The following is a 144,179-nucleotide window of genomic DNA, read 5'->3' as shown; positions in this document are numbered from 1 at the left end:
GGTCCTGTTTGCCTGAAGCACGCATCTTCACCGCTGCTGCCCCGCTCCACAGGTATCTTTGGGCACAGTGTGTTTTACTCAGGACACACGCACTGGTTCATTGAGCAAGTGCAGTGCAGTTTTCCTGACAAAAGAGTAAAACAAACATTGAGTGTCCTAACCAAGAAGAACACTAACATCCTCTCTTCCTCACGATGCATAGCTTCTTCCTCTGCCTTCTCCTCTTTATGCTGGACAGGCATGAAGCTGCGATTGGGATTCCCCTCTGAAGCGCAAACCAAAAACTACTGTTCCTCCTCCTTCTCCTGTTCCTCATCATCACCCAATGTGGCTTGAGAATATTGTGTGAGGCTGGGATGCAGGGTATCAGCCACTGAAATTCTTGCTCCATAGTTACCTGCTCAGCTTTCAAAGCTACCTCTTTGAGAATCTGGAGTGAATGTTATAATGGACAGAGTAGCGGGATGGTTACACTGACAACAGTATTTATGTGTGGGGGCTGAGTGTTACTCTGACCGGCATTGAGAAGCTGGAATTCAGACACTGCTCTCTGCTGCTCACCAAGCCTTGCCAACATATGAACCGCCTCAAGAAATTTATCTAACTAACTGTGTATTGCCCATTTAAAATTTTCTTCATAACCAGGATCCATGCATCTTGTTCTCACATGCTTTATGTATTTAATAGCCCTATGTGGTATCTGTTGTTTATGTGATTATTGTTGTTCTGTAATGTCTTTTATTGTCTGTACAAGTCCCATAACTTTTAATATAATTGATAAAAGTTACCACAAGATGTAGTTAAGATAAAATACAACTCACTAGATCAAATTGTCACAGACTATAGCAAAAAGTATCTGCATAAATCTCAAAAGAGACTACAAAACGTATATACGTGTGACTATTCCAAGTCCAAGAATTTGAAAGGACTGGACAAAATATCATTGATCCAAGACAATAGAACTCATGACCAAAATCTATCAATGAACAGCTTCCTTGTTAAAGGTTATAAATTTAAACAATTTTCAATGCAGAAAAAGTATTAATAACCTCTGCCCTGTATTGGTTATCAAGGAAATTACCCGCTCATACATTTGGTGGGAACGTCATAAAAATCATTAACACAATTGATATAAATGGAATAATCTCACCACATGTGTATAGAAGACGTCCACTGTCAGATGTCCCATCTAGGTCATGTATGGTCAGGAACCAGGGAAAAACATTCACCCTATTTTGCTCTATAGGAGCTGCCATATCCTGACCCCCATGACTCTCGCCCTAACAAGGACAGTCCACATCTGACCCTTAAAATAGAAGCCCTATTATGTCTCTGTGCATCCTGACGCGTTTCGTCAGTAAGTGACTCTTCAGGGGACCTGTTAGCACTTGATGGGCATACTAATAAAATAGTAACTGCACGGGCTGCCTCCTCTGATGGCAATGGAGTGAGGCAACCTGATAGAAGGGCTCTTAAATAAACTGCCAATCACAATACCATCACCCATCTGTGACTAACTGGAACGCTCGCCATCCACACATGGCTGCCGTGGAACGCATCACATGACCCTTAGGGCGTTAATACCGGAAGATAACAATCCACATACCTCCTCCCCCCGCAACAAAACAGGAGTGTATGCAGCCGACACGCGAGATCCGGCCGAAGCCACGATACTTCCGGTCTCAGTGGAGCGCAAAACCAATATGGCCGCTGAACTTCCGGTTATGCGCACAATAATGAAGAGTGCGCCGCAATTAATATCCAACATCAGGACAGTGCAGCACAAATACGCGTCCCTACACAATGCCGATACGGCAAATAGTTCCGGGCAACAAAACTCATATTAAGAGTACACTGCACTTAAAGTTCAATTGCAAGGCAGTGCGGTGCCAATATGTATCCCTCCACAGCGCTGATACAACAAATAGTTCCTAATAACAAAACCCCTTAGTATCAGATAAATATAGGGCACATATTATACAAAAAGTAATGCAGTGCCTACACATGCATAAAAGGGTGATTGACACATAAAGCCTGATAATCAAGAAAGGCCAAAAGGTGAATGATAAACAAACCCAAAACTAGGAATAAAAATGGTAGCCGAGAAATGAAAAAAACTAGGTATTAACAGTACAGACAAGTAGTGTTGAGCATTCCGATACCGCAAGTATCGGGTATCGGCCGATATTAGCGGTATCGGAATTCCGATACTTAGTTCCGATACTTTTGTCATATCGGATTCCGGAATCGGAATCGGAATCGGAAGTTCCCATCATGCTATGAGCCTGCTTGCTTTGATTAAGCCAATGGGAATCCTCCGAAGTGTGGGCACATCCTGTTAGGCATGTAGGCATGTTAACTATTGGCATGGCTGTGATTGGCTGCCGAAATGATGTCATGATGCACTATAAAAGCCACCGCAGCCGCCATTTCTGGTCACTCTGCTGTGAATTCAGTTAGGGACAGGCTGCTGTAGAAGACTGTGAGGGACAGTTAGAAATAGCGATTCCACCAAACATCTAGTGCTTTACCCAGGCTACATAAACCACCACTGTAGCCTTCTTTGCCCTAGCAGCAGTGTTCACAGCTGTCTGCAAGGGCTGTGTGAGTGCAGCTCACGCTGTGGAGTGGGTCCTGCAGCCACGTCAGGCTGTAGGCCACCCAGTGTGATCACTGCTGCCTCATACATCTTTTATTTTTTGAGCTGCATTTTTTACATAATTTCAATCTAGTGTGCTTCCATCCGTATCCATATACGTTGGTTGCAAACACTAGTAGTAGACAGCGGAGCCTTTCTGCAGCCTTTCAGTGCTAGTGTCCACTTTGCTGCACTGTTCACGGCTGTCTGAGAGGTCTCTGACTGTGGGTGAGTGCAGCTCACGCTGAGTAGTGTGTCCTGCAGCTACGTCTGGCTGTAGGACGCTCAGCGTGCGTCAGTGCCTCACACATATTTTTATTTGAGTGCAGCTCATTTTTTCTTCTATTAGTGTGCATCCATCCGTCTCCATCTACGGTGGTTGCAAACACTATATAGGAGTACACAGCGGAGCCTTTCTGCAGCCTGTCAGTGCCAGTGCCCACTTAGCTGCACTGTTGACGGCTGTCTGAGAGGCCTCTGACTGTGTGTGAGTGCAGCTCACGCTGAGTAGAGTGTCCTGCAGCTACGTCTGGTTGTAGGACGCTCAACGTGCGTCACTGCCTCACACATATTTGTCTTTGAGTGCAGCTCATTTTTTCTTCTCCTATTAGTGTGCATCCATCCGTATCCATCAACATTGGTTGGTTGCAAACACTATATAGGAGTAGATAGAGGAGCCTTTTTTTCTGGCTTGTGCCCTGCCGGCGCAGCCAGATTAGTATTACCCAATTTTTTTGGAGCCTCATCTTTTGCATTGTAGGTTACCTGCCTGCATTGTAATAGCTCCAAAAAGTTGGTGATACTATCAGTTTCAATTCTTTGTTCACATACTTTGAGTTTGTTTCCAACAAAGAAACCACAAAAAAAGTTCACCAAACACTACATTTGGAACTTGTGTAGGCCACATCAGCTCCTATTAAAGTCTAGTCCACACACACACACTTCATAAAATTAGTGTTTCTTGTACCTGTAACCAGCTGTTCAGGAATAAGCACACTAAGGCCCCCCTTTGTACTTTTTTGCCTATCTTAAGCAGTCTTGCAAGATGAAGAAGGCAGGGAGTAAGGCGCGTGGGCGTGGGCGTGGGCGTGGAGTTTCAGCAGGGAGAGGACGTGGGGATTCTGCAGGGAGAGGACGTGGGGATTCTACAGGTAGAGGACGTGGGGATTCTGGGCCTGCTGCGGGCACCAGTGGATCAGCATCCCCCAGTTTTAGCAGGCAACAGTCCTTTATGCGCAGCTTTGTAGGACCTCAACGTACCCCACTGCTGCGGGAGGAACAAATTGAAGCCGTTGTCGGATGGATGGCAGCTAACGCATCGACTTCAATTACTTCCGCATCCTCTCAGGGTCAGAGCACCGAAGAGCAACCATCTGTCTCTTCACCACCTGCCAAAGTGCCCAGGCAGTCAGAGAGACATGGACAGGAGCCATCACAGTCTCTACTTCTGTTCTCGGAATCTGTTGGCTTGGAAAGAGGGGGCCAGCCAAGCAGCATTCCTGAATGTGAAGAAGAGGGAGTATGCAGTGATGCGCAACTTCTTTGTCCCTCTGAATCTGAAGAGGCGAGTGGGCCAGTGCCTATGGTCAGCACACCTCAGTACGCATCAGATGATGACGAGACTCAGTTGCAACTTTCTGGTGCGTACGGTGCTGGCGAGACAACCCCGGAGAAGCAGCTGTTTGAAGAGGGGAGGGAAGATGATGAGGTCCTTGACCCATCATGGCGTGAGCAACAGGAAGGTGGTGGGAGCAGCTCGGAGGAAGAGATTCCCCTACCGGCCAAAACAGGAGGCAGAGGGAGGGGGATGACTTGGTTGCCTGTACCCTCCACTTCGGAACCCGTTAGGAGCATTCCTCCTTCCAAAGGCAAACCGGGCGCTCACAAGAGTTGCAGTGCGTGGTCCTTTTTTGACACAGTTGCAGATGACATTTGCTTTGTCAAATGCAAGCTGTGTCATCAGAGAGTCAAAAGAGGGAGAAATGTCAGCAACCTCAATACCACAAATATGTGGAAACATGTGCGCACCAAGCACGAGTTGGAGTTGCAGAGACACCCTGAAGACGTAGGCCAACGTACAGCACCACCTACCACCTCTTCAGTTCGTGTTGGGCCCTCTTCCTCCAGCTCACACACTGCTGGTTCGGCTTCCTCACAGGATCGCCAAGGAAGAACCTCTGCCACTGTTGTCCGGAGACCCTGTCAGATTACACCCATAGCAGCACGTTCCCATCCATCACAGCCATCGGTAGCACAGGCATGGGATAAAAGGCACCCTTACTCGGCAAACCATCCCCGAGCACAGTCTCTGAATGCTGGCATTGCCAAACTTCTGGCAGTTGAAATGCTGTCATTCAGGCTGGTGGACACTGACACCTTCCGGGACTTAATGGCATTGGCAGTCCCCCAATACAACGTGCCCAGCCGCTTTTATTTCAGCAGGCGAGCCGTCCCTGCCCTGCAGAAACATGTTGAGGGCAAAATAAAACATGCGCTACTAAACGCCGTTAGTAGCAAGGTCCACCTGACCACCGATGCGTGGACCAGTAACCATGGTTTGGGACGATACCTTTCCCTCACTGCCCACTGGGTCAATGTTGTGGAGCCGGGTACGGATCTGGAGAGTGGCGCTGTACGTGTTCTTCCAACGCCACGGATTGCAGGACTCCAGTCTGTACACATAGACTCCTCCTCCTACTCAAGTTCCTCAGAAACAGCAGAGCAGGAGCCTGTTACGACCGATATGAGCACAGCCGTGGCCAAACGTCAACAGGCTGTACTCAAATTAATTTCTTTGGGGAATCGAAGCCACACAGCGCAGGAGCTCTGGAATGCTATCAAGCTGGAGAGCGATGTGTGGTTTGGGCCAGCGAATCTCCAGCCGGGCTTGGTAGTGTGTGACAATGGCCGAAATCTGGTGGCAGCTCTTGGCCTAGGCAACCTCACACACATCCCATGTCTGGCACATGTTCTTAACTTGGTCGTGCAGAGCTTTCTGAGGGACTATCCGGATCTTGCTGCACTGTTGCACAAGGTCCGCATAGAGTGCGCTCACTTGCGACGTTCCAGCACGGCAAGATCGCGCCTCGCTGCTCTGCAGCGACGATTTGGCCTTCCGGAACATCGCATCATATGTGACCTACCCACCCGGTGGAATTCAACGTTACATATGTTGGAGCGGTTGTGTGAGCAGCAGGCAGCAGTCATGGAGTACCAGCTGCATCAGGCGCAAACAAGTCGCACTGTGCGCCGTTCACACTTCAGCACCATTGAGTGGGCCTCTATGAAGGACATCTGCCTCGTTTTGCGTGCCTTCGATGAATCCACGCGGATGGCGAGTGCAGATGATGCACTAGTCAGCATGACTGTCCCCCTTATCTGCCTGCTTCAACAAACACTGCAAGCACTAAGGGATGAGGTTTCAGAAGAGGTGGAGGATGAGGAGTCCCAAATGCCATCTGCTTCTGGACAGTCTGCGCTACGTGTTTCCTCACAAAGGCCTAGGCAGGGGACACTTTGTGAGGAGGATGAGGAGGAGTCGATGGAGGAGGAAGACATCTCTCCAGAGGAGGGAGGTACACAAACCTCTACTCAGTATGTACAGCGAGGGTGGGGTGATGCAGAGCAGGCCGAGGTCACGCCTCAAACAGGGGACAGCGGTTCTTTGGCAGTTGGGAGTCTGCAGCACATGGTTGATTTCATGCTGCAGTGCCTGAGAAACGACCGCCGCATCGCCCACATTCTCGTCTCGGCTGATTATTGGGTGTACACCCTCCTAGATCCTCGCTACCGGGACAGCGTACAAAGGCTCATACCAACATTGAACCGGGAGCGTAAAATGCGGGAGTACGAAGAGTCACTGGTGCAGTCCATAATGTTTTCCATTCCACCCGACAGCATTGTTGCTAGTGCTTTACAAAGCAGCTCTGTGCGTCGAGGCAGTGGAGGAAACTCTGCACAAAGAGGGAGCAGAGGCAGCGCCGCAGCACAAGGCAAGACCACTATGGCCCAAATGTGGCAAAGTTTTGTGTGTCCACCACAATTGTCTACACCATCAGCGACGCCTCGAGTCAGCAGGAGGCAACGCTTCCGTCAGATGGTGTCAGACTACATGTCTTGCCCTGTCGCTGTACTCCCAGATGGCTCTTCCCCCTTCAAGTTTTGGGTCTCTAAGCTGGATACATGGCCAGAGCTTAGCCAGTATGCATTGGAGGTGCTGGCTTGCCCTGCTGCCAGTGTATTATCGGAACGTGTCTTTAGTGCCGCAGGTGGTGTACTAACAGACCGTCGCACGCGACTATCTTCCGATAATGTTGACCGGCTGACTTTTCTGAAAATGAACAAGGCCTGGATCTCAAAAGACTTTGCCATTCCTCTTACAGACTAAATTAGTGGTTGGCAACTGTATCCAGGTCTGCTGGTGTGTTCATTTTTCTACCACCTGAACTATAATCCCTTTGCTTCAACACAGCCAGTTGTCGCTCAGATGTGTCGTCTGCACAGAGAAACACACTAGCTCCTGTGTTAGTGGGGTTCAGTAATGCCAGCTGATCCCCTGCTGTGTGGACGGCAAAGTCACCAGCTCCATCAACATTCAAACCACTACTGATTTTTAACCGTGCCCAACTTAGGTCTCTGGCTCCACTGTCTCTACTATTTCCCCTGACCTCCAACCCCGCCATCTACATCTCTGAAGTGGCGTCAGCACAATCTACACTTGTTCCTGTGTTCCTGTGGCTCAGTCCCATCAGTTTATCCCCTGATGTGTGTCCGGCAAGGTCTCCTGCTCTGTCCACATTCCCATAACCAGTAGTGGGAATGAGGACAGAGCTGGCAAACTTGCCGGACAAACATCAGGGGATCAACTGACGGGACTGAGCACCAGTAACACAGGAACAAGTGTAGATTGTGCTGATGCCACTTCAGAGATGTAGCTGGCGGGGTTGGAGGCCAGGGTAAATAGTAGAGACAGTGGAGCCAGAGGCCTAAGTGGAGCATGGTTAGAATCAGTAGTAGTCCACAACATCCATAAAAACCGCTGCCCATTGGCCTCTGCATGCGGCATGCGTAATCCTGGGCTCCAACAGCGTCAGTTGGTGTTCAGAAGTGTCGTCTCCACAGAGCCAAACACATTCGTTAGAGTGTTAGTGGGGTTCAGCACTGCCAGCTGTTCCCCTGCTGTGGAGATGGCAAGTCTCCTGCTGCCTTCACCTGCCAAAATCCAGTAGGCCCCAGCCTGCTCCTCGCCAAATCCTGGGCTCCAACAGCGTCAGTTGGTGTTCAGAAGTGTCGTCTCCACAGAGCCAAACACATTCGTTAGAGTGTTAGTGGGGTTCAGCACTGCCAGCTGTTCCCCTGCTGTGGAAATGGCAAGTCTCCTGCTGCCTTCACCTGCCAAAATCCAGTAGGCCCCAGCCTGCTCCTCGCCTAATCCTGGGCTCCAACAGCGTCAGTTGGTGTTCAGAAGTGTCGTCTCCACAGAGCCAAACACATTCGTTAGAGTGTTAGTGGGGTTCAGCACTGCCTGCTGTTCCCCTGCTGTGGAGATGGCAAGTCTCCTGCTGCCTTCACCTGCCAAAATCCAGTAGGCCCCAGCCTGCTCCTCGCCTAATCCTGGGCTCCAACAGCGTCAGTTGGTGTTCAGAAGTGTCGTCTCCACAGAGCCAAACACATTCGTTAGAGTGTTAGTGGGGTTCAGCACTGCCAGCTGTTCCCCTGCTGTGGAGATGGCAAGTCTCCTGCTGCCTTCACCTGCCAAAATCCAGTAGGCCCCAGCCTGCTCCTCGCCAAATCCTGGGCTCCAACAGCGTCAGTTGGTGTTCAGAAGTGTCGTCTCCACAGAGCCAAACACATTCGTTAGAGTGTTAGTGGGGTTCAGCACTGCCAGCTGTTCCCCTGCTGTGGAGATGGCAAGTCTCCTGCTGCCTTCACCTGCCAAAATCCAGTAGGCCCCAGCCTGCTCCTCGCCTAATCCTGGGCTCCAACAGCGTCAGTTGGTGTTCAGAAGTGTCGTCTCCACAGAGCCAAACACATTCGTTAGAGTGTTAGTGGGGTTCAGCACTGCCAGCTGTTCCCCTGCTGTGGAGATGGCAAGTCTCCTGCTGCCTTCACCTGCCAAAATCCAGTAGGCCCCAGCCTGCTCCTCGCCTAATCCTGGGCTCCAACAGCGTCAGTTGGTGTTCAGAAGTGTCATCTCCACAGAGCCAAACACATTCGTTAGAGTGTTAGTGGGGTTCAGCACTGCCAGCTGTTCCCCTGCTGTGGAGATGGCAAGTCTCCTGCTGCCTTCACCTGCCAAAATCCAGTAGGCCCCAGCCTGCTCCTCGCCTAGTCCTGGGCTCCAACAGCGTCAGTTGGTGTTCAGAAGTGTCGTCTCCACAGAGCCAAACACATTCGTTCAAGTGTTAGTGGGGTTCATCATTGCCAGCTGATCCCCTGCTGTGGAGATGGCAGTCTCTCCTGCTGTCTCCGCATTCCAAAGACAGTAGGCCTCTGCCTACACCCTCCTATTTCCTGGGCTTCAACTCAGCCAGTTGTAGCTCGGAAGTTCCGTCCACACGGAAAGAGATACTTGCTCCCGTGTCTCAGTGGGGTTCAGTAATGTCAGCTGATCCCCTGCTGTGTGGATGGCAGTCTCTCCTGCTGTCACCTCATTCAAAATACAGTAGGCCTCTGCCTACACCCTCCTATTTCCTGGGCTTCAACACAGCCAGTTGTAGTTCGGAAGTGCCGTCCACACGGAAAGAGATACTTGCTCCCATGTCTCAGTGGGGTTCAGTAATGTCAGCTGATCCCCTGCTGTGTGGATGGCAGTCTCTCCTGCTGTCACCTCATTCAAAATACAGTAGGCCTCTGCCTACACCCTCCTATTTCCTGGGCTTCAACACAGCCAGTTGTAGTTTGGAAGTGCCGTCCACACGGAAAGAGATACTTGCTCCCGTGTCTCAGTGGGGTTCAGTAACGTCAGCTGATCCCCTGCTGTGTGGATGGCAGTCTCTCCTGCTGTAACCTCATTCAAAATACAGTAGGCCTCTGCCTACACCCTCCTATTTCCTGGGCTTCAACACAGCCAGTTGTAGTTCGGAAGTGCCGTCCACACGGAAAGAGATACTTGCTCCCGTGTCTCAGTGGGGTTCAGTAACGTCAGCTGATCCCCTGCTGTGTAGATGGCAAAGTCTCCTGCTGCCTACACAGTCGTACCACTACTGATTTTTAACCGTGCTCCAATTAGGCCTGTGGCTCCACTGTCCCTTGTATTTCCCCTGTCCTCCAACCCTGCCAGTTACAGCTCCGAAGTGGCATCTGCACAATCCACACTTGTTCCTGTGTTACAGGTGTTCAGTCCGGTCAGTTAATCCCCTGATGTGTGTCCGGCTAGTTATGGGAATGTGGACAGAGCAGGCGACATTGCCGGACACACATCAGGGGATTAACTGACCGGACTGAACACCTGTAACACAGGAACAAGTGTGGATTGTGCAGACACCACTTCGGAGCTGTAACTGGCGGGGTTGGAGGACAGGGGAAATACGAAAATCAGTGAAGCCACAGGCCTAAGTGGAGCTTGGTTCAAATTAGTAGTCTACAACCGATCTTAAAATTTCTTCAATGCAGCCTCAGCCTGCTCCGTGCTTGTCCCTGGGCTTCAACACAGCCAGTTGTAGTTCGGAAGTGCCGTCCACACGGAAAGAGATACTTGCTCCCGTGTCTCAGTGGGGTTCAGTAACGTCAGCTGATCCCCTGCTGTGTGGATGGCAGTCTCTCCTGCTGTCACCTCATTCAAAATACAGTAGGCCTCTGCCTACACCCTCCTATTTCCTGGGCTTCAACACAGCCAGTTGTAGTTCGGAAGTGCCGTCCACACGGAAAGAGATACTTGCTCCCGTGTCTCAGTGGGGTTCAGTAATGTCAGCTGATCCCCTGCTGTGTGGATGGCAGTCTCTCCTGCTGTCACCTCATTCAAAATACAGTAGGCATCTGCCTACACCCTCCTATTTCCTGGGCTTCAACACAGCCAGTTGTAGTTCGGAAGTGCCGTCCACACGGAAAGAGATACTTGCTCCCGTGTCTCAGTGGGGTTCAGTAATGTCAGCTGATCCCCTGCTGTGTGGATGGCAGTCTCTCCTGCTGTCACCTCATTCAAAATACAGTAGGCCTCTGCCTACACCCTCCTATTTCCTGGGCTTCAACACAGCCAGTTGTAGTTCGGAAGTGCCGTCCACACGGAAAGAGATACTTGCTCCCGTGTCTCAGTGGGGTTCAGTAACGTCAGCTGATCCCCTGCTGTGTGGATGGCAGTCTCTCCTGCTGTAACCTCATTCAAAATACAGTAGGCCTCTGCCTACACCCTCCTATTTCCTGGGCTTCAACACAGCCAGTTGTAGTTCGGAAGTGCCGTCCACACGGAAAGAGACACTTGCTCCCGTGTCTCAGTGGGGTTCAGTAACGTCAGCTGATCCCCTGCTGTGTGGATGGCAGTCTCTCCTGCTGTCACCTCATTCAAAATACAGTAGGCCTCTGCCTACACCCTCCTAGTTCCTGGGCTTCAACACAGCCAGTTGTAGTTCGGAAGTGCCATCCACACGGAAAGAGATACTTGCTCCCCTGTCTCAGTGGGGTTCAGTAATGTCAGCTGATCCCCTGCTGTGTGGATGGCAGTCTCCCCTGCTGTCACCTCATTCAAAATACAGTAGGCCTCTGCCTACACCCTCCTATTTCCTGGGCTTCAACACAGCCAGTTGTAGTTCGGAAGTGCCGTCCACACGGAAAGAGATACTTGCTCCCGTGTCTCAGTGGGGTTCAGTAATGTCAGCTGATCCCCTGCTGTGTGGATGGCAGTCTCTCCTGCTGTCACCTCATTCAAAATACAGTAGGCCTCTGCCTACACCCTCCTATTTCCTGGGCTTCAACACAGCCAGTTGTAGTTCGGAAGTGCCGTCCACACGGAAAGAGATACTTGCTCCCGTGTCTCAGTGGGGTTCAGTAACGTCAGCTGATCCCCTGCTGTGTGGATGGCAGTCTCTCCTGCTGTAACCTCATTCAAAATACAGTAGGCCTCTGCCTACACCCTCCTATTTCCTGGGCTTCAACACAGCCAGTTGTAGTTCGGAAGTGCCGTCCACACGGAAAGAGATACTTGCTCCCGTGTCTCAGTGGGGTTCAGTAACGTCAGCTGATCCCCTGCTGTGTGGATGGCAGTCTCTCCTGCTGTAACCTCATTCAAAATACAGTAGGCCTCTGCCTACACCCTCCTATTTCCTGGGCTTCAACACAGCCAGTTGTAGTTCGGAAGTGCCGTCCACACGGAAAGAGATACTTGCTCCCGTGTCTCAGTGGGGTTCAGTAACGTCAGCTGATCCCCTGCTGTGTAGATGGCAAAGTCTCCTGCTGCCTACACAGTCGTACCACTACTGATTTTTAACCGTGCTCCAATTAGGCCTGTGGCTCCACTGTCTCTCGTATTTCCCCTGTCCTCCAACCCTGCCAGTTACAACTACGAAGTGGCGTCTGCACAATCCACACTTGTTCCTGTGTTACAGGTGTTCAGTCCGGTCAGTTAATCCCCTGATGTGTGTCCGGCAATGTCGCCTGCTCTGTACACATTCCCAATTGACAGCACATCAGGCCTCAGCCTGCTAAGTGCTTGTCCTGGGATCCAACATCGCCAGTTGCTGCTCATAACTGACTTTGGCACGGGTACTCCCTCCTGCCCAGCTTGGTTCCAGCCCTGCCTGCTATTTCCGGGAAGTGTCAATGTCAGTTTGCCACCCCAAGTTGCCATGTCGTGTTGCGGTTGGGTTAGCCGAGGCTAGGGTGCCAGCAGTTTAGGTGCTTCCTATGTGGACTGCGGGTTCTGGTAAGAAAGACTTGTTCCATAGTGCCAGTAGGACAAGCACCCCCTGTAGGACTGTGTGATTCGGTAACTGCGGCCAGCTTGCGGCATGCCAACTTTGCTTTTCAGGGGTAACTTCTGATACCCCTCCGGGTTCCAGCACCGTCAGCTGGTTCTCGTCAGAGCCTTTGGCCTAGGTGCCTCCATCGCGGTATCCGAGTTCCGGCAACGTCTGCTGGTCCTTGGTAGTGCTTTGTAGCACAGGTACCTCCTGCTTAGTAACCGGGTTCCAGCACCGTCAGCTGGTCGTCGGTTGTGCCATTGGCTCTTATTCCTTCTGCTGCCCCTCCGGGTGCCAGCACTGTCAGCTGGTCCTCGCTATTTCCATTTGCTCTTGCAGCTTATGCTACCCCTCCGGGTTCCAGCACCGTCAGCTGGTTCTCGTCAGAGCCTTTGGCCTAGGTGCCTCCATCTCGGTATCCGAGTTCCGGCAACGTCTGCTGGTCCTTGGTAGTGCTTTGTAGCACAAGTACCTCCTGCATAGTAACCGGGTTCCAGCACCGTCAGCTGGTCCTCGGTTGTGCCATTGGCTCTTATTCCTTCTGCTGCCCCTCCGGGTGCCAGCACTGTCAGCTGGTCCTCGCTATTTCCATTTGCTCTTGCAGCTTATGCTACCCCTCCGGGTTCCAGCACCGTCAGCTGGTTCTCGTCAGAGCCTTTGGCCTAGGTGCCTCCATCTCGGTATCCGAGTTCCGGCAACGTCTGCTGGTCCTTGGTAGTGCTTTGTAGCACAGGTACCTCCTGCTTAGTAACCGGGTTCCAGCACCGTCAGCTGGTCCTCGGTAGTGCCATTGGCTCTTGTTCCTTCTGCTGCCCCTCCGGGTGCCAGTACCGTCAGCTGGTTCAAGAGGACAAAGAACAGGAAGACAACCACCAAGATGCAGAACAACAAGAGAGAGAAGACAAAGAAGCATAAAAAAACAAAGCAGAAGAACATTAAGCATAAGACTAATACTCTGAGCAAATGATATTATCTTATTTATAAGCAGAAGAAGACTAAGCAGTGTATGGGGGTGAGTCCGTTCCTCCTCGTGGTGCCCCTGGAAAAGGCCTGCTGCTGCAGGCCAAACTGAACGCGGACAAATCCTGTTGTAAATCTTTTGTGACAGGCAGAATGGAAGGTGTAAACTTCTAACTTTTCTAGATAACAACTACAGGAATGCCTGACACAAACAAGAATATGATGAAGAAGAATAGGAAGAAGATGAAGAAGTTGAATATGTAGAATAATAATTGTTGAATAAGAAGAATATGAAGAATGTAAGAAAAGGAAGAAGAAGAAGAAGAATGTAAAAAAAGGAAGTAGAAGAATTTAAAAAAGGAAGAAGAAGAAGAATGTAAAAAAAGGAATAAGAAGAAGAATGTAAAAAAAGGAAGAAGAAGAAGAATGTAAAAAAAGGAAGTAGAAGAATGTAAAAAAAGGAAGAAGAAGAAGAAGAATGTAAAAAAAGGAATAAGAAGAAGAAGAAGAAGGTAAAAAAAGGAAGAAGAATAAGAAAGAAGAAGAAAGAAGAAAGAAGAAGAAGACATACATGTCTGGCAAAATATAAATGAGGCTAACATAGTCAATATCTTTGTAACTCCTAACATCTTTAAAAAAAAAGTTTAATTCCTGCTATTCCATTTGATTGGGCTAAACCTCTATGGCTTTAATGTCTCCTCCACCTCCCACAATACATTCTACATTATTCTTAGTTGTTTTTCTTCATGTAGAATTAACCTACAAGGAAAGAAAGGGTTTTTTTTAATTCCGATATTTTGGCCCCATTGACTTGCATTGGTTGCCGGTATCGGAATCGGCGATACCGATACTTTTTTTTAAGATCGACCGATCCATTCCGATCCGATATTTTCAAGTATCGGCTGGTATCGCTCAACTCTACAGACAAGGTAAACATATTGACTGTTAATGCAAGCTATCACACATCTGAAAACCCTATATATAGCAGCTATAGATTAATTGTTCATTAAGTCCCCCTGGGGTGACAGTGTTCAAACAAAAAATCCATCTGGTCTCCCTTTGTAAAATGAGCCTATCCCAATTTCCACCCCTTGGTGGTTTGCTCACCCTCTCAATCCCTACAAATTTAATGGAATGAACGTTACCTCCTTGATTTTGGTCATGAGTTCTATTGTCTTGGACCAATGATATTTTGCCCAGTCCTTTCAAATTCTTGGACTTGGAATAGTCACATGTATATTATTATTATTATTATTATTATTATTATAATTATTAATAATAACGGTCGAATTATAGCATGTGGCAGGTCACAATTCAGTCGCTGACGAGGCAAATTAAAGCGCTGCTGCAGCAAAACTAGTCCACTGAAAGCCTGAGATGACTTTTGAGAATATGCGCTGACACGCTGTACCTTGGCAAGTAGGTCTGGCAAGTCAGGGTATGTTTTTAAAAAAATGCTGTACAACCAAGTTCAGCACGTGGGTCAAGCATGAAACGTGTTTACCATGCTGGCCAACCACGGTTGATTTTCTGTAACACATGCTTATATAATGCATTGACTGCACACTGGGAGAAATAGTGTCGGATGGAAACTGAGTACCGTGGGGCTGCCACTGCCAAGAAGTCACGGAAAGACTCAGTTCCCACAAGTCGAAATTGCAACATTTCCAGAGCTACCAATCTGGCTATGTGGATGTTAAGCATTTTGATCTGTGGGTGGGTGGATATTTCTGCTTTCTGTTAAATGTCTGGGGCAGGGACAAGTGAGCGCTGCACTGGGACTGACAAAATGGATGTGGTTGCTGAATGCTGTGTCTGTGAAACTGCAGGATGTGGGAAGGAGGCATCAGCGCTTGCTTCATGGATAGCAGATAAGGAAGGCCGTATCACAGGGGAAGGGGCAGTGGTTTCACAATCAGACACAGATTTTGTAGACAGGCGTTCCGCCCACCTACTGGGGTGCTTGGCTGCCATGTGTTTTTGCATTCTGTTGGTGCTCAGGTTTGTTGCCAGATATGCAACAGATACATACTTATTTGTGTGCAGGAGGAGTTTACACTTTTTTGACAGTAGATGGCGATGTTTTTACTGTTATATGCTTAATTGAATTTAATGCATACACATGTTGTACTTTGGTTTCATTTATCTCTCTGGTAAAAAACGGACCTTTCTTGGACTTCCTGTTATGCTGTATTAAGAAGCTGATGCATGTACCTCATGTTCTGTTTCTTCTGCGACCAAACTATGCAACAGGTTATGGACCCAGCATGTAAGACAAAATGGACTTTGTGAATGCAGAAGATTACTTCGGACCAATTCTCTCCAAACAATTAAGACAAATAAGTTAAAGATGAGCAGCAGTTTAGAGCTGAAACTTACAGTAGCTAAGCTGAACAATGAGAACTATCAGTTATGGAAGATCAAAGTGGAGATGTTAATGTCTAAAGATTATTTATGGGAGGTAATCACTACAGACAGACCTATTGATAATAATCAGACATGAGATAAGAAAAACAGACAAGCCAGAACTACTATCTAGAGATGAGCGACTTTGCCTTTTTTCGGGTCGAGTCGGGTTTCATGAAAAGTCTCAAAAGTCGGGTCGAACGAAATCGGCCAACTATAGGGAAAAGTCGGAGGCCGACTGAAACACGAAACCCAATGCAAGTCAATGGGGAAGCAAAGTCGGCAGGGAAAGGAGGACAGTAAACACACCTACAGTGCCCATTTCAATGCCAAAAACATCAATTCTTATAACTGAAGCTTGTCAACCTTAATTTACTTCCTAATAATAGCTACGCATTGAAAACTGGGTGTTATTTGGCTAAAGTTGTGGGGGGGTAGGGCTGCCTCAAGGTTTTCGTGTGCCCTGGGCCAAAGAGTGTCAGTGCGCCCCTTTAACACATACCACAACTCATGATGTTCCAATACGCCACAGAAATATAGGTATAGTACAGTGACACATATTTCACTGCTTGCATGACATGACTGATCTAATTTAAATTGCACAATAGCTCAAAAACAGGACAGTATATTACTTCATACAGTGTTATGGCCACCCCATTGTGCGCCATACAGAATAATGAGCCCCATATATTTCTCCATACCAAATAATTAGTCACATATAATGTTCCATACAGTATCGGATGAGCTCCACATAATGCTCCATATATAATGGGTCCCATTTGTAATGCCCCAGTGTATAATGTGCCCCTTAGATGCTGCTCCAGTGTCTGATCTGCCCCATCTACATTGCTCCAGTACATGATGGGCCTCATGGATTCATGGATGATGCTCCAGTGTATGATGGGCTCCAATAATGCTCCATATATAATGGGCCCCATTTGTAATGCTCCAGTGTATAATGGGCCCTTAGATGCTGCTCCAGTGTCTGATCTGCCCCATTTACAATGCTCCAGTACATGATGGGCTTCATGGATGATGCTCCAGTGTATCATGGGCTCTAATTATGCTCCATATATAATGGGCCCCATTTGTAATGCTCCAGTGTATAATGGTCCCCTTAGATGCTGCTCCAGTGTCTGATCTGCCCCATTTACAATGCTCCAGTACATTATGGGCCTCATGGAAGATGCTCCAGTGTATCAGGGGCCCTAATAATGCTCCATATATAATGGGCCCCATTTGTAATGCTCCAGTGTATAATGGGCCTCTTAGATGCTGCTCCAGTGTCTGATCTGCCCCATTTACATTGCTCGAGTACATGATGGGCCCTATTTTTAATTTACCCAGGCATGGTATGTGAAAAGAGCTACATGGAGTAATCTGAGGTGTGTGCTTCCACACCCTTCACTTTTGGTGTGGGTGAAGGACACAAGGAAAGGGGTTGCTCCTGACCAGAAGCCTGCAGTTATGACTCAGTGCTTGCATTTTTTACAACTTCAGAAGAGGAGGCGATAGAGCTGGAGGCTGTTTCAGCAATGTAAGCCACAAACAGTTCTTGATACTCCGGCTTTAAAAGCAGTCTACCTACTCCAAGAAAAGGGAGCCTCACAGGCCTTCCAGAGATACACCATGATGCTGGCTCAACACCTCCTGCCTTACCTGCTATTGCGTTTTTGGCACTACCAGCAGATGCACCACCATCAGTACCAGGTGGCCCTCCACGCCCACATCCGCATCCTCTTCCACCACACTTCCTCATGTTTTTGAAAAAGGACCCAAAATACCAGCGGATATATGGTACTGTATCAGAAGCATATAGCTCTATACAGTCTATGGATAACAGTAAATCTCCGTATATATTTCATGAGGCATACACAGAGGCTCACAGGCTCAGTATGGATTACCCAATAAAATAACAAGTTGAAAAAGGGTACAGCATCACCAGATACAAGGTATATAGGGTATAGTGTAAACATTCTGATTCTCCATATACATTTCAGGAGGCAGACACAAACGCTCTCAGGCCCAGTATGGATTACACAAGAATATGAAAAGCTCTAAATGGGTTATGTAACAAGCGTACAGCTGTATACAGTGTTGGGGTAATCTTAAAGTTCCAAATATATTGCCTGAGTAACAGACAATAGCTAAAAAGGTTACTGTATCAGAAGCGTTCTGCTGTATACAGTGTTGGCCAAATTGAAAATATCGGTATATATTTCCGTAGTCATCCTCAGACACTCACTCAGTTTGGTTTTGACCATAATAAAAATGTTGTAAAAAAGGTCCTGCATAACAAGATAGCAAGTATATAATTTTAGGGTACAATTGAAATCTCCATATAAATAGTCCCGTAGTCACTCTCAGACGCTTACACAGTATGGATTTGACCGTAATGCTAAATGTCGAACAAAGATACTGTATAACAAGATACAAGCTGTATCGAGTATAGTGTAAAAATTTGTTTCTCCGATTCACCGTATATATAGAAGGTGTAACCCACACACGCTCCCTCACTATGGATGATGTAGGGAAGGTGGACTGACAGACAAACCAGCCTGTAGTGAGAAGCAGAGGTGTAGTGCAGTGTAGGTGTGAAACCGCTAAGATAAAGAGAAAGGGTGCATTGTTTTAGCTTGGCCATTGGAGGGCAGTGGAGAGTGTAGGAATAGGACTGTATAACTACCATTGGTCAGAGAAACTGTTAGGTGATGGTGGGCGGAGTTACCAGAACTGGAAGTATAAAAGGCTGAGGGAAGGTTCTGGAAGAGTCAGTCAGCGAAGGGAGCACAGTAAAGAGGAAGTTCTGCTGAGGAAATAGAGACAGTGGAAAGGCTCCTGAGAGGACTGACAGTTGAGGCGGTCACGGGGGGGTGGGCCAGAGGACGGTAGCCACAGACGAAGATGGCCTGGGGCTATCATACGGACGGTGTGCTCAGACTGGTGCAGAGCTGTGGTGGTTGGGCCTAGGCCAGCCACAGTGGAAGAGCCACAAAGGACACCACGTTTATAGTTACAAAGGAAGTGAAGGTATCGGGGCCTGTGTATAGAGAAATGTGAAACGGCTGTGGTGAATTACTGTTGTCAACAGAAGCATGGGCACTAAAAACGGACCTGATCAATACAAACTCTGTCTCAGCCTCTTGTTTGTCTGTGGCAAGAAGAGGGTCCCCCCCACAGTTGGTTATCCTACAAATGATACCTTAATACAAATTTTTGAAACAAGGTACTGTATCAGCACATACCAGGTGTGTCCAGTCTAGGGTTAAATTTCTGACTATAATTCCGGAGTCAGACACAGACACTCACAGGCTCACTATGTATTACACCAGAATTACAAAAGTAGAAAAAGGGAAAGGTATTCATAGCGTACACCAGTATACAGTGTTGTGGTACTTTTAAATCTTTGTGTATATTTCAATCTCAGTAAGCCAGTCACGAATCTCCACTACTGGAAACTACATGGATACAAGCATAGATGCAAAGTCGAGTTTTAGCAGAAATTTTGGAATTACTCATCGCAGGAAAACCTCCCGGTAGATGTTGCAGAGGCGATGCAGACCCTCAATTACTGTGTCTGTGGAGAAAGCGAAAAAGGTTCTTTGTGAAGAAAGGATTGCTTTATCGCAGTAATGTGGATCACATCACCTTTACTCATCTCCATCTAATTGTGATCACAGGGAGAGATGTACCCATGGTCCTCACTGCCTATCATGATGTGTCTGGTCATTTTGGAGTGCAAAAGACAGAAGCCACAGGCCGTAGGCGATTCTATTGGATTGGCATGAAAGGAGACATTGAAAAATGGTGGCAGGAATGTCACACTTCTGTGACTATCACAACTGTGAAAGGTGATCATAAACCACCAATGCATCCGCTTGTAAGTTGACGTCCATTTCAAATGGTAGCTAGCCATTGATCATCTGAAGGTAGAGGCCAGCAGGACAGGCCATAGCTACATCTTAACCATCAATGATCAATACACCAAATTTCTAGTGGCCATCCCTGTGAAGGATTTAACTGCCAAGGCTACACAGCTCCCACCGTCTGAGACACTGTATTGTACTATGAGGTGCCCTGAGCCATTGCCGTCGGCCATCAGTGGGCCTATCCACCTGTTCAGAGCAATGGCACTTGCCTGGGTGCGCCAGGTCTTGACCCCAGCTGTTGGGGGAGGGATGGGCAGCCCAGTTATGGAGGTTTAAAAATTGGCATATGTAGATGTGTTGGCTGGACATTCAGCTGCTGCAAAGGACGTAATTGGGCAAGTCCGAGGAAGAGGAGGAAAAAACCGAGGCACTTTTCTGGTAACCTATGTGTCATCAGGGGAAGGTGGGACAAAATCCTTTGCAACCCATGCATGGTTCATTTTAATGAAGGTTAGATCATCAACATTTTGGGTCGACAGATGGGTCCTTTTTTCTGTCAGGATTGATCCAGAAGCACTGAAGACTCTTTCAGATAACACACTATCAGCAGGGCAAGCGAGCTCCTGTAAGGCATATTGTGCCAATTCAGGCCAGGCGTCCAGTTTAGAGACCCAATAGTCAAAGGGGAATGACCTGTGAGGGAGAAAATCGATATGGGAGGAAAAGTAGTTTGTAACCATAGTTGACAACTTCTGCCTCCTGTCACTTTTAATCGATGCAGTATTAGCAGTCGTGTGAGCGGTACTTGAGAAATCAGTCCACAACATGGTCATGAAACCCCTGTCTCCAACGCCATTTTGGCTGTGTGCAACACGAACACCTCTTCCATTGTGCCCACCATGGCTCATGGGAGAACCAGCACCGCTGCTGTGTGCTGGGAAAGCCTCAAACAAACGGTTTACCAGAGTCGCCTGTTTGTTTGCCAATATTATCTCCAGGTTTTCCTGTGGCATGATGTTGTGTAATTTGCCTTTGTAGCGTGGATCCAGGATGCTGGCCAGCCAGTAGTTGTCATCCCTCATCATTTTGGCAATGTTGGGGTCCCTGTTGTGAGTTCATTTTCCCCTCCGTCACTGAGGCCTGGTGAACTCCCTATTCTAGTGAAGGAAGGTAGTGAGCCTGATTATCAGGCACCTGGGACTAATGAAGACGATTGGCTGAGTGGAGTCACTGACTGGATTTAAGGCAGCCTACTCCCTTTCTGCCCTGCGGGTGATTCTCTGTGGACTCTTGGACACCAGTCTGATTCCTGCTCTCCTAAAGCTAAGTTTTCTGTTTTGCCTTTTTGCATTTAAGATTTGTTTTTGTTTTTCTTGCTTTTTGGATTCTGCCACTCCCTGCTGGAGTGTGCAGTGTTCCGTGAGCTCTGTCTTCTGAAAGTACCTGAGTGCTGATTTAGTTTTTGAAGCTTAGTTGCTTCAGGGCCTTTTTTTATATCAGCTTGTTGGCTCTTGTCTCTGATAGGGTTTTGGCAGATTGCAGACAGCAGCCTTCCTATCCGTTCCTATCTAGGTAGTTTTTGGGCCCCGTCTTTGCTCAGCCTGTCTTTCTGTCTGTGTAAGTGTTTTCATCTTGCTTCACCGTCATTATATGTGGGGGGCTGCCTATTGCTTTGGGGTCTGCTCTGGGGCAGTTAGATTTCCCCTTTCCTTCTTTAGGCCTATGTATCTCTCCGGCTGTGATCGAGGGGTCTAGGTCATCGTAGGAACCCCCCTCGGCTACTGCTAGTTGTGTTGATAGGTTCAGGGTTCTGCAATCTGATAGTTGGCAACTTCTCTGGTTTTCTGGACTTAGCTAGCATTTCTGTTTTTGCCTCCTATGGTGACTCAATCATAACAGGTCCCTTTTTAGGATCCGCAAGGCATAATCGCACATGTGGGTCAATGTTCCAGGTGTCAATGATGCACTGCCCGTGGTGGGTGGAGGAGCAGTTTCTGGCAAATCCACATCTCTACAGTCACGCACAAACACTGTCCCTGACCTTGGAACGCCAACATTTTCTCTTGCCCCCTGAGAAACATCTTTCTGCCCAAAATAATCATCCCCCTCATCCTCATCCTTCTCTTCCTCTTCTTCCTCCACCTCGTCAAGGACAGTTCCCTGACCAGACAATGGCTGACTGTGATCAAGGCTTCCCTCCTCCTCCTCCGCTGCAGACGCCTGATCCTTAATGTGACGACTCCTGGAGTGGACCCTCTGGGTCGTGACACCAACCCTCCCAGGGCAAGCTGACCTAGTGAAGACCACCCCTTATACAGGGAGTGTCAGGGGCAAGCCCCAGGGGGTGAGGCACCACGACTGCTGGCACCAGGCGGCCAGCTCACAGGAGACACGAGTGGGTGAGTGTGTCTGCAGGACGTGTAAAGCGTGGACACGGGAACACGTGGTATACAGAGACTTCGTACATCCGGGTGTGAGTGAAGCAGGATGCATGCAAGGAGCACGTCAGAGCACTGAGTCAGGCAGCAGGTGTGCCAGGAGGTGTAACAGAGTACAGGAGCAGGGTGTGTGCCAGAGGGCACAACTGAGCATAAGACAGAGTGCAGTATTGGTACGTGTGCCAGGAGGCACAACAGAGTAAGAGACTGAGTACAGGATCAGAGCATGTGCCAGGAGGTACAACTGAGTATGAGACAAAGCACAGGGTCAGAGCGTGTGCCAGGAGGCACAACCAAGTACAAGGTAGAGTGCAGGTTCAGAGCGTGTGCCAAGAGGCACAACAGAGTGCAAGGCAGGGGACCTGAATACAGTGCACAGCCAGGCAGGGACACGGCAGACCAAGCCAGGAAGCACAACAATAATCAGGCACCTCCCCTAGGAAGAGGTAGCCTGATATAGCACATGATCACAAGAGCTTCCTTGGTCAAGTCCTCCAGTACCATAGAGAGGACTGACCTGGAGACTGAACTGAGAAAAGCGCGCAAGCGCAGACATAACATGGAGGAGACAGGGACCTAGGTACGAGAGGTGCGCGTGCACACCCGGCGGGACCCCCGGAGTGACCGCGGCTCCAGAAGAGATGACATCGGGACCGAGGTCCCGCCCCCAGGTGAGCGCGGCGTGACACTTAATGTGCGTCAAACTTTGCATGAGCAGACACATAAGTGGGATGCTCATGCATATGATGGCGTCGTCTGCGCTTAGGAGCCTGTGCATTAATCAAAACACTGAAGGACTTTACAGAGGTCTTTCAGCTTTGACCACTGCACACCTGTTATGAATGAGTCACCGAAGGAGGAAAAAACAAAAATGCAAGCAGAGGCTGGTTTCACATTTGCGTTTTTTTGCGCTGGAAAAAAACGCATACCTGCGCATGCGTTTTTTCCCCTATATTTAACATGGGTGCGCATACCTGCGCGCTGGTAAGCGCACGTATGCGATTTTCATGCGCTGCGTTTTTTTGGGGTGTGCGTTGGTATTTTCCAGACGCAGCATGTTGCATTTTTTGGCCCTGGAAAAAAGCGCATGCGCACGTATGCGCACGTTTTGCGCTAAAAATGGCCATTATAGCCTATGGATGCGCATACGAGCGCACTGGCATGCGCATGTATGCGTTTTTTTAGCGCTGCGTTTTTTTGGTGGTGTCCACTTGTTGTCCTAGTTATAATCTTCTAAAGTAAAAAAAAAAAGTCTATATAAAGGAGGTGCCTGCCAAAACTCTGCCACTACTACACTGACAGATTGAAGAGCAGACAGTCAACCAAGAACCCATTATATCAGCGAAGAATGTGAGTATATTACATTATATGCCTGTCCTTTTAAATTATGTATGTACTAATGATTTTTATTATTTTTACATGCAGTATGTCTTCAGAATCCGAGTATTCCCCATCGCGGCAGGAATTGGCGCAAGCAGACCGTGAGGTGATTATTTTCGTGCATCTGGTAAGTATATCTGCTGCTTCTCCAAATCTCTTACGTTTTTTTCAACTTTTTTAAGACATCGTCATCATCATCTTCTGCGGACTGGACTAGTGAGGGCGAAGAGCAGGAGCAGCGAAGCCAAGTCCCGGTGGTGATACGGAATGTAAGTATCAAATGATTTGTAATGTTCTTTATTTTTTATCTTCTATTTTTACTCTTTTTTATGTTTATTTTTTTGTAACTTTTTATTCAATTTAAATTGGATTATTCTAATGAATGTGTTTTGTCTAGGTTCCACAACGGGATGAAGACGTCTACCTGGATAATGAGCAGCTCATCAGCCTGGTCCAGGAGCGTTCGCCGTTGTGGGACAGCTGTGACCGGCTGCACAAGGACATTGTGGTGACCCGGCGGCTATGGAATGAGGTGGCCGCAGCGTTGATGGATGGCTGGGACAGCACCACAGCATCCTCCAAAAAGGCGTTTAGTGAGTATTTCCCTGCCCTGTATTGTGCCACAGTGACTGTTGTCCTTGACGGCACTGTTGGGTTTCGTGCTAGGCATATTCTAGCAGGAAACCCAACAGTGTCATCGGGGTCTACAGTGACTGCTTTGAGTATTGTATTGCTACATTGTGCCGCAGTGACTGTTGTCCTTGACGGCACTGTTGGGTTTCGTGCTAGGTGTATTCTAGCAGGAAACCCAACAGTGTCATCGGGGTCTACAGTGACTGCTTTGAGTATTGTATTGCTACATTGTGCCGCAGTGACTGTTGTCCTTGACGGCACTGTTGGGTTTCGTGCTAGGTGTATTCTAGCAGGAAACCCAACAGTGTCATCGGGGTCTACAGTGACTGCTTTGAGTATTGTATTGCTACATTGTGCCGCAGTGACTGTTGTCCTTGACGGCACTGTTGGGTTTCGTGCTAGGTGTATTCTAGCAGGAAACCCAACAGTGTCATCGGGGTCTACAGTGACTGTTTTGAGTATTGTATTGCTACATTGTGCCGCAGTGACTGTTGTCCTTGACGGCACTGTTGGGTTTCGTGCTAGGTGTATTCTAGCAGGAAACCCAACAGTGTCATCGGGGTCTACAGTGACTGCTTTGAGTATTGTATTGCTACATTGTGCCGCAGTGACTGTTGTCCTTGACGGCACTGTTTTTTTTTTATCAACAGTGGACAAAGTCCGAACACGTTGGCGTTCGATCAAGGACCGCTTCAACAGTGATGTTCGTGCTGAGGGCCAGGTTCGCAGTGGATCTGCGTCAAGGACCAGAACTAGATACCGTCACTATCACGCGTTGCAGTTCCTAAGACCGGTCCTTGCCACGAGATCGTAAGTATTATAAATTTTGGGTTTTTATTTTTATTAATCTGTGTTTTTCTAATCCACAGCTGATGCTTCTTGTAAAGGCATGGTAGTAATGATTTTCCTTTCTTCCACAGCACCTGGAGCAGCACCCTGCAACCTGGCCCTGGAGCGGTCCTTCCTCGGACGTCCTCTGACCCGTCCCAGCCATCCGACAGCCAGGAAGCACCTTGCAGGTCAACCACACACACAGCTGGTGACCAGGAAGCTGGGCCATCAGGTGTTCCCCTGTCCCAGGTCTCTGCCACTGGTTATGCGGGCACTACCCGCCAGCGGCAGAGGGCCTTGGACAGGAATGTCTTGCCCGAGTTTATGCATTTGAGCGAGACATTTAATTCCAGCCTCAAGTCACTGTCCGACAGAGTTGAAAGTGGTTTTGCACTCATGGAACGTGGTTTTAACCACTTTGAACACCGCTTCAATTCTGTAGAACAGCGCCTTGACCGTCTGGAGGCCGACCTCAACAGACCAGCACACCATTTTTTTAGTAAGATTGAAAAGGGCATGGCGGAACACCTTAGTCCTGATCAACAGCTGAATGTGCTGCAGGCCTGCAACAATGCTTTCTTGCAGGCTATGCAGCATAATCGGTACGGTCAGCAGTCAGTGGTGTCCTTTCCACCTGTGCCACCATTGACTCGCTTCACCTCACTACCGACTTGTGCTGCATACCACTGCACGGACACCTCTATTCAAAGCCAGGACACCCACCGTTACACCACCACAAGTCTGAGTGCAGCTGGTCACTTCACCGACACCACCATGGCAAGCGCTGCTCCTGTCTGGAGCACCACCGCCACTCCCATGCATGCGTGGAGCTCAGCCACCACTAGGCAAACATGGAACAGCCCTGCCGCTACAACAACATGTAGTAGCCCTGCCACCACCACTCTGCAAACCTGGACCATCACTGCCGCCACCAGTCCTCCTGCAAGGACGAGCACTGACAACGAAGAGCAGCAGCAGCAGCCACCTCAGCAGCAGCAGCCACCTCAGCAGCAGCCACCTCAGCAGCAGCAGCAGCCACCTCAGCAGCAGCCGCCACCTCAGCAGCAGCAGCCGCCACCTCAGCAGCAGCAGCCGCCACCTCAGCAGCAGCAGCAGCCATACCAGCAGACGGGGGACCTACATTCAATATTTGCCCCTAGTTCAAGGCGAAATCTATCAAGGCGGGCATTGGGCCAAAGTCGGTCCAGGCACACAAGCCTACGGCGACATGCCATTACAACTAATGTACCTGAACAGATTTCCTCTCCTCCAAGTGTTCCTAGTTTAATTCCCTTAACTGTTGCCCCTTCCCCTCAAACACCGTCTTCAACTGCAAGTGTTGCATATTCCCTGCACACCCCCAAATTGAAACCATCTGCCCCCAAACGCCGGAAAAAATAATTTTTTGGTTTATTTTTGTGATAAAAAATAAATTTACATTTGTGGTTCACCATTACTAAGTTTCATTAATGTTGTTTGCGCCGCTCACACACACTGATGGGTAAATAGATGTTAAAAACCAACCCAAGGCCTAGTATAGTCATATGTGAAATAACACGGACTAGTATAGTCATACCAAGGCCTAGTGTAATAACTCGAGTTTTACCAACTTGGATCTGGTTTCATGAAAAACAAACTGTTGAACCTTGTCTTAAAAATAAGTTTCTTTCTAGTTTCACCAGTTTGTTTTTTGTGAAACAAGATGCTAGTTGTTAAAAATCGAGTTATTACAGTAGGCCTTGGTATGACTATACTAGGCCGTGGTATTTCACATATTACTATACTACTAGCCCCAAGGCCTACTATACTCATATTTGAAATACCACGGCCTAGTATAGTCATTACAAGGCCTAGTGTAATAACTCTAGTTTCACCAACTAGAATCTGGTTTCATGAAAAAAAAAATGTTGAAACTTGTTAAGTTTCACCAGTTTGTTTTTCGTGAAACAAGATCCTAGTTGGTAAAATTCGAGTAGGCCTTGGTATGACTATACTAGGCCGTGGTATTTCACATATTACTATACTACAAGCCCCAAGGCCTACTATACTCATATTTGAAATACCACGGCCTAGTGTAGTCATTACAAGGCCTAGTGTAATAACTCTATTTTTACCAACTAGAATCTGGTTTCATGAAAAACAAACTGTTGAAACTTGTCAAGTTTCACCCGTTTGTTTTTCGTGAAACAAGATCCTAGTTGGCAAAAATCGAGTAGGCCTTGTTATGACTATACTAGGCCGTGGTATTTCACATATGACTATACTAGTAGGCCCAAGGCCTACTATACTCATATTTGAAATACCACGGCCTAGTATAGTCATTCCAAGGCCTAGTGTAATAACTTTTAAGTTGGAATGGAGCAGATTACATTCATCCACTCAATGCTGACTTGTATTCCCCATGGACTTTCATTGGGGTTGGGTTTTGAGGGTTGTGTTTTGAGAAAATCACATACTTTGTTTTCAACTAGTTGCACAATTTTCTCTTGAAAAAAAATGGTTTCCTGATTCATGGCCTGCAGCTTTGCTCGTTCCAATATATTTCACGCAGACTAGCAATGCTGCATTTTAACTCATATGTGTATTTACCTGCCCAGGTGTGTGAACATCAAAAAATTCAGTTATACATGGGAAGTTTTTTATTTAATTGGAGTTTAAAAAATATAGTGCACTCAGTAATGGTATCAAATAAGGTTTTTTATTACCATAAACAAACAAAAACATTACACCATTTCATCTTGCCAGTGCACCCGTCCTACATCAGAAATAAAGTAGGCCGCAAATTGGTCCCTCATTTGGCCAACTTCAACGGATGACCTGAGAGTGTGCTGAGTGAATTCAGGCAATGGGTTAGGAGCATCATCGTCCAGTTCAAAGGTCGGGTGCTCTTTAGCCATCACAAAGTTATGTAGAACCACACAGGCCTTCACCACCTCATCGACTGTTTCAAGTTTAAGATTAATGGCCGTGCCCAGAATTCGCCATCTGGAAACAAGAATCCCAAAAGCACACTCGACAGTTCTTCTGGCCCTGGTCAGCCTGTAATTAAATATTTTTTTGGTGTGGTCCAAGTCCCGGCTGGAGTAGGGTTTCAGTAAGTTTCCGCACATTTGAAAAGCCTCATCGCCAACCATTACAAAGGGCAGTGGCGGAGCTTCGGTGTGAGGAAGAGGCCGTGGCATAGGGAAATTAAATTGGTTGCCATACAACCTCCGGCCCATGTCTGAGTTTTTAAAAGCCTGTGAGTCATTACCACGGCCAAATGCTCCAATGTCCACTGCTACAAACATACATCCGGCATCCGCAATCGCAATGAGTACTATTGAAAAGTACTTTTTGTAATTATAGTACTCAGATCCCGTTCTTTGGGGTTTGATGATCCGTATGTGTTTACCATCAACAGCTCCCAAACAGTTGGGAAAATTGCATACTGTCCAGAATTTGTCAGCAATTTCCATCCACTTTTCAGCGGTGGGCAGGGGCATAAATTCTGGGCAAAGAACATTCCAGAGAGCCCGGCAGGTGTCAGCAACAATTCCAGACAAGGTAGAGATTCCAATACGGTACTGGAAGTGTAGTGAAGATAGGGTTTCTCCAGTCGCCAGGAATCTGTGAACAGACAAAGAAGTAAAATTAATATTTATGTATATTATTTTAAAAAACTATAAAATAAAATATTAGTACATTCACGAAAACTAATTACCCAAGGTTTTGAATACTAAATTTAAAAAAAAAACATCAGACCGCACCCCTTGGTTTTTAAAACATACCGTAATGTCACCAGTAGCCGTTCCTCAGGAGGAATCGCACGACGGAGCTGTGTGTCCTGTCTCCGGATGGATTGTTGGACACGAGCAAGCAAATCCATGAAACTTTCGTGGGACATCCTGATATAATCTGTAAATTTCTCCGGGTTTGCCTGTAGCTCGCTGTAGAGGGTGTGGTATGCCCCACGGCTCTCCCGGAGTTCAACAATCAGATGTATCCACATACGCCGCCGTCTTCGCTGCCTCTCTCTCTTCCTTTGTTCATGGCAAGCAACTGCATACGCCTGAGCCATCGCGATGTCCAAATCCAAGTTGAAGTGAAAACTCTTCCAGCGCAGATCCATGGTCACGAGAAGAATCAAGCAAATGTGAAGAATACTGTAGACAGGGTCTATATATTAACATACCACACCCACAATGAAGTCCCATTGGTCTTGTGTGTTGTTGAATGGTTGTTTTTTCATTTTTGTGGGGTTTTTCCAAAATCTGTAAAAAAACGCAAACGCACAAAAAACGCATACAAACGAGCAAAAACGCTGCGTTTTTTCCCTGCATGCGCATAAAAATGCTTGAAAAAAACGCAGCGTTTGTATGCATTTGTATGCGTTTTTTTAATGCGTTTTTTTGCGGGAAAAACGCGCTGCAAAAAAAGCAAGTGTGAAACTAGCCTAAGTCCAGAAAACCGGAGAGGTTGGTAGCTATCGGATTGCAGACCCCTGATCCTATCCACAACAACTAACAGTAGCCGTGGGGGGTTCCCACGATGCCCTAGACCCCTCGATCACAGCCGGAGAACTAAATAGGTCTAAAGAAAGAAAGGGGAAATCTAAACTGCCCCAGAGCAGACCCCAAAGCAATAGGCAGCCCCCAACATATAATGACGGTGAAGCAAGATGAAAACACTAACACAGATAGAAAGATAGGTTGAGCAAACGATGGGGCCCAAGCTAACTAAAAAGGACTGGATAGAAAAGCTGCTGTCTGCAATCCGTAAAAAACCTTACCAAAAAATGTCCCAACCGTCTGATAGGAAAAACAGGCCCTGAAGTCGCTAGGACTTCAAAAAGACTATATCAGCACTCAAGTAAATTCTGAAGACAGAGCAAAGAGACAAACTGATCAGAGACAAAAAATGGAACTCAGCACACCCCCAACCGGGGATGGCTGAACTCAAAAAACAAGGTAAACAAAAAAAAAATAATAAGTTCAATAGCAGAGCAAAAACTTATCTTTGGGAAGCAGGAATCAGACTGGTCTCCAAGAATCCAGCAGAGAAATTAACAGCGACTCAGAAGGGCGTCGGCTGCCTTATATCCAGTCAGAATTTCCTGTTACCCAGTCATCATCTACCAGATCAGGTGTTTGGTAATCAGCCTCACTACCTTCCTTCACCAGAAGAGGGAGTTCATCAGACATCGACGGTGAAGGGGAAAATGAACTCACAACAGTACCTCCCCCTTGAGGAGGGGTAACCGAACCCTCGTCCACGCCACCGGGGCGATCAGGATGGGCCCGATGAAAGGCACGAACCAATCTTTCGGCATGAATATCGGATGCAGGGACCCAAGAATTATCCTCCTGGCCATAACCCTTCCATTTAACCAAATACTGGAGTCTCCGTCTAGCCAGGCGAGAATCCAGTATCTTCTCAACCTCATATTCCACATTACCTTCAACCAATACCGGGTCAGGAGGTGCCACCACAGGATCTACTGGCTCAACAAACCTCTTTAACAGAGACTTATGAAACACGGTATGGATCTTAAATGTAACAGGAAGAGCCAATCGAAAAGAGACTGGATTAAGAATCTCCAAAATCTTGTAAGGTCCAATAAATCCAGGTTTAAACTTTGGAGAAGCCACCTTCATAGCGATATTATTTGATGACAACCAAACCATATCTCCCACCTTAAACTGGGGACCAATGGTCCTTTGCCGGTTGGAAAACTGCTGGGCCTTTTCCTGGGAGAGAGACAACTTATCCACCACTTGGTCCCAGATCTGGTGCATTCTCTCCACCACAGTGTCAACACCTGGGCAGGCAGAAGGCACCATCTGCCCTGAAGAGAATCGAGGATGAAACCCAAAGTTACAAAAAAAAGGTGACATCAAAGTGGCAGAACTAGCTCTATTATTTAAAGCAAATTCGGCCAAGGGCAAAAATGAAACCCAATCATCCTGATCAGCAGAAATAAAACATCTCAAATACGACTCCAAAGTCTGGTTTGTTCTCTCCTTCTGCCCATTGGTCTGAGGGTGAAACGCAGAGGAGAAGGACAACTGAATTCCCAGCTTGGAAGAGAAAGTCCTCCAAAATCTAGACACAAACTGAACTCCTCTGTCAGATACAATGTTCTCAGGAATCCCATGCAAGCGAACCACCTGTTTCAAAAACAAGGGCACTAACTCTGAGGAAGATAGCAACTTAGGGAGTGGTACAAGATGGACCATCTTCGAGAATCTATCACAAATCACCAAGATAACAGTCATTCTCTGAGAGACAGGCATATCAGAGATAAAATCCATTGAAATATGGGTCCATGGCCTCCTGGGCACTGGCAAAGGCATCAACAACCCACTAGAGCGAGAACAAGGTTTAGACCGAGAGCAAGTCCCACAGGACTGCACAAAATTCCTGACATCACGAGACAAGGCGAGCCACCAAAAAGACTGACTCACCAAATCTCTAGTACCAAAAATACCTGGATGAGCAGCCAATGCAGAGCAATGAACTTCAGACATCACTCTCTTCCTCCACTGGTCAGGAACATACAATTTTCCAATGGGACAACGCTCAGGTTTGTCCTCCTGGAACTCTTCCAGAGGACGTCTCAAATCAGGCGAGATGGCAGAAAGAACTACCCCCTCAACTAAGATGGTAGCAGGCTTGGTCACAACAGGAGAATCAGCAAAGAAACTCCTAGAGAGGGCGTCTGCCTTGACATTCTTAGTGCCCGGAAGAAAAGAGACCACAAAATCAAAACGTGTGAAAAACAAGGCCCACCTAGCCTGTCTAGGATTCAAGCATTTGGCCGACTCCGGGTAAATCAAATTCTTGTGGTCAGTAAGGACCACGACTTGATGTTTAGCTCCCTCCAACCAATGTCTCCACTCCTCGAATGCCCATTTCATGGTTAACAATTCCCGATTCCCCACATCATAGTTACGTTCGGATGGGGAGAACTTTTGGGAAAAGAAAGCACAGGGATTCATTTTAGATGTTGCAGGATCTTTTTGGGACAAAACAGCTCCTGCACCAATCTCAGAAGCGTCCACCTCTACGTGAAACGGGAGTGAGACATCAGGTTGCCGCAAAACTGGAGCAGAAGTGAACCTTCGCTTCAGCTCCTGAAAGGAAGAAACAGCCTCCAGAGACCAATTCAGCACATCAGCACCCTTCTTAGTCAAATCAGTCAATGGTTTGGCAATACCAGAAAAATTAGCTATAAATTTACGATAAAAATTAGCAAAACCCAAAAATTTCTGGAGGGCCTTCAAAGAAGTGGGCTGAACCCAATCATAAATGGCCTGTACCTTGGCTGGGTCCATTTCAATAGTTGACGGAGACAAAATAAATCCCAAAAATGAAATCCTCTGTACACCAAAAAGGCATTTCGATCTCTTGACATACAGGGAATTCTCCCTCAAAATCCGAAACACAGTCCGAACATGTTCCACATGAGAGTCCCAATCCTTGGAAAAGATCAAAATATCATCCAGATAGATGATCAAAAATTTATCCACCAAGTCTCGGAAAATATCATTCATGAAGCACTGGAAGACAGAAGGGGCATTAGTGAGCCCAAAAGGCATCACCAGGTACTCAAAATGTCCCTCCGGAGTATTAAACGCCGTCTTCCATTCATCCCCATGCTTAATGCGAATAAGATTATACTCCCCCCTGAGGTCAAGCTTGGTAAACCAGCAAGCACCTTTAACTCTGGAGAATAGATCAGAAATCAGGGGTAACGGTTACTGATATTTAACAGTAATTTTGTTGAGGGAACGATAGTCAATACAAGGCCTTAATGACCCATCTTTCTTAGCCACGAAAAAAAACCCAGCACCTAAGGGTGAAGAGGATGGTCTAATATGACCCTTCTCCAACGACTCCCTAATATAGGATTGCATAGCCTCGTGTTCGGGTAAAGATAAATTGAAAAGTCGACCCTTGGGAAATTTACACCCAGGGCTCAGCTCAATTGCGCAGTCATAACTCCTATGAGGAGGCAAAGAAGCAGACTCATTCTCACTAAATACATCATAATAATCAGCCAAATAGTCAGGAACATCATGCGACTGGGGAGAGGTGGAGAAAACAGGAGCATCACTAAGGGCTCACCGACAACCCCAACTCACCATAGACACAGATTTCCAATCCAAAACTGGATTATGGATTTGCAACCAGGGAAACCCCAGAACGATGGTATCATGCAAATTATGCAACACCAAAAATCTGCAATTTTCTTGATGGTCTGGGGCGACCCGCATTACCACCTGGGTCCAAAACTGAGGTTTATTCTTCGCCAACGGAGTAGCAATAATACCCCACAAAGGGATAGGCGTCTGCAGAGGTGTCATAGGAAACCCACAACGTTTAGCAAAATCCAAGTCCATCAGGTTCAGAGCTGCTCCTGAATCCAGAAAAGCCTTAGCGGAAAATGTGGACAGGGAGCAGATCAGAGTAATTGCCAGAAGAAACTTAGGTTGAACACTACCCACAGCAAATGTGTGTGCAAAACGTTTCTCTCATTTAGGGCAGACAGAAATAATATGCGAGGCATCACCACAGAAGAAACGCAGCTTATTACGCCTTCTGAACTCCTGACGTTGCGCCCTAGACAAAACTCTATCACATTGCATAGGTTCAGACATTTGTTCAACAGGTGGCAACACCTCTCGTGCGGTTTTGCGTTCACGCAAACGCCGATCAACCTGAATGGCTAATGACATAGAATCGTCAAGACCAGAGGGAACAGGAAATCCCACCATAGCATCTTTTACGGTTTCTGACAAACCCTTCCGAAAGAGAGCTGCCAAGGCACCATCATTCCAGGTTGTAAGGACCGCCCACTTTTGGAATTTTTGACAGTACAACTCTGCAGAATCCCGACCCTGGCTCAATGCCAACAGGGCCTTTTCAGCCTGATCAATAGCATTAGGTTCATCATACAACAACCCCAAGGCCTGATAAAATGCATTCACATCAGTCAGAATAGGATCATCAGGTTTAAAAAAAAACGCCCAATCCTGGGGATCGCCACGCAGCAAAGAGATGACAATTTTAACCTGCTGCGCGGAGCTCCCTGACGAGTTAGGCTTCAAGGCAAAAAATAATTTACAATTATTTTTGAAATTCAAAATTTTAGACCGATCCCCAAAAAACACATCAGGAGTAGGGATCTTTGGTTCAGCAGCATGTGAATGAGCAAGGTAGGCGGAAATTCCCCGCACTTCAGCAGTGAGCTGCTCCACATGATCAGACAATTGCTTAACCTCCGTTGAGAAAAAACTCCTCCTACGGCCTCAGAGAAATAGAGGAAAAAATATACACAAAAAAAAAATTCTGACACTTCTTTTTTTTTTTTTTTTTCTTTTACAATTCTTTCCTGCTATTGAGTACCCTAGAATCTGCGGTATGGCTGGTGATTCTGTTATAAATGAGTCACCGAAGGAGGAAAAAACAAAAATACAAGCTAAGTCCAGAAAACTGGAGAGGTTGGTAGCTATTGGATTGCAGATCCCTGATCCTATCCACAACAACTAACAGTAGCCGTGGGGGGTTCCTACGATGCCCTAGACCCCTCGATCACAGCCGGAGAACTAAATTGGCCTAAAGAAAGAAAGGGGAAATCTAAACTGCCCCAGAGCAGACCCCAAAGCAATAGGCAGCCCCCAACATATAATGAAGGTGAAGCAAGATGAAAACACTAACACAGATAGAAAGATAGGTTGAGCAAACGATGGGGCCCAAGCTAACTAAAAAGGACAGGATAGAAAAGCTGCTGTCTGCAATCCGTAAAAAACCCTACCAGAGCACTGAAAGAAACTCATTGATGGTTACCGGAAGCGGTTGGTCGCAGTTATTTTGGCTAAAGGTTGTGCATCCAAGTATTAGGCTGAGGGTGCCAATACTTTTGTATGGCCCATTTTTGGAGTTTTGTGTGAAATGATCAATGTTTTGCTTTTTGCTTCATTCTCTTTTGTGTTTTTTCATTTAAGACAAATAAAATGAAGATAATAATACCAAAGAATTTGTGTTTGCAATCATTTTTAGGAAGAAACTGAGTATTATTTGACAGAATTGCAGGGGTGTCAATACTTTTGGCCACAACTGTACATCCTTGTGCCTAGCCCTGCACAATTCACGTCTCTCCCCTATCTCCTCATCTACACTGCCCTGGGACTACAGCCCTGCCTGTGGAGGGCTACACCATCCTTGCTGCACCACACAATCTGTCCCAAAGGATCTGTCTGCAGCGTCGGCTTAACATCTTCATTGCCGAATACCACAGGTGGCTTCACGAAACATTCATTAATAAACTTTATTCCATCATTCAACATTCCCCCCTTTTACAATGGACGCCCATGGCCACGGACCGGGTCACTGCCACTGTGACAACCCCCATTGAAATCCACCGGGCCCGGCTCCGAGTACCCCGCTGCCCTGGGTGTGAGGGCGATCCACTAGGGTCGGGTTTCGATCGGCAAAACCCGACTTTGGCGAAAGTCGGCGATTTTTTAATCTGACCAACCTGTTTCGCTCAACTCTTCTACTAACAGCTTATTAGCCGAGGATGATCAGTTAATCCACATAAGGAATGAGAATACAGCAAGGGGAATGTGGGAAGCATTGAGAAAGCTACTGTCATGGTCCAGTCCGGAGTTTATCTTCTGTTGTCTTCACTCCGGACTGGTCATGCGGGAGTTAATCTCCTCAGCCTCGTTCGGGAGCTAGCTGGGCTATTTCAGTCTCTCACAGCCTGCTGACCAGTGTTAGTGATAGCTCAAGCTTCCAGTTTAGAGCCTCTGACCCTTGTACCTTGGTGATCCTAATGTCTTTGACTGATATTCACGTGTATGACCCGGACTGATCTCTGACCCCGTCTCTTGGTATTCGTCTCTGCTGTTACGTTCCCTCTCCGGCATCTGACCCCCCCGGCTTGTACCCCGACCACATATTTCGTCTCACGTTTTGGACCGCATGCTCATGTTCTGGCTTTCTGACTCTCGGCTTGTATTTTGACTATGTGTGTTGGTGCATCTGCTCCTGCTAGTTTCTGACTCGGTTCGGCTGACTATTCTCTCTCGTTACCTGTGGCACCTGTGTTGTTGCTCAGAGTTGCTGCTCTTAGTGTGTAACCTCTCTTCTCTCACCAGCTCCCCCTGGTGGAGGTTTTACTACATTATCACTAACCTATACATTTAAACGGGATTTTGCACTTTTTTTTTTCTTTGGTCATGAATCTGCTGCATAACTTGGTAGATCAAGCGTCCAGTTTGACGCAGATAGCGCAGGACTTTTCTGTGAATCATCAGTCCCTAGTCATGTCTCATACCCACTTACAGAAAGAACTGAATGAGACTATTAAGACCATGCAGGGAAACACCTCTCATATTGTTTGTCCACCAGGTGACTCTGTAGATGTTATTTTGCACTCTCCTGAACCCTCAGTTAAACTTCCTGACACATTTTCTGGCAAAAAGGATAAATTTCAAATATTCAAGGAGAGTTGTAAATTATGGTTTTCTCTTAGACCCTGATCGTCTGGGGATGAGACTCAGCGGGTGGGGATTGCTATCTTCTTACTTAGGGAGGGTCCCCAATCCTGGGCTTTCTCGTTGCCCCCTACTGCCCCTGAACGGATGTTGGTAGATAGGTTCTTTGAGGCCATAGGACTTACCTATGACGAACCGGACGGTGTTAGGTGGCAGAGGACATTATTATAGGTCTGGGGCAATGGAAGCACTCAGCCGAATGGTACAGCTCTGAATTCCGTCGATGGTCCACTGAGGTGTCCTGGGACAACTCCGCACTGAGATGTCTGTTCAGGAAGGGACTGTCGGATTGCTTGAAGGACGCTCTGGCTCTCCATCCACCTCCCAGCTCATTGGAGGAGGCTATGACTCAGGCTATCCATATGGATCGGAGACTGCGGGAGAGAGGTGTTACTCAGCGAGGGTTTCCATTTTTCCCTGCTAACCCTGATGTTTTGCTTCCATCTGAACCTATGGAGGTGGGAGCCACCAACCCCCAGGAGAAGGAGAGGAAACGGCGACATGATGGAAAGTTGTGTTTTTACTGCGGAGATCCCGGACATTGGAAAAAAGACTGCCCCTCCTGTCCTCCAACTAACAAGTGGCTGAGTCTGGGTGATAATCGTGGAGGTCACCCAGACTCTCAGGTACCTTTTTCTTCATTTTCAAAGATACTGCTAAAGGTGGAACTTGGTGTTGAGAACAGCTTTTCCCATACATCGGCTTTTGTAGACTGTGGGTCATCCCTGAACCTGATTGACTCTAAGCTGGTGGCTCGCTGTAGATTAGGGATAGTTAGGTTGGGGACTCCCTTAAAAATTGTGGCTATTGACTCTACACCTCTCACTAAGGATGGTCTCCATTTCATTTCTAAAGAATTCACCCTCAGGGTGGGGGCCCTACACCAGGAGCGCATGTCATGCTTTGTTTTGGATAACCTCCCTGCTGGCCCGGTGTTAGGGTTTCCCTGGTTGCAACGGCATAACCCGGTTATTGACTGGGGGTCCTGGGATATTGTTAAATGGGGATCTGGTTGTTCTGAAAATTGTCTTGCTACTGTGTCTATGTCATCCGTCAGTCTGGAGGGTATTCCGGAGTACCTGAAGGATTTTGAGGATGTGTTCTCCGAAAAGGAGGCTGAGGTTCTACCACCATGCCGCCCATTCGATTGTGCCGTGGATCTTGTTCTCGGTGCCAAATTTCCAAAAGCCCGGCTGTACAATCTCTCCGGCCCTGAGCGGTCTGCTATGAAGGAGTATATCTCTGAGAGCCTCCGTAAAGGTCATATACGGCCATCTGTCTGTCCTGTGGCAGCGGGGTTCTCTTTTGTAAAGAAAAAGAATGGTGGTTTACGTCCATGCCTCGATTTTCGAGAACTGAATAAAATAACCATAATAAACACTTATCCTCTCCCACTGATACCTGATTTGTACAATCAATTGTCGGGGGCCAGGTGGTTCTCTAAGTTGGACCTCAGGGGAGCGTACAATCTCATCCGTGTGCGGGAGGGGGATGAATGGAAAACTGTGTTTCTCACCTCTGAAGGTCTATTTGAAAATTTGGTTATGCCCTTCGGTTTGACTAACGCACCAGCGGTATTCCAGAATTTCATTAACCATGTTTTTTCTGATTTTATTGGACGCTTTGTAGTTGTTTATCTTGATGACATACTCATATATTCTTCTGATAGACAAAGTCATATGGGTCATCTTCATGCGGTTCTCCAGAGGCTCAGGGAGAACTCACTCTTTGCCAAATTGGAGAAATGTTCATTTTTTACTCAAGAATTGTCCTTTCTAGGGGTCATCCTGTCCGCTGAGGGGTTTTGTATGGACCCTAGGAAGGTACAGGCCATTGTGGATTGGGTGCAACCCAGAGATCTCAAGGGTCTTCAGCGATTTTTGGGTTTCGCCAATTATTATAGAAAATTCATCAAGGGGTTCTCTCAAGTGGTCAAACCACTCACTGATCTCACCCAAAAGGGGGCGGATCACAAAAACTGGTCAGCTCCAGCTGTGGCGGCGTTTTCTTTGTTAAAAGAACGTTTCATGACTGCTCCGGTACTGGTTCAACCTGACTTGTCTAAACCATTCATCATAGAAGTGTATGCCTCTGAGGTGGGAGTGGGGGCTGTGTTGTCCCAGGGGCCCACCACATTAACTAACTTAAGACCCTGTGCCTTCTTTTCTAAAAAATTTTCCTCTGCTGAAAGAAATTATGATGTGGGTAACCGAGAGTTGTTGGCCATTAAATTGGCTTTTGAAGAATGGAGGCATTTTTTGGAGGGGGCTGTCCATCGTATCACTGTCATTACAGATCACAAGAACCTGTCTTACATCGAATCCGCCAAACGTCTGACTCCGAGACAGGCAAGGTGGTCACTTTTTTTTCCCGATTTCAGTTTTCCATCATTTTCAGACCAGGTTCCAAGAATGTGAAGGCGGATGCCTTGTCTCACAGCCTAGATCTGGTATCGCCTCCTGAGCCTCCTTCCTCCATTCTTCAGCATGGGGTGGTGGCTGTGGTGTCCGTGAAATTGGAGCAGGAGATTCGTGAGGCCCAATCTCTTGATCCTCCGTCCATACTTGAAAATAAGCTCTTCGTGCCTGTCCAGTATCGGTTAAGGGTGCTTCGGGAGTTCCACGACTCAGCTCTGAGTGGGCATCCTGGAATCTCGGCCACTCGTAAAGACATCGCTAGGCTGTTCTGGTGGCTCTCGTTGACTTTTTGACGTCACTGGTTTTGGGTCCTCCTGTGAAATTTGTGCCCGCACTAAAGCCTCCCACAACCGTTCGGCCGGGGAATTGGTGCCACTGCTAATTCCGGATAGACCGTGGACTCACCTGTCCCTGGATTTCATCACCGATCTCCCACCCTCTTATGGCAAAACAGTGATCTGGTTAGTTGTGGATAGGTTCAGTAAACAAGCACATTTTGTACCCTTAACGGGCCTTCCTAATGCTGAGACTTTATCTAAGCTATTCATTGAGCATGTGATTCGGTTGCATGGTGTGCCTGTCAGTGTGGTGTCTGATAGAGGGGTGCAATTCGTGGAAAAATTCTGGAGAGCTTTTTGTAAAAGGCTGGGCATCAGTCTGACCTTTTCATCGGCCTACCATCCCAAGACCAATGGTCAGACTGAAAGGATCAATCAGTCTTTGGAGCAGATCCTGCGGTGTCTTGTCACATCCAGACAGGATGATTGGTGCTCTGTGATACCTATAGTGGAATTCGCCTTCAATAATCATGTCAATCAGTCTACTGGTACTTCTCCTTTCTTCTGCAACTATGGGTTTCACCCTCATTTTGGTGAATTCTCCAGACTAGATTCGGAGTGTCCAGGGGCTGATTTGGCCTTTTTGCGGTTGGAGGAGGTTTGGAGGGAGGTTCAGAGAAACATTGGGAAGGCTCAGGGCAAATATAATTTTTTTGCGGATAAACGACGCTCGGTGGGGCTGACTTATCAGGTGGGGGATAAGGTATGGTTATTCACCAAAAACATAAGTCTGAGAATTCCCTCGTCTAAGTTGGGTCCCAAGTTTATTGGTCCGTATGAGATTTTAGAGGTGATTAATCCTGTGGCCTTTCGCCTGTGTTTGCCTCCGTCATTACGGATTCCTAATGTGTTCCATAAGGTGCTTCTGAAGCCATCGGTGCCTTCCTCCAATGAGTCTTCCTTGCATCTGCCGCCTGTTATTGTAGATGGTCCGACTGAGTACAAGGTGGAACAGGTGGTGGATTCTCGCATGCTCCGTCATTCACTTCAGTACTTGGTCCATTGGAAAGGATACGGTCCTGAGGATCGGTCATGGGTGCCGGCGAGATGGGTCCATGCAGATCGGTTGGTCCGGGCCTTTCACGCTCGTCATCCAGGGAAGCCTGGGGGTCCAGTGGCCCCCCATTGAAAGGGGGGTACTGTCATGGTCCAGTCCGGAGTTTATCTTCTGCTGTCTTCACTCCAGACTGGTCATGCGAGGGTTAATCTCCTCAGCCTTGTTCTGGAGCTAGCTGGGCTATTTCAGTCTCTCACAGCCTGCTGACCAGTGTTAGTGATAGCTCAAGCTTCCAGTTTAGAGCCTCTGACCCTTGTACCTTGGTGATCCTCCTGCCTTTCACTGATATTCACGTGTATGACCCAGACTGATCTCTGACCCCGTCTCTTGGTAATCGTCTCTGCTGTTATGTTCCCTCTCTGGCATCTGACCCCCCCGGCTTGTACCCTTACCACGTATTTCGTCTCGCGTTTTGGACCCCGTGCTCATGTTCAGGCTTTCTGACTCTCGGCTTGGTATTTTGACTACGTGTATTGCTGCTCCTTCTGGTACGTCTGCTCCTGCTAGTTTCTGACTCGGTTCGGCTGACTATTCTCTCTCGTTACCTGTAGCATCTGTGCTGTTGCTCAGGGTTGCTGCTCTTAGTGTGAAACCTCTCTTCCCTCACCAGCTCCCCCTGGTGGAGGTTTCACTACAGCTACATGAAAGATCCAGCTTAAATCACAAACTGTTCCTGCTAAGAAAACTTTACAAGATGAGATTAAGTGCAAAGAAAGACATGCAGGAGCATATAAACTCCATGATGGAGGTGGTAACACAGCTGAGATCAGTCAGTGAAGATATCAAGGAAAGCCATATATCAGCAATATTATTGTACAGTTTACCAGATTCATACACTGCTCTGATAAATGCACTAGAGACAAGACCTGACACAGACATTACACTAGAGTTTGTAAAGACCAGACTTATAGATGAATATCATAGAAGGAAAGCGCAAACTAACGATTCCACTGAAAGGGATAGTGAAAATGTCCTTAAACGACAGACAAGAAATCTCATAATACAGAGACAAGAGAATGGTTCAGATGTAAGAAAAAAGGACACTTAAAGAAAGACTGTACTATATGGACAGCAGAACAGAAATTACACCAAATAGAAAATAAACAGAATGTAAAAAGCACAATTTCTAACCCACATGCAGATCACTGGAATGGTACATTTAAAGTAACGTAAATAGTCACTGTCAGGCTGGTTTATTGACTCAGGAGCAACAAGTCACATGACTAGTGATAAAAGCTTCTTTACTGAACTTGAAAATAAGAAGGAAGCAATTTATCATGTAGATGGGAGTAAAATAACCGCAGAAGGTATTGGACAAGGAATGATAATCTGTCTTGATAAATTTGGGCATAATTCAAAATTACTACTAAAGATATGTTATATGTTCTAGGCCTAGATGGAGGCTTGCTATCTGTAAAGCATCTGACAACTAAAGGACTTACTGTAAAATTCAAAGATGATAATTGTTCAATCCTAGCGGGAGATAAGGTAATAATTAATGACAAAGCAGGTGAACAATTATATCATCTAGACACATTAAAGGAATAGATGAAGTTATGTATACATGATCACAAGAATTGTATTCACATGTGGCATAGACATCTAGGACACAGACATCCTGAGAGTATAATGGTGTTACAAAAGAAGAATTTGACAAAAGACCTATTGATATCCGATTGCTCAATTACCTTAAAATGTGAATTTTGTATAAAATCTAAAGTTACAAGATTATCTATACCTAAAGAGAGTGAGACAAAAAGCACAAGACAAGACCACTTGACTTGGTACACACTGATGTATGTTGTGGACCCATGAAAGTGAACACATCACAAGTAGTGTTGAGCATTCCGATACCGCAAGTATCGGGTATCGGCCGATACTTGCTGTATCGGAATTCCGATACCGACTTCCGATATTTTTTCAATATCGGAATTCGGCATCGGAATCGGAAGTTCAAAGTTGATTGACAGCCTGACGTCATCATGATGCGCGGTGTGTGCGCATCATGATGCGCCGTCATTTCGGGCCTTCCGGGGGTCTCTGCCGGCCTGCCGGGGGGCTGTGTGGACTGCCCGGGGTCTGTACCGGCCTGCCGGGGGGCTGTGCCGGCCTGCCGGTGGTCTGTGCACCCTGTGGGGGTCTGTACCGGCCTGCCGGGGGGCTGTGCCGGCCTGCCGGTGGTCTGTGCACCCTGTGGGGGTCTGTACCGGCCTGCCGGGGGGCTGTGCCGGCCTGCCGGTGGTCTGTGCACCCTGTGGGGGTCTGTACCGGCCTGCCGGGGGGCTGTGCCGGCCTGCCGGGGGGCTGTGCTGATGTCCGGGGGTCTGTGCAAGCATCGTCCTACTTGTAGTCCCATCTGGCGATGCCTGCTACCATGACAGTGATTGACACATTAGCCAATGATGGGACAGTAGTAGTCCCATCATCCGGCTAATGTGTTAAATGTTAAAAAAAAATAAAAAATAAATAAATAAAATACTACATACATACTACATACATACTACATGCATGCTACATACATACTACATGCATGCTACATACATACTACATGCTACATACATACTACATGCTACATACATACTACATATATACTACATACATACTACATACATGCTACATACATGCTACATACATACTGCATGCTACATACATACTACAGACATACTACATACATACTACATGCATGCTACATACATACTACATACATACTACATGCATGCTACATACATACTACATGCATGCTACATGCATGCTACATACATACTACATGCTACATACATACCACATACATACTACATACATACTACATGCTACATACATACTACATATATACTACATGCATGCTACATACATACTACATGCTACATACATACTACATGCTACATACATACTACATATATACTACATACATACTACATACATGCTACATACATGCTACATACATACTGCATGCTACATACATACTACATACATACTACATACATACTACATGCATACTACATACATACTACATACATACATACTACATGCATGCTACATACATACTACATGCATGCTACATACATACTACATGCTACATACATACCACATACATACTACATACATGCTACATACATACTACATATATACTACATGCATGCTACATACATACTACATATATACTACATGCATGCTACATACATACTGCATGCTACATGCATGCTACATACATACTACATACATACTACATGCTACATACATACCACATATATACTACATACATACAATACATTCATACAATACATACATAGACATACAGTACATATAACATAGAGTAACATACTTACCAATACTTGTCACATTGTTCCCCGAAGCCATTGTCTTTTCCGGAATAAATATTAACATAACAAACCACAAAAATACTCACCCATGATCCGAAGCAGTCCACGAGTGTGTCCCACGACGATCTTGGGTAGAGAACTGCAGCATCAGATGATGCTGCCGTTCTCTACGGGCTGCAGGAATCCAATGACGGAAGGTAGGTATCCTTCCGCACTGTATTCCTCCGCCACTTAAAAAAAAAAAAGTCCCTAGTCTCACTTTATGCCATTGCTGCGTGGGAAATTCCCACACAGCAATGGCATAAAGTGAGACTAGGGACTTTTTTTTTTTAAGTGGCGGAGGAATACAGTGCGGAAGGATACCTACCTTCCGTCATTGGATTCCTGCAGCCCGTAGAGAACGGCAGCATCATCTGATGCTGCAGTTCTCTACCCAAGATCGTCGTGGGACACACTCGTGGACTGCTTCGGATCGTGGGTGAGTATTTTTGTGGTTTGTTATGTTAATATTTATTCCGGAAAAGACAATGGCTTTGGGGAACAATGTGACAAGTATTGGTAAGTATGTTACTCTATGTTATACTGTATGTACTGTATGTGTATGTATTGTATGAATGTATTGTATGTATGTAGTATATATGTGGTATGTATGTAGCATGTAGTATGTATGTAGCATGCATGTAGCATGCATGTAGTATGTATGTAGCATGCATGTAGTATGTATGTATGTATGTAGTATGTATGTAGCATGCATGTAGTATGTATGTAGTATGTATGTAGCATGCATGTAGCATGCAGTATGTATGTAGCATGCATGTAGTATATATGTAGTATGTATGTAGCATGCATGTAGTATATATGTAGTATGTATGTAGCATGTAGCATGTATGTAGTATGTATGTGGTATGTATGTAGCATGTAGTATGTATGTAGCATGCATGTAGTATATATGTAGTATGTATGTAGCATGTAGTATGTATGTAGTATGTATGTAGTATGTATGTGGTATGTATGTAGCATGTAGTATGTATGTAGCATGCATGTAGCATGCATGTAGTATGTATGTAGCATGCATGAGGTATGTATGTAGCATGCATGTAGTATGTATGTAGCATGTAGTATGTATGTAGCATGCATGTAGTATGTATGTAGTATGTATGTAGTATTTTTTTTTTTTTTTTTAACATTTAACACATTAGCCGGTTGATGGGACTACTACTGTCCCATCATTGGCTAATGTGTCAATCACTGTCATGGTAGCAGGCATCGCCCGATGGGACTTGTAGTCCCATCGGACGATGCCTGCACAGACCCCCGAAGCCTGCACAGACCACCGGCAGGCCGGCACAGCCCCCCGGCAGGCCGGCACAGCCCCCCGGAGCCTGCACAGACCACCGGCAGGCCGGCACAGCCCCCCGGCAGGCCGGCACAGCCCACCGGAGCCTGCACAGACCCCCTGGCAGGCCGGCACAGCCCCCCGAAAGGCCCGTACAGACCCCAGAGAGGCTGTACAAGGCAAAAACAGGGTTTTTCTTATTCCGATACCGGAAGTCCCATAGACTTGAATGGGACTTCCGGTATCGGAATCGGCGATACCGATACTTTTTTTAAAGATCGGCCGATCCATTCCGATCCGATACTTTGAAGTATTGGACGGTATCGCTCAACTCTAATCACAAGGTAACAGATATATGGTGACCTTCATAGATGACTACTCAAGATACACAGTCACGTACTTGATAAGGAGCAAAACTTATGTTTTTGAAAAATTAGAAGACTATGTGACAAAGTCAAATAACAAGTTTCAGAGGAAGCCAATCATCATCAGAAGTGATAATGGAGGTTAATTTACAGGACACCGAATAGAAGACTACTTAAGACAGAATGGAATAGAGCATCAAAAGACTGTTCCATACACACCTGAACAGAACAGGGTAGCAGAAAGAAAAAAATGATAAGATGTATGCTAACAGACTCCAAACTACCAGATAAATACTGGGGTGAAGCAGCAATTATAACAACCATGCTGGCATCGCTGCATTGGCTCCCACTCACCATCTTTCTCACTGCTCCAGGCCATGCTGTGAATTCTGTTTACTTCCAGCTCCATGCTCTTTCACTCTTACCTCCTGTCTGCTGTGTTCATGTTTCCTGACTGTTTGTATAGGGAGGTGGCACCTGAACTCTCTGCTTCTCATGGAGTTAGGGCGCACCTGGCTAATACGTCCCCGACCAATCACCTTGAGCCCTTTACTATATAGGGCCGGCACACCCACTAACCCTCGCCTGTGCAATGTCTCAACTCAGTTAGCTTCTTGCTGCTGAGGAAGCCAGGCCCTGTTCTGTTCATCTCCTTCTCTGGAGGAATACTCTTAGCCTTGCTTGTGTTCTTGTCTGCCCTCCACGAGGCTGCATATCATGGTCTCTGTGTCTCGGTCCTAGCTTTGTGTTTACTTGTCCTACTGCCCTCCATGAGGCTGTATTTCCAATTCCCTGTACCTTGTCTTGTACTGTCTCCCTGTCTCCTTGCCTGTGACTTCCTTCCCTGCTGTGTCTTTCCTGGTGTCCTCTCTGTCTGTGCTCTTCACCTTTGCTAGCTCTTTCTCTGCTCTGCACCTGTGCAGCTTTGCTCCTGCTGCTGCAGAACCTCTTGCTGCAGCTTTACTCCACACTCCTGCGGCTCCGCCTACTCTGCACTCCTGCGGCTCCGTCTACGCCGCACTCTGGCCTGTATCCATACCTGCTCCTCCCGTGTGAACAGGTCCAAACCTGTCCCATCATATTTCATTCCTGCCGGCCAGTACCCGATGCTGCTGTGTGAACAGGTCCCTACCTGTTCCTTCACCACACCTGCCTGCCCTGTGTCTCCAAGCCATGCCTGCCTGCCCTGTGTCTCCAAGCCGTGCCTGCCTGCCCTGTGTCTCCAAGCCGTGCCTGCCTGCCCTGTGTCTCCAAGCCGTGCCTGCCTGCCCTGTGTCTCCAAGCCGTGCCTGCTTGCCCTGTGTCTCCAAGCCGTGCCAGCTTGCCCTGTGTCTCCAAGCCATGCCTGCCGAGCCTACCTGCCTGTCTATAGCACCTGTCCGAGTGACTTGTCCCCGAGTGGGATCAGCAGCCACATCCAGACACCACCCTGTAGTGGTACCCGACAGCTATCTGCCGCACAAGCCTGACCTCACCATCAGAGGCTCCAGTGAAGACCGAGGTAGCTGTCGTAGTCACGCCCCTTCCAGCGTAGTCTGGTTTGTGGCACAGTGGGGCCATAACCCCCTGGCTCGTGCCAATCAGCCAAGGCGCGAGCATGACATTTTGCACAGGGCATAGTCCCCGCTGAGTCCCATTTCCTTCCGCTCGCAGAGCGTCATGAACTTTTGTCCTGCCAGTATGAGCAACCGGAAGAATTTGTTCCACCATGCGTGGTTCCGATTGTTGAGACTCCAGAATCAATCATAGTCTCCAAAGCCATCTACAATCAGCTCCTGCCCTATGAAGAGCATGACCCAGCAGACCCGCCTAGGTTCTAAGGGGACCCTAAAGCGTGCCAAGGGTTCCTGAAAAAGTGCCTGCGCTACATCCTGTAGAATGCAGCTTGTTTCCCCTTTGACTGAGCCAAGGTGGGATACATCATGTCCTACCTAGCTGGTGATGCCTTGATTGTCCACTTTGGGAAGCAGGGGACCCTGTCGTCATGAGCCTGGGGGCCTTCCTGGTGGCCTTCCGTAAAGTGTTAGACATGCCTCATCCAGCTGCTCCTGAAAAGTCTTCCCCTCCAAGCTTGCAGAGACAGACCAGACAAGAAGAACCTGTGGGTGAATCGTCTCAACCGCCTATGACCGTCCAGCCATCACCTGTTCCACAGTTTGCCGATGCGGCCTCCCGTGCAAGATCCAAGAGGTCTAAAAAGAAGAGGCGGGCAAAGTTGCAGACGGAATCTAGTCTGCAGAAAGAACATCCTGGTGGTCTCTGCCCTGTGAAGCCTGTACTCCAAAACCCTGGGCCAGTAGGAGAGGCTGTCCCTGGTGAGAGTACTCCCTCTCCATTAAAGCCTATGGCTGTTTTGTTGCCTTCTGAGAGCTTTGGGGTGTTCAAACCACCAGCCATACAGAGTCGGTGTGTGATCTATATTCTTCAGCTCCAGAACCCGGCGTGGGCATCGTCTAAAGGTGGCCGAGCCCTCTGTGAGAACAGATTAGTCCTGCAAGGACAACTACAGCTCCAGGTTGGAGCTTTGTATACGAAGAAGTTCATCTTCCACTTGCTGTCTTGTATGTCCATGGGTCATTCTGAACCAGAGATCCTTGTGCCCATTTATGTTTGGAGACCCAGCAAGGTACCGTGCATGAGACAACCAAGTGACAAGAGGTGTCTGGATCCCTTGCATCAGATTCAGTCAGCAAAGTCATCTTCTTTATCCAGTCTGCTGAACGCCGAGTCAAAGTGTGAGGACGCCTCTGAAAAGGGGGAGGCAGTCGCAGTCTCCTCACACATCCCCAGAGACTATCCTGGTGATCTGCCCCCTGGAGCATCCCTGCCTCTTGATTGTCTTCCCCAGGATATGGGCTGAAGATGGATGCGGAGTGTATGCCTTCAGCTCCCCTGTGGCCTATGGGTGAAGGTCCCAAGACAAAGCTTCACTCAACCTCTAACCAGGAGGAGGTGGTCCAGTTTTTTCAGGGTAACAGGCTGAAATGGCTCCCTGTATGTATGCCTCCAGCCTCCATGTGGCAGGTGGATGTGGAAGTGAAAACAGTGGCCTATGTATCTCTGTTTCTCACCCACCTGGAGGAGGTGGTCAAATTTTCTTTGGATAACAGGCTAAAGATGGACTCTGTGAAGGTGTCTTCAGTTTACAGCTGGCCGGCTGATGTAGGGGCGCAGTCTGAAGCTGCCAGGGCCCCGCTTTTTGCCAGTCTAGAGGAAGAAGTCCTTGTACCCTCTGTGTTGGAAATTGACTCTGTTGGGCACCAAGAAACTTGGCACTCTGGGATTCCTGATGGCACACATAATCTACTCTACCTGATGAATATCATGTTAGCCTGAACTTTGTGTGGTCCCACACTCCTTCTGTAGGTCATTCTGGCAGGCTTGAGGAAGAGGGGCCATAAAGGGGGGTACTGTAGCAACCATGCTGGCATCGCTGCATGGCCTCCCACTCCCCACTCACCATCTTTCTCACTGCTCCATGCCATGCTGTGAATTATGTTTACTTCTAGCTCCATGCTCTTTCACTCTTACCTCCTGCCTGCTGTGTTCATGTTTCCTGACTGTTTGTATAGTGGGCGGCGCCTGAACTCTCTGATTCTTATAGAGTTAGGGCGCACCTGGCTAATATGTCCCCGACCAATCACCTGGAGCCCTTTACTATATAGGGCTGCCACACCCACTAACCCTTGCCTGTGCAATGTCTAAACTCAGTTAGCTCCTTGCTGCTGAGGAAGCCTGGCCCTGTTCTGTGTATCTCCTTCTCTGGAGGAATACTCTTAGCCTTGCTTGTGTTCTTTGTCTGACCTCCACGAGGCTGCATATCCTGGTCTCTGTGTCTCGGTCCTAGCTTTGTGTTTACTTGTCCTACTGCCCTCCATGAGGCTGTATTTCTAATTCCCTGTACCTTGTCTTGTACTGTCTCCTTGTCTGTGGCTTCCTTCCCTGCTGTGTCCTTCCTTGTGTCCTCTCTGTCTGTGCTCTTCACCTTTGCAAGCTCTGTCTGTACTCTTCAACTTTGCAAGCTCTGTCTGTGCTCTTCACCTTTGCAAGCTCTGTCTGTGATCTGCACCTTTGCAAGCTCTGTCTCTGCTCTGCACCTGTGCAGCTTTGCTCCTGCTGCTGCAGAACCTCTTGCCGCAGCTTTACTCCGCACTCCTGTGGCTCTGCCTACTCTGCACTCCTGCGGCTCCACCTACTCTGCACTCCTGCGGCTCTGCCTACTCCACACTCTGGCCTGTATCCATACCTGCTTCTCCCATGTGAACAGGTCCAAACCTGTCTCGTAATACTTCATTCCTGCCGGCCAATACCCACTCCTGCTGTGTGAACAGGCCCCTACCTGTTCCTTCACCATACCAGCCTGCCCTGTGTCTCCAAGCCGTGCCTGCCTGCCCTGTGTCTCCAAGCCGTGCCTGCCTGCCCTGTGTCTCCAAGCCGTGCCTGCCTGCCCTGTGTCTCCAAGCTGTGCCTGCCTGCCCTGTGTTTCCAAGCCGTGCCTGCCTGCCCTGTGTCTCCAAGTCGTGCCTGCTTGCCCTGTGTCTCCAAGCCATGCATGCTTGCCCTGTGTCTCCAAGCCGTGCCTGCTTGCCCTGTGTCTCCAAGCTGTGCCTGCTTGCCCTATGTCTCCAAGCCGTGCCTGCTTGCCCTGTGTCTCCAAGCTGTGCCTGCTTGCCCTGTGTCTCCAAGCCGTGCCTGCCGAGCCTACCTGCCTGTCTATAGCACCTGTCTGAGTGACTTGTCCCCGAGTGGGATCAGTAGCCACAGCCAGACACCACCCTGGAGTGGTACCCGACAGCTATCTGCCACACAAGCCTGACCTCACCATCAGAGGCTCCAGTGAAGACCGAGCTAGCTATCGTAGTCACGCCCCTTCCAGCGTAATCTGGTTTGTGGCACAGTGGGGCCACAACCCCCCAGATTGCGCCAATCAGCCCAGGTGCGAGCATGACAGCAATGACAGCTACTTATCTGCAAAACAGACTTTTTTCAAGAAAACTGAAAAAAACCCATATGAACTGTGGCAAGATAAGAAACCAAGTGTGAATCATTTAAGAGATTTTGGTTGCAAAATTTTTGTGTTTATTCCAAAAGAGAAACGTTCCAAACTTCAAAACAGAGCCATTGAAGGAATGTTTGTCGGATATAGTGACAATTACAAAGGATACAGAATCCTAGATCCCAAGACAGACAGAATCACAGTAAGTAACAGTGTAACATTCATTGAAGATCTAAATGATGACATAATGACATCACTGGAAATGAAAAATGAGAGAAACGAGAGTGATATAACTGCAGAAACATCTGATGAGAAAGAAGTGGAAATTGATGAAAAACAAAAAACTGAAACTCAAGAGATACAGCTCCATACAGACACAGAACCAAGACGCTCAATAAGAGAAAACAAGGGAAGACCACCTCAATGTCTTTCATACTAGGGAAATACAAATAAAATTTATGAATCTACATCTTGGGAGGATATATCTCAACTTTCAGAAGAAGAGGCCAACAAATGGATAAATGCTGCAGAAACAGAAATAAAATTGATTCAAAGACATGGACACTGACAGAACTACTAAAGGAAAAAAAGGCTATAGGATGTAAATGGGTTTTTAAAGTAAAATACCAAGCAGACAGCACAGCTGATTGATACCGAGCAAGACTCGTAGCTAAAGGCTATTCTCAGAAATATGGAGAAGACTATGATGAGACATTTGCTCCATTTGCCAAACACACCACAATCAGAACTTTGCAGTTGCAGCAACGAAACAAATGCAATTGAAACATCTGGATGTAAAGGCCGCATTTATGAATGGAGACTTAACAGAAGATATTTACATAGAACAGCCTCCAGGATTCAAAGATAAAAGAAAACCAAACATAGTTTGTAAGCTACAAAAAAGTATATATGGTTTAAAACAAGCCGCTAAAGCGTGGAATGATAAAATCACAGGAGTACTCATAAATGAACATTTTCAAAGAAGCAATGCAGATCCTTGTCTAAAACAAAGAGACTGACAGACAGGCGGATCTATGTGCTGATATCATGATATGTGGACCATATCTTAGTTTGCTTTGAAAAAGAAAGGGATGAAGCGGAGATAGTGAAAATTTTGGAACAACACTTCGAGAGCAAAAATCTGGGAAATGTGAAACAGTACCTAGGAATACAGATAGAGAGAAAAAGATGGAAGCTTCTTACTTAATCAAAATCACATGATTCAAGACATAACCAAAATATTTGGATTATAAGATGCAAAACCAGTAAAGTCTCCAATGGAAACCAAACTATCTTAAGGGAATAAATAGTGATCTGAATCTGTTACCGAATAATGAACAATACAGAAAGGCAATGGGAAAATGATTATATCTTGTAACTGTTACAAGGCCAGACATTGCAGCAGCAATTTTTGAGCAGGAAGGTGTCAAAGCCAAACAAAATGGAATGGTATGCAGTGAAGAGATGAATCCATTATTTGAAAGGGATTAGCAGTAGAGTTGAGCGAAACGGGTCGAAAAAATTCAAAAGTCGCCGACTTTTGTCAAAGTCGGGTTTCATGAAACGAAACCCGACCCTAGGATGAGGTCGGCCACGAGGTCGGCGACTTACGCGCCAAAGTCGCGTTTCAAAAGTTTGTTTTGCGCTCTTTTTCAGCCAATCAGGATCCACGGACACTGTGGGCAACGTGATGACATAGGCACGGGTCACCACCATCTTTCAGAAGGGCATGCAAGTGATTGGCTTGCTTTGGTGGGCGTCACAGGGGGTATAAAAGGGCGTGCACGCCGACCGCCATCTTACTTCTGCCGATCTCAGTATAGGGAGAGGTTGCTGCTGATTCTGTAGGGAGAGCGTTAGGCAGGGAAGAAGACCAAAAAACTGCTTCTGCTGCTAGAGATTTGGCCTGCACAACACACCAGTCACTGTGTGTGCAGTGCAAGGGGAGGCTATATAGTGGTGTATCAGTGGTGTTGGTTGTTGGGCTGCCTTCTAAGGCTTCCTGACAGGCTGGCATTGCTGTTTACCCACTGCTCCGCAAACTGCTTTTTTAAAAGCAATCCAATCTCCCTTATCCTCTAGTCACTTTGGTCACAGCTGTGCCATCGAGCCTGTCACATAGCGCTCAGATATTCATTGGGCCTCAAACTGCTTTTTTAAAAGCAATCCCAATTTTTTTTTTTGTCCTGCTGAGAAGAAAAAAAAACTGCTTCTGCTGCTGATAGCAATTTGGCCTGCACAACACACCAGTCACTGTGTGCAGTGCAAGGGGAGGCTATATAGTGGTGTATCAGTGGTGTTGGTTGTTGGGCTGCCTTTTAAGGCTTCCTGACAGGCTGGCATTGCTGTTTACCCACTGCTCCGCAAACTGCTCTTTTAAAAGCAATCCAATCTCCCTTATCCTCTAGTCACTTTGGTCACAGCTGTGCCATCGAGCCTGTCACATAGCGCTCAGATATTCATTGGGCCTCACACAATCCAAACGTGTCCAGTGTCCAAAAGTGTGTGCAGAGATTCAAAATCTCCCTTATCCTCTAGTCACTTTTGTCACAGCTGTGCCATCAAGCCTGTCACATAGCGCTCAGATATCAGTGGGCCTCACACAATCCAAAAGTGTCCAGTGTCCAAAAGTGTGTGCAGAGATTCAAAATCTCACTTATCCTCTAGTCACTTAGGTCACAGCTGTGCCATCGAGCCTGTCACATAGCGCTCAGATATTCATTGGGCCTCACACGATCCAAAAGTGTCCAGTGTCCAAAAGTGTGTGCAGAGATTCAAAATCTCACTTATCCTCTAGTCACTTAGGTCACAGCTGTGCCATCAAGCCTGTCACATAGCGCTCAGATATCAGTGGGCCTCACACAAACCAAAAGTGTCCAGTGTCCAAAAGTGTGTGCAGAGTTCGAAATCTCACTTATCCTCTAGTCACTTAGGTCACAGCTGTGCCATCGAGCCTGTCACATAGCGCTCAGATATTCATTGGGCCTCACACAATCCAAAAGTGTCCAGTGTCCAAAAGTGTGTGCAGAGATTCAAAATCTCACTTATCCTCTAGTCACTTAGGTCACAGCTGTGCCATCAAGCCTGTCACATAGCGCTCAGATATCAGTGGGCCTCACACAATCCAAAAGTGTCCAGTGTCCAAAAGTGTGTGCAGAGATTCAAAATCTCACTTATCCTCTAGTCACTTAGGTCACAGCTGGGCCATCGAGCCTGTCACATAGCGCTCAGATATTCATTGGGCCTCACACAATCCAAAAGTGTCCAGTGTCCAAAAGTGTGTGCAGAGATTCAAAATCTCCCTTATCCTCTAGTCACTTAGGTCACAGCTGTGCCATCGAGCCTGTCACATAGCGCTCAGATATTCATTGGGCCTCACACAATCCAAAAGTATCCAGTGTCCAAAAGTGTGTGCAGAGATTCAAAATCTCACTTATCCTCTAGTCACTTAGGTCACAGCTGTGCCATCAAGCCTGTCACATAGCGCTCAGATATCAGTGGGCCTCACACAATCCAAAAGTGTCCAGTGTCCAAAAGTGTGTGCAGAGATTCAAAATCTCACTTATTCTCTAGTCACTTAGGTCACAGCTGTGCCATCGAGCCTGTCACATTGCGCTCAGATATCAGTGGGCCTCACACAATCCAAAAGTGTCCAGTGTCCAAAAGTGTGTGCAGAAATTCAAAATCTCCCCTGTCCTATAGACACCTTGTACCTTGTTTTACATACTATATAGTTTGTTGGATTTTGTCTACATTTCTACCAAAAATGAGGAAGGCTGGTGGAAGAGGCCGTGGAATTGGGCGGGGGTTGGCAGCTGGTAATGATGGTGTTGGTGGTGGATCTGATGGTAGTGGCAAGAGCAAAATAGGACCGAATGCAGGAGGTGTTGAGCCTGCGTCATCGTCTGGCTACATAAGGCCTCGAACGCTTAGTTTTCTAGGAGTTGGCAAACCGCTTTTAAAGCCAGAGCATCAGGAAAAAGTTTTCTCTTACATTGCTGACTCAGCCTCCAGCTCTATCGCCTCCTCTTCTTCAGTTGTAAAAAGTAAAAGCACTGAGTCGTCATTGGAGGCTCATGTTCATGAACCACACCTTTCCTTGTGTCCTTCACGCCAACCAAGATTGAAGGATGACGCAGGCCATACTACTGATTACTCCATGGAGCTGTTTTCACATACCATGCCTGGATTATCAAGTGAAATGGTGAATTACCCAGGCCAAGATGAATCTGACATGGAGTGCACTGATGCACAGCCGCTGATGGATGATTCTGCTGGTACATTCACTCAGAGCACTACATTGTCCTCGCAGTGTACAGAGCCAGATTCTGACCCTGATGAGACTCAGGTGCCCCTTCCCGCACACTATACCACCATACACGGTGACACAGAGGAAGGTGCACATGACATAGAAGAGGAGGTGATGGATGACCCAGATGTTGACCCAGATTGGCATCCATTGGGGGAAGAGGGTGCTGCTTCCAATAGCTCAGATGAGGAGCATCCACAGCAGACATCGACATCGCAACAGCTGTTATCTGGCAGGCCCGGAGCACTCCAAAGACAGGTTCCAAACATCAAAAGAGTTGCTGGACAGCTTGTCCAGAGGGTCAAAAGATCACAGCGTGCTAGGCCGCAAAATGTCTGCCAAAGTAGGAAGAGTGCAGTGTGGCACTTTTTTGACCAAAATCCTCATGATCAGGCCAAGGTTATCTGTAAGAAGTGCGCAAAGACCTTTAGCCGAGGGAAAAATCTGAAAAATTTGAATACCAGTTGCATGCTTAGACATTTAACCAGCATGCACTTGCAAGCGTGGACACAACACCAAACCTCAAGTGCCACATGTGCAACTGATCACAACGAAGGTAGTCATCAATGCTACATTGTTTCCCCCACTGTAAGCCCACCGGTTAGCACAGCAGCAAATGTTGAGGTGTCGTTGCAAGGCCACAGCAGTCAGGGAATCCCACTGTTATATCAACGAAAGACTAATTCTAGGCCATCAGAAAGAACACCAACTCCATCACCATCATCAACCCTCTCTCAGTCCGCCCTGTCCACCGCTACTTCCACCATATGCAGCTCTCAAGTCCATTTCACCCTCCCAGACACTATGAGTAGGTCAAGAAAGTACTCAGTCTCTCATCCGCGTACACTGGGTTTGAACGCCCACATTGCCAAACTAATCTCGTTTGAGATGATGCCCTTTCGGTTGGTGGAAAGCACAGCTTTCCGCGAACTCATGGCCTATGCAGTACCACGCTATGACCTACCCAGTCGCCACTTCTCTCGCAAAGCCATCCCAGCCTTCCACCATCATGTGAAAGACCGCATTGTCCATGCACTCAAGCAGTCAGTGAGCGGAAAGGTGCACCTCACAACTGATGCATGGTCCAGTCGGCATGGCCAGGGCCGTTACGTGTCCATCACTGCGCACTGGGTTAATGTGGTGGATGCAGGGTCCACAGGGGACAGCGGTGGTGGGACAGTGCTGCCTAGCCCACGGAAAAGGAAACAGTTGGCTGTAGGCGTTCCACCCTCCTCCTCCTCCTCCTCCAGAAGCGAAAGCTCGTCCACAGAGCGCAGTCGTACGAGCACTCCATCTGCAGCTGCCACTGTTGCACACGATGTGTCCCCCTATCGAGCAGCTAGTGGAAAGCGTCAGCAGGCTGTGTTGCAGATGATGTGTTTGGGCGACAGACATACCGCCGAGGTGCTGGCCGAGTACTTGAAGCGACAAACTGAGTCATGGCTGGGCAGTGTACATCTTGAGGCAGGCAAGGTAGTTAGTGATAACGGCCGTAATTTTGTGGCAGCCATAGCCCTTTCAAAACTCAGCCACATACCTTGCTTGGCTCACACCTTGAACCTGGTGGTGCAGTGCTTCCTCAAAAATTATCCGGAGTTAACAGCCCTGCTCCAGAAGGTGCGAAGACTGTGCGCGCACATCCGCCGTTCGCCTGTACACTCCCTTCGTATGCAGAAGCTGCAGCGATTGCTCCACCTTCCCAACCACCGCCTCATTATCGACATTGCAACAAGGTGGAACTCCACCCTGCACATGGTGGAGCGGCTGTGCGAGCAGAGGCAGGCCATAATGCATTTGTGGGAGGATACACGGCCAGGCACTTTGAGAGCAGACATGGAGTTGACAGGTGTGCAGTGGTCGAAGCTGAAAGGCCTCTGTAAAGTCCTTCAGTGTTTTGAGGCATGCACATGGCTGGTAAGCGCAGACGACGCCATCCTAAGCATGAGCATCCCACTTATGCGTCTGCTCATGCAAACTTTGACGCACCTTAAGGAGCAGGCGTCTGCAGCCAATGTTGATGAGGAGGAAGAGGAGGAGGGAATCCTTGATGACAATCAGCCATTGTCTGCTCAGGGACCTCTCCTGGACGAGGTGGAGGAAGAAGAGGAGGAGGAGGAGGATGATGGGGATGATTACTTACCGGAGGAGGATGCATCTCGTGGGGCAAGTGAAAATGTTGGCGTGGCAAGGTCTGGTACAGGGTTTGTGCGTGACTGGAGGGATGTGGATTTGCCAGAAAGTGCTCCTCCAACCAGCACTCGCAGTGCATCATTGACACCGGGAACATTGGCCCACATTTCAGATTATGCCTTGCGGATCCTAAAAAGGGACCCCCGCATTGCCAAAATGATGAACGATGACGACTACTGGTTGGCCAGCATCCTGGATCCACGCTATAAAGGCAAATTACAAAACATCATGCCACAGGAGAACCTTGACCTAATATTGGCTAATAAACAAGCAACTCTGGTAAATCGGTTGCTTGAGGCATTCCCAGCACACAGCAGCGGTGATGGTTCTCACACGAGCCGTACGGGCCGGGGGCAGCTTGGCAGAGGTGTTCGTGGTGCACACAGCAGAAGTGGTGTTGGAGACAGGGGTTTCATGACAATGTTGTGGACTGATTTTTCAAATACCGCTCACACAACTGGTAATACTGCATCGATGGAAAGTGACAGGAGACAGCAGTTGTCAACCATGGTTACAAACTACTTTTCCTCCCATATCGATGTTCTCCCACACAGGTCATTCCCCTTTGACTATTGGGCCGCTAAACTGGACACCTGGCCTGAATTGGCACAATATGCCTTACAGGAGCTCGCTTGCCCAGCTGCAAGTGTCTTATCGGAAAGAGTCTTCAGTGCAGCTGGATCAATCCTGACAGAAAAAAGGACCCGTCTGTCAACCCAAAATGTGGATGATCTAACCTTCATTAAAATGAACCATGCATGGGTTTCCAAGGATTTTGTCCCACCTTCCCCTGATGACACATAGGGTGACAGAAAAATGGCTTGCTTTGGTCCACCTCTTCCTGGAACTTGACCTATTTCGCCTTTTGCATCAGCTGAATGTCCAACATCAACATATGCTACTTTCTAAAACTCCCTAACTGTGCTGCCTCCCCCCCCATGGCCGGGGTCACCACCTAGCGCACGACACCGTGCGAGTGCCGTTGCCCTGGACAGGTGAGTAGGCCGACTCTTGGGCGCGAGCACTGGCACAGGGTCCCTCGTAGTGCAATCAAGCGTCTCTGACGGTGGTGGTGCACACCCGCCGTCAGACTCACCGCTGTACTATGAGGGGCCCAGTGCCAGTACCGACGCCCACGAGTGGGCCCCCCTTGCTTGGGCAGGGCCCCAGCATTTGCAATCTTTACCTCTCCCTGCTCCTCCGCTGTGTAATCTGGGCCGTCAAATCCATACTGTGCCTGACACCGTCTGAGCCTGCCTCCTGAGACATATATTTTGAATGTGTACGCTATCCATACATGTTATCCGGGGATACGGTACCCTTTCTAACCTTTGTGCGATCACGTGCAATCCATACTGGGCCTAACACCGTCTGAGCCTGCCTCCTGAGACATATATTTTGAATGTGTACGCTATCCATACATGTTATCCGGGGATACGGTACCCTTTCTAACCTTTGTGCAATCACGTGCAATCCATACTGGGCCTAACACCGTCTGAGCCTGCCTCCTGAGACATATATTTTGAATGTGTACGCTATCCATACATGTTATCCGGGGATACGGTACCCTTTCTAACCTTTGTGCAATCACGTGCAATCCATACTGGGCCTAACACCGTCTGAGCCTGCCTCCTGAGACATATATTTTGAATGTGTACGCTATCCATACATGTTATCTGGGGATACGGTACCCTTTCTAACATTTGTGCAATCACGTGCAATCCATACTGGGCCTAACACCGTCTGAGCCTACCTCCTGAGACATATATTTTGAATGTGTACGCTATCCATACATGTTATCCGGGGATACGGTACCCTTTCTAACCTTTGTGCAATCACGTGCAATCCATACTGGGCCTAACACCGTCTGAGCCTGCCTCCTGAGACATATATTTTGAATGTGTACGCTATCCATACATGTTATCCGGGGATACGGTACCCTTTCTAACCTTTGTGCAATCACGTGCAATCCATACTGTGCCTAACACCGTCTGAGCCTGCCTCCTGAGACATATATTTTGAATGTGTACGCTATCCATACATGTTATCCGGGGATACGGTACCCTTTCTAACCTTTGTGCAATCACGTGCAATCCATACTGGGCCTAACACCGTCTGAGCCTGCCTCCTGAGACATATATTTTGAATGTGTACGCTATCCATACATGTTATCTGGGGATACGGTACCCTTTCTAACCTTTGTGCAATCACGTGCAATCCATACTGGGCCTAACACCGTCTGAGCCTGCCTCCTGAGACATATATTTTGAATGTGTACGCTATCCATACATGTTATCCGGGGATACGGTACCCTTTCTAACCTTTGTGCAATCACGTGCAATCCATACTGGGCCTAACACCGTCTGAGCCTGCCTCCTGAGACATATATTTTGAATGTGTACGCTATCCATACATGTTATCCGGGGATACGGTACCCTTTCTAACCTTTGTGCAATCACGTGCAATCCATACTGGGCCTAACACCGTCTGAGCCTGCCTCCTGAGACATATATTTTGAATGTGTACGCTATCCATACATGTTATCCGGGGATACGGTACCCTTTCTAACCTTTGTGCAATCACGTGCAATCCATACTGGGCCTAACACCGTCTGAGCCTGCCTCCTGAGACATATATTTTGAATGTGTACGCTATCCATACATGTTATCCGGGGATACGGTACCCTTTCTAACCTTTGTGCAATCACGTTCAATCCATACTGGGCCTAACACCGTCTGAGCCTGCCTCCTGAGACATATATTTTGAATGTGTACGCTATCCATACATGTTATCCGGGGATACGGTACCCTTTCTAACCTTTGTGCAATCACTTGTAATCCATACTTGGCGTGAGAACGGCTGGCGAGCTGTTAAGCAAGCTACAGCACCTGTGGTTTGCACACGTAAGTTTTTCATTTTTTCAGGAATGACGGTTAGGCCTAATTCTGGACCTGCAGTTGACCTGCACTTACTGGGAAATCATTGTTCGCGGGTAATAATTGTAATCAGTGATCCCCATCACTAACGTTGTTCAGCGGGTTATCTGCACCTGTAAGCGACAAACGCTGGCCTTTTCAGTGTAGCGCACATGCAGCCACGGACATGTAAGGGCATGACACACCAGTTATTGGCCAATCTCATGTTCCAGAGCCTCACGTGTCCCTCTAGTAAGCCGGACTCGGACCGCGGGGCATGACGGAGTCTCGTTCGTTAACGGAATTAAGCTTGCAATGTGTGCATCTGTTCTGTAGCTGGCATGGTTGAGGTTTCCCAGGTGGAGTCGAATTTAACCGTAGGCTCCACTCCTGGTGGTGCCCTTCTGGACATTCCTTTAAGGTTCAGCTTTGCAACCATACTGCCCACGTAAAACAAACACTTTGCCTTCATGAACGCTGTTTGGAGGGTCATGACTCGTGGGAATCACGCCGCCCAAACAGTTAACCTGCTAGAGAGATCGTTCGTTGCTCCCAAGCATGACATCACACTCCCTAGGAAGAAGGTAATGCCACTGTGGCGACCGTACTCCTGGGGGCGACACAAGTGCACTGATGCCCAGCCACTGCTCGATGAATCTGCTGGTACATTGACCCAGACCACTACATTCCCCTCGCACGCTACACGGCCTGAATCTGACCCTGATGAAACTCAGGTTACCCTTCCCATATACAGTTCCATCTTACACGGTGACAAAGAGGAAGCTGCAGATGAAAGTGCAGGTTCGGCCCACCCGCCATCAGACACACCACCGTACTATCAGAGGCCCTGTGCCAGTGCCGTCGCCAATGAGTGTGCCCCCCCTGCTTGCTCAGGATCACAGCACTTGCAAGGTTGAAATACTGTGCAGTGAGATGGAAGATGGGGACGACGAGGAGTCCAGACTAGTACAGGGATTCCCTAGCGAGGAGACTTATTTCATTGTTTTCAATGTTGGGACAGCAATTTTTGGGGAGCACTATACTCTGGAGAATGATAGATGGGGCCCACCATACACTGGAACATTCCAAAGGTGGACATCAGACACTGGAGCAGCATTTACAGGGCCCATTATACACTAGAGCATTAGAAATGGGGCCCATTATGTTTGGAGCATTATTTGGGCCCATAAGACAGTGGAGCTTCATCCATGGGGACCAACATATACTGTAGCATTATGTGGAGCTCATCATATACTGTTTCAAACATTATATGGGACCAATGATTCTGTATGGAGAAATAGATGGGCCTTGTCATGAGAGTAAAAAGTGAAGTATTTTTCATTGTACTATACCGCTATTTCTCTGCCGTATCGGAGCATGATGAGTTGTGGTATGTGTTAAAGGGGCGCTCTTTTGCCCAGGGCACATGAAAACCTGCAGCCAGCCCTCCCCCCCCACAACTTTAGCCAAATAACCCCCATTTTTTAGTGCGTAACTTGTATTATGAAGTTAATTAAGGTTGACAAGCTTAAGTAAGAAGAATTGATGCTTTTGGCATTCAAATGGGCACTGTAGGTGTGTTACCTGTCCTCCTCTCACTGCCGACTTTTATTCCCCATTGACTTACATTGGGTTTCGTGTTTCGGGACGACCCCGACTTTTCCCTATAATCGGACGATCTTGCTCGACCCGACTTTAGGAAATTCGGGTTTCACGAAACGAAACTCGACCCTAAAAAAACAAAAGTCGCTCAACTCTAATTAGCAGTGTTAGGCCGAGGTCACACTTGCGAGAAACTAGCATCAACACCCGGCACTGCTGCCGACACTCGGACCGGAGCGAGCGGCTACATAGAAATACATGGAGCCGCACTCTCTGGTCTGAGTGCCGGCATTGATGAGAGAGACTCTCGTGAGAATCGGTAAGTTACTCTCATGTGTGACCCCAGCCTTCAACTGAAACTACCTGCAAGTGAGAAATGCATTTTAACTGGATAAGTTGATGCAGACTGGGCTGGAGATCCAATTGACAGGAAATATACCAGTGGCTGTCTTTTCTTGCTCTCAAGCAGACCAATTAGTTGGACTAGTAAGAAACAATCTATAGTAACACTGTCATCGACAGAAGCAGAATATGTCACCGCAGCACATGCCAGTCAAGAAGTTCTGTGGTTAAGACAACTGTTAAGACTTAGGACAACAACAATTGGGACCAACAAGGATGCATGAGGACAATCAAGTATGTCTAGTTCTTGCTGAAATGGAAAGAGTTAATCCAAGAACTAAACACATTGATGTGACGTTTCAATTCCTGAGAGATCACCAGGAACAAGGAATCCTAAATTTGAAGTGCTGCTCAACTGAAGATAAGACAGCAGATATGTTCACAAAGTCATTGAATCCTGAAAAACATCAGAGACTGATGAAGAAATTAGGCTTAAGTGAATAAGTCCTTACTGTTGAGAAAGGGTGTTGGCAGATATGCAACAGATACAGCTTTATGGCCACAGGTAATGCAGGCTAAGCAGTACAGTGACCCAATGGTTAGCACCTTGCCTTTCAGAGCTGTAGTCATGGGTTCTAATCCTTCCAAGTACATCATCTGCAAGAAGTTTGTGTCAGTTTCCTTTGAGTTCTTTGATGTTGTTTTTTCCAAAGTCACACTGATAAGAAATTTTGTTTGTGAGTCCTATTGGGACAGCAATGCTGATGTCTGTAAAGTGCTGTGGAATTAATAGAGCTATATACGGTAAGTAAAATAAATAGAATAGGTGCCCATGGGAGCACATGAATGTGCCTGTAATAATCTTTATCGTACAGTCTGCAGGACCATACTTTACTTCTTCAGTATCAGCCATGAGCTTTTATAATAATAAAAAAATCAGATCAATTCTTAAATTTTAGTGTTCACAGATCCTAACAAATATTTACATATATTATATTAATATTATTTATTATTTGTTTATATAGGGAATTAACAAAGATTTTTTTTTCATGCTTATTTCAGTGCATTCAACTTCAAAATCTGCAGCCTGTGCTTTCAATGCAGTAAATGCTCTGCATTGTACATTGCAGATCCACAAAACAAACCATAGGGGCATTCAAATTAAACATAAATGTAAACATAGACTGATTTTATACATTTGTATGCGAAGCAGAGTTCAGTACCAGAAAACTTTGTTGTTTTTAGAAGGACATAGTCAGCCATTTTCAAGCCTGAAAATCAAGGAGTTTGATGTCAATGATCTAGCCATAGAGTAAGTCTTCAATAGCAGATATGTGGAGGTCTAACACCTAGAACTCCTCATCTGTGCACAGTTGTGAAATACAAACTGCAAGGAGCCGAGACACTACACTGTGTAGAGGTCATTCTAAGGTTCTGCAGCTAATATGTACAGGTGCTCTGTCATAACAGAATAATCTATTTCACGTGTTTATTTCTGTTAATGTTGAGGATTATGGCTTACAGAAGAAGGTGGGTTTGCCGAAACATGCGTTGGGGTTGATAACATCACCAACAGGAGGTAATATCTATTTGCACTTTTTCCTCATTTATTTATGCACTAGCGCTACATGGGTGTGATGTTATTATGAGTTTTTGGAAAGTTGGTCATCGAGTACATTTGCTGGATTCTTATAATATGTGCAGCCTCCCTAAGACTTTTTTGTGGGTAATGGTGCCATTTTTTGGTTTCCCACTTTTAAGACCTTGTCTTTTTTTAACCTTTTTCATGTATATGTCTATGTATTTGTATATGTCCAAATAAAGTTTGTATGTCTTCATTTGTAAATTTGGTTTCTGAGTCCAATTTTTATTTTCTCGGACTATAAAGATAGGGTGTGCAGATCCCATGCAGCGATGTGCAACACTAGGAGGAGATGACCAGAGGGGGGGACTTAGCGGCGTCCGTGCGATGCGGGTCAAAACGCTAGTCTGAAGCTAGCCTCAAACAGTCATTTATGAGGGTACCAGCTGACCCCCATTAATCTGATATTGATGACCTTTCTTATAGATGTACTGGCAGAGCGCACTTTGTGGAGAACCTTTTCCACTGTTTTCTGCTGGCATTTTCTATATAAACAGTTGCAAATGTACAGTAGACAGACACCCTACTGCCATCTCCACAGAGGTGATTTGTGATTGTCTCCTTGTATACAAGAAATAAACCTTTCTGCAAACTCGGATGTCTCCCGTCTAACATTGGTAAATATAAATTCTCCTGACAATGACATACAACATGTCTATGTCAGTAGTGATTGAAAGAGTAGCCTATCTGCGAGATATGGCACAGATCTCAAAAGGTTTGGGTGAGTTTGTAGACCCCAGTGCAGGGGTGAGGTCCAGTTTGGCACCAGGTATGGGCTGGAAAGTGAAATTTTGCAATAATGTTGTAAAGAACAAGAACAGCTCCATCTTCGCCAAGGTTTCTCCAGCACAGCTTCGTTTACCTGCGGGAAAAGAACAGAAAGTATAAATAGAAGATGGCAGATTATTTGAGATCCCAACTGGATGGAAATAAGATTTTAGAAACATTTGGATAAAGCTTTGGATCTGTTGTGATTGACGATGGAAATGGGAAGTCAAACAGCTTAACTCACGTCATTAACATGACACTGACAGCTTTTGCCCAGAGTAGAGCTGCGTGCAACACACGAAGTCTCACCGACAAGATCTGTGTCAACGCCTCTTCTAACAGTTTCTAAGAGGGCGCCCCAGATACACTAATGAATTGAAATTCTAAATTTAAAAACAAGTCTACATTACTTGCTTGCCATGTATTGGTTGCCCAGTGACCCATGGTGCCCACAATAGTTTAGCCTCTCTCTCCCATACTCCTTTTCTCCTTTCCTCCCTCTTTCATTTCCTTTACCGTTTAGGTACCATATGTACTGCATCTCTTACAATGTGACAATTGTGCAGAAATATCCTGCAGTAACCACTGGCGTAGCGTGGGGGGGGGCGGTCCGCCCCAGGCGGCATGTGTGTGGGGGCGGCGCGGCAGCAGCAATTCCACCCTGCAGTGCAGTGCAGCGGCGGGCAGGGAGCGATGCGATCACGGCAGCTCCGCTGCCTGCAAGAGTGAATAGCAGGAGCGGAGCGGCAAGGGTCCGTCCTGCTTCCTGCCCGGAGGCCGCGCTTCCTGTTTCACACAGAGGAGCGCCGCTGAATGACGTCATCATTCAGCGGCCGCTGCTGTGTGAGGGAGGAAGCGCGGGCGATGCTGCGGACAGGTGAGAGGAGAGAGGTGGTGTCTTTTGTGTATGTATGTATGTATGTCTGTGTGTGTGTGTGTCTGTGTGTATGATGGAGCAGGCAATGATGGGAGTGATGGTCTAGAAGGCAATAATGGGGTGATGGAGCAGACAATGATGGGGTGATGGAGCAGGCAATGATGGGGTGATGGAGCAGGCAATGATGGGGTGATGGAGCAGGCAGTGATGGAGCAGGCAATGATAGGGTGATGGAGCAGGCAATGATGGGGGTGATGGAGCAGGCAATGATGGGGGTGATGGAGCAGGCAATGATGGGGTGATGGAGCAGGCAATGATGGGGTGATGGAGCAGGCAATGAGGGGAGTGATGGAGCAGACAATGATGGGGTGATGGAGCAGGCAATTATGGGGTGATGGAGCAGACAATGATGGGGGTGATGGAGCAGGCAGTGATGGGGTGATGGAGCAGACAATGAGGGGAGTGATGGGGGTGATGGAGCAGGCAGTGATGGGGTGATGGAGAAGGCAGTGATAGGGTGATGGAGCAGTCAATGATGGGGTGATGAAGCAGGCAATGAGGGGAGTGATGGGGGTGATGGAGCAGGCAATGATGGGGGTGATGGAGAAGGCAATGAGGGGAGTGATGGGGGTGATGGAGCAGGCAGTGATGGGGTGATGGAGAAGGCAGTGATAGGGTGATGGAGCAGGCAATGATGGGGGTGATGGAGCAGGCAATGATGGGGTGATGGAGCAGGCAATGAGGGGAGTGATGGGGTGATGGAGCAGGCAATGATGGGGGTGATGGAGCAGACAATTATGGGAGTGATGGAGCAGGCAGTGATGGGGCGATGGAGCAGACAATGATGGGAGTGATGGGGTGATGGAGCAGGCAGTGATGGGGTGATGGAGAAGGCAGTGATGGGGTGATGGAGCAGGCAATGATGGGGGTGATGGAGCAGGCAATGATGGGGTGATGGAGCAGACAATGATGGGGTGATGGAGCAGACAATGATGGGAGTGATGGGGTGATGGAGCAGGCAATGATGGGAGTGATGGGGAGAAGGCACAGTGATGTGGTGATGGAGAAGGCAGTGATGGGGAGAAGACAATGATGGGGTGATGGTCGAGAGGGCAATGATGGGGTGGTGGGTGAGAATGCAATGATGGTGGTGGTGGAAAGGGCAATAAATGGGGGTGGTGGTGGAGGAGGAAATGATGGAGGTGGTGGAATGGGCAATGATGGGAGTGGTGGGGGAGAAAGCAAAGATAGTGGTGGAGAAGAAAATGATGGAGGTGGGGGAGAGGACAATAATGGGATGCGAGGGGAGGAGGACAATGAGGGGTGTGGGGGATTGGGATGGGAGGAAGGGGGACTTATAATGGCCTTAGGAACAGGGGGAGGTGGAGGAAGACATTATCGTTTATTATGTCTAACACAGTCCCTTAGTATATAGTGTACTCACTAATTCTGTATAACACCATCCTTAGTTACATAGTTTCCTCTTTTATTATGTATAACACCGCCCCTTATTACCTACCATCCTCTCTAGTTATATATGGTGCCGTCCCTTATTATATAGCTTCCTCTGCTGTTATGTATAGTGCTGTCTCTTACATAGTGTATTTTTGTTATTTTTGTTATTCACAGCGCCCTCTTTTATTACATGGTCCCCTCTCTTGTTAGATATAAAATGACTGCTGATCGAGGAGCCGGTGACCAGACGACCAGTCCATCAGCTCCTCCATTAGAAAGGAAGCTTTCCCATGCTCCATCAGCCATCATTGCATTATACAGCTAACAAGACAGGACGGTATGTAATAAAAAACAGGGCTCTATATAATCCAATATGTAAGGGACGGAACTGTACATAACAAGAGAAGGCACTGTGTATGGGACAACAATATACATAATAAAGGAGACTATGTAATATATACCTGTATGTGTGTGTGTGGCTATATAATATCAATAATCTATCTATCTATATATATATATACACACACACGTAGCTTTGACGCCATAAAAGGAGGGGGGCCCGGACACATTTCTTGCACAGGGACCCCAAGCTGTCAGTGTCCGCCCCCTGTCCGCCAAAATAATTTGTACTTTCTGTTTTTTATCTGTCACATTATTAAAAATTATTATTAAAAAAGCCATTAGGTCTTCATCCAGCATCATCAAGCTAATACATACATATATATAGAGAACTGCAAGAAGTTGAAAGTCTAGAAATTTAGAAATAATAGCAGAGTTAGTAGCAGACTAAAAATTAGATCTTTGAGTGTAGTGTGGGCTCTTCGGATGCTTCCGAATTATCAACGACCAAAGGGGCGGCAAATTTTTCGACCGCCCCGGGCGCCACAAACAGTTGCTACGCCACTGAGTAAAACATATAACAGTAGTCAGCAAGTGCTGATGAAAAGATCATAGAATCATAGAATCATAGAATTGTAGAGTTGGAAGGGACCTCCTGGGCCATCTGGTCCAACCCCCTGCTCAAAGCAGGATTCGCTAAATCATCCCAGTCAGATGTCTGTCCAGCCTCTGTTTGAAGACTTCCATTGAAGGAGAACTCACCACTTCTCGTGGCAGCCTGTTCCACTCATTGATCACTCTAACTGTCAAAAAGTTTTTTCTAATATCTAATCTGTGTCTCCTCTCCCATTCAGTTTCATCCCATTGCTTCTAGTCTTTCCTTGTGCAAATGAGAATAAAGTTGATCCTTCTACAATGTGACAGCCCTTTAGATATTTGTAGACAGCTATTAAGTCTCCTCTCAGTCTTCTCTTTTGCAAACTAAACAATCCCAAATCCTGCAACCTTTCCTCATAAGACAGGGTTTGCAGACGGGTCACCATTCTGGTCGCCCTTTTCTGAACTTGCTCCAGTTTGTTGATGTCTTTTTTAAAATGTGGTGCCCAAAACTGGACACAATATTCCAGATGAGGTCTGACCAAAGAGGAGTAGAGGGAAATAATGACTTCACGTGATCTCGACTGTATGCTTCTGTTAATACATCCTAGAATTGCATTTGCCTTTTTTGCTGCTGCATCACACTGTTGACTCATATTCAGTCTGTGATCTATTAGTATACCCAAGTCTTTTTCACATGTGCTGTTGCTTAGGCCTATTCCTCCCATTCTGTATATGCTCTTTTCATTTTTATTGCCCAGATGTAGTACTTTGCATTTCTCCCTGTTAAAAACCATTTTGTTAGTTGCTGCCCACTTCTCCAGTTTATTTATATCTTTTTGAATCCTCTCTCTCTCTTCTCTAGTATTAGCTATCCCTCCTAGCTTTGTGTCATCAGCAAATTTAATCAGTTTACCCTCAATTCCTTCATCTAAATCGTTGATAAAGATGTTGAACAATACAGGGCCCAGGACAGAGCCCTGTGGTACCCCACTTGAGACATTCTTCCAACTGGATGTGCATCCATTTACAACCACTCTTTGGGTCCAATCAATAAGCCAGTTATGAATCCACCTAACAGTTGCCTTGTCCATTCCATACTTAGTCATTTTTTCAGTAAGGATTGTATGAGATACTTTGTCAAATGCTTTGCTGAAGTCAATATATACTATATCTACAGCATTTCCTTGATCCACCCAATCAGTGATTCCATCATAGAAGGAAATTAAGTTAGTCTGACATGACTTATTAGTTACAAACCCATGCTGACTCTGTTTAATCACTTCATTCTTATCCAGGTACTGACATACATGTTGTTTAATAATTTGTTCAAAGATCTTTCCTGGTATAGAAGTCAGACTCACCGGCCTATAGTTGCCTGGGTCCATCTTCTTCCCCTTTTTGAAGATAGGAACAACATTTGCTCTTCTCCAGTCTTCTGGGACTTCTCCTGTTCTCCAAGAATTTTCAAAGATTATGGAGAGGGGTTCCAAAATTTCTTCTGCTATCTCCTTCAGTACTCTGGGGTGTAATTCATCTGGACCTGGAGACTTGAATTCATTTAGGTTAGCTAAGTGTTTCCTTACTATCTTTCTGTTTATAGATATCCTGGATTCTTCTATTCCCTTAATAGGACAGTGAAGAACAGTTGATGTTACATTTCCTTTCTGAGAGAAAACAGATACAAAATAGGAATTTAAAAGTTCGGCCTTCTCAACATCCTGTCTTACCATTTCATCATTTTCATCCTGTAAAAATCCTATAGCATCTTTGACTTTTCTTTTACTTTTGACATATCCCCAAAATCCTTTATTATTGCTTTTGACATCTCTTGCAAGCCTCAATTCATTGTCAGCTTTAGCTAATCTGATTTGTGCCCTGCAGGTTCGGCAGACAGCATTATATTCTTCTTTAGATATGCCTCCCTCTTTCCATTTTATAAACATTTTTTTCTTCCTTTTTAGCATGTGCTTAAGTTCTGTGTTCATCCATCCTGGCTTCCTTAAATGCTTCCTATTCTTCCCTGTTTTTGGAATTGTTAACAATTGTGCTTTGAGAATTTCATTTTTCAAGATTTCCCATCCTTCCTGGACATTTTTGTCTTTAAGGATATCCAGCCATTGGATCCCTCCAATTCTCTTTCTGAAACCCTTAAAATCTGCCTTTCTGAAATCTAAACTTGACGTCTGAGTCTTCACAGGTCTTCCTCCTCTAGTTATCCAAAATTCTAAAATAGCATGGTCGCTACCTCCTAGGGTCCCAGCCACTTTTACCTCCTCAACCATTTCCTCCCTGTTTATAAGGATTAGATCCAAGGTAGCAGTTCCCCTTGTTTTCTCCCCTACCTTTTGGAAGATAAAGTTGTCAGCAAGAGAGGATAAGAATTTCCTTGACCTGTTAGTTTTGCCTGAGAGAGATTCCCAACAAATGTCTGGATAGTTGAAATCTCCCACGACCACTATGTCATATTTTTTGGAGAACTTGGCCATTTGATGCATAAAGAGTTCATCCATATCTTCAGCTTGCACAGGTGGTCTGTAGTAAATGCCTACAATGGTGTCCTTTCCATTGTTCTGTCCTTGCATTCTTACCCAAACAGTTTCCACAGAACTCCCAGTCTCTGAAGCTTCAATCTCTGTGCAGATATACACGTTTCTAACATACAATGCGACACCTCCTCCTCGTTTATCAAGTCTGTTTCTTGCAAATAAGTTGTATCCTTCTAGCCTTGTATTCCAATCATGTGTATTGTCCCACCAAGTTTCAGTGATTCCAATGACATCATATTTCTTTTCCTGCGTTAGTAGTTCCAATTCTCCTTGCTTGTTGCCCATGCTTTGTGCATTAGTATAGAAACATTTTAGTTTGTGATAGGTTTCTCTTTCTCCAATATTTGTATTAATTAGATTCTTTTGTCTTTGTTCTTCCTTTCCACTTCTAATAGCAGAGTTCTCAATAGCATTTGTCAGGTGTATGGCTTTTTCTGGTCTTTTGCTTCCCTTCCCATGTTGTTCTAGTTTAAAGCTCTCCTTACAAGTGTAGCAAGGCGACTTCCAAATACATGTTTTCCAGTCTTCGTAAGGTGCACCCCATCTCTAGCAAGTAGTCAATCGTAAAGGTAATTCACTCCGTGATCCAGAAATCCAAATCGTTGCTGACGGCACCATCGACGTAGCCAGTTGTTCACCTGCAGAATCTTATTCCACCTCCTTGTTCCATGGCCATCCACTGGAAGGCTGGAAGAGAAGACCACCTGCACTCCCAGTTCTTTCACTTTCTTGCCTAAGTCTTCAAAGTCTCTGCAGATGGTTTCCAGGTCGTTTTTTGCGGTGTCATTTGTTCCCACATGTAGTAGCAGGAATGGGTAGTCATCTGTAGGTCTGAAGAGTCCTGATATCCTGTCAGACACATCTTTAATTTTTGCACCTGGAAGACAACACATTTCTCTTGAAGTTATAGCCGGTCTGCAGATAGCGGCTTCCCCCATGACCACCACTCTCCGTTTCTTCTTCACAACATTTTTCTTTCTCCATCCAGGAGGACTCTGAAGGCGTACAAGGTTGCTGTTTGTGGGCAAAGTCTTATCCTGATGTATTTCTTCATCGTTTTCCTGCGTGAGAGCCTGGTACTGGTTCCTGAGAAGTATGGGTGCTGACTGCCTCCTGATTTTCCTGCTTCTCTGGGTCACATGTCTCCATTCCTCTGTTTCTTCAGGTGCACTTCAAATTTCTTCTCTTTCTGTAACATGAAGAGATAATTCTGCTCTGTCTAAGAACTCTTCACCTTCCTTAATGATCTTCAACGTAGCTAACCTCTCTTTGAGACTTTGCAACTTTTCCTCCAACAGGGACACAAGCTTGTATTTGTGGTATGTGAAGTTTGGCTTTTCCACTGGTAAGTCTGTGAACATGTAGCAAGAAATGCAGCTCACCAAGTGGCTCCTGGCCTCTTCCATATTGAGATCTCTTAAAGACGATGAAAGATGATCCAAAATTCGCGAGCCGACAGATGATAACAAATACAGGGTATCCCCTGGATATACACAGAGGCGCACTGAGGCTATGGGAATGCATTGCGGTCACAGGCGTAGCTGGGATTGCAATGGTGAAGCAGAGACCGATATCACAGGCAGTGGTCGCTTTGTAGTCTCCCCATGATTTGCACGGAGGTGTATGAAGGCCATAGGTGTGCATGGCTGTCACGGGCATGATGGTTGCTGCAATGCAGATTAAAAGATAAATTAAGTGCTAGCCTTGGACATGTTAGTATCCAAGGTGGATGTAGGGAAAACCTGCTCTGGATGTTGTGTGTGAAGCAGACTGCAGGATAGTAGTTTGTTGCAGTCTGTTCCATTCCGGGTCCAGGTTTCCCATGTGTCTGAAAGCCACAGATTGGTATGTTAAAAACCCTGCAGGAAAGGGTTAGTGAGTGCTTAGTGAGCCTCAGGTGTGTCAGGGCAAGAGAGAGGCCTGGCAACCCACAGTGGTGCTGTCATCCACAATGACTGGTCACAGATGTGGACAGGTCTTGTGCCCAGAAGGGAAAAGGAGGTAGACTGTCCTGTGCCGAAGGAAGGACTGGCGTGTGTCACAGCTGCAGACAGGAGGATGTCAAGGTCTGTGTATGGCTGTGAGGAAAGACTGTGATACAGCACTGCAGGACACCCACGGGAACCGGTAAGAGGTGGACTAGTGTGTGTCGTGACTGCAGATTAAAGGAGGCTGTAAGTGAGAGACATCGGCAGGGCGTGCAGTCGCCCAAGGAAACTGGACAAGGTGAGGTCCAGCATGTTTAGGGACTGTGATACAAAGCTGAGTACTATGAAGTGTTATTGACTGGTGAGCACTAATATTATTTGCACTTGTGTGAATTGGACTTTAATGCTGTGAGGAAACACTTGATTTTTTAAAAAAATAAGAGATCAAGCTGGTGACCCCACCCCCGAGGTCTCATTCCATTTTTTAAAAAATGAAAAAAGGACCAATTTCCATCAGTGTGCTGGATCAGATTTTCATCAGAGTTTAGCTAGTGTGTTCTAATTAGTTAGTCTGTGTTAATCACGTGATGTAATAGATCTAACGGAAAAGAGAAGAATTATCTGGGTAGAAAGGCAAAAGAAATTGTAAGAACACACTGCCATTCAATATGATTAGTCCAATGCATTAAGAGAATAAAACCTTTGATGGGAGAAGGACTGCAACTTTAAGCAAGAGACAATCATTCTAAATGTTACCTATTGAGAAGGGGACAAAGGTCTCACTTTTCTTGAAATTTCCTTTTGCGTCTAGAAAGTGTTCTGGATAAAACTCATCTGGTTTCTCAAAATAAGCTTTATCTCGGAGTATGGAGTGGAGCAGTGGGAGAATAACTGTGCCCTGTGGGGAAAAGAATCAGGTATACATGATAAAAGTTTCCTTGAGCCCTACCCTTAGCTAAGCCTCTGTTTAGAGAAGTGTTACTGATTTACAGTCCTCAAAAGCCACCAACAGGTCATGTTTTCAGAATTTCTTTAGCTTTGTCCAGATGAAATCCTGAAAATATGATCTGTTGGTGACACTTGAGGACTGGCGTCGGGGAACAGTGGCTTAAAGGAACCTTATATGAAGCTGATTTCTGTTTCCTACCTTTGGAAAAAAATACCCTCGGAATGTGACATCTTCAGAGGTTGCATGTGGGACACTATTAGGAGCAATGTCCCCAAACCGCTGAATCTCATGAACAACGGCATCTGTATACGGCATTTTTTTCCGATGCTCCATTTGAGGTTGGGCCGATCCGATCACTCGCTCAATTTCACTATGGACTTTCTCTACCAAGGAAGGAATAAGATATCACATATTTGTGTCTACAAAGCTGCGGATCAACAAAAAAATTTCAATGTCAACTTATGAGATGGTATCAGCCAGGAATAATAGTGTAGACATGCTGTCATCAGAAAGTATTACAAAATAAAACACTTAATTTTTTTTTTAAAAATGTGTCAACTTATGAAACAGTAAACAATGAAAATATTGCAGACTGTGGTTTTAAAAATATCTTATTTTACATTTTACTTAAAGTTTAATCTTATGACTGTAAATGAGCTAATATGTTTGTCAGAAATTTAATTTGTGTAACATTTTTAAGGATTTAAAGAAGTTACAACCCTCTTTGCATGAATGCCCTTGAATGGCTTCTTCCATTTTACACTCTGCAGAAAATTGAATCACATCACATCATAGGGAATAGCACAGCCAATAAGGAGGGAGTATTATAGTTTGTATAAAAGTAGAGGCAGGGAATGTAGCAGACATTTTGAGGTGATAGGGAGAAGAAATCATTACGCACTAAAGAAACTGTACAAATAGCATATGACGGCACATCAGGTAAGATGATTAGTGTGTGAATAAGAGATGGCATGCTTAGCATGTCATTCTCCGCAAGGAGAAACGATACTTCTTGGATATTGGTCAGATGCCTCTCACACAGCCAAACCAGATCTCACACTTCGCACTGACGAGGGGCAGTACCCCGAAACACAGTGTCTGCAAATTGAGATTCTGGTTTTGGCTTTTATCCTAAGTCATGTAACAAGGCTCGTTAAAGGGTCGACATTGACTTTTAGGATTGCTACTTCCAATCGGTGGCACTAGAATTCTAGTCCTCTTCCTCTCTGAAGAGACAATTTGTGATTTTAATAAAAGATAATAGTGACAAATACAATTTTCATGACAATTGGAGGCTTTGAAGTACATCCAATTTCCCGTAAATCAAATTTCCTGGGAAAATCCAGGTAACCTAGCAACTTCGAATTTCAAACAAATTCCCTCATCTCTATCCACAAAATAAAAAATAAAATAAAACCACAAAATGAAAAATGGGGGAAGGAGGGTAACCTCTTTTATGAACAAGTTTGTATTTATTTCTCAAAGTATACCTGGAATTCCTAGATCAAGTAAAAAATTTTCCTGTGGTTTCTAAATGTTTTTCTTACTTTGAATTTCTGGGTATTTTATCATCAGCAGAAGTCCCCATCTCAGGGTGGTCGATGTGGTCTCCATTCCAGCAACAAACAGGTTTCCTACCAGTGCTGTTAGGTTTTCATTGTGGAAATACTCGGTGGACTCAGGTTTTCCCTGAACAGCAGAAGAGAACAAAATCCCATTAAATATGGACCATGTTGGTCTTTCAAAAGACTAAAGAACATAAAAAAGTAGCTGATATTTTTTTCCAAAAACAGCAACTCTTCTGTCCATAAGTTGTTTTTGATGTTGCAGATTAGCCCCATTTATTTGTATGGAGCGAAGTTGCAATACCAAACAATATCCATCAACATGTCTTGTCTTTCTGGACATAAAGGGTCTGTTGAAGCATTGCACGGAGGTGCACTCCACTTACTAGAGTCACAGAATTTATTAAGTGGTGTTCATCTCTTAATTGTAATGCCTGCTGCAGCGCAGTAACGCACAGCCTCTACCAGTGGGTGCTGGTGGAGGAAAAAGGTTATCCTACCAGCGAAACATCACAGTGCAGTAGCACAGGCACCACTAGGTGGTGGAAGAGTTGTCAGGCAAGCCGGGGCAGCAACTGAGCAGGAACACAGTACCAGAGGAAACAGCAAAGCACGTGGTCGGTTACAAGCTAGAGAAGTCAAAGCCAGTCAGGAGCTGACATACCAGAGACGGGAGACAGTCAAAACAGGTCAGAGGACAAGCCGTGTCAATTACCAATGGGTCACAGCACAGGGAGCAGACACAAGACGAGTTGGATAACAAGAGGGCAGACATGGGAACTCACTGAATGCACAGAGGACGAATCAGGGTGTAAAGCGTCAGCCACTCAAGCCGGGGCAGGAATTATAACTGACGCTGCCTGCCGACAGCAGCGGACAGAAATAGTCAAACAGGTCCCAAAGTGAGGCAGAGAAAGTTAATCCCCGCATGACCAGGACAGGAGAGGATAACAAAGAACAAACCCCGACCTGGAACATGACATTAATGAATTCTGCACCCTCTATTCTAGCAAGATGCTTCACTTCCAAGGGCGTACATTACACAAAGATAGAACATGTGCCTACTATGAGGCTCTAGGAGATAGAGTTGATTAATCCCTTCCCTTCTGCTGCTAGGTATTCCGAGAAGCTGCACTGTAAGCAAACATGAGGATGGGAAATTCGTCTAAGGCCATGTTCACCTGTTTATTATTTGATCAGCAATTTACATCAGCGTCTGTAAGCCAAAACCAGGAGTGGATGATAAATGTAGAGGTCGTGTACCTGTTTCTATTACACTTTTTCTTTGATGGTAAATTTTTTAGCTCAATCGGGAGTAGAAAAAACACAAAGCCCTTCTGTTCTCGGTGGAAAAAATGGGACCATAATATTGGTCCATTTGTTTCTACAGTAATTTCTGTGTATACCTCTGAAATAAGTTCTTATCTAATCTTCTGATGTGTATCTGAGCTGTATATCTAAAGGCCCCGTCACACACAGCGAGATCGCCAGTGAGATCGCTGATTTTGTGACGCCACAGTGATCTCGCTAGCGATATTGGTGTGTGTGACATGTATCAGCGACCCCTGCCGGGTGTCGCTGATCGTGCTCGAATGTCCTGGGCCATTTTTTGATCATTGATCTCCCGTTGGCCAGCGCGCATCACTGCGTGTGACAGTGAGAGACCAACGATCAGCGACGCTGGGAGCTGGTTTCCAATGTAAACAGCTGGTATCTAAGAGTCGTGCGGCTCTTAGATACCTACTGTTTACATTGGAAACCAGTGTGCACACTGGTTTCTAAACAGCGGGTATCTAAGAGCTGTGCGGCTCTTAGATACCCACTGTTTACCTTGGATACCAGCTTGCTCGCTGGTCCTGATCGCTGGTGAGTCAGTCTATGTGACAGCTCACCAGCGATCAGCTAAGTAGGTCCCAGCGATCCCATCCACGTCGGATTGTTGGTGGGATCGCTGGGACATTGATGCGTGTAACGATGCCTTAATTCCTGCATGTATGAGGTTTTTGACGCTGTACTGAGTAATTACTCTGATCTGAGAACTGCAGCAACAATAAAATGACTGCGCCTAACTCTGAAAAGAATGGGGGAGCAGTTACAGCAGTTGAAATGTTAGCATCTGTTTCTGGGATCGGCTATCCCAAGTCCACAGCTTTCCCAGAAACAAAGACAACTAACAAATATGTTACTGTCATCTGAGAACAGCAGTCATGTCATGATTCTCAGATAATAGTAATTATGTTAAGTGCTCAGCAGGTAAGGGCACCAGAGCTGCAGTGATTTCATCAAGCGACATGTTCTCATCACTGGAGGAATTCACAACATCAGTCCTGGTGTCTGTATCTAATAAGTAATCACCAGGAATTACAGTGATCTGAGTGCTGCAGCCACAATGGCATGACTGCTTCACACAGGTCACAGCAGTTACCGGTGAGCGCTCCTCAGGTGTGGGCACCAGCGCTGCGGTGACGACTTCATCAAGCAGTCAGTACATGTCACTGGATGAAATCACTGCCACAACCTTGGTGCTGGATCTGGTATGTGCTCACTGCTGATTACTGTGATCTGAGCACCGTCGGTTCCACTCAAATCACGGTCATTACTGGAGAAAGTGGGAAATTGAGGGTGTGTCCAGTTAACAACTGAGGCAGCCACATCATAGGAGATAGGGTTGGACACCAAATGCAGTCACCTGGGCCTATTGCACTTGTGTTGTTCTCTGACACTTACACACCAGTAAATACACATTGGCAGCCCACATTGGCTGAATAAAACTAAAGTTACTCAATTTTGTATTTCTGCACCTATTAATGAACTTGTCAATATACATTCAAAACATTAAAAAGAGATGATTTTATGACTTTTATATCAATATTTAACCAGCAAGTGTTTGTTATTTGAGTTGAAGTCTTTGAGGGTTTGGCTAGAATTCCACTACATTGTGTCTAACGTGTTTCACGAGACATTCCAGGCTATGATAAAATTCATCCTCGATATAACGCATCGTACCTCTTCTTGCTTGGCCAGGAAGGCATCAATAAGGTTCCTCTGGTCATTTATGTCCAATTCTTTCTTCTGTTTTGTAAATGTCGCTGTTATAAATTTTTGAAACTCTATCATATTTCCAAAAATTGTTCTGTGAGGTCCGGGGAGCAAACCCATCAATGTCGGGAAACTGTTATACAACTAAACAAAAAGAAAAAAGTAACAATGAATGCTGACATAGTGTAATGGAAGGCACCATATACATTCATTTGTTAAATACAACCGGGAAAGGCGCTGTCCAAATTGTAAAAATTATTAAGGCTCTCAGTACCATACAGCTGTTATCTACATATACCATATTTTACGGATTATAAGATGCACTTTTTTCCCCCATATTTGGGGGGAAAATGGGGGTGCGTATTATAATGCGTATATACCCTACCTGTACCGTTGCTGAAGGCCGCAGGCTGGGATGAGGGGATGCCCGGCGGTGCTGTGGGTGCTCGACGGTACTGTGCAAGAGTCTTCCTTGCCATGCAGTGGTCTCCAGTGCTGCTGCGGGGTCTCCGTTGCTATGGGGGGCTCTGTTGACATTTTGTGAGAGGCCAGAACCCCCCCGCAGTTCCATGATTTCCTGTGCGGTAGACTCCGGGAAAATGCCTGCCGGGGGGCGGCGCATGCGCAGATGGAGTTCTCGGCACCAAGATCTTGGGAGATGAGATCTCAGCGTGAAATCTCTTCTCCCGGGCAATTTCCCCGAGTCTTCCGCACATGAAACCATGGAACTGCTGGTGGCTCTGGCCTTTCACAAAATGTCAGCAGAGCCCCTCTGCAGCACCGGGGACAGGGAACAAAGGCAGCACCAACACCGGGGACAGAGTGCAGTGGCAGCACCGAGGACAGAGCCCAGCGGCAGCAACGGGGACAGAGCGGCGCGCCGCACATCAGAACACCCCCTAATTCCAGCCTGCGGCCTGCAGCAACGCTACATGCTTGCCTCCTCCAGCAGCGACCCTGGGACCCCGCTTCACCGCAGCCACCACCCCCGGTAAGCAATAAGACGCATGGATTATAAGAAGCACCACCATTTTATTAAAGAAAAGTTTTTTTCCTATTTTTCTCCTCAAAATTTGGGGTGCATCTTATAATCCGGAGAGTCTCATAATCCAAAAACTACGGTAAATGGGTACTCCAATAAACACATAGTACACAAGAGGTGATCACTGTATGATTACTGGGGTCCAACTTTATACACTTCTTTCCTTTGATGATTGGATATTCTAGTCTTCAAGCCCCCAGAGATCAAGCACTTATCACCTATCCTGTGAAATGTATTTAGCTCTCAAAATATTAAAGATCAATAAGAATTTTAAAAAATCCAAACTGCTTATGTGCACGTTGGAAAATTTATTTTTATCAAAACTATTACTAGAAAAAAAAGTATAAAATATATAACAAAAATTTAGACTTACCCGGATCCACGGGCTCCCCAGGAGTCTAATATTTTCATTAATTAAGCCAATAAGTTTTAATATAGTGGGATCTTCGTACTCAAATCTATGGCTGAGTAGTATAGCCACAATTATATTGGCCACGGCCGCATTTATGCTGGTCAGGTTATCAAATGGCTTTCCTGAAAAAGTAGAAAATATGTAAATTTAAAAAAAAACAAAAAAACTTTTTGTTTTGTAAAAACGATATAGTATATGTATGATTTACGCGTACATGTGCAACATATTTTTGGGAAAAAACTCGATATGGACAAATCTTTTGAAAGATGAGATTTGTCCAATTGATTGTGGATTCTCTCTTTGGACCCCTTGTTCTAATTTCACAGGTTGTCTGATAATGCTATGGCCTTATTACTTGATTTACATTCTAGTCCACCTACAAACAGTCAAAGGGCTCTCGCTCACATGTAAGAAACTCGGACGAGTCTCGCATCTCAGTACTTGGCACTCAGATCGGAGCGTTCAGCTGCATAGAAATACATGCAGCTGAATGCTCCGATCCGAGTGCTGGTGGTATTGCCATGCGAGACTTGTCCGAGTTTCTCACATGTGAGTATGAGCCCTTAGGTTGCTGTTCGGGATGTCTGCAGATCTGTACTATCTTGAACCAGTCATCTATAGGGGAATATTGGAGGACTGCTGGTCTCAAGTCCAAAACTTTAGGGTCAGGAATGGTTACTGTGATTTTGTTGGACGTATCATATTGGGACAGTATCATTCAATATTGATCTGTGATTGAGCGCTAACAGTGAGCTACACAACTTCATGATCCACTATCTTCTCTAGTTTCAGGTTCAATATCTGAATTGTCTGCTCTTTGCCACACAGGAAATTATTTCTCAGCCAATCACTGACTGTGGTGGGTCAACCAGTGATTGGCTCAGCAGTCAATTTCATTGTTTTTCCGAGAAGGGGCCAGGAAGTATACATTAGCAGAAACCTGGGAACAAAAGTGGAGGATAGTTCATGAAGAGAGAATAACACAAGCACTAGGTCATCTAACTCTGAGGTGGAGTAGAACAACGCTATGAACCATAAAAAATGTAATTATGCTAAATGAAATACCTGGGCACTTTAGTAGACTCTTTTTTTAGGCCCAGGAGCTTCCTGTTACCTCTATCATTAATGCATATACTATTACTATTTTCCTCCTGTAATTACACATATTCCTAGAAATGAGACACTTACCATCGTGTGATTTCAACTTCTGCACTAAATACTCGGCCTCCTCGATGATCTTGTCTTCAATGGTTTTCTTTCCCATTCCATAATCTCGTAGGGTGGAAAGAGTAAATCTTCTCATCACTTTCCAATTCTCTCCATTGGAAAATACAACACCTGAACACAAAGGATACATGTTTTATCTATCCATAAAACATGGGATATAAAGATTTAATGCATACACAAGCCCTTAAAGGGAGTCTGATGGGTGTCTATGCCCGACTATCAAATTAATCACTAATGGTGGTGCTTCTTACGCCAGAAAAGTTATTCTAGTCCCCTACTGTTGTTCAATGAGCATCTGGTTTGATGTCATCAAGGAGGTTCCCAATGTATTCACTCTAACTTTTATATTACCATAAATTTTATAGCTGTGCTGTACATCATTCCCAGATTTGTAATTTAATTCACATCTCCTGTAGAATATGTACGGTATTATTCATGCATCATGTAGCAATGTACTATATAATTGTCTAATTCTGTCTGTGAACATTTTCCATGTTTCTGCACAAATGCGCCGAAAACAATATAAGGATTTCACAAAAAGTTCAAAAAATTATATATGAGAACCAAATCAAACAATTAATTACAAAATATTAGACTTTGTAAGTTTTTAAAAGAGGAAAATAATTCAATATCACATGACTGCCTGAAAAAAGTATGCAAACTTTTGATGTTAGCAGAGAATTTGAAGGTGAAATTAGTGTCTTGTCTTTTCGATCAATAGGATGAGAACTATCAAAGTCTGATCTTCATAACACATGTCTGTATAGGTTTATCACAAGGAAGATTTCTATGGAGCTTGAGAAAACTGTTATTGATGTGCATCAAGTTGTAAAAATTGGACTCCACCAACCACAGTTAGAAAAATTTGTGTACAAATACAGGAAACACAATACAAAGTGTACTATCATAATTCATGTGGCAAGGCTCGTTGAAGGGTCAGTATTGACTTTTAGGTTTGTTACTTCCATTAGGTGGAACTAGAGCTAAGGGTCTTTTACACTTTTACACATACCTGCGACCGGACCCCCCCCCGCTGGATACCGCTGATCGCGCTTGAATGTCCTGGGCCATTTCTTCCTCGTTGGCGTCCCGCTGGTGCCGATTAGTGACGCATGGACGCAGGTGGAAGTAGTCATCATCTCTGCGGTGTGACAGGTAAGAGCGACCGCCGACAGATCGCTTATTGTTGCTGCGTCGCTGGTGAGATCTGCCTGTTTGGCATCTCACTAGCGACCATTTAGTGATGCACCAGCGATCCTGACTAGGTCGTATCGTTGTCGGGATTGCTGGTACATCACAAAATGTAACAGGACCCTTACATTCCTTTTGCACTCTGAAAAGGAAATGTCCTAATTAACTTTATGAGAGAAGCATTGGATTGCTTTTATTTCTCCTTACCCTGGCATGTCACTTTCCACAAGGAGAATGGTTACCCCTTAACCACAGCCAAATCATATTTCATGATTTGCACTGAGAAAGCGGCAACAACAAAAAACAAGTGTATAAAAATTAAGATTAGGTTTTATCCTAAGTCTTGTTGCAATGCTTGATAAAGGGTTTATATTAAATTTTTATGATTGCTGCTTCCAATATGTGGCACTAGAGTTCTAGTCAGTATTGTCACTCTCTACAAGTAAAGATATTACCCCTTACACCTACAAAAATCACTCAAAAAGTAGGGCATGTCATGGTCTGTGAGGTCACAAAGAGACCTAAAGCAACCACTAAACAACTAAGGGCCTCTCTTACATCCACCAATGTTAATGTTCATGAGTCTATCATCAGGAGGACACTGAGCGACAATAGTGTGCATGGCTGGTTTACTAGAATTTAAGTTACATTTTGTGAATCAACAGTACAAGTGAAGATAATATTTTTTGTAATATTGCCATGCTTCTGGTTTCAAACCCTTGAGCCTGTGTTTTTTGGCTGACTTCTCTCGTCGAGCCACAGCAGACAAACCTTTTCTATGGGTGTTTAGGTTCTGTTGGCTGCAGTCTGTTAAGCTTAACACAGGTGTTTTCATTTGTCTGCCCTATCACTTTTTGGGTATGGCTTTAGATACTATCCCCCTTCTGGTACTTTCTGCTGGTGATGGTCTCCTTTAAAGCCATTGAGTGAAAATCCAGCTAGGGTTTATCTCTTTGCTGTTTCTGTTTCCTTACTCTGCACATAGCTTCTGTTCCGTTTTGGGAAGTAAGTGGCACATTATCTAACTGCACACACTTCATACAAAATTTTCTATTCTGTGGCTTAATTTATTCACTCTGGGATTTCTACTTTTTTTCAGCACACTTTCCCATTTGTGGGTAATTTACTCTTTGCTCTGCCTTCCTGTTCTTTAGGAGGAACATAAAGGCCTTTCAAGCAGCAAGTTATCATTGTGTAGACCGTGGTTGTGGACACCTCAGATGATGCAGGAACCACTACTGACTCTGGTCTGTACAGAAACCGGCAGGGTCAGTTGCAATTTCTAGCTTTACCTATTATCTTGAATATTACAAAATGTATTATTTTCAAGTATACTAATGATTTGTAACATAATGCAAAACAACAAGAGTGTTACTCTTTAAGCCACTGCTCTAAAAAAAACAAACAGTGCTAACTATTTGCAGTCTGCTAGAAATCACCTCGCCAACCAGAAGGTGACAATGACACAAAACGAACCAGTTGTTCTGCACAAGAATGGTTAGAGAATAATAAAGTTACAGTTTTGTAATGTCCAAGTCAAGTTCCCCACCGTAATCCTAAAAAGATGTAGATGGACCTAAAGCAAGCAGTTCATGGCTTAAAGCCCTCCAAAATAACAAAATTGAAGATTACTGATGAGCGAGTATGCTCATTACTCGAGTTTTCCGAGCATGCTCTGGTGTTCTCCGAGTATTTTGGGCATGCTCAGAGATTTAGTTTGTGTCGCCGCAGCTGATTTTTAAAAACAGCTTTCATGCATCTTGGCTGCTTTCCACCAGTCTTTAACACTGCTTCTGGCATAAAAATTTAAGCAGTTCTTCTTTGTTTGATGGCTTGTGACTATTCATCATCCTCTTGATCACATTCCAGAGGTTTTCAATGGGTTTAGGTCTGAAGAATGGGATGCCCATGACAGAGTTTTGATGTGGTGGTCTCTTAATTTTTTCCAGAGCTGTATATATATACACTGTATATATTTATATATGAAACTCATTTTTAAAAGATAGATTAAAAAGATAAAAAGACTGAATATAAAATGTATGTAACACAGGCTGGGCTTACCTTGGAGGGGCATATCTAATTGACTATTGGGTGTTCGCTGGAGCTTCTGATGGGGAGGATAGGCTTTACTGCCGGTAGTCACCAGGTTTTACTCCACGACAGTCCCTGGGACTGGCAGAGGGCCGGGTACGAGGTACAGAAGGGTGAGACAGAGTCATATTCAGATGGTCTAATGTTGAGGCAGGCAGTACATAATCAGAAAATGTAATTAAGGTCAGGAGCAGAGACATCAGGCAGGACGGATAACAAGCCGGGTCATTAATGGCAATACTACAGAAGAATACATACATGTCTGCTATCAGACCTGGATGAGTGGTAGGTGGAGCTGCCTAATATAGGCCCTACTAACACAGGATAGGCCAGGGAAGCTTATCTCTGCAGGACACAGCAGGGTTAAATTCCTGCACAGACCGGTCATGCCCAATAAGACCAGATGGATAACACATGTGAGCGTAGCAATGCTGAGGAGTGCAAGATGAAACAAACTTAACCAAACTGCCTTCCACGAGGAGAAACCGAATGGTGAGTGGTGTGTTGCTGAAAAGACATGCAAGTTGCCACCATGACAATGTAATTACAATTGACTAATTTTTTTTGTAGGGTTGGCATGTTAGCATTAGATGAAAAACATAAAATCTGCTTACCGTTGTTATTTAATAATTTGGTGATTACAGGAGCACGGGGACGGTCAGAAAACACATCTGCATGGTTGATGAGCGCATCCTTAACAGCTTCATAACCACAGAGGACAACTATTTTTCTCATGCCAATCTGGACACTGAAGACCGGACCGTATGTCTTAGAAAGCTGTGGACACAAGATACATCATAATTTTGTAAAGTCACTTGAAGAGGAAGGGTCATCTCTCCTCCTGACATGGACATTTTCACTAAATGAGTGGTACTTAATAGATGGCGGGGACAACCCTCAGATGAAAAAATTGACGTAAGAAAATTTATGTGGGGTGTAAATTATAGAGTAAATATTTGCCGGCTCATAGCTACTATCATTTTCAAGTTGTGCTGCTGTGGCTGATGCAATAGATCACGCCTCTCAATAAATTTCGCACAATTTAATAATTACACTAAGGGTTAAAACTAGAGATTAGCTAACCTGAACTTTAAAGTTCGGGGATCGTATTGGACACCCAGTGTCTGCTGCTGAATTCCGAACCTGGACTTCCAGTTTGGATGTGGAAAAATAGAGCGAGAGATATAGAGAGATTAATTCTGTGGGAGTACTCTGCTTCCTTAAGACTTGAGTATTAAGCACTAGTTTTAAGTAAATGTGTCCTTTTGTCTTCACAAGCTCATCATCACTATTGTCTTTGTTTGCAAAGTCTAGGTTCACATCACATTTGAGCTGCACGTAAATGGCTCTTTTGGGTCTTCCATTTGAAGCCCAGAAAAACAAGATTCCGGCCAATCAACTGATGAGGCCATTGATTTTTGTGCTCTGTCTCATCCTATTTTCGGTCATGTCGGTCTTTTTTAAATGGTCACAAAAATACAATCATCCACACTTTGTGTGCCCCTCAAAGAGGTGGACAATGCCAAGAATGGAGTCAGACAGAGCACAAAAGTGACTCCATCTGCTTTATTAAAGTCATTGGCCATGTTGATGGTTATGTTTTAATTCCATTTTCAGGGCTTCAGATGGAAGCCCCGACAGAGTGACTGACTTGTGGCAAAAACATGATGTTGAACTGGTCTAACTCAACTCAACATCCACCATTATGGTATGTGCAAAGAAATATTCTTTTAGACATTCAACAACAACTAATTTTCTAGTGGAAACTGAGTCATGAAATGCTCCTTCTCTGGACATGTGTACAGAGCGACACAAAATCACCAGAAAATGAGGATAATGCACTGCAATGTCAAAATGACTTTGCTGTGCACATGTTCAGGCTTATGTTACGTCTTTCAACAGCTTCATGGTTTGGAAACAGTGATGAGGTTAAAAGAAACAACATGCTCAACTGTCGGGAGATTCCACTTTGAAGTCACTCGAAAATTAATATAAATTATTGAAAAAATTGCAGTTGCTGCAAAAATGACTGCAAAACCGCCATGTAAGCCACTTCAGGAAAAAGACAAATGGCTTTTTCCTGAAACTGCTTCACCTGGGAAAACCTCTGTGGGTCTGCTGTTGTCTTGTGAATGCTGTATGCTCATGCCCTTTGAGGAGTTTTTGGAGGACTTCTTTTCCTGGCATGGCTATGAAGAGTTTTTTTCATGTTTTTGCAGAGGTTCTTTTTTGCATCACATTTTGCTTGGACAGTGCCTTGATTGGAAAGGAATCCACCACCGGTAGCCACTTCAAAGAAATTAAATACACTGGAACTGGGCACAGAGTCGCTTTGCAAAGTTTTTTATGGCAGAAAATGAGCAGAACCTTCATGTTTCTGAGGAGTTTTGAGTTTCTGTGGAGGATCTGAAGAGTTTCTGTGGTACTTGCAGGTACGCAGGATGCAGTGATGAGTCGCGAGACGGTTTGGTGCTTTTTATAATAACTTTTATAGGCCTAGAGGTAACGATCCTCAGTCAGAGCCTGACCAACAAAAGTGGTAACAAGGGTTGCCCTCGCAGTGGCTCTATACAAGCAAACACAAACGGGGTAGAACACAACTACGTCCGGCAATAGCCGGTCACTATAGGGCCGCGGTATGGCCGACTACGGGTCCTTAATTATATAGTCAACTTAGCTGTCCAGACATCCCTCGCCGTTCAGGATGGTGGTCTTTCGGCGTAGCAGTTGCTGGGCCCAGTTGCTGAAGCGTTGACGAAGTCTTCGAGTGCTCCGGCGCTCTGATGACACTGGAGCACCACAGGCCCCGACGGAGTCCTTGGATGGATGGGCCGCAGCCCCTGGACTGCGGAAAGCAGCAGCGATGTGGGGTTGCGATGGACAGGCCACCTGCGCAGCTGACAGCTGCAATGGGGAATCCGCGGCAAGCAGAGGCTCGGTCCATGCCACGGACCGGAGCGGGACAGTGGTGGCCGCCGACGGCACTGGACTTGCTGGGGTCACTGGTGAGAGCAGGGCAGCTGTGGATGGCGGGGAACAGGCCGCAGCCGCGGGCTGGAGCGAGGCGGCAGCGGGCGACAGCAGGTAGGCCGCAGCCGCGGGCTGAGGTGAGGCGGCAGCGGCCGCAGGCTGAGCTGGGGCTGCAGTGGCCGTGGGCTGGAGCGGGGCAGCAAGTCCCGGATGGTCGTCTTGGCGCCGTCCCTCTGGAGTCCTCAGTGAGCGTCTTCCCTGGCACTGGTAAGTTGCTCTAGCTTTCAGTCGCTCCCACGGTCTCCTGCTGCCTCTGTCCCGGTCTGCTGACTCATCATCACGGGCGTTCCCCGCCCCCTTTATACTGGCCCCTCCCCCAGCCCATCTGTCTGTCATAACGGTATGTCCCTGAACTCTGTCCCCCCGGGAATAGTTTCCCCCGGTACCTAGATGACGGCTCCCTTGGTTCCGGCCCGGACACTCGACAGGGGCCTTTCCTCCCACATTTCCACTCAGCTTCTGCTTCAAAAACTCCTTTAAAACTGTGTGCACAAAGCCAAAAATTTTCACAGCCAATGAACTCACTTCATCTAACTGACGTAAGGTTGAGCTCCATGGAAGAATTTTTAATGGCGCTAGCACTGATTTCAGTTAGGTGAAGTGAGTTCATTAGCTGCAAAAGTAAAAACTTTCTCACACTTGCAGTCTTGTCAGACAGCTTATAGGAGTTCACTGCAAGACACTGAGAAGTGGTAGTACAAGCTGCTCAGTGTCTCTGCTTGATGGCAGGCTGTATGGTCACATCAAGCAACCATGCAGCTTGCCATCTAGATGTAGCAGAGCTAGACCCGTCATGGGACAAATGGATTATATTCTCTGAGGACAGGTGAGGAATATTATTTGTTATTTTAATTTTCTTGCAGGGGACAATGGTGTCACTGGAATATGTGATGCACTAAGTATGGTTTAATTAAGATTTATTAAAGGAGTCTGTGTCTTTTTTCAATTAAACAACTTTTTTCTGGGTGTGTGTGTTTTTATACACTAGGACAATGGACTTAGTAATGGGGGGCATCCTCTAAGCTTAATGCCACCTGACAATACAAAGGTGACATCAACCCCCCACCAACTATTACCCCACTTGCCGTCGCATCAGGGCAAGTGAGAAGAGCAGGGCTAAGTGCCTGATGTTTTCAACCTGGGGGTGGGGTCAATATCAATGGCCCCTTCCAAGGCTATTAATAGCAGCCTGCAGCTGTCTGCCTAGCCTTTGGTGGTTATTAATTATAGGGGGAACCTACAACATTTTTGGGGGTTTCCTGTATTTTAATAGCCAGTAAAGGCATAAAGCTGAGTTGATATTAATAGTCTTTGAAGCTCCATGGGTATTACCCTCATCCCAGGTGGGGCACAAAGAATCTCCCTTCAACTCATCCTATAATGATTCCCTATTCTACAGAGAGTAAATTAGAGGACTGTACAGACTGTGCATTTTATGAAGCTCGACTGACCTAACAGCTTCATGATAGCTTTAAATGGAACTTGGCTTTATGGTTTCCTTCTATTTGAGGTCCATAAATGTGTCAGATAAAAATAAATATCTATGTTTAATCAGGCCCTTGGGAGTGGTGCAATTTGACAATGTGCCCCTTGTTCAAGAAATGGCCATGCGCTCCTTACCTCCATGAAAGTTTTATACGGTTTCGACATGTCCATCGTGAGAACATTCCCAATGATCGGTAAAGGTTTTGGTCCAGGTGGGAAATTTTTGTAATTTTCCTTTTTTGGGCTCTTAAAAGCAATGGCCAAAAACAAAATAACACCGATGGTGAGGAGAACAGTGACCAGGTCCATGGTGCTTGTCAAATCTAGAAAAGGAGAACAAGAACTGAGAAATGTTGTATTCATATATTTAGAAGGGTTGATTCATTATCAATAGGTAAAATTGCAAAGTTCTTGTGCAAAAAAAAAAAAGTAACTTTGCAACTTACTTCCTAGTGTAAAGAAAACCAACTATTTTCTCAAGAACTGAGAACTTTTGAAATTCTATAGTTCTACTCTTAATCTACGTTTCCTGGCCATCTGTGCAGAATATCAGTGGTGACTTGTTTTTTAGGAACAAAGCACGTATTTGACAGCTCATTGCCATACATCTTAGGCCTGTTTCACACTTCCGTTTTTGTGTCCGCCAAACGGATCCGTTTCCGTTTTTTGACGGAAACTGATGCAAACGGATCCGTTTTTTTAAAAATGGATCCGTTTTTTTGACGGATCCGCGGTAACCGTAATGGAAGTCTATGGGACAAAAAAACGGATCCTGCAAAAAATGGCGAATCCGTTTTTTTACGGAAAACAACGGATTTTGACGGATTTGAAAAAACGGAAGTGTGAAACAGGCCTTACAAGCGCTGATCTCAGAATGTCTGGGTCACTAAAACATCACAATACACCCCACAACTACTGCATGTCCTAATCATACACGTCTCAGCTGCTGCAGAGCATCGTAATACACACCTGAGCTCAGGGGTGGTTACAAATAACAGAGGGGTCCAGTGCCAGGACAATGTATAAGTCTCATCATAATGCACCATTCTACTTGTGTTGGAGGCGGACGTGAGCCCCCTTACCAGCTGCTGCACAACCTCATAATACACACCTCAGCTATTGCAGAACCTCATAACACACCTCAGTCTCTGCAGAACATCATAATGCATCTCAGCTGCTGTAAAACCTCATAACACACGTCAGTCACTGCAGAACCTCATAATACATCTCAGCTGCTGTAGAACCTCATAATACACTCAGTCACTGCAGAACCTCATAATACATCTCAGTCACTGCAGAACCTCATAATAAACCTCAGTCACTGCAGAACCTCATAATACATCTCAGCTGCTGTAGAACCTCATAATAAACCTCACTCACTGCAGAACCTCATAATACACCTCAGTCACTGCAGAACCTCATAATACATCTCAGCTGCTGTAGAACCTCATAATACACCTCAGTCACTGCAGAACCTCATAATACATCTCAGCTGCTGTAGAACCTCATAATACACCTCAGTCACTGCAGAACCTCATAATAAACCTCACTCACTGCAGAACCTCATAATACACCTCAGTCACTGCAGAACCTCATAATACACTCAGCTGCTGTAGAACCTCATAATACACCTCAGTCACTGCAGAACCTCATAATAAACCTCACTCACTGCAGAACCTCATAATACACCTCAGTCACTGCAGAACCTCATAATAAACCTCACTCACTGCAGAACCTCATAATACACCTCAGTCACTGCAGAACCTCATAATACACTCAGCTCCTGTAGAACCTCATAATACACCTCAGTCACTGCAGAACCTCATAATAAACCTCACTCACTGCAGAACCTCATAATACACCTCAGTCACTGCAGAACCTCATAATAAACCTCACTCACTGCAGAACCTCATAATACACCTCAGTCACTGCAGAACCTCATAATACATCTCAGCTGCTGTAGAACCTCATTACACACTTCAGTCACTGCAGAACCTCATAATACACCTCAGTCACTGCAGAAGCTCATAACAAACGTCAGTCACTGCAGAACCTCATAATACATCTCAGCTGCTGTAGAACCTCATAATACACCTCAGTCACTGTAGAATCTCATAATACACCTCAGTCTCTGCAGAACCTCATAATGCATCTCAGCTGCTGTAAAACCTCATAACACACGTCAGTCACTGCAGAACCTCATAATACATCTCAGCTGCTGTAGAACCTCATAATACACTCAGTCACTGCAGAACCTCATAATACATCTCAGTCACTGCAGAACCTCATAATAAACCTCAGTCACTGCAGAACCTCATAATACATCTCAGCTGCTGTAGAACCTCATAATAAACCTCACTCACTGCAGAACCTCATAATACACCTCAGTCACTGCAGAACCTCATAAAACATCTCAGCTGCTGTAGAACCTCATAATACACCTCAGTCACTGCAGAACCTCATAATAAACCTCACTCACTGCAGAACCTCATAATACACCTCAGTCACTGCAGAACCTCATAATACACTCAGCTGCTGTAGAACCTCATAATACACCTCAGTCACTGCAGAACCTCATAATAAACCTCACTCACTGCAGAACCTCATAATACACCTCAGTCACTGCAGAACCTCATAATACACTCAGCTCCTGTAGAACCTCATAATACACCTCAGTCACTGCAGAACCTCATAATAAACCTCACTCACTGCAGAACCTCATAATACACCTCAGTCACTGCAGAACCTCATAATAAACCTCACTCACTGCAGAACCTCATAATACACCTCAGTCACTGCAGAACCTCATAATACATCTCAGCTGCTGTAGAACCTCATTACACACTTCAGTCACTGCAGAACCTCATAATACACCTCAGTCACTGCAGAAGCTCATAACAAACGTCAGTCACTGCAGAACCTCATAATACATCTCAGCTGCTGTAGAACCTCATAACACACTTCAGTCACTGCAGAACCTCATAATACACCTCAGTCACTGCAGAAGCTCATAACAAACGTCAGTCACTGCAGAACCTCATAATACATCTCAGCTGCTGTAGAACCTCATAATACACCTCAGTCACTGTAGAATCTCATAATACACCTCAGTCACTGCAGAACCTCATAATGCATCTCAGCTGCTGTAGAACCTCATAACACACTTCAGTCACTGCAGAACCTCATAATACACCTCAGTCACTGCAGAACCTCATAATAAACCTCACTCACTGCAGAACCTCATAATACACCTCAGTCACTGCAGAACCTCATAATAAACCTCACTCACTGCAGAACCTCATAACACACTTCAGTCACTGCAGAACCTCATAATACACCTCAGTCACTGCAGAACCTCATAATAAACCTCAGTCACTGCAGAACCTCATAAAACACCTCAGTCACTGCAGAACCTCATAATACATCTCAGATGCTGTAGAACCTCATAATACACCTCAGTCACTGCAGAACCTCATAATACACTCAGCTGCTGTAGAACCTCATAATACACCTCAGTCACTGCAGAACCTCATAATAAACCTCACTCACTGCAGAACCTCATAATACACCTCAGTCACTGCAGAACCTCATAATAAACCTCACTCACTGCAGAACCTCATAATACATCTCAGCTGCTGTAGAACCTCATAACACACTTCAGTCACTGCAGAACCTCATAATACACTTCAGTCACTGCAGAAGCTCATAACAAACATCAGTCACTGCAGAACCTCAAAATACATCTCAGCTGCTGTAGAACCTCATAATACACCTCAGTCACTGTAGAATCTCATAATACACCTCAGTCACTGCAGAACCTCATAATGCATCTCAGCTGCTGTAGAACCTCATAACACACTTCAGTCACTGCAGAACCTCATAATACACCTCAGTCACTGCAGAACCTCATAATACACCTCAGTCACTGCAGAACCTCATAATACACTCAGCTGCTGTAGAACCTCATAATACACCTCAGTCACTGCAGAACCTCATAATAAACCTCACTCACTGCAGAACCTCATAATACACCTCAGTCACTGCAGAACCTCATAATGAACCTCACTCACTGCAGAACCTCATAATACACCTCAGTCACTGCAGAACCTCATAATACATCTCAGCTGCTGCAGAACCTCACAATACACCTCAGTCACTGCAGAACCTCATAATACACCTCACTCACTGCAGAACCTCATAATACACCTCAGTCACTGCAGAATCTCATAATACACCTCAGTCACTGCAGAACCTCATAATACCTCTCAGCTGCCGCAGAACCTCATAATACACCTCAGTCACTGCAGAACCTCATAACAAACCTCAGTCACTGCAGAACCTCATAATACATCTCAGCTGCTGTAGAACCTCATAATACACCTCAGTCACTGCAGAACCTCATAACAAACCTCAGTCACTGCAGAACCTCATAATACATCTCAGCTGCTGTAGAACCTCATAATACACCTCAGTCACTGCAGAATCTCATAATACACCTCAGTCACTGCAGAACCTCATAATACATCTCAGCTGCCGCAGAACCTTATAATACACCTCAGTCACTGCAGAACCTCATAATAAACCTCACTCACTAGAGAACCTCATAATACACCTCAGTCACTGCAGAACCTCATAATACATCTCAGCTGCTGTAGAACCTCATAACACACTTCAGTCACTGCAGAACCTCATAATACACCTCAGTCACTGCAGAACCTCATAACAAACCTCAGTCACTGCAGAACCTCATAATACATCTCAGCTGCTGTAGAACCTCATAATACACCTCAGTCACTGCAGAACCTCATAACAAACCTCAGTCACTGCAGAACCTCATAATACATCTCAGCTGCTGTAGAACCTCATAATACACCTCAGTCACTGCAGAATCTCATAATACACCTCAGTCACTGCAGAACCTCATAATACATCTCAGCTGCCGCAGAACTTCATAATACACCTCAGTCACTGCAGAACCTCATAATACATCTTTGCTGCTGTAGAACCTCATAATACACCTCAGTCACTGCAGAACCTCATAATCAACCTCACTCACTGCAGAACCTCATAATACACCTCAGTCACTGCAGAACCTCATAATACATCTCAGCTGCTGTAGAACCTCATAATACACCTCAGTCACTGCAGATCCTCATAATAAACCTCAGTCACTGCAGAACCTCATAATACACCTCAGTCACTGCAGAACCTCATAATAAACCTCACTCACTGCAGAACCTCATAATACACCTCAGTCACTGCAGAACCTCATAATACATCTCAGCTGCTGTAGAACCTCATAACACACTTCAGTCACTGCAGAACCTCATAATAAACCTCAGTCACTGCAGAACCTCATAATACATCTCAGCTGCTGTAGAACCTCATAATACATCTCAGCTGCTGTAGAACCTCATAACACACCTCAGTCACTGCAGAACCTCATAATAAACCTCAGTCACTGCAGAACCTCATAATAAACCTCAGTCACTGCAGAACCTCATAATACTTCTCAGCTGCTGTAGAACCTCATAATACATCTCAGCTGCTGTAGAACCTCATAACACACATCAGTCACTGCAGAACCTCATAATACATCTCAGCTGCTGTAGAACCTCATAATACACCTCAGTCACTGCAGAACCTCATAATACATCTCAGCTGCTGTAGAACCTCATAATACACCTCAGTCACTGCAGAACCTCATAATAAACCTCACTCACTGCAGAATCTCATAATACACCTCAGTCACTGCAGAACCTCATAATACACTCAGCTGCTGTAGAACCTCATAATACACCTCAGTCACTGCAGAACCTCATAATAAACCTCACTCACTGCAGAACCTCATAATACACCTCAGTCACTGCAGAACCTCATAATAAACCTCACTCACTGCAGAACCTCATAATACACCTCAGTCACTGCAGAACCTCATAATACATCTCAGCTGCTGTAGAACCTCATAACACACTTCAGTCACTGCAGAACCTCATAATACACCTCAGTCACTGCAGAACCTCATAACAAATGTCAGTCACTGCAGAACCTCATAATACATCTCAGCTGCTGTAGAACCTCATAATACACCTCAGTCACTGCAGAATCTCATAATACACCTCAGTCACTGCAGAACCTCATAATACATCTCAGCTGCCGCAGAACCTCATAATACACCTCAGTCACTGCAGAACCTCATAATACATCTCTGCTGCTGTTGAACCTCATAATACACCTCAGTCACTGCAGAACCTCATAATAAACCTCACTCACTGCAGAACCTCATAATACACCTCAGTCACTGCAGAACCTGATAATACATCTCAGCTGCTGTAGAACCTCATAATACACCTCAGTCACTGCAGAACCTCATAATAAACCTCACTCACTGCAGAACCTCATAATACACCTCAGTTACTGCAGAACCTCATAATTATCCTCACTCACTGCAGAACCTCATAATACACCTCAGTCACTGCAGAACCTCATAATACATCTCTTCTGCTGTTGAACCTCATAATACACCTCAGTCACTGCAGAACCTCATAATAAACCTCACTCACTGCAGAACCTCATAATACACCTCAGTCACTGCAGAACCTTATAATACATCTCAGCTGCTGTAGAACCTCATAATACACCTCAGTCACTGCAGAATCTCATAATACACCTCAGTCACTGCAGAACCTCATAATACATCTCAGCTGCTGCAGAACCTCATAATACACCTCAGTCATGCAGAACCTCATAATAAACCTCACTCACTGCAGAACCTCATAATACACCTCAGTCACTGCAGAAACTCATAATACATACCTCAGCTGCTGCATAACCTCTTAGTACACACCTCAGCTGCTGCATAACCTCTTAGTACACACCTCAGCTGCTGCATAACCTCTTAGTACACACCTCAGCTGCTGCATAACCTCTTAGTACACACCTCAGCTGCTGCATAACCTCTTAGTACACACCTCAGCTGCTGCAGAAACTCATAATACACATTCCAGCTGCTGCAGAATCTCATAACTCACACCTCAGCTGCTGCAGAACCTCATAACACACACCTCAGCTGCTACAGAACCTCATAATACACATTCCAGCTGCTGCAGAACCTCATAACACACACCTCAGCTGCTGCAGAACTTCATAATACACATCTTAGCCGCTGCAGAACCTCATAATACACCTCAGATGCAGCAGAACTTCATAACTCAGCTGCTGGAGATGCATTCACTACAGTGTTTGGCTTGCCATAAGAGACTCGTCTGGCAGCTTTCTGCGACGCCTCGTATACTGTACATTGACCCTGTGTCGTGGAGACAAGTCATATTTAATATTAAAAAAAGTTTCCGAACTTCGTGTCTTACTTTGTGCAGCAGGAGAGTCCGGCAGATACGATCTCTGATCCCCGATCAGCTCTCGAAGAAATCTCGGGCACTTAAGCTCCTGGAAAATATTTAAGCAACAAGTAAATTGTTAACCCCTACAGAACCTCCACCCACAACAACCTCCAGGAAACACCAGGAAATGTGTCAGTGACTTACAGAACCAGTTCACCGCCCTTCTTGTGTAGATTAACTCTTCAGGAGTATAGCATTAATTAATTAAATATAATGTATATATAATATACATCATTATTAACTATATTTTATTAGTTATAACTTTATCTTGCTTTTTGTAGCAGCCTCGAGACATGCAGATGCGGGGTCTTGAACATATTATTTGAGCACGACGAAGACACTCTATTGGGAAATGTGCAAGCTCTGATTTTAGTAACATAGTTATTAAGGTTGAAGGGAGACTTTAAGTCCATCTATTTCAACCCATATCCTGTCCTAACCTGCCCTAACATGTTGATCCAGAGGAAGGCAAAAAAACCCTTATCCGAGCACGATCGCTCACCACTAATCACAACCGAAATGTTTGAACATCACTTAAGGTATTCAGCAATATTCTAATGCCTATCTCCCGGGCAGTAGAAGAGGAAACCTAAAAAAAAGAAAAAATTATGAAATAATTGCTTTAAGATCTTATCTGATCACATTCGTTCATCACTAGTTGTGATACATTGCTGCAACCATTACAGAAAGTGTTTCACAAAAAAAGTCCAAGTTACATCAGCCTTTGATGAGCGAGTCAGCTTTTACCATCAGTAATTTTCACATATGAAACAATTAAATAAATTGCAAAACTTTTCCTATTCCCTTCAATGGCATCAATGTGACATCAATAATTTTTCATAGACCCATAAGCTTTTTAGGGTAATTTTGATCTAAGGTTCGGATAAAAAATGGACCACTGACATGTGAACATCCACATAAACTACATTGGGTTCATGTTCTATCCGTGCAAAACAGATGTTTGAATGAAGCCAAAGTGCCAGTGATTGCTGAGCTCCATTCACATGGTCTGTACATCTGGCTACGGTCTATGTATTCTGGAACATAGGCACCATCTGACTCATAAAATATATGTGTATATAGATAGATGTAGGTTTATATAGATATTGGTGCTATTCATTCTCCTTTGCCAAAGTTGGAAGGTATTTTGTTGGGTTGTGATGTCATGTATGTAGCTGATGTAAAACCAAGAGGAAAGTGGGCTGGAATACCTTCCATCTTGGTGGGAATTATTTAAGGAAGCCCATTCTCCGTTCCCCATGACTGTGCCCAGTACACAAGGACCATACAGATATAGTTGGTGGAAGTTTGTTAGAAGAATATGAGCGGCCGTAGAGTCCAGACCTCTACCCCATCCAACACCTAGAATAGAGTTTGTCTTCACAACAACAGGGTCTGTCCTCACAAATGATCTTTTGTATCAAGGGTCAAAAATTCACACAGATGCCTAAAAATCTTGTAGCTAGAAAGCTATGATAAGACTGCATATTAATGCCTTTTATTGGCAGCTGTTTATTCAGTCCGAGTGCGATACATCGGAAAAAACATGAGAACACACTCGGACCAATGTTCATCTAAGGCACTGTGCACATATCCAATTTTTTCCTTGGAAAGAGTATGTCTAAGGCCGGGTCACACTAACCGATGCAAAATACGGTCAGTATTTTACATGCGTAATATGGATGAATGGCCCCTAAACAGTGCTCCGTATGTCATCCGTAATCAAGGTGTGGTCGCGTATTTTGCGCATGTAAGCATCCTTATGTAATCCGTATGGCATCCGTATGGCGAGATTTTCTCGCAGGCTTGCAAAATGGACATATAATGGAGACCTATGACAGGGTTTCTAAACAGAAACCAAAGAATAGATATAGACACATAGAATGCATATATATATATATATATATATGTATTCTATGTGTCTATATCTATTCTTTCGTTTCTTTATTAAACCTGTCAGTGTGAGTTTACTGTATAGCGCACTGAATTGCCGGCTTTGCTAAAAGACACCGGGTGCGTATTTTTCGCAAGTCACATGTGTGGTCCGTGTGTAATCCGTATTTTTTGCGCACCCATAGACTTGCATTGGCGTACTGCGGCCGTAGTATGCTGACAATGGCAGCATGCTGCGATTGGCACGGACCGTAGAATACGGATGAGAAATATACGGCTGGTGCGAGGGACCCCATAGAGAATCATTTGTCCGTGTGTAATGCGTGCTTTTAGCGCCTCTCACTCGGCCGTATTCCTCGCCAGTGTGACCCCGGCCTAAGGCCAATGTCACACATGTCAGTGTCTCCGGTATGTGTGGTGACAGTTTTCTGATGTACCGGAGACACTGACACACGTACATGTCAGTGTGTTTTCATGGACTGTGTGTCCATGTGCAAAACATGCAGACATGTCCAAATTCACACGGGCACACGGACAGCAAAACTTGGTGCACACTGTCCTCCGTGTGCACGGACGGCTGCTGGGGAAGTAGTGCTACTACAAGCCACTGTTCCCCAGTGGCTAGTGCAGAATGCGCCTGTCATTCTTCCGTGCTCTACCGGCGAGCAGGGGAGAAAGAATGAATGAATGAAAAACCTGACGTGGGGTCCTTCTTTTTTTGTAACCTGCCAGACAAAACTCACAGGTGTGGGTTGCTATTCTCAGGCCCTTACCCCTAGCCTGAAAGCAGCAGCCCCCAGCTGCCCAGAAAAGTCGCATCTATTAGATGCGCCAATTCTGGAGCTTTGCCCAGTTCGTACCACTTGCCCTGTAGCGGTGGAAAGTGGGGTAATGAGGGGTTAATGTCACCTTCCTATATTAAGGCAGCCACAGTGAGAGAGTCTGAGACTATGTCAGACCGGGGAACCAGAGGAGGAAAGGAAGAGACGTGTTTACGGCTACCCAGGCAGGTGTGTAGGAGCTGTCCGAAACTGTTGATGCTGGAAAAGGAACCGAATAAAAGAAACTGTTTGAACATCTATGGGCTCTGGTCTCCAGTCTTTGGGAACACCCTTCAGCTGTTGCAAGGTACGGAGCATGCTGTAGGAACCCCCCCAAGTCGGCACACGATCCTACATCTGTAGTTATTACAATAACAGAGTGACGCAACTATTTCCTTTCCATGTAAACATAATCTGAATGCTTTATTGTTGTGAATTCACATTCTTGTCTACCTTGGGTTGCTGTTGAGGGTGGTGGAGCTGGTTGTATTGACAGAGGAGTCGTGAGTTCTCTTTCTGGGCTCCCTCTGGTGGTTGCAGGAGGTAATGAAGCTGATCTAATTAACAGAGATCTGCCACCTGATAATGAGGACGACGATTGGACATCTGGAGTCTCTGACTGGATTTAAGACAGTCGATTCCCTCTGTCCGTGCTGGTGATTTTTCCTGCCTTCTGAGGTCTTAGTTTCCAGTTCAGCCCCTGCATTCTCAAGCTAAGAGTTCTTTGCTATTGTTCACATTTGATTTGGTTTTGTCTATTCAGTTTTGTGTGCTCAGCCAGCCCCGGCTGGGGCTGTGCTGAATTTCCATCCTTATGTTACTGTTTGTGCCAGGTTGCTTTTTGTCCCTTATTAGATTGGCCTCTTTTTGCTCTGTTTTCAGAATATGCCAGAGTGCTGATATAGTGGGTGAAGTCTAGTGACTTCAGGGGTTTTTTTTGCTATCAGAAGTGTTGGACATTTTTGCAGTGTTTTTTGGCATGATTGCAGACAGCATCTTTCCTTTCCTATCCATTCTAGTTAGTGTGGGCCCCATCGTTTGCTCAGCCTATTTTCCTACCTGTGTTTGTGTTTTCGTCTTGTCTCACCGACAATATATGTTTGGGGGCTATTTCTTTGGGGTCTGCTCTGGGGCAGTTTAGATTTCCCCTTTTCTTGCTTTAGGCTTATTTAGTGCTCCGGCTGTGTCGAGGCATCTAGAATCAATGTAGGTACGCTCCACGGCTACTGCTGGTTGTGTGTATAGGATCAGTGGTCTGCAATCGCTTAGCTACCAACCTCTCTGGTTTTCTGTGGCTTAGCTTGGTCTTGTTTTCCTCCTCGGTGACCCAATCATAACACTTTACCTTTCCTCTACCCATTGCTTTGATGACCTCACAGATATCTCGTGTCACATTTCCTCTACCCATTGTTTTGATGACCTCACTGATATCTCGTGTCACCTTTCCTCTAGCAGATAATCCTGGCTCACCTTTTACCTTACTATTTGTATTACTCCATCCAGTCTGCACATACCAACCTGATCACATCGATCTCCACCCTCCTCACCCCTGGAGCATGCAGCATTTTAATACAACCACCACTGACTCCAAAAATGTTACCTAACTACCAAGAAGCAAAATGTTGTAAATGCCAACTAAACAAAATTTTCCCTTGTATTGTTTTAAGCTTTAGGGCTCATCCCCATTTTGCTAGAAAAAAAACGGTCCGTTTTCTGGATGAAAAAAAGGACGGATTCTATGCGATTGTCATGCGAGTGTCATGCGATTTCAGTGTGATTTTTCAATAAGACATGCGTATGACATCCGTATGCAATGCGATTTTAACATGAAGTTTCACATAGACCAGTTCTCTCCATGTAAAAACTCATTTAAAATAGAATTGTAAACTAAAACTGTACACATCGTTTAAAAAGAAAAAAAAACCTTCAAAACACACATTTCTAATATATAAAGCTCAAGTGTGTGTATGTATGTATGTATGTGTATGTGTGTGTGTGTGTGTGTGTATGTCCGGGATTGGCATCCGCACCGTCGCAGCTACAGCCACAAAATTTGGACAGTCACACGTCTGGACCCCGAGAGCGTCCTAGGCTATGTTGTGAGGCAAAATTTTAACCCCGCGTGTTCCAATTCACCAAACAATTTTGCCCCTATCTACATAATGGGGAAAAGTATGTGTGTATCAACCCCCGCCCCTCATTATGTTTTCATAATGGTTGCCATGGCGACGCTGATGTCATCATAGGTTGCAAGCCCCGCCGCTCATTATGATGTCATAATGGTTGACTATGGGATGGAGGATGTGTGATGGGTATATGGGCACTGGACTATGGGATGGAGGATATGTATGATGGGTATATGGGCACAGGACTATGGGATGGAGGATGTGTGATCGGTATATGGGCACTGGACTATGGGATGGAGGATGTGTGATCGGTATATGGGCACTGGACTATGGGATGGAGGATATGTATGATGGGTATATTGGCACGGAACTATGGGATGGAGGATACTGTATGTGTGATGGGTGTATGGGCACTCGACTATGGGATGGCGAATATGTATGATGGGTATATGGGCATGAGACTATGGGATGGAGGATGTGTGATGGGTATATGGGCACTCGACTATGGGATGGAGGATATGTATGATGGGTATATGGGGACGGGCCTATGGGATGGAGGATAATTATAATTTGCTATAACTAACCACAGTTAGTTATCTTGCCCGGGCAGCGCTGGGCTCTTCAGCTAGTATATATATCTAATATATAAAGCTCAATGTTGGTGTGTATGTATGTATGTATGTATGTGTGTGTATGTCCGGGATTGGCATCCGCACCGTCGCAGCTACAGCCACAAAATTTGGCACAGCCACACGTCTGGACCTCGAGAGTGTCCTAGGCTATGTTGTGAGGCAAAATTTTAATCCAGCGTGTTCCAATTCACCAAACAATTTTGCCCCTATCTACATAATGGGGAAAAAGTGTGTGTGTATCAAGCCCCGCCCCTCATTATGATGTCATAATGGTTGCCATGGCGACGCTGATGTCATCATAGGTTGCAAGCCCCGCCGCTCAATATGATGTCATAATGGTTGACTATGGGATGGAGGATATGTATGACGGGTATATGGGCACGGGACTATGGGATGGCGGATATGTATGATGGGTATATGGGCACGGGACTATGGGATGGAGGATATGTATGATGGGTATATGGGCACGGGACTATGGGATGGAGGATGTGTGATGGGTATATGGGCACTCGACTATGGGATGGCGAATATGTATGATGGGTATATGGGCATGGGACTATGGGATGGAGGATGTGTGATGGGTATATGGGCACGGGACTATGGGATAGAGGATATGTATGATGGGTATATGGGCACAGGACTATGGGATAGAGGATATGTATGATGGGTATATGGGCACGGGACTATGAGATGAAGGATGTGTGATGGGTATACGGGCACTCGACTATGGGATGGCGAATATGTATGATGGGTATATGGGCATGGGACTATGGGATGGAGGATGTGTAATGTGTATATGGGCACTCGACTATGGGATGGAGGATAATTATAATTTGTTATGACTAACCACAGTTAGTTACTATGCCCGGGGAGCGCCTGGCTCTTCAGCTCGTGTATTATATATATATATATATATATATATATATATATATATATATGATAGATGGCAGAATAGCCGTTAAGCCGTTAATTCAATTGTCTGTTTTTGTAAAATAATTGCAAAAGCCGACAGGATATGAGACATGGTTTACATATAGTGAACCATTTTATTTCATTTAGTTTTTTATAAGTACATATATACACATAGAGTATAGTACAGACCAAACGTTTGGACACACGTTCTCATTCAAAGAGTTTTCTTTATTTTCATGACTATGAAAATTGTTGATTCACTCTGAAGGCATCAAAACTATGAATTAATAATACATGTGGAATTATATAGTTAACAAAAAAGTGTGAAACAACTGAAAATATGTCTTATATTCTAGGTTCTTCAAAGTAGTCACCTTTTGCTTTGATTACTGCTTTCTTGGCTTGCTTGGCATTCTCTTGATGAGCTTCAAGAGGTAGTCACTGGAAATGGACTTCCAACAGTCTTGAAGGAGTTCCCAGAGATGCTTAGCACTTGTTGGCCCTTTTGCCTTCACGTTGCGGTCCAGCTTACCCCAAACCATCTCGCTTGGGTTCAGATCTGGTGACTGTGGAGGCCAGGTCATCTGGCGTAGCACCCAGTCACTCTCCTGCTTGGTCAAATAGCCCTTACACAGCCTGGAGGTGTGTTTGGGGTCATTGTCCTGTTGAAAAATAAATGATGGTTTGGCTAAAGTTGTGGGGGGGTTGGGCTGGCTCCAGGTTTTTGTGTGCCCTGGGCCAAAGAGTGTCAGTGCGCCCCTTTAACACATACCACAACTCATGATGCTCCGATACGCCACAAAAATATAGATATAGTACAATGACACATACTTCACTGCTTACATAACATGACTGATCTATTTTAAATTGTACAATAGCTTAAAAACAGGACAGTATATTACTCCATACAGTGTTATGGCCACCACATTGTGCGCCATACAGAATAATGAGCCCCATATATTTCTCCATACCAAATAATTAGTTACATATAATATTCCATACAGTATATGATGAGCTTCACATAATGCTCCATATATAATGGGCCCCATTTGTAATGCTTCAGTGTATAATGGGCCCCTTAGATGCTGCTCCAGTGTCTGATCTGCTCTATTTACATTGCTCCAGTACATGATGGGCCTCATAGATGATGCTCCAGTGTATGGTGGGCTCTAATAATGCTCCATATATAATGGGCCACATTTGTAATGCTCCAGTGTATAATGTGCCCTTTAGATGCTGTTCCAGGGTCTGATCTGCCCCATTTCCACTGCTCCAGTACATGATGAGCCCTATTTTTAATTAACCCAGGCATGGTATATGAAAAGAGCTCCATGGAGTAATCTGAGGTGTGTGCTTCCACATCCTTCACTTTTGGTGTGCGTGAAGGACACAAGGAAAGAGGTTGCTCCAGACCAGAAGCCTGCAGTTACGACTCAGTGCTTGCATTTCTTACAACTTCTAGAAGAGGAGGCGATAGAGCTGGAGGCTGCTTCAGCAATGTAAGTCACAAACAGTTCCTGATATTCCAGCTTTAAAAGCAGTATACCTACTCCCAGAAAAGGGAGCCTTACAGGCCTTCCAGAGCTACACCATGACGCTGGCTCAACACCTACTGCCTTAGCTGCTATTGTGTTTTTGTCACTACCAGCAGATGCACCACCATCACCATCAGTACCAGGTGGCTCTCCACGCCCACATCTGCGTCCTCTTCCACCATACTTCCTCATGTTTTGGAAAATGGACCCAAAATATCAGCAGATATATGGTACTGTATCAGAAGTGTACAGCTCTATACAGTCTATGGATAACAGTAAATCTCCATATATATTTCATGAGGCATACACAGACGCTCTCAGGCTCAGTATGGATTACCCAATGAAATAAGTTGAAAAAGGGTACAGTATCACCAGATACAAGGTATATATAGCAGAGAGTAAACATTCTGATACTCTGTATACATTTCAGGAGGCAGACACAAACGCTCTCAGGCCCAGTATGGATTACACAAGAATATGAAAAGCTGTAAATGGGTTATGTAACACAAGCGTACAGCTGTATACAGTGTTGGGGTAATCTTAACGTTCCAAATATATTGCCGGAGTAACAGACAGACGTTTACAGGCTCATTATGGATTACACCAGAATTTAAATAGCTAAAAAGGTTAATGTATCAGAAGCGTTCTGCTGTATACAGTGTTGACCAAATTGGAAATATCGGTATATATTTCCATTGTCACCCTCAGACACTCACTCAGTTTGATTTTGATCATAATAAAAAATGTTGGAAAAAAGATCCTGGATAACAAGATAGCAAGTATATATTTTTTTAAGGGTACAATTGAAATCTCCATATAAATAGTCCTGTAGTCACTCTCAGACGCTTACACAGTATGGATTTGATCGTAATGCTAAATGTCGAACAATGGTACTGTATAACAAGATACAAGGTGTATCGAACATAGTGTAAAAAATGTTTTTATCCGATTCACCATATATATATAGAAGGCATAACCCACTCACGCTCCCTCACTATGGATGATGTAGGGAAGGTGGACTGACAGACAAACCAGCCTGTTGTAAAAAGCAGAGGTGTAGCGCAGTGTAGGTGTGAAACCGCTAAGATAAAGAGAAAGGGTGCAGTGTTTTAGCTTGCCCATTGGAGGGCAGTGGAGAGTGTAGGAGTGGGACTGAATAACTGCCATTGGTCAGAGAAATTGTTAGGTGATGGTGGGCGGAGTTACCAGAACTGGAAGTATAAAAGGCTGAGGGAAGGTTCTGGAAGAGTCAGTCAGCGAAGGGAGCACAGTAAAGAGGAAGATCTGCTGAGGAAATAGAGACAGTGGAAAAGCTCCAGAGAGGACTGACAGTTGAGGCGGTCACGGGGGGTGTGGCCCAGAGGATGGTAGCCGCAGACGAAGACGGCCTGCGGCTATCATTCGGACGGTGTGCTCAGACTGGTGCAGCACTGTGGTGGTTGGGCCTAGGCTAGCCACAGTGGAAGAGCCACAGAGGACGCCACGATTATAGTTACAAAGGACATGAAGGTACCGGGGCCTGTGTACAGAGAAATGTGAAACGGCTGTGGTGAATTGCTGTTGTCGACAGAAGGATGGGCACTAAAAACGGACCTGTTCAATACAAACTCTGTCTCAGTCTCGTGTTTGTCTGCGGCAAGAAGAGGGTCCCCCCACAGTTGGTTATCCTAAAGATGATACCTTAATACAAATTTTTGAAACAAGGTACTGTATCAGCACATACCAGGTGTGTCCAGTCTAGGGCTAAATTTCCATCTATACTTCTGGAGTCAGACACAGACACTCACAGGCTCACTATCTATTACACCAGAATTAAAAAAGTAGAAAAATTGAAAGGTATTCATAGCGTACACCAGTAAACAGTGTTGTGGTACTTTTAAATCTTCGTATATATTTCAGTCTCAGTAAGCCAGTCCAGAATCTCCGCTACTGGAAACTACATGGATACAAGTATAGACGCAAAGTCGAATGTTAGCAGAAATTTTGGAATTACTCATTGTGGGAAAAACTCCCAGTAGATGTTGCAGAGGCGATGCAGACCCTCAATTACTGTGTCTGTGGAGAAAGCGAAAAAGGTTCTTTGTGAAGAAAGGATTGCTTTATCGCAATAGCGTGTATCACATCACCGTTACTCGTCTACATCAAATTGTGATCACAGGGAGGGATGTACCCATGGTCCTCACTGCCTTTCATGATGTGTCTGGTCATTTTGGAGAGCAAAAGACAGAAGCCACAGGTCATAGGCGTTTTTATTGGATTGGCATGAGAGTAGACATTGAAAAATGGTGGCAGAAATGTCACACGTCTGTGACTATCACAACTGTGAAAGGTGATCATAAACCACCACTGTATCCGCTTGTAAGTTGATGTCCATTTCAAATGGTAGCCATTGATCATCTGAAGGTAGAGGCCAGCAGCTACATCTTAACCATCATTGATCACTACACCAAATTTCAAGTGGCCGTCCCTGTGAAGGATTTAAACGCCCAGACTACACAGCGGTGGAGCAGGGAGAGGTAAGTATTGCAACTTGCAAGTGCCGTGGCCATGAGCACAAAGGGGGGGCACAATCGTGGTCGACGGTACTGGCACAGGGCCCCTCATGGTACGCTGGTGTGTCAGACGGCGAGTGGGCCCTCTGTTGTGAGTTCGTTTTCCCCTTCACCACTGAGGCCCAATGAACTCCCTCTTCTGGTAAAGAAAGGTAGTGAGCCTGATTATCAAGCATCTGGGCCTAATGATGATGACTGGCTGAGTGGAGTTACTGACTGGATATAAGGCTGCCTACGCCCTTTTGCCCTGCGGGTGATTTCTCTGTGGGATCCTTGGATACCAGTCTGAATTCCTGCTCTTCTAAAGCTAAGTTTTCTGCTCTGCCTTTTGCATTTGTGCTTTGACTTTGTTTTGCTGGATTTCTGCCATTCCCTGCTGGGGTGAGCTGAATTCCTTTAGCTCTGTCTTCAGAAAATACCTGAGTGCTGATTTAGTTTTTGAAGCCTAGCTGCTTCAGGGCCTTTTTCCATTTCAGCTTGTTGGCTTTGTCTTTTATAGGGTTTTTGCAGATTGCAGACAGCAGCTATCCTATCCTGTCCTATTTTTAGTTAGCTTGGGCCCCATTGTTTGCTCAGCCTATCTTTCTATCTGTGTGAGTGTTTTTTCATCTTGCTTCACCGTCATTATATGTTGGGGGCTGCCTTTTACTTTGGGGTCTGCTCTGGGGCAGTTTAGATTTCCTTGTCTGTCTTTAGGTTATTTAGTTCTCCGGCTGTGATCGAGGGGTCTAGGGCACCGTAGGAACCCCCCACGGCTACTGCTAGTTGTGTTGATAGGTTCAGGGGTCTGCAATCTGATAGTTGCCAACTTCTCCGGTTTTCTGGACGTAGCCTCTATTTTTGTGTCTGCCTCCTACGGTGACTCGTTCATAACAGCCCTCCCACCATGTGAGACACTCTATTGTACTATGATGGGCCCTGTGCCATTGCCGTCGGCCATCAGTGGGCCCATCCACCTGTTCAGAGCAACGGCACTTGCTCGGGTGCGCCAGGTCTTGACCCCAGTCGATGGGGGAGGGGTGGGCAGCCCAGTTAGGGAAGTTTAAAAATTGGCATATGTTGATGTGTTGGCTGGACATTCAGCTGCTGCAAAGGGCGCAATTGGGCAAGTCCGAGGAAGAGGAGGAAAAAACCTATGGTAACCTATGTGTCATCAGGGGAAGGTGGGACAAAATCTTTTGAAACCCATGCATGGTTCATTTTAATGAAGGTTAGATCATCAACATTTTTGGTCAACAGACGGGTCCTTTTTTCTGTCAGGATTGATCCAGCAGCACTGAAGACTCTTTCAGATAACACACTAGCAGCAGGGCAAGCAAGCTCCTGTAAGGCATATTGTGCCAATTCAGGCCAGGCGTCCAGTTTAGAGGCCCAATAGTCAAAGGGGAATGAACTGTGAGGGAGAACATCGATATGGGAGGAAAGGTAGTTTGTAACCATAGTTGACAACTGCTGCTGCCTAATTGATGCAGTATTAGCAGTCGTGTGATTGGTACTTGAGAAATCATTCCACAACATGGTCATTAAACCCCTGTGTCCAACGCCACTTCTGCTGTGTGCACAACGAACACCTCTTCCATTGTGCCCACTACGGCTCGTGGGAGATCCAGCACCGCTGCTGTATGCTGGGAAAGCCTCAAACGGTTTACCAGAGTTGCTTGTTTATTTGCCAATATTATCTCTAGGTTCTCCTGTGGCATGATGTTGTGTAATTTGCCTTTGTAGCGTGGATCGAGGATGGTGGCAAGCCAGTAGTCATCATCCCTCATCATTTTAGCTATTGGGGTCCCTTCTTAGGATCCGCAAGGTATAATCGCACATGTGTGCCAATATTCCAGGTGTCAATGATGCACTGCCCGTGGTGGGTGGAGGAGCAATTTCTGGCAAATCCACATCCCTACAGTCACGCACAAACACTGTACCTGTCCTTGGAACGCCAATATTTTCTCTTGCCCCCTGAGAAACATCCTACTGCCCAAAATAATCATCCCCCTCATCCTCATCCTCGTCTTCCTCCACCTCGTCCAGGACAGTTCCCTGACCAGACAATGGCTGACTGTCACCAAGGCTTCCCTCCTCCTCCTCCGCTGCAGACGCCTGATCCTTAATGTGCGTCATGCTTATGATGGCGTTGTGTGCGCTTGCCAGCTGTGTGCATTCCTCTAAACACTGAAGGACTTTACAGAGGTCTTTCAGCTTTGACCATTGCACACCCAACAATTCCATGTCTTCCCTCAAACTGCCTGCCCGTGTATCCTCCCACAAATGCATTACAGACTGTCTCTGTTCGCACAGCCTCTCAACCACGTGCAGGGTGGAGTTCCACTTTGTTGCAACGTCTATGATTAGGCGGTGCTTGGGGAGGTGGAGCAATCGCTGCAGCTTCTGCATACGACTGGATTGTATGGCCGAGTGACGGATGTGCGAGCACAGTCTTAGCACCTTATGGAGCAGGTATGTTAACTCCGGATAATTATTAAGAAAGCACTGCACCACCAGGTTCAAAGTGTGAGCCAGGCAAGGTATGTGTGGGAGTTTTGCACAGGCTATGGCTGTCACAAAATTACGGCCATTATCACTGACTACCTTGCCTGCCTCAAGATGTCGCTGCAAGTAGTCAGCCAGTACCTCCGCAGTGTGTCTGTTGTCGCCCAAAGAGAACATCATCTTTAACTCAGCCTGCTGACGCTTACCACTAGCTGTTCGATAGTGGGACACCTCGTGTGGAACACTGCCAGCTGCAGAAGTAGTGCTCGTGCGTCTGCGCTCTGTGGACGAGCTTTCGCTGATAGACGAGGAGGAGGAGAAGCGAAAGCCTACAGCCAACTGTTTCCTATACCGTGGGATAGGCAGCACTGTTCCACCGCTGCTGTCCCCAGTGGAGCCTGCATCCACCACATTAACCTAGTGCGCAGTGATGGACACGTAATGGCCCTGGCCATGCCTACTGGTCCATGCATCTGTTGTGAGGTGCACCTTTCCTCTCACTGACTGTTTTAGTGCATGGACAATGCGGTCTTTCACATGCCAGTGGTGGGCAGGGATGGCTTTTCGAGAAAAGAAGTGCCAACTGGGTAGGTCATAGCGTGGGACAGTGTAGGCCATGAGGTCGCGGAAAGCTTCGCTTTCAACGATACAGTAGGGCATCATCTCTAATTAGATTAGTTTGGCAATGTAGGCGTTCAAACACAGTGTAAGCGGATGAGAGGATGAGTACTTTCTTGTCCTACTCAGAGTGTCTGGTAGGGTGAGCTGGACTGGAGAGCTGCATATGGGGGAAGTAGCGGTGGACCGGATGGAGTGAGAGGGGGTTGGTGATGGTATGGTGTTGATGGCCTAGATTCAGTGTTGTGTTGCAAAACCATTGTGATTCCCTGAGTGCTTTGGCTTTGCGACGACACCTCCAGAATTAGTGCTGGTGGTGTGCTTAATGGTGGCGTGGTCTTACAGTGGGGGTAGCGATGGAGCGTTGTTGGATACCTTCAGTCGGAGCAGGTGCACATGTGCTACCTGAGGTTTTCTAGTCTGTCCACGCTTGCAAGTGCATGTTGATTAAATGTCTAAGCATTCAACTGGTATTCACATTTCTGAGTTATTTACCTTGGCTAAAGGTCCTTCCGCACTTCTTACAGGTAACCTTTGCATCATCAGTAGGATTTTGGACAAAGAAGTGCCACACTGCACTCTTCCTACTATGGTAAACATTTTCTGGCCTTGTACGCTGTGCTAAGTTGACCGTCTGGTCAAGCTGTCTTGCAACTCTTTTAGTTTTTGTTCCACGTTTTAGGACAGCTACGGGCCTGCTAGATAACCGCTGCTGCGATGTCAATGCCTGCTGCGGATCCTTCTCCTTATCTGAACTATTGCCATCGCCACCCTTCTCCCCCAATGGATGCCAATCCGGGTCCAGAACTGGGTCATCCATCACCTCCTCTTCAAAGTAATTTTCACCTTCCTCTTTACCTTCCTCTGTGTCACCGTGTAAGGTGGTATAGCATGGGGGAAGGGGCACCTGGGTTTCATCCGGGTCAGATTCTGGCTCAATAGACTGCGAGGGCAATGTAGTGCTGTGGGTTAATGTACCAGCAGAATCATCTAGCAGTGGCTGTGCATCAGTGCACTCCATGTAAGATTCATCTTTGATTGGGGAATTCAGGATATGACTGGATAACCCAGGCATGGTATGTGAACAGAGCTCCATAGAGTAATCTGCAGTGTGGGCTGCCGCATCCTTAACTTTTGGTGGGGGGTGAAGGACACAAGGAAAGGGATTTTTTATGACCAGAACCTTGCACTGACGACTCCGTGCTTGCAGGTTTCGACTGTTCAGAAGAGGAGGCAATAGAGCTCGTGGCTGTTTCGGCAATGTTTGCCAAAACCTGTTCCTGATGTTCCGGCTTTAAAAGCGGTTTTCCTACTCCAAGAAAAGGCAACCTTACAGGCCTTCTTGGGCCAGAGGATGACGCAGGCTCAACACCTCCTGCCTTAGCTGCTACTGTGCTTTTGCCAGAACCAGCCGATGCACCACCACCATCAGTACCAGCTGCGCCCCCCTGCCCACGTCCTCTTCTGCCATACTTCCTCATGTTTGGGAAAATGTACCAAGAATACCAGCAGAGAGATGGTACTGTATGAGGAGCGTCCAGCTGTGTAAGGTGTATTAAACAAATTAAATCAATGTATATATTATGTTAGTCACAGACGCTCTCACGGTATGTATTGGACCGTATTCCAACAAGCAGATATACGGAACTGTATCAGAAGTGTACAGCTTTATACAATTTTTGTGCAACTAACAATCTCCATATATGTATTTACGGACTGTCACACATACACGCTGACTAGGTATAAAAGTGACTGTAATGCAAACGGCAGATATACAATACTGTTGGAGAATCGGACAGCTCTATACGATGTGTGTATGTAAAATTGTCAAGCTCCGTGTATTTGTATACGGACTGACACACGCTGTCTCTGTCTAGTTTTGACCATGATCAAACAGCAGATATACGAAGCTGTTTGAAAAACGGACACGACTCTAAGGTGTAGGTCTGGAAAAACGGACAAACTCGGCTTTTTCTTCCATATTCACACACAGATAGCTTCTATTTGTCCTTGATACCAGCCGGTACACAGTGTGACGAGTCAGCTTCAGCTGAGTCGACTTTTTCTTTAGAGTGGACCCTCTGGGTCGTCGCACCCACCCACCGAGGGTGAGCTGACCTTGTAAGGAACCACCCCCTATACAGGGAGTGTCAGGGGCAAGACCAAGGGGGCGAGCCACCACGACTGCTGGGACCAGATGGCCGGCTCAAGGAAGACACAATGTGAGTGTTTGACGACCAGGGACGTGCAGGAAACAAGACAAGACAAGACATAAGTTCAAGGTATCTTCATTAAGGAAAACTTCAGAGTAACATCAGGTGCAAGACATGATAACACAGGGAAAACACAGCAAGGTGTGTGAAAGAGCACGCCAAGGTCCATGGCATGGTACATGCTAGATGGCATGCCTGGGTACAGGGAAAGGCACGATGATGTCGGACTCCGGACAGCAGGCAATGATCAACAGGGTCATCAGGTTCCAGGGCTCTGATGGCGATCGGCAGGATCAGGGCATCTGGCAAGCAAACCAGGGTTCAGGCAAGGAGGCACCACAGTGTTCAACACATGGTGCATGTTAGGGAACACGCCAGGGTCCAAGGCAAAGTTCAAGGCAGAGTGGGTGCTAGGGGCACACAGGGTCTAGGGCGAAGTGCAAGGCAGGGTTCAACACACTAGGCATGGTGCATATATAGGAGACATGCTAGGGTTCAAGGTCCAAGGTCCTGGGCACGCTAAGGAAGCGGTCAGGATTCAAGATTCAAGGTCCTGCGAGTGCTAGAAGCACGCCAGGGACAGGGTTCAAGACAAAGAGCAGAGCACAGAGCAAGGTACAAGCAAGACAAAAATTCAAGACAGGTCTGGAACTCAGAACACGACAGAGAGACAAGGTTCAGGACAGAGCAAGGAAAGCAAAAGATTTGTGCAAGAGTAGCACGAAAACGCACAGTGCGAGAAACAGCGTGAGTGCAAGGGAGCACGGAAACCACGACTTGGGCACTGGCAGGCAGTACCGGCTGGAGGCACAGGCAGGCGGGCACGACTAGAGGCTAGAGGCGGCACGGCTGAGGCACAGAGGCGGGCACGACTAGAGCGGCACAGCTGAGGCACAAACAGGTGGGCACAGGGCGACCAGGCGCGTGCAAGAGGGCACACAGCCACAAGGCAGCGCTAGGCAAAGGTACAGGACAGAGACGCGTGCAAGATGGCACATCAAAGTGGGTTGCCCTCGCACACCCAGGGCTGCGGGGTACTCGGTACCGGGCCGGTGTCAAGACGGGAATGTGTCGCAGCAGCGGTGACCCGGTCCTTGGCCCTGGGCGCCCAATATCAATAGCAGTGATGTTAATGGTGTTAAAGTTTATATGAATAGTTTGTGATGCCACCCGTGGTGTTTGGCAAGTAAGATGGTAAGCCAATGCTGCATACAGATCCGCTGGGACTGATGGTGTGGTGCAGCAGAGATGGCATAGCTCCCCACAGGTGAAGCTGTAGTCCCAAGGCAGTGTAGGTGCAATGGATGAGGAGAGGCGCAGAATGTATGGAGGCTGGTACCCAGGTGTAGTGGTGCTGGAATAACTTGAGTACACCAGAGTATGCGGTTCCAAAGCTTTACTCACTGTTTGCAGTTCACACAACTGTCTGCCTCGGTGCTGTGTTCTCCAGGTCAGGGCTCCAGCCAACCTCCAGGCAGGATAGGATTCTCCCTTCCACACTCCGCCAACATGTACCTTACTGTACCTCCAATGCGCCTTTAGGTGCGAAGCACTCCAGTACTTAGTTACCCTGGAATGCCTATCTCTAGGTGTTCCTAGTCTTTACTTGTATGACAGACAGCAGTAGCCTGCTTCGGGGACTCCTCACTGCGTCCCAGCTCTCTATTCAGTTGCTGTTGTGTCCCAGGTCTATGATGGGAGCAAGGTGTTAGCAGCTCACTACTCCTTCGGTGTCTGTTGCCAGACATAAAGATCCAATCAACCTCGGGGACCGGGCCCCGGCCTTTGCGCTCTCTGGACTGGAAGGGTTCTCTATCTTTCTTCAACCAGCTTCCCACCGTCCTTCTATTCTCCTTCGTTCAGATCTGTTCTCTCTCTCTTATGGAAGGTTAGGTTATCAATATTATCAGTCTCTTCCTCTGGTCTTTCTCGTGCCAGCAGCCCAGATCACTGGGACCTGCTGCAGCACGTCCCTCAGACACCCATCTTCTCTCTTCTCTCTCCTCTAACCAACTAACTAACTAACTCTCACTATTCCCTCTCTTTTAGATCTAACTCCATCCGCCTCCCCAGCACCTCTCGTGTTACGAATCCAGGGACCACAAAAGGCACCCTATGACCTTTCCAGCATAAAGCATGGATGGGTCCCTGCTGAACTATCCTGTGTGTGGGGTGCAGGTGTTGGAATGCGGAATGGAGTTCCCAGCCTACCTTGATGGTGGGGCACTACACCTTAGGAGAAGGTGCAGTACCTCTGTGGCGACTGAAGCCTCAGGGGCGCCACAAAAGCCTAGTATGAGAGGTGCAAGAGCGCACAAAAAACGGAGACTAGACGCAGAGTTCAAGACAAGATCCTGCGCGTGCAGAGGGCACGCCAGGGGCAGAGATAAGAGCAAGGTCCTGCACGTGCAGTTAGGCACGCTAGGGTCAGAGTTCAGGACAGAGACATAGAACTAGCAGCGGAGAGTAGGCCGAAGCCCAGAGCCTGGTCAAGGCAGAGCCTTGAGACTAGTCAGGGAGTGTGCTAGAGAGCACCATAGGACAGAGTCTAGCAGCAGAGTGTAGGCCGAAGCCCAGAGCCGGTCAAGGCGGAGCCTTGAGACTAGACACGGAACATAGGACGAACAACAAGCCAAGGTAGAGCTTAGACAAGACATAGCGAAACAGGCTACGGCAAAGAACAGAGGAAGTACTACAGGGCTAAGCATAGCAAGAACAAACACAGCACAAGAGACAACACAAGACATGGCAAGAGACAAGAGACAGAGTACAAGCACAGAGCGTGTGCAGAGATGCACGACAGGGCAGAGTGCAGGGGCACAGAATACAGGGAGCAACCGAGCAGAGCAAGCAGCCATGCAGGGAAGCAACACGATACTCAGGCCCCGAACATAGGAAGGGGCGGTCTGATATAGCACCAAAGCATCTGGACCAAGGAAGGACTTCCGGTTCAGATCCTCCTGTGTCATAGAGAGCGTTGCTAGATCAGACTGGCTGGACCATAGAGAAGGTCACATGATCAGGGGCTCCAGGAATACAAAGGATTCCAGAATCAGAGAGTGCTGGAACATAGGAAAGGTCACATGATCAGGGGCTCCAGGAATACAGAAGATTGCAGAATCAGAGCAGAGACAGATGGTTACCTAGCAACAGCGTGCAGCCATGAGGTAAGGCGCGCGTGCACACTGCTCCAGGAGTCATGCAGCATAACAGTCATGAGGTGCGTGCGCACACTCCTCCAGGGGTCTTGCGGCATAACAGTCATGAGGTGCGCCTGTACACACAAGCGAGACCCGCGGGGCGCCTGCAGGGACCCAGACCTGGGGACAATGAGGCATGACAGGTATGACTATGGGAATCATGCAGCACAAGCAGCATGGCCGGCATGACGGGCATGACGCACGGTAGTGTGTGAGGAGCGTACACCGCTATACGGTGTCTGTATGGAAAATTGTCAAGCTCTGTGTATTTGTATACGGACTGACACATGCTGTCTCTGTCTAGTTTTGACTGTAATTAAACAGCAGATATACGAAACTGTTTGAAAAACGGACACAACTCTAAGGTGTAGGTCTGGAAAAACGGACAAACTCCTCTGCTTTTTCTTCCAGAGTCATACCCAGATAGCTTCTATTTGTCCGTGATACCAGCCGGAATACACGGTAGTGTGTGAGGAGCGTACACCGCTAGACGATGTGTGAAAAAATGAACGCTCAATAACTCACCAGGACAAAATAATAAAATTTGGAGTGCTTTGAAAAAAACTGTTTGAACAGCAGTGTGCACACAGCAATACAGTAGCCTTAAAAGGCAGCCTAATCACCACCAGCGCTGCTGCACACAACAAAAATCCTCCCCTTGCACTGCACACTAACTGTACAGTGAAAAGCGCTATCAGCAGAAGCAGTTTTTTTTTCTTCTTCCCTGCCTAACGCTCTCCCTGTTCAGAATCAGCAACAGCACCTCTCCCTATTGTAAGATCGGCAGAAGTAAGATGGCGGTCGGCGTTCACAGCCTTTTATACCCCCTGTGACGCCACACAAAGCCAGCCAATCACTTCAATGCCCTTCTCTAAGATGGTGGTGGCCGCTGCGCATGTCATCGCATTGCCCACAGTGTGCGTCCTCCATCATTGGGTGAGAAAAGGCGCTGAAAGCATCATTAGAAACGCGACTTTGGCGCACTGATCGGCGACCTCATGGCCGATCTCACGCTAGGGTCGGGTTTCAATTGGCGAAACCTGACTTTGGCGAAAGTCGGCGATTTTTGAATCTGACCGACCTGTTTCGCTCAACTCTAATATATATATATATATTTATACACGTTAGTGACAAATACAATTATTCTAATGTTGGTTCTAAATTATGGATATGTATTTATTTAATACATGATTATTTCAAGGAACAAAATGTCGTGGGGTCCTCCTATTATTTATAGACAGCAACACTATACTATGGTAATTGTATATGTCTCTGACATATGTAAAGTATATATTGCATAGTAAGATTGAACAAAAGCCGAAAATTCAATTGCCGGCCTCTGTAAAGTCAATAGAAAACCCGACATGAAATGACACATGGTTACATACAGAAAACCATTTAATTTCATGTATTTTTTTTATATGTCCCTGACTAATAATTAGATTAGGGTTTGTGTGTAAAATTTGGGAAGCCGGCAATTGAATTCACGGCTTTTGTTCAATCAGTGTGCAATATAATAATAATAAAAATAATAATAATAATAATAATCTTTATTTATATAGCCCCAACATATTCCGCAGCGCTTTACAGTTTAACAGTTTCAAAACACAAGTCATAAGTAACAATGTTAACATTACAATAATTAAAGCAAAATAAGACAAAATAAGACGACACTGCTCGTGAGAGCTTACAATCTACAATGAGGTGAGGGAGATACAGAGTACAGGTGTGTATTTACAATGGTGTATTTACAATGAAGGTCCAGCCATCTTGCGGGAGTGAAGGATGGATGGAGATAGTGAATGGGCTACACACACACACTCACACATAGAATGACTTTGATTAGTGAACGTGATAGGCCGCTCTGAACAAATGTGTTTTGAGGGAGCGCCTAAAACTATGCAAATTGTGGTTAGTCCTAATTTCTTGGGGTAGAGCATTCCAGAGGATAGGAGCAGCATGGGAGAAGTCTTGGAGTCGGGAGTGGGAGGTACGGATTAGTGCAGAGGTTAGTCGAAAGTCGTTTGCAGAGCGCAGCGATCTGCTAGGCCGATAGACAGAAATGAGGGAGGAGATGTAGGGGGGTGCCACACCGTGGAGAGCTTTGTGGGTGAGAACAAGTACTTTGAATTGGATCCTATAATGAATGGGCAGCCAGTGTAATGACTGACGAAGAGCGGATACGTCCGAGTACCGATTAGCCAGATGGACGACCCTGGCTGCTGAATTAAGTATCGACTGGAGAGGGGATAGTTGACTGACGGGGAGGCCAATTAGTAGAGCATTGTAGTAATCCAGGCGGGAGTGGATCAATGCTACAGTGAAGGTTTTTGTTGTTTCCATGGTGAGAAAAGGGTGGATTCTAGAGATGTTCTTTAGGTGTAAGCGGCAAGAGTGGGCAAGTGATTGTATATGGGATGTGAAGGAGAGATTGGTGTCAAACATAACACCCAGACAGCGCGCCTGCTGCCGGGGAGTTATTGTGGAACCACCCACGGAAAGGGAAATGTCAGATTTAGGGAGGTTAGTAGACAGCGTGAGCAGAAGAAGTTCAGTTTTGGAGAGGTTGAGTTTCAGATAGAGAGTGGACATGATATTGGAGACTGCGGACAGACAGTCACTGGCGTTCTGTACAGAGGGGGTAAGGTCGGGAGAAGACGTATATAGTTGTGTGTCATCAGCATAAAGATAGTACCGAAAGCCAAATCTGCTGATGGTCTGTCCAATTGGGGCTGTGTAGAGAGAGAAGAGAAGGGGGCCAAGGACTGAGCCCTGAGGTATCCCGACAACAAGAGGAAGAGGAGATGAAGTGGAGCCAGAGAACAAAACACTGAAGGAGCGGTCAGAGAGATAGAAAGAGAACCAGGAGAGAGCAGTGTCCTTAATGCCTAGTGACTGGAGCCTAGAGAGTAGGAGATGGTGGTCAACAGTATCAAAAGCTGCAGATAGGTCAAGAAGAATGAGCAGAGAGTTGTCACCGTTACGTTTTGCTGTCAGAAGGTCATTGGTCACTTTGATGAGTGCAGTTTCAGTCGAATGTAGGGGGCGGAAGCTGGACTGTGAAGGGTCTAGAAGGGAGTGAGTGGAGAGGTAACGGATAAGGCGAGAGTAAACTAGGCGCTCCAGAAGTTTAGAGATGAAGGGGAGATTGGAGACTGGTCTGTAGTTGTTTGTGCAGGATGGGTCAATAGCGGGTTTCTTTAGCAATGGAGTAACGATGGCATGTTTGAAGGAGGATGGGAAAATGCCCGAGAAGAGGGAGAGATTAAAGATTGTAGTTAGGTGGGTTGTGACAACTGGAGAGAGAGACTGGAGTAGATGTGAGGGAATGGGGTCGGTAGTGCATGTAGTCGGACGAGAAAAAGAGAGGAGTCTGGAGACTTCTTCTTCTGTGATGGGATCAAATGTGGAAAGTGAGCCAGGGGAGATGCAGGAAGGGATGGGAGTCACAGCACTTGGTGGTTGGGAGCAGATTTCCTGACAGATATTATCTATTTTTTCTGTAAAGTGGGAGGCCAGGTCATCAGCACAAATGTCTGTGATAGGGGCTTGTGCTTTTGGCCTGAGGAGGGAGTGAAAAGTGTCAAAAAGATTCTTGGGGTTGTTGGCTAGTGAGGAGATCAGGGTGGTGAAGTAGGTCTGTTTGGCGAGGTGAAGGGCAGCGTTATAGGTTTTTAACATAAATTTGAAGTGGATGAAGTCTTCTGGTGTGCGAGTTTTTCTCCATAGGCGTTCAGCACTCCTAGAGCATCGCTGAGAAGTTGAGTTTGCAATGTAAGCCAGGGCTGTTTTACTCTGTGCATGGAGGTTCTGAGGGTGAGGGGAGTTACTTGGTCAAGGGTGCTTCTAAGAGTGTCATTGTAGTGATGAACAGCCAGATCAGGACAGGAAAAAGAGGAGATTGGGGACAGTGATGAGTGTAGGGAGTCTGAAAGTGTCTGAGGGTTAATGGCTTGTAGATTTCTGACTGTGTGGTAGGTAGGAGTGAGCTGGGGTGGGCGAGGATTTGTGAGCGTGAAGGAGAGAATGTTGTGGTCAGAGAGTGGAAGCGGTGAGTTATTTAGGTGGGAGATTGAACAGAGCCGGCCGAAGACCAGATCAAGGGTGTTACCATCCTTGTGTGTCTCAGAGCTGTGAGAGGCCTAGAGAAGTGGTTAGTGATAGACGCTGGGATGCAGATGTGGAAGTAGGGCTGTTAATGGGGATGTTGAAGTCTACCAGGATAAGGGTTGGAAGTTCTGAGGACATGAAGTGCGGCAGCCAGGCTGAAATGTGGTCAAGGAAGTGGGTGGGGGAGCCTGGGGGCTGGTATATGACCGCTACTCTGAGGGAGAGGGGTCGGAAGAAACTGATGGTGTGGACCTCAAAAGAAGGGAATAAGAGTGATGGAACTGGGGGGATGACCTGGAAAGTGCATTGTGGGGACAGGAATATGCCGACTCCACTACCATGTCTGTTTGTGGGTCTCGGGGAGTGAGAGAATTGTAAGCCACCGTAGGAAATGGCAGCAGGAGAGACAGTGTCAGAATCCTGAATCCAGGTTTCAGTGAGGGCCAACAGATTAAGAGAGTTGTTAAGAAAGTAGTTGTGTAGGAAAGGAAGCTTCTTACAAGCAGACAGTGGATTCCAGAGGGCGCAATTAAAAGATGGAGATGAGGGAGTGCAAGTAATATTAATAAGATTATTGTGGTTTCGATATGAGGTAGGGTAGGTGTTGAGGTTGGGGGATGGTGGACCAGGGTTGGGGGAGATGTCCCCTGAAATCAGTAGGAGTAGGAAGATAAAGAGCAAATAGTTGTTGGAATTGTAAGTAGTTTTTTTCTGCAATGTGTTTGGGCAAGATGGGCTGAGGTTTCTCAGGAAGGTGAAGAGTGCATGGGAGCTGTACATGGGAAAGGGAAGTATAGAGGGGCTGATGTGTATGAGTCGTGATGGAGGGGTGATAGGGTGGTGAATGCGGATGGCAAAGGAACACAGAAGGATAAAAAATAAAGCACATGGTTAAAAGGGAGAACAAAGTGTGGGTTACCTGACTCCTACCATGACTAACTGCCATGTATAACTGCCGTTTTCCTGATGCTTAGCTTCTGTGATGCTTTGCTTATGGAATGCTTGCGTGCTGCACCCCATATATATATATATATATACACATACAGTACATATATATATATATAAAATATATAATATACATACATATCATGTATATAAGATATATAATATATACATACATACAGTGGGGCAAAAAAGTATTGTCAGTCAGAAATAGTGCAAGTTCCACCACTTAAAAAGATGAGAGGCGTCTGTAATTTACATCATAGGTAGACCTCAACTATGGGAGACAAACTGAGAAAAAAAAATCCAGAAAATCACATTGTCTGTTTTTTTTTAATTTTATTAATTTTATTTTTTTTTCTCAGTTTGTCTCCCATAGTTGAGGTCTACCTATGATGTAAATTACAGACGCCTCTCATCTTTTTAAGTGGTGGAACTTGCACTATTGCTGACTGACTAAATACTTTTTTGCCCCACTGTATAATATATATATAATATATACATATCAAATATATTGTTATTGTTGACACCAACATGTATGTGTATATATATATATATATATATATATATATATATTTGTGTGTATATATATGTATATATATATATATTATTTTATGTATATATATAATATATTATATGTATGTGTGTGTCACTGACATGTATGTATGTATATACACTCACTGGCCACTTTATTAGGTACACCTGTCCAACTGTGTGTTAAGACTTAATTTCTAATCAGCCAATCACATGGCAGCAACTCAGTGCATTTAGGCATGCAGACATGGTCAAGACAATCTCCTGCAGTTCAAACCGAGCATCAGTATGGGGAAGAAAGGTGATTTGAGTGCCTTTGAACATGGCATGATTGTTGGTGCCAGAAGGGCTGGTCTGAGAATTTCAGAAACTGCTGATCTACTGGGATTTTCACGCACAACCATCTCTAGGGTTTACAGAGAATGGTCCGAAAAAGAAAAAAAATCCAGTGAGCGGCAGTTCTGTGGCCGGAAATGCCATGTTGATGCCAGAGGTCAGAGGAGAATGGGCAGACTGGTTCGAGCTGATAGAAAGGCAACAGTGACTCAAATTGCCACCCGTTACAACCAAGGTAGGCAGAAGAGCATCTCTGAACGCACAGTGCGTCGAACTTTGAGGCAGATGGGCTACAGCAGCAGAAGACCACACTGGGTACCACTCCTCTCAGCTAAGAACAGGAAACTGAGGCTACAATTTGCACAAGCTCATCGAAATTGGACAGTAGAAGATTGGAAAAACGTTGCCTGGTCTGATGAGTCTCGATTTCTGCTGCGACATTCGGATGGTAGGGTCAGAATTTGGCGTAAACAACATGAAAGCATGGATCCATCCTGCCTTGTATCAACGGTTCAGGCTGGTGGTGGTGGTGTCATGGTGTGGGGAATTTTTTCTGGGCACTCTTTGGGCCCCTTGGTACCAATTGAGCATCGTTGCAACGCCACAGCCTACCTGAGTATTGTTGCTGACCATGTCCATCCCTTTATGACCACAATGTACCCAACATCTGATGGCTACTTTCAGCAGGATAATGCGCCATGTCATAAAGCTCGAATCATCTCAGATTGGTTTCTTGAACATGACAATGAGTTTACTGTACTCAAATGGCCTCCTCAGTCACCAGATCTCAATCCAATAGAGCATCTTTGGGATGTGGTGGAACGGGAGATTCGCATCAGGGATGTGCAGCTGACAAATCTGCGCCAACTGTGTGATGCCATCATGTCAATATGGTCCAAAATCTCTGAGGAATGCTTCCAGCACCTTGTTGAATCTCTGCCATGAAGAATTGAGGCAGTTCTGAAGGCAAAAGGGGGTCCAACCCCTTACTAGCATGGTGTACCTAATAAAGTGGCCAGTGAGTGTATATATATATATATATATATATATATATCTAGTATATAATTGTCTTATTGTCTGTCTGTAACCGAAATCCCGCGTCGCTGATTGGTCGCGGCCACCAGGCACTGCTGTTTGTAACTGTAAGCTGTGCCTGCCACTGATTGGTCGCGGCTAGTGTTGAGCGATACCTTCGGATATCGTGAAATATCGGATCAGATTGGATCGGACCGATACCCAAAAAGTATCGTATATCGCCGATTCCGATACCGGAAACCAATGCAAGTCAATGGGACAGAAATATCGGAATTAAAGTAAACCCTTTCTTTCCTTGTAGGTTAATTCTACATGAAGGAAAACAACTAAGAATAATGTAGAATGTATTGGGGGAGGTGGAGGAGACATTAAAGGCATAGAGGTTTAGCCCAATCAAATGGAATAGCAGGAATTAATTTTTTTTTAAGACGTTCGGAGTGCCACAACATCAAAGCTGCACCACACCATCTGTCCCAGAGGATCTGTCTGCAGCGTTGGCTTAACATCTTCATTGCCGAACACCACAGGTGGCGTCACGAATCATTCACTCATAAACTTTAATCATCATCCACACATTCAACATTTCCCTTTTACAATGGAAGCCCAGGGCCACGGACCGGGTCACAGCTACCGTGACATCTCCCATTGAAACCAACTTGGCGGAAATACATAACAGAACAGGTTGTCCGGGCTTTTCACATAATCTCAGTGCATATCTAGGCTGCAGAATGCTGACAATAAGTAATTTACCTTCTGTGGCTAGTCTGCAGGGTTTCCAAGATATAATCTCTTGCTTCTAAGATAAACGTCCGGGGGGGGGTGTTCTGGCATTGAAATGAGAACTGGTCGTTTCCTCCTCCCTCACTAGTTTCACTTTCCATAGGTCACTGTTCAGTGTGTGTCTGGGGGAGGAGCAGCTGGGTGGTCTGCTCGCAGCCAATCACAGCCATGCCATTAGTTAACATGCCTACATGCCTAAAAGGATGTGCCCACACTTCTTAGGATTCCTCATTGGCTGAATCAAATCAAACTGGCTGATAGCATTATGGGAACTTCCGATTCCGGTATTCGATATGCAAAAAGTATCGGAACTCAGTATCGGAATTCCGATACCGCGAATATCGGCCGATACCAGATATCTGCAATATCGGAATGCTCAACGCTAGTCGCGGCCGGTCACCATCTAGGCCGTCACCAATCAGCGACAGGCGGGATTTCCGTTACAGAGAGACAGACAGAATTATAGGATTACGTCTGTATGAGGAGAAATATATATATACACGTCTGCATGAGGAGAAATATATATATATATATATATATATATACACGTCTGTATGAGGAGAAATATATATATATAAACACGTCTGTATGAGGAGAAATATATATATATACACGTCTGTATGAGGAGAAATATATATATATATATATATATATATATATATATATACACGTCTGTATGAGAAATATATATATACACTTCTGTATGAGGAGAAATATATATACACTCACTGGCCACTTTATTAGGTACACCATGCTAGTAACGGGTTGGACCCCCTTTTGCCTTCAGAACTGCCTCAATTCTTCGTGGCAGAGATTCAACAAGGTGCTAGAAGCATTCCTCAGAGATTTTGGACCATATTGACATGATGGCATCACACAGTTGGCGCAGATTTGTCGGCTGCACATCCCTGATGCGAATCTCCCGTTCCACCACATCCCAAAGATGCTCTATTGGATTGAGATCTGGTGACTGAGGAGGCCATTTGAGTACAGTGAACTCATTGTCATGTTCAAGAAACCAATCTGAGATGATTCGAGCTTTATGACATGGCGCATTATCCTGCTGAAAGTAGCCATCAGATGTTGGGTACATTGTGGTCATAAAGGGATGGACATGGTCAGCAACAATACTCAGGTAGGCTGTGGCGTTGCAACGATGCTCAATTGGTACCAAGGGGCCCAAAGAGTGCCAAGAAAAAATTCCCCACACCATGACACCACCACCACCAGCCTGAACCGTTGATACAAGGCAGGATGGATCCATGCTTTCATGTTGTTTACGCCAAATTCTGACCCTACCATCCGAATGTCGCAGCAGAAATCGAGACTCATCAGACCAGGCAACGTTTTTCCAATCTTCTACTGTCCAATTTCGATGAGCTTGTGCAAATTGTAGCCTCAGTTTCCTGTTCTTAGCTGAGAGGAGTGGTACCCGGTGTGGTCTTCTGCTGCTGTAGCCCATCTGCCTCAAAGTTCGACGCACTGTGCGTTCAGAGATGCTCTTCTGCCTACCTTGGTTGTAACGGGTGGCAATTTGAGTCACTGTTGCCTTTCTATCAGCTCGAACCAGTCTGCCCATTCTCCTCTGACCTCTGGCATCAACAAGGCATTTCCGGCCACAGAACTGCCACTCACTGGATTTTTTTTCTTTTTCGGACCATTCTCTGTAAACCCTAGAGATGGTTGTGCGTGAAAATCCCAGTAGATCAGCAGTTTCTGAAATACTCAGACCAGCCCTTCTGGCACCAACAATCATGCCATGTTCAAAGGCACTCAAATCACCTTTCTTCCCCATACTGAGGCTCGGTTTGAACTGCAGGAGATTGTCTTGACCATGTCTACATGCCTAAATGCACTGAGTTGCCGCCATGTGATTGGCTGATTAGAAATTAAGTCTTAACACACAGTTGGACAGGTGTACCTAATAAAGTGGCCAGTGAGTGTATATATACACACGTCTGTATGAGGAGAAATATATATATATATATATATATATACACACATCTGTATGAGGAGAAATATATATATATATATATATATATACACAAGTCTGTATGAGGAAAAATATATATATATATACACACGTCTGTATGAGGAGAATATATATATATATATATATATATATACACGTCTGTATGAGGAGAAATATATATATACACGTCTGTATGAGGAGAAATATATATACGTCTGTATGAGGATAAATATATATATACACGTCTGTATGAGGAGAAATATATATATATATATATATATATATATAAACACGTCTGTATGAGGAGAAATATATATATATATACACGTCTGTATGAGGAGAAATATATATATATATACAATGAGGGGCGGGGCTTGACACGCACACACTTTTTCCCCCAGTATGTAGATAAGGGCAAAATTGTTTGTGACATACACAAATACATACATACACACACACACACACACACACACATACATACACACTTTGAGCTTTATATATTAGATACGAGTATATACACATCTGTATGAGGAGAAATATATATATATATATCTAATATATAAAGCTCAAAGTGTGTATGTGTGTGTGTATGTGTGTGTGTGTGTGTGTGTGTGTGTGTGTGTGTTTGTGTGTATGTGTGTATGTCCGGGATTGGCATCCGCACCGTCACAGATACAGCCACAAAATTTGGCACAGTCGCACGTCTGGACCCCGAGAGCGTCCTAAGCTATGTTGTGAGACAAAATTTTAACCCCGCGCATTCCAATTCACCAAACAATTTTGCCCCTATCTACATAATGGGGAAAAAGTGTGTGTGCGACAAGCCCCGCCCCTCATTGTGATGTCATAATGCCCCTATTTGCATACCGGGGAAGCAGTGTGTGCGTATCAAGCCCCGCCCCTCATTATGATGTCACAATGCTTGCCATGGCGACGCTGATGTCATCAAAGGTTGCAAGCCCCGCCGCTGCTCATTATGATGTCATAATGGTTGACTATGGAATGGAGGATGTGTGATGAGTATATGGGCACCGGACTATGAGATGGAGGATGTATGATGGCTATATGGGCATTGGACTATGGGATGGAGGATGTATGATGGGTATATGGGCACGGGACTATGGGATGGCGGATATGTATGATGGGTATATGGGCACAGGACTATGGGATGGCGTATATGTGTGATGGGTATATGGGCACTGGCCTATGGGATGGAGGATAATTATAATTAGTTACGACTAACCACAGTTAGTTACTATATATATATATATATACATACACGTCTGTATGAGGAGAAATATATATATACACGTCTGTATGAGGAGAAATATATATATACACGTCTGTATGAGGAGAAATATATATATACACGTCTGTATGAGGAGAAATATATATATACACGTCTGTATGAGGAGAAATATATATATATATATATATACATGTCTGTATGAGGAGAAATATATATATATATATACATCTGTATGAGGAGAAATATATATATATGTACACACATCTGTATGAGGAGAAATATATATATATATATATACACGTCTGTATGAGGAGAAATATATATATATATACACACGTCTGTATGAGGAGAAATATATATATATATATATATATATACACGTCTGTATGAGGAGAAATATATATATATATATATATACACGTCTGTATGAGGAGAAATATATATATATATATATACACGTCTGTATGAGGAGAAATATATATATATATACACACGTCTGTATGAGGAGAAATATATATATATATATATATATACACATCTGTATGAGGAGAAATATATATATATGTACACGTCTGTATGAGGAGAAATATATATATATATATATATATACACACACGTATGTATGAGGAGAAATATATATATATATACACGTCTGTATGAGGAGAAATATATATATATATATATATATACACACGTCTGTATGAGGAGAAATATATATATATATATATACACGTCTGTATGAGGAGAAATATATATATATATATACACGTCTGTATGAGGAGAAATATATATATATATATATACACGTCTGTATGAGGAGAAATATATATATATATATACACACGTCTGTATGAGGAGAAATATATATATATATATACACATCTGTAAGAGGAGAAATATATATATATACACGTCTGTATGAGGAGAAATATATATATATATATATATATATACACACGTCTGTATGAGGAGAAATATATATATATATATACACGTCTGTATGAGGAGAAATATATATATATATATATATACACACACGTCTGTATGAGGAGAAATATATATATATATATATATATACACACACATCTGTATGAGGAGAAATATATATATATGTACACACATCTGTATGAGGAGAAATATATATATATATACGTCTGTATGAGGAGAAATATATATATATACACGTCTGTATGAGGAGAAATATATATATATACACACACATCTGTATGAGGAGAAATATATATATATACACGTCGGTATGAGGGGAAATATATATATACACGTCTGTATGAGGAGAAATATATATATATATATATACACATCTGTATGAGGAGAAATATATATATATATATACACACGTCTGTATGAGGAGAAATATATATATATATATACACACATCTGTATGAAGAGAAATATATATATATATATATACACGTCTGTATGAGGAGAAATATATATATATATATACACGTCTGTATGAGGAGAAATATATATATATATACACATCTATATGAGGAGAATATATATATATATATATATACACGTCTGTATGAGGAGAAATATATATATATATACACGTCTGTATGAGGAGAAATATATATATATATATATATATATACACGTCTGTATGAGGAGAAATATATATATATATATATATATATACACGTCTGTATGAGGAGAAATATATATATATATATATATATATACACACACATCTATATGAGGAGAAATATATATATTTATACACACGTCTGTATGAGGAGAAATATATATATATATATACACGTCTGTATGAGGAGAAATATATATATATATATACACATCTGTATGAGGAGAAATATAAATATATATATATACACGTCTGTATGAGGAGAAATATATATATATATACACATCTGTATGAGGAGAAATATAAATATATATATACACGTCTGTATGAGGAGAAATATATATATATATACGTCTGTATGAGGAGAAATATATATATATATACACGTCTGTATGAGGAGAAATATATATATATATACACATCTATATGAGGAGAAATATATATATATATACACACACGTCTGTATGAGGAGAAATATATATATATATATACACGTCTGTATGAGGAGAAATATATATATATATACACATCTGTATGAGGAGAAATATAAATATATATATACACGTCTGTATGAGGAGAAATATATATATATATATATATATATATATATATATATATACGTCTGTATGAGGAGAAATATATATATACAGTCTGGCCATCGAATCCGGCCGACACAGGCAGAGCTACAAGCCCAGGGAGGAAAGACTGTGCCAACACTGTGACCAGGAGGCCCTGGAGGATGAGACCCACTTCCTGCTACACTGCTCCAAGTACTCAGCAGTGAGGGACACTCACTTCAGGAGACTCTCACATCTCTTCCCGGATTTCACCACCATGAAGGAGGAAGAGAAAACATACATGCTGCTGGGGGAAGAAGAGAGAGCAGTGGAGATAGCAGCGCAATATGTGAACGAATGCCATAGACTGCGAGAAAGAGAACTCTGATATGCCATGGACTTCTATGGCACCCACCCTGGATATGCCCCAATCCCCCATCCACCTTCCCTATGCCATGGACTTCTATAGCCTCATCCTGGATCTGCCCCCATGTCGCCATCCACCTTCCCTATGCCATGGACTTCTATAGCCCCAACCTGGATCTGCCCCATCCACCTTTCCTACAGCCCCTTCCCAACATCCCTACAGTCCCTATCCCTATTCCCTTCTGTACACCTGCTTTGGCAAAACTAATGTGTATTTAGTCCTGCCAATAAAGCTTCTTTGAATCTTGAATCTTGAATCTATATACACGTCTGTATGAGGAGAAATATATATATATATATACACGTCTGTATGAGGAGAAATATATATATATACACATCTGTATGAGGAGAAATATATATATATATATATACACATCTGTATGAGGAGAAATATATATATATATACACGTCTGTATGAGGAGAAATATATATATACACACGTCTGTATGAGGAGAAATTTATATATATACACGTCTGTATGAGGAGAAATATATATATACACGTCTGTATGAGGAGAAATATATATATATATATATACACGTCTGTATGAGGAGAAATATATATATATATATATACACACGTCTGTATGCGGAGAAATATATATATATATATACACGTCTGTATGAGGAGAAATATATATATACACGTCTGTATGAGGAGAAATATATATATATATACACGTCTGTATGAGGAGAAATATATATATACATGTCTGTATGAGGAGAAATATATATATATATACGTGTCTGTATGTGGAGAAATATATATATATATATATATATATATACACGTCTGTATGAGGAGAAATATATATATATATATATATATATACACATCTGTATGAGGAGAAATATATATATACACATCTGTATGAGGAGAAATATATATATACACATCTGTATGAGGAGAAATATATATATATACATGTCTGTATGAGGAGAAATATATATATACACATCTGTATGAGGAGAAATATAAATATATATATACACATCTGTATGAGGAGAAATGTATATATACACGTCTGTATGAGGAGAAATACATATATATATATATATACGTCTGTATGAGGAGAAATATATATATATATACACATCTGTATAAGGAGAAATATAAATATATATATACACATCTGTATAAGGAGAAATATAAATATATATATACACATCTGTATAAGGAGAAATATAAATATATATATACACATCTGTATGAGGAGAAATATATATATACACATCTGTATGAGGAGAAATGTATATATACACGTCTGTATGAGGAGAAATACATATATATATATATATACACGTCTGTATGAGGAGAAATACATATATATATATACACACGTCTGTATGAGGAGAAATATATATACACATCTGTATGAGGAGAAATATATATATATACACATCTGTATAAGGAGAAATATAAATAAATATATATACACATCTGTATAAGGAGAAATATAAATATATATATACACATCTGTATGAGGAGAAATATATATATATATACACGTCTGTATGAGGAGAAATATATATATATATACACGTCTGTATGAGGAGAAATATATATATATATTCATACACGTCTGTATGAGGAGAAATATATATATATATATATATATATACACGTCTGTATGAGGAGAAATATATATATATATATATACACACATCTATATGAGGAGAAATATATATATTTATACACACGTCTGTATGAGGAGAAATATATATATATATATATATACACGTCTGTATGAGGAGAAATATATATATATATACACATCTGTATGAGGAGAAATATATATATATATACACGTCTGTATGAGGAGAAATATATATATATATACACATCTGTATGAGGAGAAATATATATATATATATATACAGTCTGGCCATCGAATCCGGCCGACACAGGCAGAGCTACAAGCCCAGGGAGGAAAGACTGTGCCAACACTGTGACCAGGAGGCCCTGGAGGATGAGACCCACTTCCTGCTACACTGCTCCAAGTACTCAGCAGTGAGGGACACTCACTTCAGGAGACTCTCACATCTCTTCCCGGATTTCACCACCATGAAGGAGGAAGAGAAAACATACATGCTGCTGGGGGAAGAAGAGAGAGCAGTGGAGATAGCAGCGCAATATGTGAACGAATGCCATAGACTGCGAGAAAGAGAACTCTGATATGCCATGGACTTCTATGGCACCCACCCTGGATATGCCCCAATCCCCCATCCACCTTCCCTATGCCATGGACTTCTATAGCCTCATCCTGGATCTGCCCCCATGCCGCCATCCACCTTCCCTATGCCATGGACTTCTATAGCCCCAACCTGGATCTGCCCCATCCACCTTTCCTACAGCCCCTTCCCAACATCCCTACAGTCCCTATCCCTATTCCCTTCTGTACACCTGCTTTGGCAAAACTAATGTGTATTTAGTCCTGCCAATAAAGCTTCTTTGAATCTTGAATCTTGAATCTATATACACGTCTGTATGAGGAGAAATATATATATATATATATATATACACATCTGTATGAGGAGAAATATATACAGTATATATACACGTCTGTATGAGGAGAAATATATATATACACGTCTGTATGAGGAGAAATTTATATATATACACGTCTGTATGAGGAGAAATATATATATACACATCTGTATGAGGAGAAATATATATTTATATATATACACGTCTGTATGAGGAGAAATATATATATACACATCTGTATGAGGAGAAATATATATACACGTCTGTATGAGGAGAAATATATATATATATGTATACACGTCTGTATGCGGAGAAATATATATATATACACGTCTGTATGAGGAGAAATATATATATACACGTCTGTATGAGGAGAAATATATATATATATATACATGTCTGTATGAGGAGAAATATATATATATATATATATATATATACACGTCTGTATGAGGAGAAATATATATATATATATACACATCTGTATGAGGAGAAATATATATATACACATCTGTATGAGGAGAAATATATATATACACATCTGTATGAGGAGAAATATATATATATATACATGTCTGTATGAGGAGAAATATATATATACACATCTGTATGAGGAGAAATATATATATACACATCTGTATGAGGAGAAATACATATATATATACACATCTGTATGAGGAGAAATATATATATATATATACACACATCTGTATAAGGAGAAATATAAATATATATATACACATCTGTATAAGGAGAAATATAAATATATATATACACATCTGTATGAGGAGAAATGTATATATACACGTCTGTATGAGGAGAAATACATATATATATATATACACGTCTGTATGAGGAAAAATACATATATATATATATACACACATGTCTGTATGAGGAGAAATATATATATATATACACATCTGTATAAGGAGAAATATAAATATATATATACACATCTGTATAAGGAGAAATATAAATATATATATACACATCTGTATGAGGAGAAATATATATATACACATCTGTATGAGGAGAAATGTATATATACACGTCTGTATGAGGAGAAATACATATATATATATGCACGTCTGTATGAGGAGAAATACATATATATATATACACACGTCTGTATGAGGAGAAATATATATATACACATCTGTATGAGGAGAAATATATATATATACACATCTGTATAAGGAGAAATATAAATATATATATACACATCTGTATGAGGAGAAATATATATATATATATACACGTCTGTATGAGGGGAAATATATATATATATATATATATATACACGTCTGTATGAGGAGAAATATATATATATATATACACACATCTATATGAGGAGAAATATATATATTTATACACACGTCTGTATGAGGAGAAATATATATATATATACACGTCTGTATGAGGAGAAATATATATATATATACACATCTGTATGAGGAGAAATATATATATATATATACACATCTATATGAGGAGAAATATATATATATATACACACGTCTGTATGAGGAGAAATATATATATATATATATACACGTCTTTATGAGGAGAAATATATATATATATACACATCTGTATGAGGAGAAATATATATATATATATACACGTCTGTATGAGGAGATATATATATATATATATATATATATATATATACACGTCTGTATGAGGAGAAATATATATATATATATATATATATATATATACAGTCTGGCCATCGAATCCGGCCGACACAGGCAGAGCTACAAGCCCAGGGAGGAAAGACTGTGCCAACACTGTGACCAGGAGGCCCTGGAGGATGAGACCCACTTCCTGCTACACTGCTCCAAGTACTCAGCAGTGAGGGACACTCACTTCAGGAGACTCTCACATCTCTTCCCGGATTTCACCACCATGAAGGAGGAAGAGAAAACATACATGCTGCTGGGGAAAGAAGAGAGAGCAGTGGAGATAGCAGCGGCGCAATATGTGAACGAATGCCATAGACTGCGAGAAAGGGAACTCTGATATGCCATGGACTTCTATGGCACCCACCCTGGATATGCCCCAATCCCCCATCCACCTTCCCTATGCCATGGACTTCTATAGCCTCATCCTGGATCTGCCCCCATGCCGCCATCCACCTTCCCTATGCCATGGACTTCCATAGCCCCAACCTGGATCTGCCCCATCCACCTTTCCTACAGCCCCTTCCCAACATCCCTACAGTCCCTATCCCTATTCCCTTCTGTACACCTGCTTTGGCAAAACTAATGTGTATTTAGTCCTGCCAATAAAGCTTCTTTGAATCTTGAATCTTGAATCTATATACACGTCTGTATGAGGAGAAATATATATATATATATATATACACGTCTGTATGAGGAGAAATATATATATATATATACACATCTGTATGAGGAGAAATATATATATATATATACACGTCTGTATGAGGAGAAATATATATATACACACGTCTGTATGAGGAGAAATATATATATATATACACGTCTGTATGAGGAGAAATATATATATATATACACGTCTGTATGAGGAGAAATATATATATATATATATATATATATATATACACGTCTGTATGAGGAGAAATATATATATATATATATATATATACACGTCTGTATGAGGAGAAATATATATATATATACACGTCTGTATGAGGAGAAATATATATATATATACACGTCTGTATGAGGAGAAATATATATATATATATATATACACGTCTGTTTGAGGAGAAATATATATATATATATATATATATATACACGTCTGTATGAGGAGAAATATATATATACACATCTGTATGAGGAGAAATATATATATACACGTCTGTATGAGGAGAAATATATATATACACATCTGTATGAGGAGAAATATATATATACACGTCTGTATGAGGAGAAATATATATATATATACACGTCTGTATGAGGAGAAATATATATATACACATCTGTATGAGGAGAAATATATATATACACATCTGTATGAGGAGAAATGCATATATACACGTCTGTATGAGGAGAAATATATATATATATATATATATATATATATACACACGTCTGTATGAGGAGAAATACATATATATATATATACATGTCTGTATGAGGAGAAATATATATATACACATCTGTATGAGGAGAAATATATATATACACATCTGTATGAGGAGAAATGTATATATACACGTCTGTATGAGGAGAAATATATATATATATATACACGTCTGTATGAGGAGAAATATATATATATATACACATCTGTATGAGGAGAAATATATATATATACACACATCTGTATAAGGAGAAATATAAATATATATATACACATCTGTATAAGGAGAAATATAAATATATATATACACATCTGTATGAGGAGAAATATATATATACACATCTGTATGAGGAGAAATGTATATATACACGTCTGTATGAGGAGAAATACATATATATATGTATATATATATACACGTCTGTATGAGGAGAAATACATATATATATATACACACGTCTGTATGAGGAGAAATATATATATACACATCTGTATGAGGAGAAATATATATATATATACACATCTGTATAAGGAGAAATATAAATATATATATACATATCTGTATAAGGAGAAATATAAATATATATATACACATCTGTATTAGGAGAAATATATATATATATACACGTCTGTATGAGGAGAAATATATATATATATATATATATATATATATATACACACATGTCTGTATAAGGAGAAATATATATATATACATGACCAATCAGCGACAGGTGCAGTCCGGCCGCGAATTGACGCGGAATTCGAACGACGCACACCACCGCTACTGTCAGCAGATCTGTGGTGCTAGCCGCTGACCTCCCAACAGTTGCCGCGGGTCATATCCTGCCGCACGGATTTGCCGCAATCAGCGATATTGGCGCAGAATCTTCATGAATAAACTACATATATATTCTAGAATACCCGATGCGTTAGAATCGGGCCACCATCTAGTATATATATATATATATATATATTCTATGTGTTTATATCTAGTGTTTTGTGAGCTGTCATTGTGATTTTCCAAATATATATGTATATATAGATACACCTATTCTATGTGTATACATGTATTATGTCTTTTGTATTAGAACATGTCAGTGTGATTTTTCTGTATAGCCGCATATGAATTACCGGCTTTCCTCCTATCTATTATCTATCTATTTATCTATCTATCTATCTATCCTTCTAATATAAATACATATATATGTGTGTGTGTCACTTACATGTATATATCTGTGTATTCTATGTGTATATATCTATTCTATCTATTCTTTTCTGAGCTGTCAGTGTGATGTTACTGTACATCGCATATGAATTGTCGGCTTTTTTCAAAGGACACCGGTGCCTATAATTCGGACAGCACTTGCATGGTGCGAGTGATGTCAGATATTTTATCGCACCCCTTGACTTGCATTGGTGATTTTCACCTGAAAATCGCAGCAAATCGCAACATGCTACGATTTTGTTCTCAGTCCGATTTCGGCTGAGAAAAAAAATCGCAAATGAGATGTGACCCATTGCCTAACATTGGTCAGAGTGCCATCCGATTTTTAATCGGATTACTCTCATCCAATTTTCGCACCAGTGAGTAGGAGCCCCTAAACCCTTAATATTGGATGCATTTGAGGTCTTTAAGGGTTTTTCCAGCACAAAAAAAGTCTTTTACATGAATTAAAAATGGAAATTAGCAAAATTTACTAATAAGTATAAGTGATTCCGTTCAAGGCAATTTTTTAACAAAAAAATTTTTTGAAATCTTCTGAATTAAACTTTTTGGGGGATTCAGTTTGCAAATTTATTTTGGCCAAATTCCCTCCTCGCAGTTTACCTATCCCGCTACTGTAATCTACCACCATATACTTCTCGTATCATCATGTCTTCTCCCATGAGCTTCACTCAGGGTCATGCACCACTGGCCAGCCCTCGAATGACACGTAATAGCTTCATCCTGGCACTACCCACTTCACCTGAGGGCTAGTCAATGGGGCTCCTCGCCGAGAGAGGATCGTAGGAGAAGGCGTGAGGACTGGTAAGCAGCAATAGGAGCATTTTTTTTTAAATCACTGGAGCAGAGCAAATCCTATCAGTCAAAAGGTAGTATAATCAAAGGAGAAAGGATGGGTATAAGTCACTAGTGAGCTAACCTGTGGCACCCTGTGTGAGTCTCCAGTCCTGATAAGGACAGTTCCCAAGTATGGTCCTGTCCTATAGAATGTCCCTTAACCCCTTCATGACCGGAGCTTTTTTCGGTTTTGCATTTCCTTTTTTCTGCTCCCCTTCTTCTCAGAGCCATAACTTTTTAATTTTTCCATCAATATGGCCATGTGAGGTTTTGATTTTTACGGGACGAGTTGTACTTTTGAACGACACCATTGGTTTTAACATGTTGTGTACTGGAAAATGGAAAAAAAATTCCAAGTGTGGTAAAATTGCAAAGATTTTTTTTTACCATGTTCACTAAATGCTAAAATTGACCTGCCATTATGATTCTCCAAGACATTACGAGTTCACAGACACCAAACATGCATGGGTTCTTCTTTAATTAAGTGGTGAAAAAAAATTCCAAAATTTATTTAAAAAAAAAAAAAACGGTGCCATATTCCGAGACCTGTAGCGTCTCCGTTTTTCATGATCTGGGGCTGGGTGAGGCCTTATTTTTTTGCGCGCCAAGCTGATTTTTTTATTGATACCATATTGGTGTAGATATGATCTTTTGATAGTATTTCTGGCATTTTTAATTTTTTTCTCGTTACACCGTTTAGCGATCAGGTTAATTCTTTTTTATATTGATAGATCAGGCGATTCTGAAAACGCAAATACCAAATATGTGTTTTTTTAATGTTTTATTCTAAATGGGGAGAAAGGGGGTAATTTAAGGTTTTATATGTTTTTTATTTTTTTACCTTTTTTAAAACCTTTTTTTACTATTGCATACTTCAATATTCTCCATGGGACACTTGAAGCTGCAGTACTTTGATCGCTTCTGCTACACCCAGGCAATGATCCCATCTATGGGAAGGATTTACAACGCGCTTCAAGTAATCGCTAGTTAAATGACACTGCCAGATATTGACAGCTGCATTAACTAGTTAACAGCCGTGGGTGGATCGCGATTCCACCAGCAGCTGTTGCGGGCACTTGTCAGCTGTATAGATAAGCAGTCATGTGCCCTGAAAGGTGCGGGATCCGCTGCTGAGTGAACTACGGGGAGTCCGACGTGGGCGCACTGTTACCCTCAACGTCAGGTAGGGGTTAAACACTTAAAAGACATATGCATTGCAATGTAGAAATTACTTGCGCACATGTTCAGCTTTTTGAGCTTCTTTTAATTGCTTTAGGTTTCGAATCAGTTCAGGATAAAAGCAGTGATCTGACCATTCTTCAGGCAGCTTGGGCTCGGAAGATGCTCACGATGTTAAACATATATGTTAACCTCTTCAAGACCGCAATACGTATATATACTGACCTGAGATATAAGAGAATATCATCCCCATAAAGGTGACAATCCAGGAGTTTTCGGCTGTCCACTATATCTGACAACTTGCCGTATCACAAATTATCGGTGTTGACACCGTCCATATCTGTTTAACCCCTTAGTTGCTGCTGTCAAAGGTGACTACATCAAATAAATGGTTAAAAGATTGTGGGGGCTTGCACTTTAATCTAATTGACATACCGAGATCATGATTGTGTGGTCCTGATGTCTGCCATAGCTGTTCATGGCCAAATAGCGGCCTTAGAGTCTCCCGGCTATAGCGGTCAGTTCAGAAGTTAGCGACATTTAGGTGGTAAACAAACACTTTTTCATTCCGGCTACACCACTTTGCATTAATTCCTAAAAATCACCTGAAGGGTTAATAAACTACCTTACAGCAGTTTTCAATATGTCAGGGGGTGCTGTTTTTAAAATGGTATCACGTTTGGGCTTTTCCAATATATAGCACCCCTAAAGTCACTTCAAACCTGGATAGGTCCCTCAAAACAATAAATTTTGTAAATTTCCTTGAAAAAATGAAAAATTGCTGCCACATTTTTAAACCTCCTAAAAGGCTAACAAAATAAATTACAGTTTAAAAAATTGTGCTGATGTAAAGCCGACATGTGGGAAATGTTGTTTATTCATGTTTTTCTGTGGTATGACTATCTGGATTAAAGGGATAATCATTTAAAGTTTGAAAACTGCAATTTTTTTTACATTTTTGTCAAGTTTCTGATACTTTTATAAATAAACACAAAACATATCAATCTAAATTTACTATTATCATAAATTATAATGTGCCTCGAAAAAACAGTATCAAAATCACTGGGATTTGTTGAAGCATTCCAGAGTTATGACCACATAAAGTGATATTGGTCAGAATTTAAAAAATTCATCTTACTGAAACATCTTGCTCTTGGAAAAGGCAAGTGGCATATGGTGGTATCTAAAAGGCATTGTGTGCACATACCCTAAGAAGCGTAGCTTTCCTGGGAACTTTAGGAGGCTTTAGTTATCCCTTGGAGGTTTGTGAACTCTTCTTGGAGTTCACACATTTTTATGGGGGACTATTAGATGTTCCTAGATAGATGGTAAGTATGCCGCCTAAGCTTAATGTTTTTGCACAAAAAAAGGAGTAAAACTGAGGGTGAAGAAGTAGCTGTTAGGGTCCTGTTTCACATAGTGATGCACCAGCGATCCCGACAACAATACGACCTGGTAGGGATCGCTGGTGCATCGCTACATGATCGCTAGAAAGATGTCAAACAGGCAGATCTCTTCAACGATGCACCAGCGATCCCGACAACGATATGACCTGATAAGGATCGCTGGTGCGTTGTCACACAGCAGCTATTCTGAACGATTACAGCCTGCGTTCCTGAGTTCTGCGTCGCCAACAAGGTTGTGTCAAACACAGCGATGCGGCTGGCCAGCGGGATGCCAACGATGAAAAATGGCCCAGGACATTCGAGCATGATCAGCGATATCCAGCGGGGGGGTCGGTCGCCGCTATGTGTCACGTGTACACGTGTACACCTGACCTTGGGTGCTCAGTATCAGTTGGACAGTCCTGATTTACGTAGATTGCCCACATTTCCACTTCACCGTCACACATACTGAATTTTCCACATCCCGGAGGACTCCACAGGTGAACAATTTTATTGCTGCAATTTATGTCTCCTTTATGGGCCTCCTCGCATGGTCAGTTGGTATAAAGCTGAGGCATCTCAGCGACGTTGGCCATCTGACCAAAGTTCCCTACCTGTCACTGTTACCTGGCAGAGCAGTACGACTGAATAGGGTTTCGTTGTAATCCTAGAGGTACTGCGTCCGCGATAAGTCACAAGAGTTCCAACCTTGTCTGATTCTTTGCGTCGTGCTTGATCTTCTCTTCCATACATCTTTTTAAGTGTTCAGTAAAAGATAAAAGGGAGATGACGGGGAATCACTTTTACAGAAATAAGTACACAATTAGCTTCTCAAATTTGTAAATGCTGGAAAAAACGTGTTAAAAAACAATTTGCAGTAATCTAAATACACTAATGTGTCTTTCCTCTTGGTTCACTATATCCCAAGATGGGAGGCACAAGATGGCTGGATTTTACCCAACCTCAACGTCACTAATCTTCATCTTTACACTTTCTTTGCGTTCTTTGGAAGGTAAGAACTTTTCTACTATTCTGTCAACATGAGACCGTGTTTTTTTGTGAGACGAATTGTAATTTTGAATACCATCTTTCACTTTAATATATAATGTACTGGGAAATAGGAAAAAAAAGTCTCAAGTGTGATGAAATGGTGAAAAAAAAATGCAATTCTATCATTGATTTTTAAGCTTCTTCTTTACAGTGCTCATTGTGTGGTAAAATCTTCTGCCAATGATTTTCCTGATCTGTTTTAATACTTTGATATCAAATTTGCATAGTTTTTCTTTTTTTATAAAGTGTTAAAAATAAATTGAGATTTGTAAAAAAAAAAAAAAATTGGATTGTGTCACTATTTTATGAGACCCATAACTTATTTTTAATTTTTCCGTTGCTAGATCTGTGCAAGAAATTTTTTTTTTGTATTCAGAGTGGACATTTTTATTGATACCATTTGCGGTACATATTATAATTTGATAACTTTTTACTGCATTTTTGTTGGAGAGTTGTGGCACCCCTGAGGCTTCAGTCGCCACAGAGGTACTGCACCTTCTCCTAAGGTGTAGTGCCCCACCATCCAGGTAAGGTGGGAACTCCTGACCGCGCTCCACACCTGCACCCCACACACAGGATAGTTCAGTGGGGCCACCTAACAGCTTCAGGCTGGGGGTTAGCAGAGCACCCCTCGTGGAACCCTGCTTCGTAACACGAGATGTGCTGGGAGGCGGGTGGAGAGAGATGATACAAAAGAGTGGGAAGAGAGAGAGTAGTTAGTTGGTTGGTTAGAGGAGAGAGAAGAGAGAAGATGGGTGTCTGAGGGACGTGCTGCAGCAGGTCCCAGTGATCTGGGCTGCTGGCTCGAGAAAGACCAGAGAAAGAGACTGAAAAGATTGATAACCTAACCTTCCATAAGAGGGATAGAGAACAGATCGGAACGAAGGAGAAAAGAAGGACGGTGGGAAGCAGGTTGAGAAAGAGAGAGAACCCTTCCAGTCCAGACAGCGCAAAGGCCGGGGCTCGGTCCCCGAGGTTGATTGGAATCTTTATGTCCAGCAACAGACACCGGAGGAGTAGTGAGCCACTAACGCCTTGCTCCCATCATAGACTTGGGACACAACAGCAACTGAATAGAGAGCCGGGATGCAAAGTGGAGTCCCCGAAGCAGGCTACAGCTGTCTGTCATACAAGTAAAGACTAGTAACACCTAGAGAGAAGCATTCCAGGGTAACTAAGAACTGGAGTGCTTCGCACCTAAAGGCACATTGGAGGAGTCGTTCAGTAAGGTACATGTTGGCGGAGTGTGGAAGGGAGAATCCTATCCTGCCTGGAGGTTGGCTGGAGCCCAGACCTGGAGAACACAGTACGGAGGCAGGCAGTTGTGTGAACTGCAAACAGTGAGTAAAGCTTTGGAACCGCATACTCTGGTGTCCTCCAGCTATTCCCGCACCACTACACCTGGGTACCAGCCTCCATACCATTCTGTGCCTCTTCTCATCCATTGCGCCTACACTGACCTGGGACTACAGCTCCACCTGTGGGGAGCTACATCATCCTTGCTGCACCACACCATCAGTCCCAGCGGATCTGCATGCAGCGTTGGCTCAACATCTTACTTGCCAAACACCACGGGTGGCGTCACGAACTATTCACATAAACTTTAACATCATTAACATCACCTCCATTGCTATTGGGCGCCCAGGGCCACGGACTGGGTCACTGCTGCTGTGACACATTCCCGCCTTGACACCGGCCCGGTACCGAGTACCCCCGCTGCCCTGGGTGTGCGAGGGCGACCCAGAGTCACCAACCAATTAATTGCCCATTTGGCATTCAGAGTTTTCTTTTTTTTTTCTACGCCCGTACCGTACAGATTAATACAGGATATATTTTGTGGATCTGATATTAGATAAGAAAGTCATGTTATTTTTTGTTATAAAAAAAATGAGAAAATTCTCAACCTTTCAGAACTATAAAGATGTTGTGTCAGAAATATAGATAGATTTTTACAGGTTTTCTATAGATCTAAGGATTATGAATGTCTGCAACTGGAGCTAAAATACTTACAAATGCTGTAATGTCTGTATGCTGCTTGCCTTGTTGATGTCCTCTGCTGGCGGTGCTGGCAGGCAGAGCGGCGGTTACTTCCTGCCCTATTTCTTTACTACATTTCCCACAACTGCCTGCCTCTGCTTCCCCTCCTGCTTCTGCTTCCCCTCCTGCTTCCTCCCAGCTGAGCTGTAGATCCCATCCCCCTCTGCTCCTGACAGTGTCAGTGAAGCTCCCACACAGATAGCATGGAACCAGTGCTTCTTTTTGCAGATAGCTAGAGAATCAGATAGATGATGGATGACTATAGGTGCCAGCTCACAGGTTGTAGCCCACCAACCTATGGGGCATAAACAAGCAAGAAAAGTGGGCAGTACTCAATAGCAAATACTACGCAAAAAAAATGTGCTTATTGCCCAACCAATGTGAACAGGTGGCAACAGTTCAGCTCAAGAGCAAGTAACAAAGACTCTTTTGTTGTTGACCCGAAACGTTTCTGCCTGCTCGTATGGAAAAAAAAAATCACTGTATTGTGTTAACTAATATATATCTATTTTTTTTTTTTCACCGACTACTCCAATTGGAGTAAAGTGAATAAAATATAACTTTTAATGAGGACCATTTAAATTACAAGTGATTTGCTAAGTCTATAATTATTCAAATTCTAAATTTCCTAAAACAGCTTAATTGTGCCAGACGTTGCAACCACTGTTATTGTGGTGGTGTGCCTAATGGGGTATAGCACTTGTGTATATGTACTAAGTGACTGTATTAGATATTAGTAATGATGTTATCAAAAGGCCAATTAAGGATGGGAGGTGTCAGGCAAATACTCTTTATCTGTTATTATTCAGTAGGCTAATATTGGGAGAGAATGCCACTCTCCTATCTGCTGTATGTGTCCGCAGACTAAATCAGCAGTGATGTGATGTGCTGCGTTTATAGCTTTGCTATGATTGGCACAGCTGTAGATTGCTATCAGGATCGGGTAGTTGTACCACTCTCCTGCATGTTAGTGCATGACAATAAGACCTCCCGTGAGCCTGAGCCGGCATTAGCGGCAGGCAAACCAGGCAGCTGCCTAGGGCCTCCGCTCCCCCAGGGGCCCCCAGCTAGCGGCACATGACGCAGCCGCTATGGGGCCCCTGTGAGGCAGGGGGGCCCGCCTGCTGCCAGCGCCGACTCCCCCTGCTGCTGTAGCATTGAACTATACCGGCATCATAGACGCCAGTACAGTTCAAAGCAATGATGGAGGAGAGAGCATCAGCTGTTGTTCCGCTCCCATCATTCCCCTCTTCCTCTGACACTGCGAGTGCGCGATGACGTTACTTCATTGCGCACCCGCTGTGTGCTGGCCCGGGCAGTGCAGCACCTGATACAGAAGCCAAGCCTGGAGCAGTGCGGGGCATGAGGAGAGGTGAGGATTATTTACTATTATTATTTTTTTTTTTATATATATCAGTACTGTACTGTGGGGCCATTCTGGGGAGGGCTGTATTATAGTCTATGGGGGGATACATTATAGTCTATGGGGGGCTGTATTATAGTCTATGGGGATTGTGATATAGTCTGTGGGGGCTGTATTATAGTCTATGGTGGGATACATTATAGTCTATGGGGGGCTGCATTATAGTCTATGGTGGGATATATTATAGTCTATGGGGGGCTGTATTATAGTCTGTGGTGGGGAACATTATAGTCTAATGGGGGCTGTATTATAGTCTATGGGGGGCTGTGATATAGTCTGTGGGGGCTGTATTATAGTCTATGGTGGGATACATTATAGTCTATGGGGGGCTGTATTATAGTCTATGGGGGGCTGTATTATAGTCTATGGGGGGCTGTGATATAGTCTGTGGGGGCTGTATTATAGTCTATGGGGGGCTGTGATATAGTCTGTGGGGGCTGTATTAAAGTCTACTAGCTGAAGAGCCCGGCGTAGCCTGGGCATAGTAACCAACTGTGGTTAGTTATAACAAATTATAGATTATATTTCAAATAAAAACATTTCACATCATATATTCAACACTACAGATTTGAAACACAAATTAACTAAATGATTACCCAAGTATTGATAGTATTTCATTTTCAACTCATTCAAGATTTTTGTTTTTTCCTTTCGGTGCAAAGATGAACATATTTTTGGCAGTTCCAACTCTTGAACAGACCGCGTAAAGTTGACCATGAGAAAAGCATGGAAAAAGTGCAAATCGATCCCGACTACTTTGAAGGACTGTCCCTGAGCATTGTTAATTGACATTGCAAATAGCAGTTGAACTGGAAATTGGAGGCGTTTAAAATCAAAAAACAAATCAGATGGAATGAGAGGAATTCTTGGAATGAAAATGTCCTCTCCTTTGGCACATCCTGTTTCGGAGCTGTGTATCTAAACCTATCCTGTGTGATACTGACTGCTGAGCTGTGTACCTAATCCTTTCCTGTGTGATACTGACTGCTGAGCTGTGTATCTAATCCTATCGTGTGTTACGGACTGCTCAGCCATGCATCTAATCCTATCCTGTGTGATACTGACTGCTGAGCAGTGTATCTAATCCTATCCTGTGTGATACTGACTGCTGAGCCATGTACCTAATCCTATCCTGTGTGATACTGACTGCTGAGCAGTGTATCTAATCCTATCCTGTGTGATACTGACTGCTGAGCCGTGTACCTAATCCTCTCCTGTGTGATACTGTCTGCTGAGCAGTGTATCTAATCCTCTCCTGTGTGATACTGACTGCTGAGCTGTGTACCTAATCCTTTCCTGTGTGATACTGACTGCTGAGCTGTGTATCTAATCCTATCGTGTGTTACGGACTGCTCAGCCATGCATCTAATCCTATCCTGTGTAATACTGACTGCTGAGCAGTGTATCTAATCCTATCCTGTGTGATACTGACTGCTGAGCCATGTACCTAATCCTATCCTGTGTGATACTGACTGCTGAGCAGTGTATCTAATCCTATCCTGTGTGATACTGACTGCTGAGCCATGTACCTAATCCTATCCTGTGTGACACTGACTGCTGAGCAGTGTATCT

At 44.7% G+C, this 144,179-nt stretch overlaps 2 protein-coding genes across 6 annotated transcripts in view; both read right to left on the bottom strand.

The window, feature by feature from the left end:
- Window positions 1–1,726, bottom strand: part of LOC141098553 (cytochrome P450 2C14-like) — a 141,973-nt gene extending 140,247 nt beyond the window's left edge. The window contains exon 1 of one of the 2 annotated variants that reach the window (XM_073586443.1): window positions 1,607–1,726. The gene's annotated coding sequence lies outside the window, so the exon portion shown is untranslated. The remainder of the gene's footprint in view (window positions 1–1,606) is intronic. The other variant, XM_073586442.1, reaches the window with a different exon arrangement.
- A 61,042-nt stretch (window positions 1,727–62,768) lies between these two features.
- Window positions 62,769–141,297, bottom strand: LOC141098551 (cytochrome P450 2K4-like). Of its 4 annotated transcripts, none has more exons than XM_073586438.1 (12): window positions 141,158–141,279; window positions 95,870–95,956; window positions 95,335–95,413; window positions 88,103–88,290; window positions 84,067–84,229; window positions 80,132–80,281; window positions 78,905–79,065; window positions 77,457–77,633; window positions 74,433–74,574; window positions 73,084–73,268; window positions 72,693–72,834; window positions 62,769–64,285 (listed from the first exon to the last, which is right to left on the bottom strand). In XM_073586438.1, the coding sequence occupies exons 4-12, from the start codon at window positions 88,274–88,276 to the stop codon at window positions 64,107–64,109; spliced, it is 1,473 nt and encodes a 490-aa protein (XP_073442539.1). In that variant the 5' UTR covers window positions 88,277–88,290; window positions 95,335–95,413; window positions 95,870–95,956; window positions 141,158–141,279; the 3' UTR covers window positions 62,769–64,106. The 4 variants fall into 4 exon arrangements, with proteins under 4 accessions (XP_073442539.1, XP_073442538.1, XP_073442541.1 ...); XM_073586437.1 differs by lacking the exon at window positions 95,870–95,956 and adding an exon at window positions 102,126–102,413 and having other exon boundaries at window positions 141,158–141,241; XM_073586440.1 differs by lacking the exon at window positions 95,870–95,956 and having other exon boundaries at window positions 141,158–141,297.
- Window positions 141,298–144,179: the final 2,882 nt, after the last annotated feature.

The sequence above is a fragment of the Dendrobates tinctorius genome, unplaced genomic scaffold, assembly GCF_039654945.1.
Source record: "Dendrobates tinctorius isolate UK_male_01 unplaced genomic scaffold, ASM3965494v1 ptg000093l, whole genome shotgun sequence".
NCBI lineage: Eukaryota > Metazoa > Chordata > Amphibia > Anura > Dendrobatidae > Dendrobates > Dendrobates tinctorius.
Note: the sequence above shows the minus strand (reverse complement) of the source record. Positions and strands in the feature narration are given on the sequence as shown.

Coding starts and splice junctions, on each gene's coding strand:
- LOC141098551 (XM_073586440.1), bottom strand. CDS start 88,276: ATGGACCTGGTCACTGTTCTCCTCACCATCGGTGTTATTTTGTTTTTG. Junction 80,282..84,066: donor CAAATTATTAAATAACAACG/GTAAGCAGATTT, acceptor CTTTGTGTTCAG/GTGTTGTATTTTCCAATGGA. Junction 79,066..80,131: donor GAAGTTGAAATCACACGATG/GTAAGTGTCTCA, acceptor CTACTTTTTCAG/GAAAGCCATTTGATAACCTG.